The 121,896-nt window shown below is 46.7% G+C and overlaps 7 protein-coding genes and 1 long non-coding RNA gene across 9 annotated transcripts; 4 read left to right on the top strand and 4 right to left on the bottom strand.

Moving 5' to 3' along the window:
* The first annotated feature begins 609 nt into the window (after positions 1-609).
* Positions 610-25,423, top strand: Zcwpw1 (zinc finger CW-type and PWWP domain containing 1). The gene is made up of 13 exons (XM_048345437.1): positions 610-644; positions 1,554-1,801; positions 3,812-3,890; positions 15,406-15,522; positions 16,578-16,698; positions 17,921-17,996; positions 18,533-18,637; positions 19,956-20,039; positions 21,419-21,485; positions 22,228-22,298; positions 23,389-23,449; positions 23,897-24,202; positions 25,107-25,423. The coding sequence occupies exons 1-13, from the start codon at positions 620-622 to the stop codon at positions 25,421-25,423; spliced, it is 1,677 nt and encodes a 558-aa protein (XP_048201394.1). The 5' UTR covers positions 610-619.
* A 792-nt stretch (positions 25,424-26,215) lies between these two features.
* On the bottom strand, positions 26,216-27,062 carry LOC125355020. The gene is made up of 3 exons (XR_007211583.1): positions 27,040-27,062; positions 26,771-26,802; positions 26,216-26,622 (listed from the first exon to the last, which is right to left on the bottom strand). It is a non-coding gene; the product is annotated as an uncharacterized LOC125355020 (long non-coding RNA).
* Positions 27,063-30,068: 3,006 nt separating this feature from the next.
* On the bottom strand, positions 30,069-39,178 carry LOC125350641 (paired immunoglobulin-like type 2 receptor alpha). The gene is made up of 5 exons (XM_048345428.1): positions 39,124-39,178; positions 38,488-38,856; positions 36,266-36,463; positions 35,407-35,432; positions 30,069-30,134 (listed from the first exon to the last, which is right to left on the bottom strand). The coding sequence occupies exons 1-5, from the start codon at positions 39,176-39,178 to the stop codon at positions 30,069-30,071; spliced, it is 714 nt and encodes a 237-aa protein (XP_048201385.1).
* Positions 39,179-45,715: 6,537 nt separating this feature from the next.
* Positions 45,716-60,088, bottom strand: LOC125350639 (paired immunoglobulin-like type 2 receptor beta). The gene is made up of 6 exons (XM_048345414.1): positions 59,981-60,088; positions 58,799-58,870; positions 55,151-55,217; positions 54,514-54,882; positions 52,447-52,643; positions 45,716-45,727 (listed from the first exon to the last, which is right to left on the bottom strand). Exons 1-6 carry the CDS (start codon positions 60,086-60,088, stop codon positions 45,716-45,718), a joined length of 825 nt encoding a protein of 274 aa, XP_048201371.1.
* Positions 60,089-97,887: 37,799 nt separating this feature from the next.
* Gpc2 (glypican 2) lies at positions 97,888-103,262 on the top strand. The gene is made up of 10 exons (XM_048367813.1): positions 97,888-98,053; positions 98,711-98,869; positions 99,164-99,486; positions 100,270-100,350; positions 100,967-101,129; positions 101,386-101,516; positions 101,652-101,798; positions 101,891-102,030; positions 102,129-102,304; positions 102,983-103,262. The coding sequence occupies exons 1-10, from the start codon at positions 97,888-97,890 to the stop codon at positions 103,240-103,242; spliced, it is 1,746 nt and encodes a 581-aa protein (XP_048223770.1). The 3' UTR covers positions 103,243-103,262.
* Positions 103,263-104,766: 1,504 nt separating this feature from the next.
* Positions 104,767-110,644, top strand: Gal3st4 (galactose-3-O-sulfotransferase 4). The gene is made up of 4 exons (XM_048367887.1): positions 104,767-104,864; positions 106,191-106,494; positions 107,190-107,493; positions 109,159-110,644. The coding sequence occupies exons 2-4, from the start codon at positions 106,370-106,372 to the stop codon at positions 110,188-110,190; spliced, it is 1,461 nt and encodes a 486-aa protein (XP_048223844.1). The 5' UTR covers positions 104,767-104,864; positions 106,191-106,369; the 3' UTR covers positions 110,191-110,644.
* Positions 110,645-110,793: 149 nt separating this feature from the next.
* Trappc14 (trafficking protein particle complex subunit 14) lies at positions 110,794-114,744 on the top strand. Its single transcript, XM_048367782.1, has 11 exons — positions 110,794-111,307; positions 111,523-111,618; positions 111,730-111,859; positions 112,012-112,098; positions 112,253-112,373; positions 112,468-112,615; positions 112,729-112,811; positions 112,897-113,060; positions 113,523-113,677; positions 113,844-114,037; positions 114,120-114,744. Exons 1-11 carry the CDS (start codon positions 110,897-110,899, stop codon positions 114,271-114,273), a joined length of 1,743 nt encoding a protein of 580 aa, XP_048223739.1. The 5' UTR covers positions 110,794-110,896; the 3' UTR covers positions 114,274-114,744.
* A 534-nt stretch (positions 114,745-115,278) lies between these two features.
* Lamtor4 (late endosomal/lysosomal adaptor, MAPK and MTOR activator 4) lies at positions 115,279-118,454 on the bottom strand. Of its 2 annotated transcripts, none has more exons than XM_048368132.1 (4): positions 118,331-118,454; positions 117,968-118,048; positions 115,919-116,036; positions 115,279-115,611 (listed from the first exon to the last, which is right to left on the bottom strand). In XM_048368132.1, the coding sequence occupies exons 1-4, from the start codon at positions 118,331-118,333 to the stop codon at positions 115,514-115,516; spliced, it is 300 nt and encodes a 99-aa protein (XP_048224089.1). In that variant the 5' UTR covers positions 118,334-118,454; the 3' UTR covers positions 115,279-115,513. The 2 variants fall into 2 exon arrangements, with proteins under 2 accessions (XP_048224089.1, XP_048224079.1); XM_048368122.1 differs by lacking the exon at positions 118,331-118,454 and adding an exon at positions 118,209-118,318.
* Between the last annotated feature and the right edge of the window lie 3,442 nt (positions 118,455-121,896).

The following is a 121,896-nucleotide window of genomic DNA, read 5'->3' as shown; positions in this document are numbered from 1 at the left end:
TGGAAAGATAACTTTTTCTTTTTTTTTTTTTGGCCAGTCCTGGGGCTTGGACTCAGGGCCTGAGCACTGTCCCTGGCTTCTTTTTGTTCAAGGCTAGCACTCTGCCACTTGAGCCACAGCGCCTCTTCTGGCCGGTTTCTGTATATGTGGTGCTGGGGAATCGAACCCAGGGCCTCATGTATATGAGGCAAGCATTCTTGCCACTAGGCCATATCCCCAGCCCCGAAAGATAACATTTTGCATTTAGCTATGCTTGGGTCTTGGTAAGTTATTTCTCAGTACCCTGTTCCTTCCCCTTAAAAAAAAAAAGGCAGTCAGTTTTATTTGTATTTTAACTCCTCATTGGTGGATCATGCCTGTAATCCTAGCTACTCAGAAAGCTAAGATCTGAGGATCACAGTTTGAAGCCAGCCTGGGCAGAAAAGTCAATGAGACTCTTATCTCCAATTAACCACCTAGAAACTGGAAGTGGAACCTTGAGCTAAAAAGCACAGGGACAGTACCCAGGCCATGAGTTCAAGACAACCCCCACCAAGAAAAAGTTTAAAATCACAATGAGTCATGGAAGTTATATTCTTGCTTTCCAACAGCAAAGAACATAGAGTTTCTTGGTGGAAAGATGGCAACATTGCAGAAAAAGGAAGGTGAGTGAAGAATGAGGGAGGTCTGTTTGGTATATTTCTCTCATTTCTACTTCTGAACAGTTCATCCTTTCCACCAAAGGGTATTTTAGATTACATATATAGCCTGTTCACTTTGCTCAGACCATTATTCTGCCAGATGCTTTGAGCAAAATAAATATAACTTAGAAACAATTCTGCTCAAGAAACATATGAATTCATAGGAAGGAAAAAAGGCAAAAATGTATAGCATAGGTAATGCCTGCAATTCTAGCTCCTTAGGAGGCTGAGATCTGAGAATTGCAATTGGAAGCCAGCCTGGCCAGGGAAAGTGAGGCTCTTATCTCCATGAAACTATTCAGAGAAAGTCAGAAGTGGCACTGTAACTCAAGTGGTAGAACGCTAGCCTTGAGCACAAAGAGGCTCAAGGGCAGTGCCCACGCCCTCAGTTCAAACCCCAGGACTGAAAAAAAGTTACATAAAGTGTGGTAAATATCACCAGAAAGTTTTGAAGTATTATGGAAGCTCAGAAGAAAGAGATAATATTAGATATACCTAGGAAAAATAGGAAAAACTTATAATTTTTTTTATAGAGGAAGTGGCCTGAGACTGGGTTATGAATTATTTGTAGGTTTTTAAAAAATAATTTTAAGCTAATTTCTCATAAATTTTAATTCAGAGTTAAAGCAAATTTAAAAAATTTACACTTGAATAATTCACCTGCCACCTCAAACAGTATATCAGAATCAACTAGTCTTAAAGAATTACAGATTTATCAACCTCACCCTGAACTACTTTATCTTAATGTTGGTGTTAAGATAGTGGATGGTGATATACAGGGAGAGGCCTAGGAATCTGAATTTAAGAGCTCTGAACTGGTGTTTGGTAATCTCTTGTTATGCAGTGTGCTTCACTTTTTCAAATTTCTTTCAGAATGTGGAAATGGTCCAAAGAAAAGCTTTGCTCCACCTACACAAAAATTGCAGGTGATACCTCAAGGTCCTAATTCACCCCAGGAGTACATGACACTAGGAGTGAGAACATCAGAGGGAGTAACTGAGACTATCATGTTCAAGACCAAGTTAGCGGAGGAGGAGAAGGCAATCACAGAGAATAGGCCAAACAGTGGATGGGAGATAAAAGGCAAGGCTCAAGACAAGCCTATGGAGAAGAAAAAAAAGGTACGAGTCACAGTAATGGACTCTGGTAGGAAAGTTCCTTCTATTCTGTTCCCCACCCAGGCTAGACAAATAAACTTTTTCTGATGGGTAATTCATTCTGTACTTTAAATAATTCTTCATCCTCCTTCCTCCTTCCTCCTTCTTCCTCCTTCCTCCTTCCTCCTTTTTGGTGTGATATGAAAATTAAACCCAAGATCAATTCAGCATGCTATGTAAACAGTCTGCAACCGACCTGCACCCTGCTCCCTCTTTTTTTTTGTGTGTGCATGTGCCAGTACTAGGGATTAAACTCAGAGCCTCATGCTCTGTTTAGTTTTTTGCTCCAGGCTGGTGCTCTACTGCTTGAGTCATGCCTTTATTGCACTGCTACTTGAAAGAGTAGTTTTTTGTTATTGTTGTTGGCTGTGGAGCTTGAACTCAGGGCCTGGGCATTCTCCCTGAGCCTCTTTGTGCTCAAGACTAGCACTCTACCACTTGAGCCCATAACTCCACTTCTGGCTTTTTGGTGATTAATTGGAGGAAGGGGTCTTATGGACTTTGCTGCCTGGGCTGGCTTTGAACCATGATCCTCAGATTTCAGCCTCCTGACTAGCTAGGATTACAGGCATGAGCCACCAGTTGCGTCGCAAAAGTAGTTTATTTATTTTTGTCTTGAATTTTTATTTATTTTTTGTCAGTTGTGGGGATTGAATTCTGGAACTCTGGGCCTGAGCACTGAACCTGACCTCTTCAGCTCAAGGCTAGTGCTCTATCACTTGAGCCACATCACCACTTCCGGTTTTCTAGTGGTTAATTGGAAATAAGAGTCTCATGAACTTTCCTACCCAGTCTGGCTTTGAACCTCAATCCTCAGATCTTAGCCTCCTGAGTAGCTGGGGTCACAGGTGTGAGCCTGCACCCAGATCTTTTGAATTGTTGATGTAGGTTTCCTATGTTGCTTGGGCTAGCCTGGAACTTGGAATCTTTTCGCCTCTGCCTCCCAAGAAGCTGGGATTATAGGTGTGTATTATGTCTAGTTTAGTTTAGTTTTTTTTGTTCTTTTTTGTTGGGCTTCCATTTTCTTCTCCAAAAGGGAAAATGTTTTGATGAAAACATTTAACCACAACAAAAAAATATGAGTGAGGGCTGGGAAGGTAGCTTATTTGGTAGAATGCTTGCCTAGCATGCATGAAGCCAAGGGTTCTATTCCTCAGCACCACATAAACAGAAAAAGCCAGAAGTGGTGCTATGGCCCAAGTGGTAGAGTGCTAGCCTTAAGGAAAAAGAAGCCATAGACAATGTTCAGGCCCTGAGTTCAAGTCCCAGGACTGGCAAAAAAAAAAAAGAGTGAAGGGACTAGGAATGTGGCTCAGTGGTAGAGTGCTTGCCTAGCCCTGGGTTCAATTCCTCAGAACTATATAAACAGAAAAGACTGGAAGTAGCACTGTGGTTCAAATGGTAGAGCACGAGCTTTGAGCAAAAGAAGCTCAGGGACAATGCCAAGGCTCTGCATTCAAGTCCATAATTGGCCAAAAAAAGAGTGCAGTTGAAGATAGTTGGGAGTAGATACAGATAGAAACTTTATATAAATAATTTCTTTTTCTTTGATGCGTTTTGTTATGTTTTGTCTGTCCTGGGGCTTGAACTCTGGGCCTGGGCGCTGTCCCTGAGCTCTTCAGCTGAAGGTTAGCACTCTACCACTTGAGCCCCAATGCCTCTTTAAGTTTTCTGGTGGATAAGTGGAGATAAGTCTCACAGATTTTCCTGCCTGGGATGTCTTTGAACCACAATCCTCAGATCTCAGCCTCCTGAGTATCTAGGATTACAGGTGTGAGCCACTGGTGCCTGGCTTGTTTGATGCCCTTTATGCCCAGGAGATCTGGGATAAAGTTGATGGACCCCTTAGTTATGTTGTTATCATGCTTTTAGTCTTGTGAACTTACAGCTTCATCTAAAGGAGGTGTCTCTGATGAGTCAGAGGAGAAAACCATGAAAAAACAAGTCTTTCCTTCCTTACTTTTGTCTCTGCAGGAAAAAACAACTCTTACCAATGCAGAATTTGAGGAGATTGTCCAGATTGTGCTACAGAAGTCCCTCCAGGACTGCTTGGGTATGACTTATACTGGGCAGTGTGACTGTTCTCTGAAGGGTAGTGTCATTAGATGATACTTTGAAATATCTCATCTCCTATCAATATAACTATAGCTTAACCACCTGAGATAAAAGATACAGACGTTGTGGAAAGTAGATGACACTGACTTCAGAATGTATAGCCTTACCTAAAATTTTAAAGTGCTATTTGAATTCATTTTTCTGTATTTATGGTTTACTTAGGGAAAAATAATTGTTTTCTGAGATTTCTTAGATTCTGCTTATACTTCTTTCTTTCTTTCTTTCTTTCTTTCTTTCTTTCTTTCTTTCTTTCTTTCTCTCTCTCTCTCTTTCTTTCTTTCTTTCTTTCTTTCTTTCTTTCTTTCTTTCTTTCTTTCTTTCTCTCTCTCTCTCTCTCTCTTTCTTTCTTTCTTTTTTTTTTTTTTTTTTTTTTTTGCCAGTCCTGAGGCTTGGACTCAGGGCCTGAGCACTGTCCCTGGCTTCTTTTTGCTCAAGGCTAGCACTCTGCCACTTGAGCCACAGCGCCACTTCTGGCCGTTTTCCATATATGTGGTGCTGAGGAACCGAACCCAGGGCTTCATGTATAGGAGGCAAGCACTCTTGCTACTAGGCCATATTCCCAGCCCCTTATTTCTTCTTTTAATACTCAGGAGTTCTAGGATAAAGAACTCTCTCAGTCAAAAGACTAAGGAGAATAGTCAGACATATCAGCCATTCTTTTTTGTACTTGAATTACTAGAAAGAGTTTGGGGAAATAATTATATAAAATATATAGGCACCGGTGACTCATGCCTGTAATCTTCAGGAGGCTGAGATCTGAAGATCACAGTTTGAAGCCAGCCCAGGCAGAAAAGTCCATGAGACTCTTATCTTTAATAAACTACTCAGAAAATACAAAAGTGGCACTATGGCTAAAGTGGTAGAATGCTAGCCTTGAGCACAAAGAGGCTCAGGGATGGTGCCGAGGCCGTGAATTCCAGCCCCAAGACCAGCCCCTCTGCCCCCCAATATATATATGTATGTATATGCAACATATAATTTATTTACATGTATAAAATAAAATTATCATGATCTAGCTGTTTTAGAATGAGGATAAATCTGGAAAGGCTTTTAAGACTGTGATACAGATTTGGAGTTTCTTTTGAAATTTTTTCTATTTGTGTGTATGTATGTATGTATGTATGTATTTAATATATTTATCTTTGTACTGGTCATGGGGCTTGAATTTAGGGCCTGGGTGCTGTCCCTGAGCTTATTTTCTCAAAGCTAGTGCTATATCACTTGAGCCACAGCTCTACTTCTGACTTTTTTTCTGAGATAAGAGTCTCATAGGCTTTCCTGTCCAGGCTGGCTTCCTCAGATCTCAGCCTCCTACTATTACAGGAGGCCTAGTATTACTAATAGCTAGTATTACAGGTGTGAGCCACTGCTGCCTGGCTTTTTTGTTGTTGTTGTTGTTGGTCCTAGGTCTTGAACTCTGGGTCTGGGCGCTGTCCTTAAGCTCCTTTTGCTCAAGTCTAGCACTCTACAACTGGAGCTACAGCACCACTCTGGCTTTTCTTGTGATGAATTGGAGATAAGAGTCTCACAGACTTTATTATAGTTAATAAATCCTTGAGAGATTTTTTTCCTTTGTTATTTCTCTGCTTCTAATATTTTGTTTCAGGAGGGGTGGGATCTGGCCTTAATTTGGCAGAGACTTCCTGTGCTCAGTGCATAGTATGTACCAAGTTACACAAAAAGCAAAGAATTGCTTCTTCTGCTACTGCTATTGGTAATGCCAATGGGTAAGTCTATGCCAGGAAGGTAAGTAGAACACAGAGTGGACTTAACATTAGGGAATGGTGATCTGTTTTTCTGTCTATCTTGTCATTTATCATATTTCTATTGATTTCTCTTAGCGCAAGAAAATTGTTTGAATTTGGGAAAAATAGATAAAAGAATAGGGTAAAATGACTTCAGTAGGTGTAAGAGTTTTATTTATTTATTTTTTGGTGCTGGCGATTAAACCCAGTGCCTTGTGTATGCTAAGTACATGCTCTACCACCAAGCTATGCATTTAGCCTCAGTCTCAGATTCTTCTGTGCTTCTTTTGCTCAAGGCTAGTGCTACTTGAGCCACAGCTTTACTGCCAGCTTTTTAGGTAGTTTATTGGAAATAATCTCATGGACTTTACTGCCTGGGCTGGCTTTGAAAATTGATCCTTAGATCTCAGCCTCCTGAGTAGCTAGAAGTGTGAGCTACTGGTGCCTGGCTTCCCTTTGAACTTTTTATCTAAACAATACTCTTTTCAGGGATCCACAGATTTCAGCTTCTCAAGAAAATGAAATTATCCCTCAGATAGGACCATCTAAGGCAAGCCAACCAATTCCTGCACCCTCTGAGAAGACACTTAGTAGCTTTCCTGCCAGCAGAGGAAAGATGGAAGCTCGTAAGTATTGCCAGATACCTTTTGATGTTGGTTTAGGTGTTTGCTTTAGGAAATTAGGGGATTTTCAGCAAGCTGAGATTTTTCAACACAAGACTTGAAACTAGGGCTGGGGATATGGCCTAGTGGCAAGAGGGCATGAGGCCCTGGGTTCAATTCCCCAGCACCACATATACAGAAAATGGCCAGAAGTGGTGCTGTGGCTCAAGTGGCAGAGTGCTACCCTTGAGCAAAAAGAAGCCAGGGACAGTGCTCAAGCCCTGAGTCCAAGCCCCAGGACTGACAAAAAAAACAACAACAAAAAAAACCAACAAGACTTGAAACTCTTGGGTAGTGATTTTTTTTTCTTTCCTTGGCCTTTACTGTCTACAAAGTAGATTCTCTGTCTCTCTCTGTCTCTGTCTCTGTCTCTGTCTCTCTGTCTCTCTGTCTCTGTCTCTCTGTCTCTCTCTCTGTCTCTCTCTCTCTCTCAGAAGTGATGCTGTGGCTCAAGTGGTGGAGTGCTAGTCTTGAGCAAAAAGAAGCCAGGGACAGTGCTCAGGCCCTGAGTTCAAACCCCAGGACTGGCAAACAAACAAATAAACAAAAAAAGACTCTTAGGGGCTGGGAATATGGCTTAGTGGTAAAGTGCTCACCTTGTATACATGAAGCTCTGGGTTTGATTCCTTATCACCACATGTATAGAAAAAGCTGAAAGTGGTGCTGTGGCTCAAGTGGTTGAGTGCTAGTCTTGAGCAAAATGAAGCCAGGGATAGTGCTGAGGCCCTGAGTTCAAGCCCCAGGACTGGCAAAAAACAAATCAAAACAAAAGAAGACTCTTAGGAGATAGCCTCCACTAACTGTAATAAAAAATAAAAAAGCCAGAAGTGGAGCTGTGGCTTAAGTGTTAGAGCATAAAAGTTCAGGTTCAGTGCCCAGGCCCTGAGTTCAAGTGCCAGGACTGGCCCAAGGAAGAAAAATAAAGACAGACTTGGGCCTGGAAACCACATTTATATATAGAGAGAATAATAAAATAAAAATAGAGAAGAGATTCAGAGAATCTGAGAATAATTTATTCTTTTTTGGGGGGAGTATCTTTATAATTCTATTTTGGGGAGACCAGGGTTTGAACTCAGGGCCTAGTGCTTTGTAGTTAGGTACTCGGCTGCTTGAGCCATTTCTCCAGCCCCCCACCTCCCCGCCCCCCCTTTTTTTTTTGCCAGTCCTGGGGTTTCAGCTCAGGGCCTGAGCACTGTCCCTGGCTTCTTTTTGCTCAAGGCTAGCACTCTGCCACTTGAGCCACAGCACCACTTCTGGCTTTTTCTATATATGTGGTACTGAGGAATCAAACCCAGGGCTTCATGTATGCGAGGCAAGCACTCTACCACTAGGTCATATTCCCAGCTCCCTCTCTAGCCCCTTTTTATACGTCATTTTTTTGGACAGTCTTGTTTTTAAGCCAGCCTGGGACCACCATCCTCCTACTGATGCTCTTGCATGTAGCTAGGATAACAGGTATGCATCATTTTGCCCAGCTTTTTGTCAGTTAAGGTAGACTCTTGCAGGCTTTTTGCTTAGACTGTCCTTGAATTGCAGCTCTCCTGATCTCAGCCTCCTGTGTAGCTAGATTTACAGTTATAAGTCATTGTGCCAGGGTGATTTTACCTTTTTTTTGTTTTTGTAGTTGGTTGTGAAGCTTGAACTTAGCACCTGGGCGCTGTCTCTGAGCTCTTTTGCTCAAGGCTAGTGCTCTACCACTTGGAGCTGCAGCACCACTTCTAGTTTTCTGGTAGTTAATTGGAAATAAGAGTCTGATGGATTTTCATGCTCAGTCTGGCTTTGAACTGAGATCTTCAAATCTCAGCTTCTTGAGTACCTAGGATTACAGGCTCGAGCTCCCAGCACTAGGCTGATTTTATTCTTTTATCTGGAAAAAGGATACTAAAATGTCTTTGAGATTGAATGGAGGGTAATGATAGATTAGATATGGATTCACTTTTTTTTCTTTAGTAGTGGGGATTAAACTCAGCACTTTGTGTATGAAGCACCAGCTCACTTATTCTTTGAATAACAGCTATTAGTGCCTTACATAATATGTCAAGGATTTTACTAGGTGCTAGAAATGATGAACATTTTTTTAAAATTAAATTTTATTGACAAAGTGTTGTGCAAAGGGGATACAGTTACATAATAAGTGAGTACATTTCTTTTTCTTTTTTTTTGCCAGTCCTGGGGCTTGAACTCAGGGCCTGAGCTCTGTCCCTGGCTTCTTTTTGCTCAAGGCTAGCACTCTATCACTTGAGCCACAGCGCCCCTTCTGGGCTTTTCTATATATGTGGTGCTGAGGAATCGAACCCAGGGCTTCATGTATACAAAGCGAGCACTTTACCACTAGGTCATATTCCCAGCCCGTGAGTACATTTCTTGTCATATCTGTTACACCCTCATTTTTCTTTCCCTTCCCTAGTTCAGGTAGGCATATATACAATATCTAGTGTACTAAAATCATATGCAGTAACCACATAGGGTTTGCCAAAGGAAATTCACCTAGAACATTAAATGTAACGACAACAATCGAATCCTCCTGTGTCCTCTTGGAGTTGTTTTTGTTTATCCTCATCTTATATAAATCATGTGTACGTAGCTGTTGAGTTATTGTGATCCACTGATAGGTCTATCCTAGACCTTTTTATCTTTGTTTAGTAGTTTTTTGGTTTTAGATACATAATGTAAAGTCTCTGATCCAAATATGTGGAAATACCATTTGGAAAGAAGTTTGTTATTTTGCAGACCTGGTCTCTACTGTTCCCACCCCCACCCTCCAACAGTCATACATCAAGGAGCCCATGCCCCTTTGTTCTCTGTGTTCTAGGCTTGTCTCACTCAACATTATTTGTTCAAGTTCTGACCATTTCCCTGCGAATAACAATATTTCATCATTTCTAATCACTATATAGTATCCCATTGTGTACAGGTACCACATTTTTTGGATCCATTCATCTGTAGTGGGGCATCTGGGTTGTTTCCATATTTTGGCTATTGTGAATTGTACAATGATAAACATGGAAGTGCAGATGTCTTTTTGATATCCTGAGACCTGTTGTTCAGGATAGATGCCTAGGAGTGGTATGGCTAGGTCATAGGGTATGTCTATGCTAAGCTTTTTGAGGAACCTCCATACTGTTTTCCAAAGTGGTCATACTAATTTGCACTCCCTCCAATAGTGGAGAAGGGTTCCTCTTTCCCCGCATCCCTTCTAGCATTTGTTGTTGCCTGAGTTTAGAGTATAGGCCATTCTAACTGGAGTGAGGTGGTATCTCAGGGTTGTTTTTATTTGCATTTCCTTTACTGCCAGGGATGTTGAACATTTCCTCATATGTTTCTTTGCCATTTTTATTTTTTCTCCTGTGAAGTCTCTCTTTAGCTCCTTTGCCCATTTAATAATTGGTTTACTGGGTTTGGAGGGGGAATTTTTTTTTGTCAGTTGTAGAGCTTGAACTCAGGACCTGGATGCTGTCCTGGGCTCTCTAGCTCAAGGCTAATTGTGCCATCACTTTGAGTCACAGCTGTAATTCTGGTTTCTGAGTGATTAATTGGAGATAAGAGTCTCATGGAGACTTTTCTGCCCAGGCTGGCTTCAAACTGTGATACTCAGATTTCAGCCCCCTGAGTAGTTAGGATTACAGGCGTGAGCCACCAGTGCCCAGCAAGATGATGAGCAAATTTTATAGCCTATCCGTCATAGAATTTTCAGTATGTTAATGTGTTAGATAATAAAGAAATGTGGGGCTACTGTGGAATTCCATGACAGGAAACAATAGATCATATAGTGTATTATTTAAAAATAATAATGTATAAATTAATAAAGGTAAAATAAATTATAAAAATAAAGTATTGGGCTGGGAATGTGGTTTAGTGGTAGAGTGCTTGTCTAGCATGCATGAAGCCCTGGGTTCCATTCCTCAGGACCATATAAACAGAAAAAGCTGGAAGTGGCTCAAGTGGTAGAGTGCTAGCCTTGCACAAAAGAAGCTCAGGGACAGTGCCCAGTCCCTGAGTACAAGCCCTAGGATTGGCAAAAAAACAAAACAAAACAAAAAGTGTTAGTGAAAAATTCAAAGACAAATGGATAATCTTGGAAAAGACAGACTTCTTCCTTTTTCAGTGAATAATAATTTAAAAAAACCCAAAACCAAAAGTATACAGGGCAGTAGAGTAAATAGCTAGTGTTTCAATGAATTAAAAACTTTGTTGTTGGGCATGGAGCTTGAACTCAGGGCTTGGGCACTGTCCTTGAACTCTTTTTATTCAAGACTAGTGCTTTTTGTTCAAGACTTTGAGCCACAGCACCATTTCCTGTTTTCTGCTGGTTAATTGGAGATATGAGTTTCATGGACTTTCCTGCCTGGACTGGCTTTGAACCTTGATCCTTAGATCTCAGCTTCCTGAATAGCTAGGATTGCAGACATGAGCTATTAGCTCCCACCTTGACTTAGTAATTTAAAACCAAAACCCAAAGTATACAGGGCAGTGGAATAAACAGCTATGTCTCATATGTGTACATCTATACCTACATATATGTCGTATATAGTTGATAATTTGAGAGGTTGTACTGATGCTGGAACTCAGGTCCTCACTCTTACTGCTAAGCCATGCTTTTAGCCCTGTTACTATTATTTTTTATTTCTCCTGGTTATTTTTGAAGTAGGATCTCTCTCTCTCTCTCTCTCTCTCTCTCTCTCTCTCTCTCTCTCTCTCTCTCTCTCTCTCTCTCTCTCTCTCTTTTTGGCCTGGGCATGTACCTTGTAGGCTTCCTGGTAGCTAGAATAAGGGGCACACACCACTCTGCCCAGCTCTTAGTTGAGATGTCTCATAAACTTTTTTTTTCCTGAGTTTTCCTGGAGCCAACAATCTCAGCCTCCCAAGTAGCTAGGATTACAGGTGTTAACTATTAGCACCAACTTAGCACATAGCTTTGATTGTAAAAGTAAAATGTGACACTTAGAGGAAAACTCTGGAAAGACCTTACAGGCACCAAACAAGGTAGTCCAAGTCAGTGAATTCTTCTTTAATGACACTGTAACATTGTAATGGAGCTGGAAATTTAATATAATTTGGACATTCAGCCATCTAGACCTCAGATTCCCTCAAAGGAGGCTCCAGATAGGCTATTTTCTCAAAAAGAATTAATTATTTTTGTTTTGTGTGAATAAGTAAACTCAGATGTTCCTGTTGAGAACTTTGGAGATACTGCAGTTTCTTCCAGACTGATCTCCTATTAGCCGATATAAGCTGGTGTAGTCAGGTCTATATTACTTGGTCTACTTTTTGCACCTCAATGCTACCTGCAAGATGGGACTTTTTAGATTGGCATATGAGAGTTTATTCTCTAGATGGCGCTCGTGAGTTATGATTGTAGGGAATGTCAGCCCTTTGCTAAATAAACCATTTCCTTGTCTTACAATTGCTAAGGAGAGGAGACTCCTGGAGCAGGAAGTAGAAAGGCCTATATACAGTACCAATAAACAGTCTGCAGTAGGTACTGTGAAGAAAAAACATCCTGAGAGGAAGTGGTAGAGACTCTAAATAAGATGCACCTGTCAGTGAATACATCTGTAAGGAAATTATATTTATAATAATATTTATGTTGAAATCACTGAAGGAAGAGAAGTTATCAAAGTCAAGAATTAGAGTGTTTTAGGTAGGGTAAAGTTTTGCATGTGCTAGAAAAAAAAAGCTGGACCCTGGTGTCTCATGCCTGTAATCCTAGCTAGTGAGGAGGCTGAGATGGAAGGATTGTGGTTCAAAGCCAGGCTTGGCAGAAAAGTCTGTGAGACTCTTTTTTGTTGTTCCTGTTGGTCGTGGAGCCTGAATTCAGGCCTGGGCGCTGTCCTTGAGCTTTCTTGTTCAAGGCTAGAGCTCTACTACTTTGTGCCACAGCACCACTTTTGGTTCTTGGTAGTTAATTGGAGATAAGAGCCTCACAGACTTTCCTGCTCCAGCTGGCTTTGAACCTTGATCCTCAGCCTCCTGAGTAGCTAGGATTACAGGTGTGAGCCACCAGTGCCTGGCTCTATGAGACTCTTATTGATATTAAACTAACAAAACAGCCATGAGTGAGTCTGTGGCTTAAGTGGTAGTGTGCTAATATTGGGCAAAAGAAGCTCAGTGACAGAGCCCAGACCTGAGCTCAGGACTGGCACCAAAAAACCCAAACAAAACAAACTGTAGGAATGGGTGAGATTACCTTAAGAGAAGGTGTACTATGGAGAGAAAGGGCCATGATTCAACTTTGAAAGCTTGACATTTAGATCTTTGGTGTGAAACAAGGAGAATCTAGCCAAGGGAACTGAGGAAGAAGCTGCCAGAAAGATGGGAGAATGAGATATCACAGACAGAAAACCGTGTTTCAGGAATTGGTAAACTAAAATGTTCCTAGTATGTCTTCGTTGTCATAAAATACAATCATACTCAAGGCAAGGTCAAACACATTATCCTCTTTAACTTGTTTGAATGAAACTTGTAACACTTATGCAGTCTTTTTTTTTTTGGCCAGTCCTGGGGCTTGGACTCAGGGCCTGAGCACTGTCCCTGGCTTCCTTTTGCTCAAGGCTAGCACTCTGCCACATGAGCCACAGCGCCACTTCTGGCCATTTTCTGTATATGTGGTGCTCGGGAATCGAACCCAGGGCCTCATATATATGAGGCAGGCACTCTTGCCACTAGGCCATATCCCCAGCCCCACTTATGCAGTCCTATCATTTGAAATTCCATTCCAACCCATAAATATCTAGTTTCATACCATTAGGGCAGTTTCTTTCCATTCATTTTCTCCTAAAATTGTTATATGAAGGTAATATACAGAGAGAGGTTAGGGTTACATAAGTCAGTTAAAGAGTATGTTTCTTTTTGGACAATGTCACTCCTTCCCTTGTTCCCAGTTTTTCCCTCCTGTCCCCACCCACAAGTTGTATAGTTCATTTTTAACATATTGTCCAGTGAGTACCACTACTGCATTTGTTCACCCTTTGTTCCTCCATTTCTGTGTCTCCCCTTATACTCACAAAGACATATAAATAAACAAACAGAACAGAAAGAAAGAAAACAAAAACAGCAAAAAAGAAAAGAAACCTCTATTTCCATTTCTGGGAGTTCATTTTTATAAATATTATTTTGTATGATTATATGCACATAGACATTATGCCTTTCTGTTCTTCTGAGAGTATCTTCCTTTGGTCTCACTGTGTGTGCATGCCTACCTAGATCTACTCATTTTCTTAGGAATAGGCATTACTTTTATTACCCACCATTTGTACTGACCTATATTATTTGTTTCTGTTCCCCAGTCTTTTTTTTCCCCCCAATGCCTGAGTTTAGGGCTTGAGCACTGACCTTAGCTTTTTTTTTTTTTTTTTTTGTCAGTCATAGGGCTTGAACTCATGGCCTGGGCGCTGTCTCTGAGCTTTTTCACTCAAGGCTAGCCCTCTATCACTTTGAGCCACAGTGCCACTTCTGGTTCGCTGGTGGTTAATTGGAGATAAGAGTCTTATGGACTTCCCTGCCCAGGCTGGCTTCCACACTGTAATCCTCAGATCTCAGCCTCCTGAGTATCTAGGCGTGAGCCACTGGCATTCAGCTTTACTTAGCTTTTTCACTCAAGACTGATGGTCTACCACTTGAGCCATACCTCCACTTCTGCTTTTTGCTGAGAAAGATGAACCCTAGATATGTTAGTCTTATAAGACCCCAGAACTGTAGATATTGCGTACAAAAGATTCTATTTAGCCCTTCAAAAGAACTTTCCAGTAGTATAATGCCAACAGAGAATGAGGCAATATCTGGAAAGCTAGCAGGCACATTCTGTGTGTGTGTGTGTGTGTGTGTGTGTGTGTGTGTGTGTGTGTGTGTGTGCATGTATCATGGCCATGTTTTACTAGGGTGCTGAACCCAGGGCTTTCTGCTGCAAATCATGTGCTCTACCACTGATCTACACCTCCAGGCCAAAGGCAACCTTTTTATTTACGAACTGTCAATATAACAGTTTAACAATTATCAGGAAGCTGAAACATTTTGAGAGGAAGGAGGCTGACAGGAGGGGGTGGGTGAGTAGAAAAGGGAACAGTGAAGAAATACAGTCATAATACTTAGTGTAAGTATGAAAAAGGAAGTGGAAAAATTGATGTCACTGGCAGAGGAAGGGATTCGAGGAGGTGGGGAGAATGAGGGAAGGAGTGATTCTGATTAAGATGCACCATACATATAAATGGCTATCTTAAATAGCATCCCCCTACACCACCACCCAGCCCTGTGCTGGTGGTTCACGCCTCTAATCCTAGCTACTCAGGAGGCTGAGATATGAGGATTGAGGTTCAAAACCACCCTGGACAGAAAAGTGTGAAACTATGTTTAACCAGTTAAAAGCAGTAAGTGGCAGTGTGGTTCAAAGAGTGCCAGTCTTGAGCAAAAAAGCCAAGCAAGATCTTGAGGCTCTGAATTCAAGCATTAGTACTGACACCAAAACATACACATATATATGTATTTGTATATATATACATACATACATATATATGTTTATACACACACATATATGGAGCCTCCTTGTATAACTGTTTGAAGATAAACAAAACGTGTGTCAAAAGTGGAAACACTTCCTTCTGCCTGGCATGGAGGAAAGATCAGCGTAGATGAACTGTCTTTCTTTCTTTTTTGCCAGTCCTGGGCCTTGGACTCAGGGCTTGAGTACTGTCCCTGGCTTCTTTTTGCTCAAGGCTAGCACTCTGCCACTTGAGCCACAGCATCACTTCTGGCTGTTTTCTATATATGTGGTGCTGGGGAATCAAACCCAGGGCTTCATGTATCCGAGTCAAGCACTCTTGCCACTAGGCCATGTTCCCAGCCCCTGAACTGAGTCTTAATGGTAGTTAGCCCTTCAGGAAATCTCTGAGCTTGAATTTTACCATATATGATTCAGGGATTGGTTTTACTGTAAGGGTCAAATGGACATGTGATTCAGTAGGTAAGTAGGAAAGTTATATTGATTTTAGTTGGATTGAAGAAGGAATAACCTACTTTTGAGTGTCTTATTTTAATTTTTGTCCTGTTACAGGTCATTGTCAAGTCTGGGTCCAATGTTCCTTGCCACACTGTGAAAAATGGAGGCAGCTGAGTGGGGACATTGACCCTTCAATTCTCCCTGACAACTGGATCTGTGACCAGAATCCAGGTATAAAGGAATGGAATGTCATGCTGATTTGTATTGCTTGTCTTCCTTCCTTCCTTCCTTCCTTCCTTCCTTCCTTCCTTCCTTCCTTCCTTCCTTCCTTCCTTCCTTCCTTCTTCTCTCCCTCCCTCCCTTCATTTGTTCCTTTTCTTTTTCTTTTTAGTGCCAGTCTTGATACGTGAACTCAGGGTCTGGTTGCTGTCCCTGGGCTTTTTCTCTTAAGGCTGGTGCTCTATCACATGAGCCACAGCTATACTTTTTTTGGTTTTTGCTTTCTTGGTGGCTAATTGGAAATAAAAGTCTCATGGACTTCTTCATTAGGCTGGCTTCAAACCATGATCCTCAGATCTCAGGCTCCTGAGTAGCTAGGATTACAGGTATGAGCCACCAACACCCAGACTGCTTCTCCCAAAAATGATATAAGTGTAGTTACATCCAAAAAGGGTCCTTGACTAGGAGAGAGGAATGATCTTCCTATTGTATGAGGATGAATCTGGGAATAAGGGAGGAAGACAGCTTCCCAAGTTAACATTATAGGGAGGGACTTGGAATCTGAGTAAATGTGTTGAATGAATTTTATGTTTTTCAGCATTGGTCTGATTCTGTCAATACTGATTAGAGTATTGGTAGTGAGTTGGTGGATAGGGAGAGATGGGGTATGTAGGGGAAATTAGGCAAGAAAAGACTCAGTGAGCTTAGAATCCAAGAATGTTTAAGACTTTTTGGGAGAGATTATGGTTACTTTTTTGTGTGTGTCCAGCTCAATTATTTTACAGGTAAGAAAACAATATCAGAGAAATTATTCTTGTGCAGCCCCCTAGAGAGGAGCAGAGTCATACTGGGTTGTAAGCATGTATTTGGGATATCTATAGAGAGGATCCAAAGACAGGATGCGCGTTCCTCCTGGTTCTAGTGGTTTTTCTTCCATAATTCTCTCTTGGGTGCCCTTTTGGTTCCATCTGCTTTTTATACCACTTCTTTTTTGACCTCTCCCTGTCCCAGGTCCAGATATTCACCTTCTAAGTCTCTTCCCTTTCATTCTTTTTCTCTCTTGGCAGACTTGGCCTATAATCGCTGTGATATTCCTGAGGAGGCCTGGACAGAGTCTGAGAGTGAAGTGGCCTATGCTTCCTATGTCCCGGGATCCATGATCTGGGCTAAGCAATATGGCTATCCCTGGTAGGTAGCATAGTCAAAGCATCCTTCTTGAATGTGAGAATTGTAGATTCAAGCAGGGAGGGAAGGAAATGGAAATATTTGTAATAGATATTCACTTGTAATAGGTACTTAATGCTAGAGAGAACATGGGGTGAAAAAGAGAAAATGAAAAGTGCTAAGCTATGGGCTGGGAATATGGCCTAGTGGAAAGAGTGCTTGTCTCACATACATGAAGCCCTGGGTTCAATTCAGCACCACATATACAGAAAACGGCCAAAAGTGGTGCTGTGGCTCAAGTGGCAGAGTGCTAGCCTTGAGCAAAAAGAAGCCAGGGCCAGTGCTCAGGCCCTGAGTCCAAGCCCCAGGACTGGCAAAAAAAAAAAAAAAAAGTGCTAAGCTTGGAGGCTTTGAAAGTGTGTTTTCTGGAGGTTTCAGAGTAGAAGTGGTATCTCCCTAAGAAAAAAAAGTATCTGACAGTGACCTCATGAATGGGTAGAGAAAGGTCAGATCTAAGGCATTTCTACTTGTTTGTTTTAGCCCATATTGGACTCAAACTCAAATTCTTCCTGCTTCAGCATCCTGAGTATATGGTATTATAGGGGTGTGTCATGATGCCCCACTCAAGGCATTTAAAAATATTAAGGCATGAGAGCCATTTTACACTTAACCCTATCCTAATCTTTTTCTTTTTTTTCTGTGTGTGTGTGTGCATGCGTGCGTGCGTGCGTGCGTGTGTGTGTGTGTGTGCATGACTGTTCTTGGGCTTGAATCCAGGGCCCAAGTACTGTCCATGGTTGCTGAACTATTATGCTACCATTTGAGCCACAGCCCCACTTCCAGCTTTTCTCTTCAAGTACTTTATTGGAAATAAGAGTCTTATAGACTTTCCTTCCCAAGCTGGCTTTGAACTGTGATTCTCAGCTCTCAGCCTCTTGAGTAGCTAGAATTACAGATGTCAGCCACTGGCCTCTAGCTAACCCTAACCCTAATTTTAACTCTTATCCTTGACCCATAACCTTGACAAGGGAGGATAGAATAGTTTTTCCTTGGTAGAGTATAAGTCCCTCATAAGAAGAGAGTTGCTGGATAGGGCTCACAAGGGTAAGACAGCTGTACTAGAACACTGAACTTGATGGAAGTCACTGCAATTATTTTCCCTTTTCTGTATATGGGTATCAGTGAAGTTGTTTTCTGCTCATCTAACCCCTTCTTCCCATCCCTTACAACCATTTGTCTTTTCTAGGTGGCCAGGCATGGTAGAATCTGATCCTGACCTGGGAGAGTATTTTATTTTTGCTTCTCATCTTGATCATTTGCCAGTAAGTTTTTTTGTTCAGACCAAAGCAATGCATCCATCCATCTGTCCTAACAGATGTTTACAGAGTTAGAAAAAAAAAGACTTAGCCAGAAAACACATGTGGAAAGATTTCACTAAAGTGACAATTAGTGGAGGTAAGTACCTACACAGAGAAAATTGTGTCTATTTTTTTTTATTTACCGGTCCTGGGGCTTGGGACTCAGGGCCTGAGCACTATCCCTGGCTTCTTTTTGCTCAAGGCTAGCACTCTGCCACCTGAGCCACAGCGCCCCTTCTGGCCGTTTTCCATATATATGGTGCTGGGGAATCGAACCAAGAGCTTCATGTGTAGGAGGCAAGCATTCTTGCCACTAGGCCATATTTCCAGCCCTGGCTAGGATTCTTGATGTCAGAGTGAAAGAGTGGGATAGATAAGTCAGGCTTCAGGAAACATTTGAGGCCCAACCCTTTTTTCCCTATCTTTTCACCCCTTTCCTGGTTAGAGGTGGAAAACAGGGACAAGGACAGGAATCAAAACAGGGTCATATTTTATTACAGTCTAAGTACCATGTGACGTTTTTTGGAGACACAGTTTCTCGTGCTTGGATCCCAATCAACATGCTAAAGAACTTCCAGGAACTGTCCCTGGAGCTAATAGGAGTGGTAAGAAAACTTTGAGTATTTCACATGGGCAGCTGGAAAATGAAATCTTCCCTTTATTAAAGCTGATCTGCTCTCAGAGGGAAACTCTGTTGGGAGAAAGTCCCAGGCCTAATTGGGTATGCCAAAGGGGAGATTATTTATGAGGGCCTTTTTTTAAATACAGGGTTGTATGGGATAATTTTTGTGTGTGTGTACCAGTATTATGACTTGAACTCAGAATCCCACATTTTTCCTTAGCTTTTTTACTCAAGGCTGGAGCTCTACTACTTGAGCCATGCCTCCAGTCTCAACTCTTTTGCTGGTTAATTTGGAGGTTAAAATCTCTGATTTGTCTTTTGGGGCTGGCTTCAAACCATGATCCTCAGAACTCAGCCTCTCAAATATATAGGATTATAGGTGTGGGCCACAGTTGCTTCAAGATAGTGCTTCTTTTTCTTTCTTCCAATTTCCTTCCCTGCCCAAAGGTAGAGAGAGAGGCCTTTCTGAATTTGAGCCAACTCAGGAGCAGCAGGCATGAGGGCCCAGTTTAACTCAGGGTTTCTCAGTCTTTCCAAAATGCTCAGTATGAGCATTTTGGTCCAGACACTCTGTTTGCACAGAGAAAAAAACCAAATCAAGCTGTCAGTAGTAAAGCAAGCAGCTGGATGTAAAAAAGAAGTTTAAGAACTTTGATTTTAGCTGGGCTACTAAGGAGGCTGAGATCTGAGGATCATGGTTCAAAACTAGCCCGAGGAGAAAAGTCTGTGAGAATCTTTTTTTTTTTGCCAGTCCTGGGGCTTGGACTCAGGGCCTGAGCACTGTCCTTGGCTTCTTGCTCAAGGCTAGCACTCTGCCACTTGAGCCACAGCGCCACTTCTGGCCATTTTCTATATATGTGGTGCTGGGGAATCGAACCCAGGGCCTCATGTATACGAGGCAAGCACTCTTGCCACTAGGCCATATCCCCAGCCCCATCTGTGAGAATCTTATCTCCAATTAACCACCAGAAAACTGGAAGTGGTGCTGGGGCCTAAGTGGTAGAGCACTAGCTTTGAAGCTGAAGAGCCCAGGGACAGCGCCTTCATGACTGACAAAACAAAAAAACAAAAACCTTGATTTTTTCATATTCCCATTAGATTTACTTTGGAAGGTATAACAAAATGTTGATTGAAAAACCTGGTAGGAATTGAGGGAAGGGAAGTACCCAAAGATAGTGTCAGTACTAGGAACCAGAAGCAACTGACTTTATGATAATGTCTGGTGGGAGTAATTTTTCTAATATTACTGAGTAATCTTGAAGGCAGTATTTATCATTAACTCTGATCTTCCCCTATTTCAGAAAAAGTACAAGAACAAGGATTACAGCCAGAAACTGGTGGCAGCCATAATGATGGCTCACAAGGCACAACAAGTTGATATTCTGGTACAAGAGTGTTCAGACCTCTTTCTTTCTTTTTTCCCCCATCCCTTTCTCCCTCCCTCCTTTGCTTCCTTCTGTGTACTGTTTGATTTGTTTTTGTTTTTATTGCCAGTCCTGGGGCTTGGACTCAGGGCCTGAGCACTGTCTCTGGTTTCTTTTTTTGCTCAAAGCTGCACTCTGCCACTTGAGCCACAGTGCTACTTCTGGCCGTTTTCTGTATATGTGGTGCTGGGGAATTGAACCCAGGGCTTCATGTATAGGAGGCAAGCACTCTAGCCACTAGGCCATATCCCCAGCCCCTTGTGTACTGTTTGAATGAACTCAGGGCCATATGCTCACGTTGTTTGCTTACTTCTGGCTGACCCTCTACCACTTGAACTGCTCATCCTGCCTGGGTTTTGGCTGCCTTTGAACTTTGATCCTCCAGATCTCAGTTTCCTGAGTAGGTAGGGTTGCAGGCATTAGGCAAGGGTATTTGGCAAAACCACATTCTCGCCCCAAATAAACTATTCCTTCCCATGGGAGGAAAACCAATTGTTTGGTTTCCCCACTATGCAGCAATTTTCCTTCCAGGCCAGACTCTCTTGACTCAAATCATTTATTCTTTCCCTATCCTTGGATAAGTGGGGTTTTCTCTCAGCCCAGAGTGAAATGGTTTGTAATATGGGGTATCTTGTCTCATTAGTAAGATTCATGTATCAGAAATATGTACTCTAACTTCTCATATATGTATGGAGTCAGTGTGTATGTGTGTGTGTGTGTGTGTGTGTGTGTATACATGTACAACTGGAATTTAAACTTAGGGTCTTATACTTGTTAGGTAAGCATTTTATCACTTGAACTACACCCACCTGTTTCATGCTTGAGGTTTTTTTTTTTTTTTTTTTTGATAGTGTCTCCAATTTATTTTCCCAGGGCTGGCCTCAATCTGTGATCTTCCTACCTTTGCCTTCCATGTAGCTTGAATAATGGGCCACCACACTTGGCTAGCTGGTTGAAATAGGTTTTTGCTTTGCTTGGGCTGGCCTCAAACCACAGTCCTCCTGATTTCTACATCCCAAGTTGGTGAGATTATAGATGTACGCCATTGTGCTTGGCAGTGTATCACCAGCTTTTACCTTCAGATTGCTTTAGCAGGAAGTGAGGGTGGGGTACAGAACGGCAAACCATGAATTCCTTTATCCTAGTTGCTTGCTCAATTATGAATATATTGGGAAAAAGAGATTGTAGTTAATTTCTATAAAAGTCTGGGCCTGAAATTTCAAAGGAAAATGATATGGAAAATGAATGCAAACATCATCATACATAAAAATCCAGAAGAGAGAGCAAATGCTGCCCCTGACAGGATAGTGGATAATGCTTTTGTTTCTTGGTTTCCTCAGGCTCGGGTCAACTTGTTTGGCTTCTGGAACCGATATGGTAGATCTGACAACAGTGGGGGAAAAAAAGGTAGGAGAAGTGAAGGGTGAGAGGGAGGAGAGGGAGTGTCAGCCTCATTCTGGATCCTGTCATAGGAGGCTTTTGTGAATGTGATCCAGTATTCAGGATGGATGGGCATATGGTAGGAGATAAGAATGAGGACAAAGTAGGCAAGAAGAGAATGCACATGAGAATAGGGATGGACTATTTTTTTTTTCTTTTTTGGCAGGTGAACACAGGGCCTGGGTACTGTCCCTGAGCTTTTGTGCTCAAGGCTAGTGCTCCACAGCTCCACTTACAGCAGTTGGGTGATTAACTGGGGACGAGAGTCTTACAGGCATTTCCTGCTCAGGCTGGTTTAGAATTACCATCCTCAAATCTCAGCCTCCTGAGTAGCTAGTAGTAATAGACTTTAGAAAGGGCGGAACTTGATCTCAGAAGACATCTTATGGGAAAAATGTCACTGGTGCACAGAGGCAGAGTGGAAAGACTCTCCAGAATCAACTCCATTAACTGGTTAACTATCGTTTTTGATAAATTATATAGTCATTCTTTCCCTTTTTCTTTTGCCTGTCTTGGGGCTTGAACTCAGGGCCTGAGCACTGTCCCTGGCTCCTTTTTGCTCAAGGCTAGCACTCTACCACTTGAGCCACAGTGCCACTTCTGGCTTTTTCTATATATGTGGTGCTGAGGAATTGAACTCAGGGTTTCATGTATGCACTCTACCACTAGGACACATTCCCAGCCCCCTTCTTTCCTTTTTTATGTTTAGAAGTAATGCTATCTAAGGCTAACAATCCAGAGTCTGTCTTGAAGAAAAAGAAGGAGAAGAGAAAGAAAAAAGTAAGATGATTTGTTTATTGACATTTTTTTTCTGGTACTGGTGCTTGAACCCAGGGGTTCACGTTCCTATTTCACTTATGGCTAGCTCTCTACCATTTTAGCCACTTACACCTCTACTTTGGGCTTCTTGGTTTAGAGATAAGAGTCTCAAGAATTTGTTTGCCTGGGTGGCCTTCAAACCTCCATCCTCAAATAATCAGCCTCCTGAGTAGCTAGGATTACAGGGATGAGCTACTAGTACCTGGAGAGAATTTTGACATAAAGAATCTTATTTATTTATCTTTTGTACTGAGGCTTGAACTCTGGATCTTGTACTTGCTAGACTGGCATTCTACCACTTGAGCCATGCCTCCAGGCCTTTCACACATTATTCTTTAGCACCTTCTCTATTAGGAAGTGTTATGTGCTAGGAACTGGCGGCTCATGCTTGTAATCCTAAGTACTCAGGAGGCTGAGATCTGAGGATCAGAGTTTGAAGCCAGCTAAAAGTCCATGAGATTCGTATCTCCAGTTAAGCACCAAAGACCCAGAAATGGAGGTATGGCTCAAGTGGTAGTGCCCTAGTCTTGAGGAGAAAAAGCTCAAGGACAATGCTACAGCCTGAGTTCAAGTACTATGCCTCTTGAGATACAGTTTTTAGTTTTTCAGATAGAATCTCATGCTAGCTTTGTTCAGGCTAGCCTCATACCAAGATCCTTCTATTTCCAGATTCCCAATAGCTGGAATTACAGGTGTGTACCATAATGCCCAGCTCTGTGTGTGTGTGTGTGTGTGTGTGTGTGTGTGTGTGTGTGTGTGTGTGTGTGTGTGTGAGTCATGGGGCTTGAACTCAGTCCGGGCACTGTCACTGAGATGTTTTTTTGTTCAAGGCTAGTGCTCTACCACTTGGGCCACAACTCTACTTCTGGCTTTTTGCTGGTTAAGTGGAGAGAAGTTTCACAGAGTTTCCTGCCAGTTCTGGCTTCTAAATACGATTCTCAGATCTCAGGCTCCTGAGGTCTGAGCTAGGATAACAGACTTGAGCCACTAGAGCCTGGCTCACTGCCCAGCTTTGAATTTGTCTTTTTCGTATTCTCTGTTCTACCTATAGAATCCAACTTTGCCTGGTCCCAGGTCAGCCAAAAAGCAAACCAAAAAATCCAAGCCTACAGGTAAGCAAGCCAGCTAGAAGTGAGACAGGTCTCACCATTTAGGAAGGGCAGAGGCAGAGAGTGTTGGGAGCTGAGTGAATCAGTTCCATCACCTGGGAAAGCAGGCAAGGTCAGCTGACAGAGACAGGGAGGAAGTTAGAGCCTCCTCATTGGTGTGCTTTCTAAAAGTGAGGTTCACTGTGGGAGGGAGGTTTCAGTTTTGAGTCAGAAGCATGACTTCCTGGAGAAAGCAGGCTCTGAGAAAAACTATAAAGAAAAGAGAGTCCAAAGGGTAAAAATAAATAAGAGCCAAGAAGGTTGGGAAACTAGAAGCCACTCAGAGAACAGACTGGACTGAGAATGAGGAGAAGATTGTACTAGGACTGAGAGTAGATGTGGAGACCATTTTCCTTTGGCACACTGTTAATTAGAAACAAATTGCCTTCCTGTTTGGGGTGGGGGGTACAGGCATGGCAGATGAACAAGACAGACCCCCGAAAAAGAGAATGAAGAGCAGATCTCTGGACAATGAATGTGTAGATGCTCCTGTGTCCATAATCAAGAAAGAAGAGCCAAGGAATCCAGACCAGCCAGGTGAGGCTCACCTTGCCACAATCAAGAAAGAAGAAGAGCCAAGGAATCTAGATCAGCCAGGTGAGGCTCACCTTGCCACAATCAAGAAAGAAGAAGAGCCAAGGAATCTAGACCAGCCAGGTCAGGCTCACCTTGCCACAATCAAGAAAGAAGAAGAGCCAAGGAATCTAGACCAGCCAGGTCAGGCTCACCTTGCCACAATCAAGAAAGAAGAAGAGTCAAGGTATCCAGACCAGCCACGTGAGGCTCCACTTGCCACAATCAAGAAAGAAGAAGAGCCAAGGAATCCAGACCAGCCAGGTGAGGCCCCACTTGGGGAAACGAAGTTCATTTCCCTGATCATGTTGGAACAATTACAAGATCAAGAAGGAAGGAAACGTAGAATGAAAAAGCAAGTCTCATATTGTACCCAGCACACTCTATAGACAAATAATGGTTATTGATCAAATTGACTCCAGGGCTGGCAGAATCATAGGGGGAAGAAAACCTTTCAATATTGCCAAGGGATGGCTACATGGATGCTTCCAGTTGTATTACTTCTGTTCCTTCCCATAGCTCTATGCCTCTAGATTATTTTACCTTATAACTATAAGGAAACAAGGCTCTGAAAAGTTTAAAATTTGTTCAAGACCCATAGTCACCATATGACTGATCCACAGCTGGAGCCAAACCTGTGTTCTTTGTAGTGAAAAAGATGATTTTTTGCCCATAGGTTTTGTTCTCTTTAGTTTTGTTTTGACACAGGACTTTGTGAAGTTGACTTGTAAGAAATCAGGATAAGGGCTGAGAATGTGGCCTAATGGTAGAGTGCTTGCCTTGCATACATGAAGCCCTGGGTTTGATTCCTCAGCACCACATATGTAGAAAAAGCCAGAAGTGGTGCTGCGGGCCAAGTGGTAGAGTGGTAGCCTTGAGCAAAAGAACTCAAGGACAGTGCCCAGGCTTCCAGTTCAAGACCTAGTACCAGAACCCTTCTGTCCCCACACACAGCACATCAAAAAACAGACACACACACACACACACACACACACGCAAACAAAAACTAGGATATACTGACTGTCATCTTTGTTCCCTTTTCATTTAGGCTGTAAGAAAAAATTTCAAGCTCCTCAAAGCAAGGCCCCAGCGCCCAGATTGTCTAAGGAAAAAGTCGTTAGAATGGTGTCCCAGGGCCTGGCCCCACCAGCTTGTCATGAGCCCTGTCCCTTGATGGGGAAAGCTTGGCCTGCATACCCCGAGCTACTAGCTGAGGCCGTTATTCATGCCCCACCTGAGGATAGAGCGTCCAGTGACCTGGACCTGGAGCAACTCATGGAAGATATTGGGAGAGAGGCAGAAGAGCAAGGGGAGCTGCAACCCAGAGACAGTGCAGAGACCTTCCCCATGGCCTTCTGGGAGTAGCTGTGCTCCCACTCTGCTCCTTTACTCTGGAGTGGTAGGGAGAGCCTTGGAGCCCTGTCCTTGACCAGCTGTTGAATGTTGGGAGTTGTTGATTGCATACGAAGTTCCTGTCAGAGCTGCACAGGTGCTGTGCTAATAAAGCAGGTTTGGTCAGGCTCGAGTGTCTAACCATGTGCTCCCTTTCCTTTCCTCCTCCCTGTGGCAGAGCGGCATGTCACATGTGGTAGGAGGCTGTCCAGTGTAGGAATCTAGGAAGGGCACTAAGACCTGACTCCTGGGGAAAGAAAACTCAAGATGGGCAGGTCTGGGTCCCCACTGTGGTTCAGCTCCTTCCTAGCTTCCTAGTCCAAGACCTTAGGAAAACTTTCCAACTACCGCTCTTCCTTCCCAGACTCCCAGGAAAATCATCTCAATGCTGTTGGTGGTACTCCAATTAAATGGCTCCAAGTCCCCACCTATGCCAGTGATGGTGAGGGAGCGATTATGTGTAGATTCAGAAGCAGACCCTGGGTTCCAGCCGGCTACCAGAGCCCAGAAATATATTTCCCTCACCTGAGAAGCATGGAGAAAGGTGTTTGGAGATAGGTCTTGGCTGTGGCTTATCTGGGGGAGTTCATTTTTAGTAAGAGGAACAGACACAGAAGGTCCTTCCTGTTTTCACTTAGAGAAGTCACTTAGCCAAATCCTGAGGGTATTTTATTTTGGCAGTTTGCTTGGACACAACTGCCTAGATCCACCATAGACACCAGTCCCCATTAGGGAATGGCATCATGTGCTGTGGGACATGCTTTTTCACATGTTATGCATTTACTGATGCTGAGCTCATTTTCAGTAAGGAACAGACACAGAAGGTCCTTCCTGTTTCCCCATAGAGAAGTCACTTGGCCAAATCCTGAGAGTGTTTTATTTTGGCAGAGAAGGGTAGGGAGTTGAGCAGGAACCGGACGGAGCACATGGTCTTCATTTCCTATGCGGGCTTCACACTCGCTGACTTGTGAGTTGTTGGCCTGGCCTTGATTCCTGGGAGCTGGGAACTTCCCTATTGGACGTGGATGACTCTTGAGGCTCACTCATCTGGTCTTTAGGACCGAGTACAGGGTCACCTCCTCCTGGGTGCTGGCATGGAGAGGAGGGCCGCAAGGCATTCTGGGTGAGGATGAGCTGGGGAGGTTGAGCACTGCATAGACAGTGCCCTCGTCCTGGGTGAGCACCAAGAAAGGGTTAGCTGAGAGACAGAACTGCCCCTGACTGCAAGTAGCAAGCAGCCTCTCCCCAAGTGCCCAGCCTCCCTCCCCTCCCCCCCTCCTCCCATCTCCCTTCTTCCTTTTAGGCCTTAGAGTTGCTTACCTGGGGGCTCTGTGGGGGCTCTGGGTGCTGTCCTAGGGAGAAAAGCATGAGTGAGTACTGAGTGGAGGGGAGGCAAGGCGGCACCCAGATGGCCAGGGCTGCCAGAGGACGGCAGCTGCCAGGTCAAGGCCAGAGGCACATGGGTGGGATGAGGTGAGGAATGGGAGAGAGGAAAGGACTGAGAGGGCGGTGTGCATGTGTAGTTGGGCGTGATTGGAGAAGAATGAAGGGCCCAGGGTAGAAACGGGGAAAGAGGGTAAAGCACTTACTTTTATAGCCAGTATTTTCATGTTTCTCCTCAGTGTTTTTGCGGAGTTCCCTGCAGGGGAACAGCAGGATGGGAAAGATATTAGAGGCTAGTCATGAATGAGTTCAGACATGTGATGGAGGCTGAGACTATTGGTGGGGGGGTGTCTGCCACCAGCCCTGACACACTCAGGGTGAATATGATCATGTTCAGAATGAGGCTGCCTGCACTGTGACTGAGGGAGAAGCCCTTTGCAGCATGGCCTTGAATTTGGCCCTCAGTACTAATCAAAGGTCCTTTTATGAAAATTGTTTGTGTGGCAGTCTGGGGGCACACAAGAAAATGTGAAGTGCCAACCCTGTTTGTGTCTGAATGCACTGCTTCTGTCAAAACTGGGAGACACACAATGTACACACACATACATGTGACTTATTTAGGTCCTCAGAGTAGGTGCACAGGTTGGGTACCTGGGAAGAGATAGAAGAAGGGCTGCTTGCCAAAGAGGGCACATGGGCAGGGAGAGGAAGGATGGAGGGAAGATTTGAGTAAGACAAGGAGGGTAAGTGTGTGTATGTGTGTGTGTATGTGGCACTACTGGGGATTGAAGTCAGGACAATGCTGCAGGGATGGTGTGTGCATTGCATGTTCACCAGGGGAAAGGATGTACAGGACAGAGAAAAGGAAAGTATAGGAGAGAATCACTGGGCTGGACATGTGACTCAAGTAGTAGAGCATGTGCTTATGAAGCTCAAATCCCTGAGTTCAAACTCAGGTGCAGGCTCCTCTCTACAGAGTCCCCACCAAAAATAAAAAGAGAAGAGAGTAAGGTGCACCAAGGAAGATGATTATGGATGAGAGGAAAACAGATCCACAGAAGCCCAGAGCCTGGGAGGGGAGCAGGAAAGAGGATCCAGAGAGACTGGCTTTCTGGCAAGGAGAGTCTCTGAAGCTCTGTGCTGGTCTCCGTATTAGGGATGCAGCCTGCAGGGGTGAGGAGAATGGAGCAGGAGGGTACAAGGCTGGAGGCTGACCAGGTGAGTTGGAGACACAGAGAGGACCCTGTGTGTTTCTTCTTTCTTTTTCATTTCGCTAATTGACTATTTTAACAATAAATGTAATTTCATAAAGTTATTACTTGTTATAAATATGCTGATTCATTTCATTTTCCTGAAAAGATCCATAAACCTTAGCATGAAAACAACTGTATATAAAAATATCCAAAGTAAATGGAAAATACTTTTCACTAATCTACAAATGTTAACGTTATTGTTCACTTTCCTTATTTTCCATCATTGAATATTTGGGAGAGATTTTCCCCATAAAAGACAAGTGAGAGATTTCTGTGTGCTGTAAACACAACACAGTGTATAAAAAATACTTTATTTATTTTTATGGGCTTCATTGAGAAAAATTGTTGTTACTATATCCCTATTTAAAACATTTTTCTATTCCTATTAAATTATTTAAAATTAAGTAGTCAAAAAAAGGATTTCAATTCAACATATGTGTTTGTGAATACCAAGCATCTCCACCAATGTGTTTGTGCGCATGCAAACACACACACTTTTTTTTTTGTTCAGGTATTAGGCTTGGACTCAGGGCTGGGCTCTGTTCCTGAGCTTTTTCAGCTCCAGGTTAGTGATCTACCACTTGAGCCCCAGCTCTTCTTCTACCTTTTCTTTTTTGGTGATTAATTGACCATAAGAGTTCATGGACTTTCTGCCCAAGATAGCTTTGAACTTTGATCCTCAGATCTCAGCTTTCTGAGTAGGTAGGATTACAAGTATGAACCACCAGCACCTGGCTTGATTGTATATTTCAAAAATAAATTAAAAGAAAGTAATGAAGCAAAGCCTGGTTCACTTGCCTATAATTTTAGTTGCTTGAGAGGCTGCGATCAGGAGGAGAGAAGTTCAAGGTCAGCCGGGGCAAAAAGGTAGCAAGAATTTACCTTAGGAAACCAGAGGGGTGTGGTGGTCCCTGCCTATAATCCCAGCTATGTGGGAGACGGGGCTAGGAGGATCTTGATTTGAGGCCAAGCCCAGGCCCAACGCCTAAGATCCCATTTAAAAAATCACTAAAGAAAAAAGGCCAGTGCCTCCAAAATATATTAAGCCAATATAACTTTTACATACAATGAAGACTTTTAGTTAAAATATTCACCTATCGGGCTGGGAATATGGCCTAGTGGAAAGAGTGCTTGCCTCATATACATGAAGCCCTAGTTTGGATTCCCCAGTACCACATATATAGAAAACAGCCAGAAGTGGCGCTGTGGCTCAAGAGGTAGAGTGCTAGCCTTGAGCAAAAAGAAGCCAAGGACAGAGCTCAGGCCCTGAGTTCAAGCCCCAGGACTGGCAAAAAAAAATAAAAAAAATAAAAATTCACCTATAAAAATGGTGTGTGTGTGTGTGTGTGTGTGTGGCTTGTGGCTTGAACTCACAGCCCAGCCACTGTCCCTCAGCCTTTCTTTTTTGCTCAAGGTTAGAGCTCTACCATTTGAAACACAGCTCCACATCAGCATTTTGGTGGTTAACTGGCAAAAAGAGAGTTATGGACTTTCCAACCTGGCTCTCGTCAAACCACAATCCTCAGATCTCAGCCTCATGAATAGTTAGGATTACAGGTTTTGAGCCACAAGTGCTCAGATAAAATATCGGTTATTTATTAGTGCATATTAATTGTAGAAAATAATTAGTATGATTGTGATATCCTCCTCCTCCTCCTTCTCCTCCTTCTCCTCCTTCTCCTCCTTCCCCTCCTTTTCTTCCTTCCCCCCTTCCCCCTCCTCCTACTCCTTCTTTTGCCAGTCTTGAGACTTGGGACTCAGGGCCTGAGCAGTGTCCCTGACTTCTTTTTGCTCAAGGCTAGCACTCTCCCACTTGAGCCACAGTCCTAATTCTGGATTTTCTGTGTATGTGGTGCTGAGGAATCAAACCCAGGGCTTTGTGCATGCTAGGCAAGCACTCTACTGCTAAGTCACATTCCCAGAACTTCTGCTTGTTCTTATAGGGAAACTTGTAAAGAAACCTCCAAACCAGCACTGTGGTCTCACCCATCTGTCTCCTTGGGGGCCACATACTCACCCTGCTGGGGTTTGGGCTGTGCCTGGCCGGCCTGTAGAAGAAGCAACATGGTATAAGGATGACTTCCTGTGATCTTCTGTCACCCTCTTTTATAATTTTTTTTTTTTTTTGGCCAGTCCTGGGGCTTGGACTCAAGGCCTGAGCACTGTCCCTGGCTTCTTTTTGCTCAAGGCTAGCACTCTACCACTTGAGCCACAGTGCCACTTCTGGCCTTTTCTATATATGTGGTGCTGAGGAATAGAACCCAGGGCTTCATGTACATAGGCAAGCACTCTTTCCACTAGGCCATATTCCCAGCCCTGTCACTCTCTTTTCTGTGTCCTATGTTCAGATTAAGCTTCAGGGAAACAGAGGCAGGGAGACGCTCTGCCCCGCCAGTCAGGGCAGAAAGTGAGGCCCCCATCCTTGTCCTCCTGTCCTCCCTTGCAGTTGAAAGACAAGCCCTTCTGGGTCCACCTGTCACCCTTCAGCCCTGACTCCCTCACCACCCCTCTTTTTTGTTGTTCTTGTTGTCTGAACTCAGGGTCTGAACACTGTCCCAAAGCTGCTTGCTCAAGGTTAGCACTTTATCACTTTGAGGCATAACTCTCCTTCCAGTTTTCTGGTTGATAACTGGAGACAAGAGTCTCATGGACTTTCCTGCCTAAGCTAGCTTCCAACCAGGATCTCAGAACTCAGCCTCCTGAGTAGCTAGGATTACAGGCATGAGCCACCAGCTTCCAGCACTGCCTTCTCTCCCTCTGTCTCTTTCTCCCCTCTTGACCTCCCTTCTTACCCGTACCCCACTTTCCTCCTTTTCCTTCCTCTGCACTCACTCGGCTTGTTTCATTGCCTTCACCAAAACATCTTCTTTGGCTCTCCTTCTGAGTACTGGCAGTTTCTTGTCCCACAGACTGAGTTTTATGGTTAGAATCCTGTTCAGACTCGTGTTGCTTCCTTGGGCCATTCCTCTCCCCTCAACTGTTCTTCTTTCCTTATTGTGCTGGTCTTGGCCCTTCCTTCCTTCCTTCCTTCCTTCTTTCCTTCCTTCCTTCCTTCCTTCCTTCCTTCCTTCCTTCCTTCCTTCCTTCCTTCCTTCCTTCCTCCCTCCCTCCCTCCCTCCGTCCATCCCTTCCTTCCTTTTTTTTTAAAAAATTTAATTTATTTATTAATTGAATGCAAATTTTTTGACAAGGTGTTGTGCAAAAAGGGTACAGTTACATAGTAGGGCAGTGTGTACATTTCTTGTGATATCTTACGCTCTGTTTTTCTATCCCATCTCTAGGTCAGGTAGACATATATACAATATACAATGTATCAAGAACATATACAGTAGCCACGTGACCACGCCCAAGAAAGTTCGCCTAGGGCTTTAAATGTAATGTCGATATTAGACAATATGTTGACAGTATTCTTATATGAACGTACATACGTAGCTTTTGAACTATTGTATTCCCCTGAGAGGTCAATTTTTGACCTTTATATGTTGAGTAATTGTTTGGTTTTAGTTACATACTGTTGGGTCGCTGCCCCAATCCTGTGGGGAATACTATTTGACAAGCAGTTTTTGGTTTCACAGACCTGGTCTCTACTGTCTCTCCGTCTCCCTTTCTTTCTTTTTTTTTTTTTTTTTGGCCAGTCCTGGGGCTTGGACTCAGGGCCTGAGCACTGTCCCTGGCTTCCTTTTGCTCAAGGCTAGCACTCTGCCACTTGAGCCACAGCGCCACTTCTGGCCGTTTTCTGTATATGTGGTGCTGGGGAATCGAACCCAGGGCCTCATGTATACGAGGCAAGCTCTCTTGCCACTAGGCCATATCCCCAGCCCCGGTCTCCCTTTCTTAACAGTCATATATCAGGGAGATCATGCCTGTCTGCCGATCGCTGGGTTCCCCTTTCCCAGCCTGGCCCTGTTTGGGCCAGGGTCAGCTGGTGGGGGGAGGGTGCCCCGGAGATTCTCTGGCTCCGTGTAGGTTTTCGGCTCTTCTTTTTTACTCCTTTGTGTTTTCCTGCATATCTCCACTGCTTCTGGCTGCTGGTTTTGCTGGGTTCTTGATGGGGTGTTGGGTGTTGGAGTTCCCAGCTCACTAGTCAGTTGGAGCGAGTCAGGGTGCCTCCCTACTGTGATGGTGCCATCTTTCCTCTCCCTTCCTTCCTTCTTGAATTCAGATCCTGAGCACTGTCCCTGAATTCTTTTACTTAAGGCTAATGCTCTACCACTTTGAGCCACAACTCTACTTCTGGTTTTCTGGTGGTTAATTGGAAATAAGAGTCTCACAGACTTTGCTGCCTAAGCTGGCTTTGACGCCAACCTGCAGATCTGAGCTTCCTGCGTAGCTAGGATTATAAGCATGAGCTACATTGCCCAGCTCCACCCTTCTTTTTTTTCTGACCTCTCCCCCCATGGTTGTAGAGTTCATTTCCAACTTAGAATCTTCTGGCTATATTTGTTGCATTGTTTCATCCCTTGTCCTTTGTTTCTCCATTTTGTTATTCTACTTCCCTTACCCAAATCACTTATATAAACAAGACAGAGAGTACCAGAATTAAACACAGTGACTACAGGGGATAAACCAGAGGGAGGGAAAATGAAATAGGAAAAAAGAAAATAAAGAAGGGGAGAATTTCATATGGTGCATTAATTAATTAATTAAGGTTAATTAATTAATTAACCTTAAATCAACAACAACAAAACCTCTTGTTCTCTATCTTCTTGGAGTTCATTTTGATTGGCATCTTTTAAAAAATTTATTAATTAAATTTTGTTGACTAGGTGTTGTGCAAAAGGGGTACAGTTAGAAAATAGGGCAGTGTGTACATTTCTTTTTTTTTTTTTTTTTTTTTGGCCAGTCCTAGGCTGTGAACTCAGGGCCTGAGCATTGTCCCTGGCTTCTTTTTTGCTCAAGGCTAGCACTCTACCACTTGAGCCACAGCGCCACTTCTGGCCATTTTCTGTATATGTGGTGCTGGGGAATCGAACCCAGGGCCTCACGTATACAAGGCAAGCACTCTTGCCACTAGGCCATATTCCCAGCCCCAAATTTCTTGTGATATCTTACACCCTCGTTTTTCTTTCCCTTTCCTAGATCAGATGGGATACCCAGTATAATACCCAGTGTACCAAAAACATGTACAGTAGCCAGGTGGCATATGCCTAAGGAAATTCACCTAGAACTTTAAATATAACGTCAAGAATAGAGTTTGCTTATCCTTGTCTTATATGAACATACATACATAGCTTTTGAGCTATTGTGATCCACTGAGAGGCCTATTTTAGACCTTTTTTTTTTTTTTTTTTTTTTTTTGGCCAGTCCTGGGCCTTGGACTCAGGGCCTGAGCACTGTCCCTGGCTTCTTCCCGCTCAAGGCTAGCACTCTGCCATTTGAGCCACAGCGCCGCTTCTGGCCGTTTTCTGTATATGTGGTGCTGGGGAATCGAACCTAGGGCCTCGTGTATCCGAGGCAGGCACTCTTGCCACTAGGCTATATCCCCAGCCCCTATTTTAGACCTTTTTATGTTTAGTAGTTGTTTGGTTTTAGTTACATAATGTATGGTCACTGACCCAAACCTGTGGGAAATACCATTTGACAAGAAGTTTTTTGTTTCGCAGACCTGGTCTTTAGTGTCCCCTCCCTCCCCCCTTAACAGTCATATATCAAGGAGATCATGCCCCTTTGTTTTCTGTGCTCTAGGCTTGTCTCCCTCAACATTATTTGTTCAAGTTCTGACCATTTGCCTGCGAATACCAATATTTTATAATTTCTAATTGCTATGTAGTATACCATTGTGTACAGGTACCACATTTTTTGGATCCATTCATCTGTAGAGGGGCATCTGGGTTGTTTCCATATTTTGGCTATTGTGAATTGTGCCGCGATAAACATGGAAGTGCAGATGTCTTTTTGATATCCTGAGACCTGTTGTTCAGGATGCCTAGGAGTGGTATGGCTGGGTCATAGGGTAGGTCTATGTTGAGCTTTTTGAGGAACCTCCATACTGTTCTGCAAAGTGGTTGTAATAATTTGCACTCCCATCCTTCTTGAAGACCATTTATTTGGCAGTACTTGACAGTTTACCTCAGGGCTGTGCTGTGTTCCAGTGACCCATTTGTCTATCTTTGTGTCAGTACTGTACTGTTTTGTTCACTGTAGCTTTGAGAAATTTATATGAAATCAGGCAGTGCAAGTCCTCCACTTTGGGCTATGAATTTCAGAAGATGAATGATTACTTTTGGAAAGGAAAATTAATTGAGCAAAAAGCTCCAAGACAGTGACATGAGTTCAAGCCCCATGACCAAATTCCATTTAAAACTTTGATTGTGCTTGCATTAAATCTGTAGGTTATTTTGAATAGTATATGGATCTAGTCTTATTCTTCTAGCCCAAGAACATGAAATCTTTACATTTCCTTGTGTCTTCTCTAATTTCTTTCAATATTGTCTTCTGCTGTGGTGTTAGTGTATAAATCTTTCACCTTCTTGGTTTAGTTTTTTTCACCCTGCATTTTTATTTTATTGACTGTTGCCATTATAGATAGAATGATAATCTTGTCTTTCCTCTTTGGATGGATCATTCCTTACCAGCCGTATAAGAACTCTTCCTGGTCCTGGCCATTTCCCTCCATCCTTTGTGCTGCTCCAGCATGGCTGCTGTCCTGAGCTGGCAGCATCCTTACAGGAAGCTGATGTGGTCACGTGACTGCTCCCTGTGCCTCTGGGGTCGGGTGTTGGCTGTGATTTCTCAAATCCTCTTCTCTCATCTCCCATCTCTTCTACCAGCCCTGAGCTAACTGACAGTTCCTGGAATGCTTGCCTCTCTTTGTTTGTTTGTTTTGTTTTGTTGCCAGTCCTGGGGCTTGAACTCAAGGCCTAAGTATTGTCCCTGGCTTCCTTTTTGCTGAAGGCTAGCACTCTACCACTTGAGCCACAGCGCCACTTCCGGCTTTTTCTATATATGTAGTGCTGAGGAATTGAACCCAGTGCTTCATGTATATGACGCGAGCACTTTACCACTAGGCCATATTCCCAGCACTTGCTTCTCTTTGAAGGCCTGGGAGTTTCTTCCTTTCTACCCCCAGCTCCCACCTGGCTTGTTCTTTTTACTCCTTCAGATGTTTTTGTTGTCTGCTAAGCAGTCCTCTCTGGCTTCCTTCCTTTCCATGGACATTGTTTAGCACTACCACAGCTCTTCCATGAACAATGAGCACCAAGAATTCTGACTGCAAAGTCCCTGGAAAAGCAGGCTCTAGTCTTGAGTTTTGATTTGTGGGCACTGGTTCAGCCCTTGCTGATTGGAGACCACTTCTCGTCCCTTCTGCTCTGTGCTTACCTTTCCCAGGGTGGGCCAACTCTTCTCTAGCCAGCAAAAGGTGAAGATTGAGACAGGATAAAATCTAGAGAGGTCCTGCCAAAGATGCCATTGTGTGCTATTGCTGTTTTGCAAAGATCTCACTTGAGGCTGCTTAAATGAAATATAGAACCCTCAGTGGCACTGAGGGCTCAAGGCCAGCCTGGCCTATATTGTAACCTTCTCAAACAAAACAAAACAACCAATATTTCCAAGTACAATCCTCACAGCCTGGTGCTTTGGGATTTGAGGGACATCCGTAGGTATCTATTTTTGCCTCTCTTTTTTTTTTTGGTGCCAGTCTTGGGGCTTGAACTCAGGGCCTGAGCACTGTCCCTGGATTCTTTTTCTCAAGGCTAGCACTCTACCACTTGAGCCACAGCACCACTTTCAGCATTTTCTGTTTCTGTGGTGCTGAAGAGTCAAATGCAGGGCTTCATGTATGTTAGGCAAACACTCTACCATTAGGCCACATTCCCAGCCTATACTTTTTGTCTTTTTTTGGTGTCAGTTGTGGGGCTTGAACTCAGGATGAGGGTGCTGTCCCTGAGCTTCTTTTACTCAAGGCAAGTGCACTAACCCACTTGAACAATAGCTCAACTTCTGGGTTTTCTTGGTGGTTAATTGCAGTTAAGAGTCTCAAGGACTTGTTGCCCTGGCTGACTTGACACCTTGACCCTGAGATCTCAGACTCCTGATTCGCTGGGATTATAGGCATGAGCCACTGGCACCAGGCCAATATGTACATTTTTAGTAAACATCTTAAGTGTTGATAGTGTAAGTGTATTTCAACACACACCCATTTGGAGGCAGCATGAAAGGCTAGCCCTGGTTCACTTACCTTTCCTTCTGCACCTGAGCAAGGCCAGTAGTCCTAGCACCCCGATTATGAGCATAGTGATGGCCACTGCCATCCCAACCACAGCTCCCAGACCCAGGGGCTGCGACTGTGCGACTGTGAAGCTGGTTGAGGTAACTTCTGAGGTGACGCTGGTGCTTCTCTCGGTGGTGGTCTTCGTCTGGGTGGTGGGCTTGATAGCTGGGGACAGATCAGAAGTCAGCAGATTCTCCTGGAAGAGTGGGATCTGGGAGTGGCATGTCAGAGCTCCTCTGCTTCAGAGGAATATGGAGAGGGGAGCCATTCTCAGAGATCCACTCAGGGAGGAGGAGGAACTTAGACTACAGATGCCCAGGGCTGGGTGGAGGGATGGGAGCAGTCCAGCACCTGCCAGGCAAGTGCCAGGACTGGCCTTCACACTCCAGTACCTACAGACAGACAGACAGACACGAGGATGCCAAACAACAAAAGTTAAATCCTGACACTACCATTTAAGAGAATAAGAAGTGACTTCACTACTCATATATCATAGCAATAAACCATCTTTTGTCATAAATGTATGGAACATAAAAGACACCATTTAAACTATCTGCAAGTGTGAATTTCAGTGGACCAAGTACATTCATGTTGCTGTGCAGCCATCAATGTTTGTCAAGTTGCTAAATGGAACAAAATCTGCACCTGTGAAACCCTCCTCTTCTTCATGTTTATTAGAAATTAATTTTTTTATTGTTTTTAATTGTCAAACTGATGTACAGAGAGGTTACAGTTTCATACGTTAGGCATTGGATACATTTCTTTTTCTTTCTTTCTTTTGTTTTTTTGGCCAGTCCTGGGCCTTGGACTCAGGGCCTGAGCACTGTCCCTGGCTTCCTTTTGCTCAAGGCTAGCACTCTGCCACTTGAGCCACAGTGCCACTTCTGGCCGTTTTCCATATATGTGGTACTGGGGAATTGAACCCAGGGCTTCATGTATACGAGGCAGGCTCTCTTGCCACTAGGTCATATTCCCAGCCCCTACAAATTAATTTTTTTACAGAAAACTGAGAGCTGGTTGCTCATGTCTATAATCCTAATGTCTAGGAGACTGAAATATAAAGATCATAGTTCGAAGCAGCCTGGGCAAGAAAATCTGTGAAACTCTTTATCTCCAATAAACTAAGCAGAAAAGGCCCAAAGGGGCACTGTGCCCCAAGTAGCACAGCATTAGCCTTGAGCCATAAAGCTCAGAGACACCCAGGCCCTGAATTCACACCCTAGGACCAGAGAATTTTGTGTGTGTGTGTGTGTGTGTGTGTGTGTGTGTGTGTGTGTGTGTGTGTGAATACTGGCATTTGAATGAAGGGCCCTGTATTCTCTCTTGCATTTTTGGTCAAGGCTAGGGCCCTACCAATTGACCAAGACCCACACTTGTAGTTTTACACTGATTACCTGGAGATATAAGACTCTCCTCTGGCCTTAATGTTTCTCTCTGTACAAAATGAGCATGTCCATGGCTTTTGTAGGATGGGGATGTAAGACAGTGAGAGTCATTTATGTATGCTCAGCCAGCGGGGGGCGCTGCAAGAGGGTGGGTGCTGCACAGGAGAGCAGCCTGGCAGATAAGAAACCCAGTGACTAGAAAACTATGTGGGCTCCTATGGGAGAGATAGCTGGCAAGGGGTGGGAGAAGAGAAGAACAGAGGGAGAGGAGCTGGGGGTGTGGGGCAGGCAGGGGTGAGAGAGGTGTTCTGGCGGGGGAGGAGGGGAGACTGAAGGTGAGGGCACAGGGGATGGTGTGGGGTTACAGTGGGCCTAGAGACCAAGGAGGCCATCCATCAGATGCCTGCTGTGCGCCCCAGGCTGAGCTCAGGGCTGTGGGGAGAGCAAGGTTTGATGCAGATAACTCACAGTGAAGGCAGGACAGGTTCTAGAGAAGTCAAGTGAATCGCAAGTCATGGAGCAGGCAGGGCTGGGGTGCTGGTGTTACCTTAGAGCTTGGACTATAGAGGCAGGGCTGAGGCCCTGGGCATGGGATTGTGGTGAACCTCAGGTGCCACTGGTAGGCAAAGGGAAGGGGAAGCAGCCCCTGTTTGGAGATGGTTATTGGCAAGAGGAAACAAAAATGACATTGTCAGGGTCCTAAGAAGAGATCTGAGGTCAAGGAGAAGAAAGTGAGAAGATTTGAAGGGTACAAGGGTGAGGGGATGTGGAGTTGGGTGTGGAGGGGTCAGGGGTGCGCCTCACCTTTAGTGATGGTGAGTTTGGTCCCTATGATGGACTGCCACTGCTTCTCGCCATGTTGCTTTGTCTTCAGATGGACGCGGCAGAAGTACGTGGTCCCGTCCCGCTTGTGCAAGTTTGATATAGACAGGGAGCCCGAGACCCCATCCTCTGCGATGATCAGGACCAGCCGGTCCTTGAATTGCTTATGGATGAAAGGTGGGGTGCTGTTGTAGATAAACTCCCCATAGAATGACTTCCATCTCCATGACAGCTTCACCTGGGGATCCGGGGCCAACTCCCAGGCATGGGAGAACCTGAAGGGGATTTCAACGGAGCCTCCCAGGAAGGCAGAGAGATGTTCAGGCTGGATCATTAAATAAGGGCTGTCTGCTGGGAAGAAGAAGGAATGTGAAGTCGTGGCAGTGGGAAGCAGAGGCAAACCCCAGACCCTCATGCTTCTGCATTCCTGGGGTTTGGTGGGGCAGAGGCAGGGTTGTCTGTCTCCAGGCTTGGGAGAGGAAAGCAGGTGAAGGTTGGGGTTCAGCCCAGCCTGTGAGCTCCTGGCCCCTCCTCCCACGCAGCCCTCTCCACACACCCAGCACCCCAGCTCCCTGTGGCCTGGGCAGAGCCTGAGCCAGGGTGGTTGTGGCCACTTACCTGCTGCCAGGACTGCTGCAGGCAGAAGCAGCAGGACCACCAGGACCTGCCTCATAGCTGCTCTCCTCTGGGCATGAAGCCTTGGGGTGTCACAGGGGAGAGGAGGTCCTGATGTAGCCCTTGGGCTGCCGAAGAAGGGTGAGTGGTGTGTGGAGATTCTGGGTCAGACTCCTCTGCAGGGGTGTGGAGAATGGAGGCCTTCCCACCCCCACCTCCTTGGGGCCAACAACTTCCTTCACCCTGTGGCTTCTCCTTTTCTTAATTCACAGAAGGGCCTCTCTCGTGGCCACTGAGGACACATTCGTCCAGCCTCCTCCTCCCCTCTGGTGCTGAGGGGCTCACCTTGTCCTTGGCCTCGCATGTGCCATCCTGACCCTCTGCCTTGTGTGGTCCTTCCTCATGGCCTGTGCAGCCTCCTCCCCTCCCCTCTCCATCTTTCTGCCCTTCTTTCCTCCCCCTTCCCTACCCTCCCCATGTCTGGGTGTCTCTGGCCTTCACTCTGTCCCCCACTCGTGGCCTGTCCATCATCGCAGGGGAAGGGGCTGCCCAGGGCCAGCACTGGCTCTTGCAGAGAGGGGAAGGTGGGCACAGGTCTCTGCTCAGCCCTGCTCCCAGACTCAGGAGTCAGAAATAGTGAGGAAGATGATGAGTTCTCCTTGTCTTCCCCTCCAGGCTGAGTGAGGACTCCCCAATTTTCAGGTGTCTGGGCTGCCTCCTGGTGCCTGGTGGGCATCTTCCTCAGGCATGTGGATGACACACTCACTGAGGGACTTCTGGTGTCACGCCACCCTCCTGGTGCCTTTCTGCCCTATGCTGGGCCGAGTATGTGTCACATGAGGGGGCTGGTTCTGGACTTCGGGGTCCACTTAACCTATGCTGAGCTGAGGCTCTGGACTGGCCACATGACATAGTCTCTGGATGCCAACTCTGGAAACCAAAGCTCCGCAGAGGGACCAAGGAGGCCGCAGGTCCTCCCTTGGGTTGGGGCAAAGGCTGGGAGCAACACTGAGTCACACATTTCCCAATCCTTGGCACACTTGGACACAAATGAGCTGTTGAGGGTGGAGGTCTGGTGATTCACAGGCTGGCTCTGTGGGCGTCTGTGCCCACCTATGCCCGGGAGGAGCCTGGTGTCCGCTTAGTGATGGCATAAGGAAGAGAAGTTTATGTGCGAGGACATGTCATCATCTGCTGTCACTGTGCAGTGGGTGTCCTCTCTCTTTCGTCAACTTCCTCAATCCTGGCTGCCCCTTATGTGCTGCCCCTCCCCCCAGGCTCTCCCTGCTTTCTCTCCCCATCTGCTTTCTCTTCCCCCTTCCCACAGGCCAGATGTTGCAGAGACCCCTGGAGAGCTGCTGGGTTACAAACCCCCATTGCTTCCCCCTGGGTTTCCCAACATTTTTGGAAACTGAGGACTTGTCCTTGAAGCTGACTTGGTCCCTGGTGGGAAGGTAGTCACAGGAGAGGCCCAGGGGCCTCCAGGGAGGGGCCTGGCAGCTTGGGAGTCGGCCTCAGAGTTGCTTCTGGCCTTGTGCATGTCATCTGCCTTTCTGAGGATGGATGGGAGGACTCAGGATGGGCCACAGTGAGCTGCACCTGGTTCACAGGGGACTGGTCGTGCTGCCTCCTGGGGTGTGCGGTCACCAGGAGCAGCAGTGGGGTGAGGTGAGTAACTGGGCCTGGGAGGCTCTTAGTGCTTCGCGTGGTTGTGGGGAGAGACAGATGCCCAGGCTCAGGCAGGGTTTAGGGCCATATATATATATATATGTTTTTGCCAGTCCTGGGGCTTGGACTCAGGGTCTGAGCACTGTCCCTGGCTTCTTTTTGCTCAAGGCTAGCACTGTGCCACTTTAGCCATAGTGCCACTTCTGGCCGTTTTCAACATATGTGGTGCTGGGGAATTGAACCCTGGGCTTCATGTATACAAGGCAAGCACTCTTGCCACTAGGCCATATTCACAGCCCCCAGCCCCCTCCTTTTTTTTTTTGCCAGTCCTGGGGCTTGGACTCATGGCCTGAGCACTGTCCCTGGCTTCTTTCTGCTCTAGGCCAGCACTCTACCACTTGAGCCACAGTGCCCATTTCTGGCTTTTTCTATGAGTGTGGTACTGAGCAATCAAACCCAGGGCTTTATGAATGCTAGGTGAGCACTCTACCACTAAGCCACTTTCCCAGCCCCTAGGGCCATATTTTGAGAGCTTGGATTCTTCCCTCACTGCGTTCAGATCAGCTGGTCCAAGGCTGAGCACTCTTGTGTTATTTTATTTTAAAATCAGTCCTTGGCTCTGAACTCAGGGCCTCACACTGGGCAGCAGACTCTCTGCCCATGCAGCTCCGTTTCCTGTTTCCTCTTCCCATTGGGTATTTTGGAGTGTAGCCTCACTCTATGTGTAGGCTGTGATTCTCCTACTTGTGCCTCCCCCTGTACGAAGCACAGTGCCTGACATGGCTGCGCCCACCATTGCTCCAGGTGCAGCATCACCTACTCTTATTTCCCTGGTCAAAAGTTGGCCTTGGGCTGGATTCTCCTGCTCTTTGCCCTCCTATAGCCAGGGTTACTGTCTTCTTCTATGAAGGGGCTCATTTAAATCTTTGTAATTCACTGAAGGGAGGAGCTGGTAGTTCCCCGTTGTAAAAAGGGGAAGGATTGGGCCAAGAGTTGTAGATCTACTTTGGATTCTACTGGCTGCCCGATATTGGGAAACTGGCAGAGGGGCCAGCCCCTGACCCCACAGCAAAAAATTGGGGCGGCCCCTTCCTTTTCCCAACCTCAAGCCTATCCCCTGACAACCCCCAGCAACAATCAGTTTCCAGTCTCCTTGGAGCAACATTAGGGAGTGCAGCACTGGTCCTCTGTTCCTCCACCTACACAGTACTGACTCTAGAAATGGGAGTCCAGGCCCTCCCTACAGGAGTCATTGTCCCTCTTCTGAGGGGATCTGTTGGCTTACTGTTAGGCCACAGCAGCTCTGCACTAAGGGGCCTACATATTATCCCAGGAATGATAGATCAGGATTATACTGGAGAAATAAAAATCATGGCTTCAGTGCCTGCTAGTGTTATTTCTATCCCTGCAGGACAAAGACTTGCTCAGCTCATCCTTGTTTCTTTAATTTCAGTTGATGCCTTTGCCACTACAAACCCTAGGGGAAAAAGAGGTTTTGGGTCTTCGGCCATATTTGGGTTCAAAACATAAAACAAGAACGGCCCGAGCTTACAATTTATATCAAGAAAAGCCCTTTCGGGGCATATTAGATACAGGAGCAGATGTGTCTGTGATAGCCAAGAGACACTGGCCCCTTACTGCATCTCTCACATCCTTACAGGGCATTGGCCGTGCCACAGATCCCCAACAGAGCAGTGCCATCCTTAATTGAAGAGACGGTGAGAGCCATTCTGAGACTTTTCAACCTTATGTATTGGATCATTTGCCCATCAATTTGTGCAGGAGGGATATTATGGAAAAAATTAGAGTTTATTTGTTTAGCCCAAGTGATGCCGTTACTGGACAACTTTTAAGTCAAGGGCTACTGCCTTCAGGGGGATTGGGAATTCATCAACAAGGCATTTGAGAACCCATTCAACCCCAGCCCCGACCTCATAGACAAGGGCTGGGATATTTTTAATGGGGGCTGCTGCTCATCCTGCCCCTCATGCCGATCCTATCACATGTTTATCAGAGACTCCAGTGTGGGTGGATCAGTGGCCCCTATCATTTGAAACGATTATTGCCGCCCAGTAGCTGGTGCAGGAACGGCTGGAGTTGGGTCACATTGCTCCTTCTACTACCCATGGAATTCACCTATTTTTGTTATAAAAAAAAATCTGGGAAATAGAGACTTCTTCAGGATCTCCGGCAAGTAAATGCCACAATGGAACTTATGGGGCTGTTACAACCAGGTTTGCGCTCTCCTATGGCCATTCCACAAAATACATACAAAATAGTATGACTTAAAAGATTGTTTTTATACCATACCCCTTGCTCCTCAAGATTGGTAACGCTTTGCATTTAGTGTTCCTTCAACTAATTTTAAAGAACCCATGAAAGGATATCATTGGCTAGTATTGCCTCAAGGCATGGCAAATAGCCCCACCTTGTGCCAAAGCTTTGTAGCGCAGGCTCTCTGTTTTACACGCAAAAATTTTCCTTCTGTTTACATTATTCACTATATGGACAATATATTATCAGATGGACTCCAGCGATAGAAGAAGTGTAGGGGGAAGAAAGTATTTAGGGTTGGGTACATGGACACTTCGACGTTTCTTCCTTCTGTTCCTTCCCCTTCACTCTATGACTGGATATTTAACTTTCTCACTATAAGCAAACAAGGTTCTCAAGAATTTAAAATTCGGGGCTGTGAATATGGCCTAGTGGCAAAAGTGCTGGCCTTGTATACATGAAATTCTGGTTTCCATTCCTCAGCACTACACATATAGAAAACGGCAGAAGTGACACTGTGGTTCAAGTGGCAGAGTGCTAGCCTTGAGCGGGAAGAAGCCAGGGACAGTGCTCAGGCCCTGAGTCCAAGGCCCAGGACTAGCCAAAAAATAAAATAAAATAAGAAAGTTTAAAATTTGCTCAATCCCCATTCTGAGCATATGATTGAGCCACAGCTGGAATACAAACCTATGTTCTCTGTAGTGAAAAAGATGATTTTTTCCACAGGTTTTGTTCTGTTTAGTTTTGTCTTGACACAGGATAGGTCAGGTGCCAGGGGCTCACACCTGTAATCCTAGTTACAGGCAAGTCGGAGGTCTGAGGATCGTAGTTGAGTGCAAACCCAGGTGGGAAAAATCTGTGTTGCTGGTTGCCAGTGGCTCACGCCTGTACTCCTAGCTTCTCACGAGGCAGAGATCTGAGGATTTCAGTTAAAAGTCAGCCTGGGCAAGCAAATCCATGTGACACTGATCTTCACTTTACCACCAGAAAATAGGAAGTGGTGCTGTGGGTCAAGTGTTGAAGCAGTAGCCTTTAACTGAAGAGCTCAGGGAGAGTGCCTAGGCAAAGAGATCAACCCCATGACCTACCAAAAAAGAAGTCTGTGTTAGCCAACAAAGGCCAAAAATGGACCTGAGACTCCAGGGGCAGACCACTAGCTTTGAATTTAAAAACTCAGGGGGCCTGGCAATGTGCCTTCGTGGTAGATTGCTTGAAGGCCTGGGTTCAATTTTTCAGCACCACATAAGCAGCAAAAGCTGGAAGTGGTGCTGTGGCTCAAGCTGTAGAGTGCTAGCCTTGAGCAAAAGAAGCTTAGCAACAGTATCCAAGCCCTGAGATTGAGCCTGAGCACTGTGAAACAAAAGAAAAACAAACAAAAAACCAGGGGAAGTGCCAGTTTTTCTGTTCAAGTCCTACTACTGGCACACTCAAAAGAAAAAGAAAGAAAGTCACAAACAAAAAACCAAGAGTCTCCATTGGAACAGACCCCACCCATGCCAGTGATGGTGAGGGAGCGATTATGCAGATTCAGATGCAGACCCTGGGTTCCAGCCTGGCTCAGAACCCAGCAGTGTATTTCCTTCACCTAGAAGCATAGAGTTAGGTGTTTGGAGAGAGGTCTTAGATATGGCTTACCTAGGAGAGTTCATTTTCCTGATTAAAAGTGTGCATTACAGAAAACATATATAAGCAAAGAACCAAGTGTTACTGCCACAAGCAGTTTGCTTGGACGTGTCTGCCTAGATCTGCCATGGACACACACCAGTCCCCATTAGGGAATGGCATCATGTGCTGTGGGACATGCTTTTTCACATGTTATGAATTCACCAATGCTGAGCTCATTTTCAGTAAGGAACAGATACATAAGGTCCTTCCTGTTTTTCTCCTTAGAGAAGTCACTTGGCCAAATCCTGAGGGTATTTTATTTAGGCAGAGAAGGGTAGGGAGTTGAACGGGAACTGGAGCTCGTGGCTCTTCATTTCCTATGCGGGCTTCACATTCACTGACTTGTGAGTTGTTGGCCTGGCCTTGATTCCTGGGAGCCCGGAACTTTCCTATTGGATGTGGACGACCCTTGAGCCTCATTCATCTGGTCTTAGCACGGAGTACAGGGTCACTTCCTACCGGTGCTGGCATGGAGAGGAGGGCCGCAAGGCATTCTGGGTGAGGATGAGCTGGGGAGGTTGAGCACTGCATAGACAGTGCCCTCATCCTGGGTGAGCACCAAGAAGGGTTAGCTGGGAGACAGAACTTCCCCTGACTGCAAGTAGCAAGCAGCCTTTCCCCCAAGTGCCCTTCCCCTTCCCCTCCACCATCCTCCCATCTCCCTTCTTCCTTTTAGGCCTTAGAGTTGCTTACCTGGGGTCTCTGTGGGGGCTCTGGGTGCTGTCCTAGGGAGAGAAGCATGAGTGAGTACTGAGTGGAGGGGAGGCAAGGCGGCACCCAGATGGCCAGGGCCGCCAGAGGACAGCAGCTGCCAGGTCAAGGCCAGAGGCACATGGGTGGGATGAGGTGAGGAATGGGAGAGAGGAAAGGACTGAGAGGGCGGTGTGCACATGTAGATGGGGGTGCTTGGAGAAGAATGAAGGGCCCAGGGTAGAAACGGGGAAAGAGGGTAGACTTACTTTTCTAGCCAGTATTTTGATATTCCTCCTCATATCTCTCCCTGCAGAGGCACAGGAAAATGGGAGTGATATTAGAGGCTAGTCATGAATAAGTTCAGTTATGTGATGGGAGCTGAGTATCTGCAAGGAGATTAGAAAAACAGGTGCCAGCCTAATAAGGCCCAAGGGCAGGGAGAGGAAGGATGCAGGGAGGCTTTGAGAAGGAAGAGTGAGGTCATTTGTCTTCTGTGTGTGTGTGTGTGTGTGTGTGTGTGTGTGTGTGTGTGTGTGTGTTTAAGTGTGTTGATGTGGCAGTAGTAGGGACTGAACTCAGGATCCATGTCTTTGCTTTCCTTTTCAAATTTCCAAGTAGCTAGGACTACACATTTGACATGCTATTCTAAGCAATGCTTTGTGTTGTGAGCCACACCTGCCCTTGTGGTCTTTTGGTGGTTAATTGGACAGAAGATTCTGATCAATGCTAGGCACGCGGGGCTCATGCCTGTAAGCCTACCCACTGAGGAGGCTGCGATCTGAGGATGGTGGTTCAAAGCCAGCACAGGCAAGAAAGTCAGTGAGACTGTTACCTCCAATTTACCACCAGAAACCAGAAGTGGAACTATGGCTCTGAGTTGCAGAGAGCTAGCCCTTTGCTGAAGAGCTCAGGGACAGCTCCCAAGCACTGAGTTCAAGCCCCACGACCTAATAAACAAACAAATAAAAGAGCCCTGTCTGGCTTTGAACCATGGTCCTCAGATCTCAGCCAATTGAGTAGCTAGGATTACAGTGTCTGGCAAATAATGGTAATAAGGAAGGGCAGGAGGAAATGAAAGAGAGCGAGCAGGATGAAAAGTAAAGACAGATGGAAGAGCTGAAGCAGAGGATGCCTGGGGGGGCGGTATGGCATGTTCAGGATGTACAGGACAGAGAAAAGGAAAGTATAGGAGAAAATCACTGGGCTGGAGGTGTGGCTCAAGTGGTAGAGCATGTGCTTATGAAGCACAAGTCTCTGAGTTCAAACCCAGGTGCACACTCCTCTCTACAGAGTCCCCCCCCAAAAAAAAATAAAATGAGAAGAGAGTAAAATGCACCAAGGAAGATGATTAGGGGTGAGAGGAAAACAGATCCACAGAAGCCCAGAGCCTGGGAGGGGAGCAGGAAAGAGGATCCAGAGAGACTGGCTTTCTGGCAAGGAGAGTCTCTGAAGCTCTGTGCTGGTCTCCTTATTAGGGGATGCAGCCTGCAGGGGTGAGGCGAATGGAGCAGGAGGGTACAAGGCTGGAGGCTGACCAGGTGAGTTAGGAGCCACTGAGCAAGGTCACTTTTGTGTTTCTTCTTTCTTTCATTAGCTAATTGACTATTTCAATGATAAATGTAATTTCTTTTTCTATTTTGTCAGTCATGAGTCTGGAACTTGGCCTGGGTTCTGCCCCTGAGCTCTTTCACTCATGGCTGGAGCTCTACCACTTTGAGCCACAGCACCACTTCCAGTTCTTGAGTGTTTAGTTGAGGTTAAAAGTTTCATGGGGACTTTTCTGCCAGTGCTGGTTTTGATCTTCGATCCTCAGGTCTCAGCCTCCTGAGTAGCTAGGATTACTGAAGTGAGCCACCAGTGCCCAGTGATAAGTGTCATTGCATAAAGTTATTGTTTGCTGTAAATATACACATTCAATATATTCTCCTGAAAACAACCCTAAATTTCAGCATGAAATCAATTATACATAATAATATCCAATGGAAATGTATAATTCTCTTCAATAATCTACAACTGGTAATCTTATTTTTCATTTTTCTTATATACCATCACTTGGCAAAGAGTTTCTCTATAAAAGACAAGTGGGAGATATTTGTGTGTTGTAAACACAATGGAGTGAACAAAAAAGCTTCTTAAAATGCATTGGTCTTGTTGATGAAAGTTAACTAAGTAAATCAAGGATGGTGGTAAGAGGGAGGGAATGTGAGAGAAAGAGGGAACAAATGATACTAAGCAAAAGGAAAGACATGTACACATCACCCAATCTGGAAGAAAGAGTTTTGTTGTTAATGTTCATGGTGTTTATAAGCTTTGTAAACTAGAAGGATAATGTTCATTACTGTGAAGGTTAAAATGTGTACTGTGAAATTTATGTAGTTACTGAATCTCAATAAAGAAACAAAAAGAAAAATGCATTAGTCATTTTTATGGGCTTCATTGAAAATATTATTGCTAATATGTCCTTCTTTTAAAAAAAATTTTTCCGGGCTGGGAATATGGCCTAGTGGCAAGAGTGCTTGCCTCGTATACATGAAGCCCTGGGTTCGATTCCCCAGCACCACATATATGGAAAATGGCCAGAAGTGGCGCTATGGCTCAAGTGGCAGAGTGCTAGCCTTGAGCACAGAGAGGCCAGGGACAGTGCTCAGGCCCTGAGTTCAAGCCCAGGACAGGCCAAACAAACAAAGAAACAAATAAAAAAATTTTTTCCTTAGCTAATTTTTTTGTTTTCTTTTGTTTTTTACCAATCCTGGAGCTTGGACTCAGGGCCTTAGCACTGTCCCTGAGCTTCTTTTTGCTCAAGGCTAGCACTCTACCACTTGAGCCACGGCCCTACTTCCAGCTTTTTCTGTTTATGTGCTACTGAGGAATGGAACACCAGGGCTTCATGCATACCAGGCAGAAACTCAGTCACTAAGCTACATTCCCAGCCCCCTATTTATTTATTTTTAATTAGCTTCAGTCAAACAAAGGATTTCAATTATGATGTCAGTTTGTGAATACAATGCATTGTGACTGATGTGTATGTGTATATTGATTGATCTATATCTATCTATCTATCTATGTCCTGGTATTGAACTCAAGTCCTGGGTGCTGTCCTTGAGTTTTTCAGCTCAAGGCTATGGTTCTACTACTTGAACCCCAGTTCTGCTTCTACCTTCTCTTTTTTTGGTGATTAATTGAAGAGAAGAGTCTCAAGAATTTTTTGGCCCAGGTGGCTTCAAATTTCAATCCTCAATCCTAGCCTCCTGAGTAGCTAGGATTACAGACATGAGACACCAGCATCCTGCATGTTGATTTTTTGTTTTTGTTTTTGCCAGTCCTGGGCCTTGGACTCAGGGCCTGAGCACTGTCCCTGGCTTCTTGTTTCTCAAGGCTCCTTAATTTACTTTTTAAATATAAGAGCATGCAGGATTGGACTGGGAATATGGCCTAGTGGCAAGAGTGCTTGCCTCCTATACATGAAGCCCTGGGTTCGATTCCCCAGCACCACATATATAGAAAATGGCCAGAAGTGGCGCTGTTGCTCAAGTTGCAGGGTGCTAGCCTTGAGTCAAGAGAAGCCAGGGACAGTGCTCAGGCCCTGAGTCCAAGCCCCAGGACTGGCAAAAAAAAAAAAGTAAGTGGAGCTGGGAATGGGGCTTAGTGGTAGAGTGCTTGCCTAGCATGCATGAAGCCCTGGGTTCGACTCCTCAGCACCACATAAACAGAAAAAGCTGGAACTGTTGCTGTGGCTCAAGTGGTAGAGTGCCAGCTCTGAGCAAAGTAAGCTCAGGAACAGTGCTAATGGCCTGAGCTCAATTCCTGGGACTGACCAGGAAATAAATAAATAAAGTAAGTAAATAAGAAATTAATTAAAGCAAAGCCTGGTGGCATATGCCTGTAGTTTTAGTTGCTTGGAAGAGATCTGGAGAAGAGAAGTTCCAGGTCAGCCTGCGCAAATGTTAGCAAGAATTATCTCAGGAATTATCTCACCTATGTGGTACAGGACTAGGAGGATCTTGGCTTGCAGCCAGCCCCAAGCAAAGTGTCTAAGATCCCATTTAAAGAATAACTAAAGCATGGTGTGTGTGTGTGTGTGTGTGTGTGTGTGTGTGTGTGTGTGTGTGTGTGTGTATTTGTGCCAGTTTTGGGGCTTGAATTCAGAACCTGGTCATTGTTCATGAGCTTTTTCCCCCCCTCAAGGCTAATGCTCTACAATTTGAAGCACAGCTCCAGCATTTTGGTGGCTAACTGGCAAGTGTCATGGACTTTCCTACCTGGCTGGCTCCAAACCACGATCCTCAGATGTCAGCCTCTGAATAGCCAGGATTACAGGCTGTGAGGCATGAGTGCTCAGAGAATATATCTGAGTTATTTATTAGCACATGTGAATTGCACAATGTAATAGGTTCCATTGTGATATTTTCCTACTTTTTTTTTTTTTGCCAGTCCTGGACTCAGGGCCTGAGCACTGTCCCTGGCTTCTATTTGCTCAAGGCTAGCACTCTACCACTTGAGCCACAGCGCCACTTCTATATATGTGGTGCTGAAGAATTGAACCCAGGCCTTCATGTATACGAGGCAAGCACCCTTGCCACTAGGCCATATTTCCAGACCTTCCTAGGTGTTCTTATAGGGAAACTTGTAAAGGAACCTCACAAACCAGTCTGTGGGCTCCCCACCCCTCCCCTGCGTCCTTGGGGGCCACATACTCACCCTGCTGGGGTTTGGGCTGTGGCTGGCTGGCCTGTGGAAGAAGCAACATGGTGTAAGAATGACTTCCTGTGATCCTCTGTCACCCTCTTCTCTGTGTCCTATGTTTAGACTAAGCTTAAGGGCAACAGAGGCAGGGAGACACTCTGCCCCTGCCAGTCAGGGCACAAAGCGAGGCCCCCATCCTGTCCTCTTGTCCTTCCCTGTAGTCTTCAGTCAAGCCCCACTGGGTTCCCACTCCTTTCTATCTATCTATATAGACAGATAGATAGATGATAGATAAAGAGATAGATATAGATAGAGATACAATTGTTGGTCATGGGGCTTGAAGACAGCATCTGGACACTGTCTCTGAGCTTTTTGCTCAAGCTTAGCACTCTACCACTTGGAGCCCTAGCTCCACTCCCAGTATTCGGGTGGGTAACTGGAGATAAGAGTCTTATGGATTTTCTTGCTCAGCCTAGCTTGGAACTGTGGTCATCAGATCTCAGCCTCCTGAGTATCTAGGATTACAGTCGTGAGTCACCAGCACCAAGCTCAGCACCTTGGTCATTTCTTTTGACCCTACTCATTTTTGAAAAGTCATTAAGTATAAAGATCAGGGACAGTGCCAAGGCCCTGAGTTCCTGCTCCATGACCAAATTCCAATTCAGATTTTGATAATGGTTGCATCAAATCTGTGGGTTGGTTTGAATACTATAAATCATCTTACATTAAATCTTTCCATTTCTTCTTTTCATCTTTGTTGTCAGTCATGAGGCTTGAACTCAGGGCGTGGGTGCGGGCCCTGGGATCTTTTGCTCAAGGGAACTGCTCTACCACTAAGCCACAGCACCACTTTGGGTTTCTGAGTGATTAACTGGGGATAAGTCTCCCAGGGACTTTTCTGCCCAGGCTGGCCTAGAACTACAATCCTCAGATTCAGCCTCCAAGTAGCTAGGATTACAAAGGTGAGCCACTGGTGCCAAAATGAAAAACATTCCATTTCTTTGTGTCTTCTATAATTCTTTTCAATATTGTCTTCTAGTTTTGGTGCTGGTGTACATTATTCTTTCACCTCCTTAGTGTTAAGTCGGCCTGGGAGAACAGCCCCTCCCCCTTCCTTGTCCCCTGCCTGAAACCAATGATCACCTGTTAGTCACCTGACTGTGAGTCAGCAAAGGACCCCAGCTGTGAGGTCACTTTCTCACCCTCTGAGGTCACTTCCTCAAGTGCCCCTAGTCTCCCCTCCCTTGGACAGTGCTGGTTCCCCAGGCTCTGAGATCATTTCCCCACCTGCTGTGGTCCGGTTCCGCCTTTCCCGATATAATCTCTTTACTCTTCTCTGTTCTCCTGTCCCCATGTAATAATTAGTGATGATGTACTTATTTTGTAGTCTTGAGGACTGCTATCAGTAATCACTAACTAATGACTTTTCTTCTGTAAATCTGTCTGTAGTCACACACCTCCATTTCTGGATGGCTGCTCCCTTAAAAGCCCTGCTGAACAAAGGCTCGGGGTTGTGCTCTCCTATGGGAATAGAGAAGTACAGATGTCATGGCTTAATGGAGGGAGACCCCTTGCCTGGTTTATTTAAAGTGGAGGTCTTGTTTGCGGGTACTGGGATTTAATAAACTGAGACCGCTTTCTGTCTCTTCTGCTCTGTGCTTACCTTTCCCCGGGTGGGCCGACTCTTCTCCAGTCAGCAAAAGATGAAGATTGAGGAGACAGGATTAAGTGGAGAGAGGTCCTGGCAAACGCTGCCATCCTGTGCTATTGCTGGTTTGCACAGATCCCTCTTGAGGAAATGTTTCTTTAAAAAAATGTAGACTGCCAGCTAGGGTTGGTGGCACCTGCTGTAATCCTGGCACTCAGGGCTCAAGGCCAGCCTAGCGTAGTGTTGAGACCAAGTCTTAAAACAAAACCAAGCAATGTTTCCAAGCACATGCCTCACAGCCTGATGCTCTCCGGATTGAGGGAAGCCCAGCAGGTATCTGCTTGTTGTCTTTTTTGGTGCCAGTTATTGGTCTTGAACTCAGGGTAGAGGTGCTGTCCCTGAGCCTCCTAGCTTGATGCCAGTGCCCTATCACTTGAACAACAGCACCACTTCCAGCTTTTTTGGTAGTTAGTTGAAGATAAGAGTGTCATTGACTTTCCTGTCTGGGCTGCACTGTAATCTGGATCCTGGAATCTCAGCCTCCTGAGGATTGGGGATGACAGTCATTTGCCACCAGTGCTCTGCAGGTGTCTTCATGTTTAGTAAACATCTTAAGTGTTTATAATGCTAGTGTGTCCTAACACCCCCATTTGGAAGCAACAGGAGGGGCCAGTGTGTTTACCTTACCCACTTACCTTTCTCCTCCACCTGAGCAAGGCCAGCAGTCCTAGCACCCCTATTTTGATTATAGCAGTGGACACTGCCACCCCAACCACGGCTCCCAGATTCAGGGGCTGCGACTGTGCGACGGTGAAGCTGGCTGAGGAAACTTCAGAGATGACGCTGGCGCTTCTCTTGGTGGTGGTCTTCATCTGGGTGGTGGGCTTGATGGCTGGGGATAGAAAAGAAGTCAGTAGATTCTCCTGGAAGAGTGGGATCTGGGAGTGGCATGTCAGCGCTCCTCTCCTTCAGAGGAATATGGAGAGGGCAGCTGTTCTCAGAGTCAGCAGAGTCAGAGAGGGGGAAGGGCTTAAACTGTGGATGTCCAGGGCTGGGTAGAGGGATGCAAGTGGTCGAGCACCTGTCACACAAATGCCAGGACTGGCGTTCACACTCCAGTACCTACAGACAGACAGAAAGACAGACAGACACGAGGATGCCAAACAACAAAGTTTGAATCCTGACACTGTACCATTTAAGAGACTAAGAAGTGACTTTACTACTCATATACCACAGCGATAAAACATCTTATGTCATAAATCTATGGAACATAAAGACACCATTTGAAGTATCTGCAATTATGAATTTCAGTGGACCAAGTACATTCATGTTGCTGTGCAGCCATCAATGTCCGTCAAGTTCCTAAATGGAACAAAATCTGTACCCATGAAAGCCCTCCTCTTCTTCATACTCATTACAACTTAATTTTTTTACAGAAAAGCTGAGAGCTGGTAGCTCATGTCTATAATCCTAATTGTCCTTTTCATTTTTGTTGGTACTGGTGATCGAATCCAGGGTGTTGCACTTGCTAGGCAAGTGCTTTGCCAGTGAGCTACATCCTAGCCCTATAATCCTAACTGTCTAGGAGACTGAAATCTAAGGATCATAGTTGGAAGTAGCCTGGGCAGGAAAATCTGTGAAACTCTTTATCTCCAATACACTAAGCAGAAAAGCACCAAAGGGGCACTGTGCCCCAAGTAGCACAGCATTAGCCTTGAGCCATAAAGTTCTGAGACACCCAGGCCCTGAATTCACTCCCTAGAACCAGAGAATTGTGTGTGTGTGTGTGTGTGTGTGTGTGTGTGTGTGTGTGAGAGAGAGAGAGAGAGAGAGAGAGAGAGAGAGAGAGAGAATACTGGCATTTGAATGCAGGGCCCTGTATTCTCTCTTGCATTTTTGGTCAAGGCTAGGGCTTTACCAATTGACCAATACCCCCACTTGTAGTTTTACACTGATTACCTGGAGATATATGACCCTCTTCTGGCCTTAATGTTTCTCTCTGTACAAAATGAGCATGTCCATGGCTTTTGTAGGATAGGGGTGTAAGACAGTGAGAGTCATTAATGTACATATGGTGCTCGGCCAGTGGGGGGCACTGCAAGAGAGCAAGTGCTGCACAGGAGAGCAGCATGGCAGACAAGAAACCCAGTGACTAGAAAACTGTGTGGGCTCCTGTGGGAGAGGGAAGCAGGCAAGGGGTGGGAGAAGAGAAGAACAGAGGGAGAGGAGCTGGGGGTGTGGGGCAGGCAGGGGTGAGAGAGGTGTTCTGGCGGGGGAGGAGGGGAGACTGAAGGTGAGGGCACAGGGGATGGTGTGGGGTTACAGTGGGCCTAGAGACCAAGGAGGCCATCCATCAGATGCCTGCTGTGCGCCCCAGGCTGAGCTCAGGGCTGTGGGGAGAGCAAGGTTTGATGCAGATAACTCACAGTGAAGGCAGGACAGGTTCTAGAGAAGTCAAGTGAATCGCAAGTCATGGAGCAGGCAGGGCTGGGGTGCTGGTGTTACCTTAGAGCTTGGACTATAGCGGCAGGGCTGAGGCCCTGGGCATGGGATTGTGGTGAACCTCAGGTGCCACTGGTAGGCAAAGGGAAGGGGAAGCAGCCCCTGTTTGGAGATGGTTATTGGCAAGAGGAAACAAAAATGACATTGTCAGGGTCCTAAGAAGAGATCTGAGGTCAGGGAGAAGAAAGTGAGAAGATTTGAAGGGTACGAGGGTGAGGGGATGTGGAGTTGGGTGTGGAGGGGTCAGGGCTGCACCTCACCTTTAGTGATGGTTAGTTTGGTCCCCATGATGGACTGCCACTGCTTCTCGCCATGTTGCTTTGTCTTCAGATGGACGCGGCAGAAGTACGTGGTCCCGTCCCGCTTGTGCAAGTTTGATATAGACAGGGAGCCCGAGACCCCATCCTCTGCGATGATCAGGACCAGGCGGTCCTTGAATTGCTTATGGATGAAAGGTGGGGTGCTGTTGTAGATAAACTCCCCATAGAATGACTTCCATCTCCATGACAGCTTCACCTGGGGATCCGGGGCCAACTCCCAGGCATGGGAGAACCTGAAGGGGATTTCAACGGAGCCTCCCAGGAGGGCAGAGAGATGTTCAGGCTGGATCATTAAATAAGGGCTGTCTGCTGGGAAGAAGAAGGAATGTGAAGTTGTGGCAGGGGGAAGCAGAGGCAAACCCCAGACCCTCATGCTTCTGCATTCCTGGGGTTTGGTGGGGCAGAGGCAGGGTTGTCTGTCTCCAGGCTTGGGAGAGGAAAGCAGGTGAAGGTTGGGGTTCAGCCCAGCCTGTGAGCTCCTGGCCCCTCCTCCCATGCAGCCCTCTCCACATCCCCAGCCCCCCCAGCTCCCTGTGGCCTGGGCAGAGCCTGAGCCAGGGTGGTTGTGGCCACTTACCTGCTGCCAGGACTGCTGCAGGCAGAAGCAGCAGGACCACCAGGACCTGCCTCATAGCTGCTCTCCTCTGGGCATGAAGCCTTGGGGTGTCACAGGGGAGAGGAGGTCCTGATGTAGCCCTTGGGCTGCAGAAGAGGGGTGAGTGGTGTGTGGAGATTCTGGGTCAGACTCCTCTGCAGGGGTGTGGAGAATGGAGGCCTTCCCACCCCCACCTCCTTGGGGCCAACAACTTCCTTCACCCTGTGGCTTCTCCTTTTCTTAATTCACAGAAGGGCCTCTCTCGTGGCCACTGAGGACACATTCGTCCAGCCTCCTCCCCCCCTCTGGTGCTGAGGGGCTCACCTTGTCCTTGGCCTCGCATGTGCCATCATGACCCTCTCTCTGCCTTGTGTGGTCCTTCCTCATGGCCTGTGCAGCCTCCTCCCCTTCCCTCTCCATCCTTCTGCCCTTCTTTCCTCCCCCTTCCATACCCTCCCCCTATCTGGGTGTCTCTGGCCTTCACTCTGTCCCCCACTCGTGGCCTGTCCGTCATCGCAGGGGAAGGGGCTGCCTAGGGCCAGCACTGGCTCTTGCAGAGAGGGGAAGTTGGGCACGGGTCTGCTCAGCCCTGCTCCCAGACTCAGGTGTCAGAAATGGTGAGGAAGGTGATGGTCCTGTGGCCCACTGGAGTACAAGGCCCTGTAGTCCGTGAATTCTCCTTGTCTTCCCCTCCAGGCTGGGTTAGCACTCCCCAATTTTCAGGAGTCCCGGCTGCGTCTTGGTGCCTGGCGGGTAATTTCCTCAGGCGTGTGGATGACACACTCACTGAGGGACTTCTGGTGTCACGCCACCCTCCTGGTGCCTTTCTGCCCTATGCTGGGCCGAGTATGTGTCACATGAGGGGGCTGGTTTTGGACTTCGGGGTCCACTTAACCTATGCTGAGCTGAGGCTCTGGACTGGCCACATGACACAGTCTCTGGATGCCAACTCTGGAAACCAAAGATCCACAGGAGGACCCAGGAGGCCGCAGGTCCTCCCTTGGTTTGGGGCAAAGGCTGGGAGCAGCACTGAGTCACACATTTCCCAGTCCTTGGCACACTTGGACACAAATGAGCGGTTGAGGGTGGAGGTCTGGTGATTCACAGGCCGGCTCTGTGGGCATCTGTGCCCACCAGTGCCCGGGAGGAGCCTGGTGTGCTTAGTGAGGGCTCAGGGAAGACATGGCTATGCCAGAGGGAGTATCATCATGGTGTGCATAGGTTAACTTCTCTTTTTCCTCAACTTCCCTTTAATTCTTGCTATCTCTTCTGTGCCCCCCACCCCATGCTGCCCTGGCTGGCCCTGCTTTCTCTTCCTATGGGCTTTCTCTTCTCCCTTCCCACAAGTCAGATGTTCTGGGGAACCCTGGAGCCATGCTGGGCTACAAACCCCCATTGCTTGTCAGCTTCTGAACTTTTCAGAAAGACCTCTACTAGGGAAACTGAGGTACTGGGGGTTTGGGTTGAATTGGTCCCCTATGAGAGGACTATGTGCCTGGAGGGAAGTACTTGGCAGCCTGGGAGCTGACCCCAGAGTTGCTTCTGGCCTTGTGAAAGTCATCTACCTTTCTGAGGATGGATGGGAGGACCAAGGAGGGGCCACCATGAGCTGCGCCTGGTTTTCAGGGGACAGGTCCCGCTGATTTCTGGGGTGTGCGGTCCCCAGGAGCAGCAGTGGGGGGTAACTGGCCTGGGAGGCCCCTAGTGCTTCGCGTAGTCATGGGGAGAGGAAGATGCCCAGGCTCAGGCAGGATTTAGGTCCATATTTTGAGAGCATGGTGGCCTCCCTCATGGAGCCCAGATCAGCTGGTCCAAGGCCGAGCAGTCTGGTTTTATTTTCTCTTAATGCAGTACAGGGCGGAGACACGGGGAACAGCGACTGTGGCCCTGGTCTGAACCCCTTGGGCCGGGGTCTTCGACACAGGTACATGGTGGCCACTGGGCTCCAGGCCGGCATAAGCTGGGCTCCGGGGAGGGAAGGCCCGGGCAGTCGCGGGGTGGAATGGCCCAGGGTCAGAGCTCGTGCTAGGCCAGGAGGACTGACCAGGCCAGGGTGAGCCTGGGACCCTGGGTTGATTTCAGTCCGGAGGGGATATAAAAGGGAGGGACCGAGGGGCGGGGCTGGGGTCCGTCAGCCAGGTCTGTGCGGGGCGGGGACTGAGGACTCTGGCAAGGGAAGTGGCGGGGCGGGGCTTACTTCCAGGGAGGGGCTTGTGTTCCTGTTGGCCTGCCTTAGGGGAGACTGGGGCCGGGGCGGGGACTGAGGACTGGCGAGAGGTGTGTTAAAAGCCGGTACTGTGTTCGTAGGGGGCATTGTGGCTGCTGGTAGAGACTAGGCAGTCTGGCTGGGTCCTCTCCGTGGGTGAGGAGGGTGTCAGGATGAGGAAGAACTGGAAATCCTGTCTACCAGGAGAGGACAAAGGGCTACATAATCCACAGAACAGTGGTGAAAGCAGAGAGACACCCAAGTACCTTTATCTCTGGGACTGCTTGTCAGGATGAAGAGTTGAGGTCCTGTGCTGCCGTGACAGTCAGAACAAGAACCAGCAAGCCATTGGCAGAGGTAGCTCTCCCAAGGCTATTTTGCAGTGTAGGTGAGAGGTGGTGAGGAGCAGAGCAGAGCAGAACCCTAGAGAGTGGCAGGACTGCAGATCACTAGTGAGGGAAGGATTTGAAGATGGCCCTGTCTGCACTGGGATTTAGCAAGGCTGGACATGTAACAGTATTTTGTTTTCTCTTGTTAGCTATTACAGTATGATATAAGATTACAAGTTATACGAGATGGTTTTGGGATGAGGGGGTGAAATTACCCTATAAAGAGCCCCTGGGGGATGAATGCCAACACTGGCTCAGAGGGTGTGGAAGGGAGTTTCATAAGGCCCCATCCAACTGCCTTATCAGTGCCCCTTTTCCACCAGCTCAAGGGCTGAGAGATAGCCAATCTCTTCTAACTTCTACACCATCTACCTCTCCCTGGCTGAGCCATCCATCCTGGAGAGCCTAGAAAGGCTTGGTGGTATGGGGCACCTGACCACAGGGCTACAGTGCCAAACAGCCAAAGACTCCAACCAATATCAGTGTGCTAATCTAAGGCCACACCAAGGAGCCAGCTAATGTTTATTAAGCTCTCCACTAAGGCTTGGAGGAGTCCGGGAAGAAGTCACAAACGAATAATTAACAAATTCAAGGAGGCAGTGCCAAAGCTCCCACCCCACTCCAAACAGCAGAAAGCAGGCAGAGGGGAGGCCAAGTGCTCATGGCTTCTCCACTGGCCACCAGGAGAGAAAGGGAGATCAGAAGGCAGGGCCACCTCTCCTCCCCCTCAGGCCAGGCTGGGATTGAAACCATGTTTCCTTGTGTTCCTTCTTCTTGTTCATCTTTTCCATGTCCTTGAGTAGGGAATAGAGAAAGGGGATGGGAAGAAAGATGTCAGAAATCCTGTAAGGAGTATGGAAGATGTAGTCACAGCAGGCCCAGGGGCAAGCAGAGGTGCCCTGCACCCTCAGCTGGTGAGCCTGGTTCCCCTCCCCCCTCCTGCCCATCCCCCAAAGCTCCAGAGCAGCCACGAAGCTGCCCAAGGGCCTTTCTCTACTTGATGGCTGCCCACATTTGCGAGGGCCAGGCACTCACCTCGATGCTTAGCTCCGTGGTGTCCAGGAGGTCCAGAGGGCGCTCGCTGAGGGAGGAAGGGCTGCCAGGCTCCTAGAATGAATGGGTCAAAAATTAGATAAGTCTCCAAACTGTCCATTGCCAACAGAAACATGGTTCTACTTGAGTCCCAAAGAACAAGCCCCGGGGGCCACCCCACTGTCCACCAGTGTTCCCTCTTGGAGCGCTGAGTCCCTTAAAATGCATTCAGCATTGGAGCCAGAGGATAGAAATCTTTCTTAGCACAGACCAGAAAGTTTTGTCATGACAGTGGCATTGTTTGGATCTTTCTGAGCACAAGGCTCTCACCAGAGCTGGCTGTGCTGACCCTGCTCTCTATAGAATGAATGCCTGTTGTTTATTAGGCTGTAGTGCTGTTAAGGCATTTCAGACTGCCATAATGTAAGGTGTTTTCAGTTTGGACTTTGTGTCAAGATAAGAAACAGGCTGAGAAGGGGGATCAGAAAACTTGATATGGGGGCTGGGGATATGGCCTAGTGGCAAGAGAGCTTGCCTCGTATACATGAGGCCCTGGGTTCAATTCCCCAGCACCACATATACAGAAAATGGCCAGAAGGGGCGCTGTGGCTCAAGTGGCAGAGTGCTAGCCTTGAGCAAAAGGAAGCCAGGGACAGTGCTCAGGCCCTGAGTTCAAGGCCCAGGACTGGCCAAAAAAAAAAAAAGAAAAAGAAAACTTGATATGGAACTGAAGACTCATGTTTGGGTCACTTCATTCAAGCCCCAAGCTTTGTAGCAAGCAGGAGAACCTCTTTCTGGAAGACCAGATGCCAGGGCAGGAAAGGGAGTGTGCATAGGAACAGGGACCAGCAGTCTTGTAAGGAGAGAGCAGGGAAACTGGGCAGTGAGAGTGGAAGTGTTGCCAAGGGTAGGTAAACTGATGATCTTGAATCCCTGGCTGTATAAGGAACTGAATCTTAAGAGACACAGACACAACACTTATTTGGGGATTCAGGAGGTGGAGTGCTAATTTGTTATTTTTATACTTATTTTCCTATTTCTTTCATAAAAGTAGAGTCCAAGGCAAGTCTTAAACTTGTCCCTCTTTTCTTGTCCTTTGCGATTCTTCCAGCTGTTGTCTTAAGCAGTGTTTTGAGAGAACAGCCCCCAGGGCTGGAGGAAGAGTGGAATGTTGAGTGCACGTACCTTATCTGCATCTTGCCAGTCCTCATTTGACTCATTTAGGGTTTCTAGCTCTTGCCACTTCTCACTTGATTCATTCAGGATTCCTAGCTCTTCCTCATCCTCTTCCATAAGGCGGAGACTGCCAGCAATGGCAAAAACAAACAAACAAACAAAAAAAACAATTTCAAACTATTACTTCAGGCCCGAGAGTTTCTCAGAGATGCCCAGGAAATGATGGGCAGCAAGTGGAGGTGGGCTCTAAGCTCCCATACCTGCACCAGTGAGCACTGCTCTTTACATAGTAGAGCTGGCTCTACACTGGAAGAAAGGGTTCTGGGTCTAAGGCAAATCCAAAAAACACTGGCAGTTTCCTGCTGTGGCTTAGGGGAGAAGCTCTCAGAGTGACTGATGTGCAGTGGAGCCACAAGAGCATAGGAAACTCACCAAGTCAGTGGGCTGCCCTGACCAGGGCTTTGAAGGTCTGGTGAAACTCCAAAATACAGCGCACCCGAGTGCCTTGATCTCTGGGTTCTTGAGACAGGCAGGCTGTTGAGAACGAAACAGGATCAGTGACAGGAGAAGAATAAAAGTAATGTGGCTCACTCCTGTAATCCTAGCCACTCAGGAGGCTAAGACCTGGAGGATCTCTTGTTTGAAGGCCAGGTTTGAGGTAGCTCAAGTGGCAGCCACCCAGCCATGAGCAAGTAAGTTCACTCAGAGCTTGCTAGCACTGGCAAAAATAAAGGGTGAAAGAGGTTAGATAGCCAGTGTTAAAAAGCCAGAGTATATATGGAACTGGAACCCACAGACCATGTAACAACAACAAAAAGCCAGAGTGTGGGAGAGACATTTTGAAGCTATCAAAGGGAACAACATAAGACCACCCAGGGTCAACAGTATGCTGCACTGGGAACAAACAAACACCAAACCAAACCTAAGTCAAAACAACGAAATGGGGACTAGCTGGTCTCCTTTCAGCCTCACCGGAAGACCAACTCCAGTCCTGAGCCATCTTCTTCTTCCTTCTTGCCCACCGTCACCAGAGGCTGCCTGTTCCTCAGCACCGTGGAGGTGAGGGTAGGTGTGGGTGGGACACTGCTCAGCTGCAGGCTTTCTTCCTGGGATGATGATGTGGAGGATGTGGAAGATGTGCTCTCTTCCTGGGAGGTGGAAGAGTCCTCTCTCTGCTGTTGGTGGGAGCCTACAAGAAAGCAGATGGGGGGCTGGGGATCTGGCCTAGTAGTAGAGTGCTCACTTCAGATACTTGAAGCCCTGAGTTCGATTCCTCAGTACCACATATATAGGTAAAAGCCAGAAGTGGCGCTGTGGCTCAAGTGGTAGAGTGCTAGCCTTGAGCAAAAAGAAGCCAGGGACAGTGCTCAGGCCCTGAGTCCAAGCCCCAGGACTGACAACAAAAACAAAACAAATAAAAAGAAAGCATATGGGATCTGCCCTGTGCAGCTTTACTTTTCCAAGACCTACCCAGGTTTTATAAGGGAAAGTTAAGCAGAAAATAGAAAACTATGTGGCCTGTCCCCCTCAAAAACGAGAAGAGTCCGAAAAGCATAGCCCTGCGCTACAGAGTCCTATATACTGGACATAAAACCCTATGCTACAACAGAAGGCGGGCAGGAAGCTTTCTAGGCCTTGTTTGAACAGCTTAAAAAACAAAATGGAAAGAGACAGCCATTTCACAGAGAAACAGCAACATTTGAAGATGAAAATGGTAGATTTTATAGAGACTCTAAACTTGATAGGTCTGAAATGATAAAATGAAGATGCTAGAGGATTTATCTAATCCAGATTTCTTTTATTTTTTATTTTTTGGCCAAATAACTACTTTGTCTTACTTCCAAAACACCTTACAAAGCTCCTGCCTATAATCCTAGCTACTCAGGAGGCTGGCCATCTGAGAATGGCCATTTGAAGCCAGCCATGGCAGGAAGGTCTGTGAGACTCTTATCTCCAGTTAACCATCAAAAAGTCACATGTGGAGCTGTGGCTCAAGTGGTAGAGCCCCTAGCTTTGAAAGGGACAGCATCCAGGCTCTGAGTTCAAGCTCCAGGACCAGTGCTCAATGTACTCAAGTGCATACACACAAAACAAACCAACACCTTACAAAAGCTACTTCTTCAGAAATTGTATTCCAGTGCTACCCAACTCACAAATTGTTGAATGGTCAAATGAACTCATTAAAATGTCAATGTGCCTAAGCTTTTAATACTACCTTTTAGTACTTTTGCCCAACGTTCAAATTCTGTGACAACTTCCCTATCCCTTCCCCTCCATAAGACTACAAATCAGTCCTTTCCAGTATCCCCTCACTCTACTCTTCTCCCTGCCTTTTCGCCACAGCATCTGGCGCTACCTGATGCTCTCAGAGGAAGGGGTAACAACCAATCTCACTGTCATTTCACTTTAGTTAAACCAATCCTTATCTATGACTCGGCTGACAAATACTCTTCTTTTTTATTTTTTTAATAGTACTGAGTCTTGAACTCAAGACCTTGTGCTCTTGTTTGACTTTTTTGCTCAAGGCTGGCACTTTACCACTAAAGCCACACCTCAAGAGTCTCACAGATTTGTATGCTCAGGCTGGCTTTAAACTGAAATCCTCAGATCTCAGTTTCCTGTGTACTTAGGATCAGGCGTGAACCACTGGTACCTGGTGCTGTTCTTTTATTTTTCTTCTATTCATCTTGGACAAACCTCTTTTTTAAAACTCTAGCTTAAATTCTAACTACTTGGGAAAGCCTTCATAGATCAATTTAAAGTGGTATGGCTCTTCTCTTACTAGCCTTAATTTGTACAAACCTTCAAGCAGTTATTGGCAAGTATTCATAGTTCAGACTTTTCTTTTCTTTTCTTTTTTGCCACTCCTGGGGCTTGAACTCAGGGCCTGAGCACTGTCCCTGGCTTCTTTTTTTCTGACCTGAGATTTGTTTTATTTTTCCATTAGTTTTTACAGTACAAAATTGTCCCTGTCCCTGGCTTCTTTTTGCTCAAGGCTAGCACCCTGCCACTTGAGCCACAGCGCCACTTCTGGCCGTTTTCTATATATGTGGTGCTGGGGAATCGAACTGAGGGCTTAATGTATACGAGGCAAGTGCTCTTGCCACTAGGCCATATTACCAGCCTAATTCAGACTTTTCTTTAAATTGTACTTTCCCATTTTCTATTTAGATAAAAAGCTGCTTGAGAATTCATGGCTTCTGAAAACATTGCATATGATAGGTTATTCACCTATTAACTTATTTGTTTCTTGGTGATATAAGGCATAATTTTAGGTGGTACAGAAAATAAATTATGTTGGGATTATGGCTCAGTTGTAGAATACCTGGCTAGCATGTGCAAGACCATAGCTTTAATACACAGTATTGGGAAAAAGAAAAAGAAATCCCACTCTATTTCACATTATATGCAAAAATTTCATCAAAGACCTAAATCTAAGAGAAAAAGTTATAAAACTTTGTGTGTCCAGTCCTGGGACTTGAACTCAGCGGCTGGGCACTATTCTTGAGCTTCTGTGTTAAAAGCTAGTTCTTTACCATGATTGAGCAACAGCTCCTCTTGTGGTTGGGTTTTGGTGGTTAACTAGATAGAGGTAAGAGGCTCACAGACTTTGCTGCCTACACTGACTTCAAATTGTGATCCTCAGGTCTCAGCTTCCTAAGTAGATAGGCTTGCAAGTGTGAGCCACCAGGGGCCTGGATCTAAAGGAGAACACACAGGTTTGAATCCTTGTGACAGGCTTGGATGGCTCCTTGGACTTTAACATCAAAAGTACAAGCAATAGAAGGGAAAAAGACAAGGAAGTCAGAATTAATCAAATTTAAGAACTTTTGTGTTTCAAAGGACACTATCAACCACAAAAAAAAGGAACTCAGTGGAAAAATTCTTGCATATGATATACTTGATAAACGGACTTTCTATTTAGAGCATATTAAAAATACTTTCGCAACTCAACAAAAAAGACAATCAACTCAGTTTGAAAATGAGAAAAGATAAAATACAGGAAGAGTAGGAACATGGCTCAAGTGGTAGAATACTTGTCTAATAAGCCCTGAGTTAAATCTCCAGTACTGCAAAATAAACACAAAAATTATCTATCTATCTATCTATCTATCTATCTATCTATCTATCTATCTATCTATCTGGTTTGGGCAGTCCTAAGGTTTTAAAGTCTGGGCAAGTACTCTACTACTTGAGCCATGCCTCTAGCCCAGTCCTTCGTTTTATTGTTAGTTTCTATTTCATTTTTCATAGAAGTTTGCTGGTTTTAGTTGTTTAGTAAAACCTTGAAAATGAATTCCTTTAAATGATAGTGCTTATTTGACAAAATTAAAGTCCAAGGGAGGTCAAAGACCACCCCTGCTCCCCTAAGCAGAGGTATCCAGAAGGTATTGCCAACACCCTACCTCTAATGTGACTCTTCTTGGATTGGAGACGATTCTGAGGGCTGGCCTCTGCTGCGTTCTCCACAGGGCTGAGTGAGTGGCAGTAGGTGGTGAATGGACCCCACGGAGGGCTAGGTGACTGCAAGACCTGCTGTAGACACTTGTCCAGGTAGGAGAGTCTAGGAAGGAGTGAGGAGGCTGAGGTGGCTACTGCGCCTTCTGTAACCCACATCTCTGTTTGTCCACCCACTAACTTACATGAGTGGCTTGTCCTGATGGAAAAGGCGAGGGGAGAACTCTGAAAGGAGTTCCAGGAATGCCAGATTGGGGGGTTCCTCGGAGGAGCCAGCTGGAGGAAGCTCAGACAAGGAGAACTTGATGCCTCCCCTTGGTTGGGTAGAATTAATTCATTCTGAAATTCCTTCTTGTGTCCCTGAGCATACCCACCACCACAGTACTACTGCTACTTCTCCACATAACCCCCTCTCTAGGACTCACTCCCCACCCTCCCTGAGCTGGGCCTCCAACCAGCACTTCTCCTCACTTGTGAAGGTTGACAACATCATCTCGGTTCTGAATCTGGTGGGGTCCAAAGCTCAAGGCAAATCTCCGGGCTAGGTCTCTCATATCCATGAAGGCTGGCTGCTCATTCAAGCCCTGGGGCCCGTGCTCCTGCAGCAGTTCTGTGTACAGCTGTGTCAGGAAGACATGGTATGATTGGAAAGGGAGGGGCAACATGGCGTTAGGGAAGAAAAACACTCCCTCCTCTGCCCAAAAATTCCACGGAGGCCATCTACTTTTGCTCTATTTTTTAATCCCTGGACTGCCCCAGTCTCTGAGCCCTGCTCTGTAACAATAAATAAAAATGCCTGGCAACTAAAGGCTTTGAAGCCGTGAGAATAAACTAAGAAATGAGAAATTCCCTATTGCTTTATTGTTAGTCCTCCCAGATGCTGACAAAGTTGGGCTGGGATAGAAAATACCCAGTCAGAAACCTAACCTTACCTTTCTTGCCTTTCCCCTTTCCTTTCTTTACCCATCTATCTTTCCTTCCCTTTTGCTGATCCTGGAGCTTGAACTCAGGGGCTGGGCGCTGTCCCTAAGCCTCTTTGTGCTCAAGGCTAGCATTCTTCCACTTAAGTCACAGCACCACTTCTGGCTTTTTTCTGAGTAGTTAACTGGAAATAAGAGTCTCATAGACTTCTGCCTGGGCTGGCTTCAAACCACAATCCTCAGATATCAGGAGAGTTGCTATGAATACAGGCGTGAGCCACTGGCACCTGGTTTCAGAAACATTTTTTAAGGGGCTTCAAGGCAGGAAGAAACCTGTCATGTGAAGGGAGAGTCAAAATAAGAAGGTTCCTGCTCTCAAGAATTTCATGGTCTAAGCATCTGATGGAAGACAGAATGGTGGGGACCCTGGGGAGGATGCCACAGGTATGAGGCTGTCTTCAGGGAGCACCTGCTTGAGGCTCAGCAGCAGGATTCGGGAACAATGACTTCGGTCAATCTGCCTTGCTCTTGTCAATGTTTCCTTTATAATGTCACCATAGTCCCTGTAGAACTGAGGAAGAGAAATGGGAAGAAAATGTCTAGCCACAGGTAAAAAAAAAAAAAAAAAGCTTTCTTTTTTATTTGTTTACATCCCTAACCAGACTTTTTCCTAAAGAGCCTCAGGTAAACACAAATAAGCATTAAACACTCAGACTACACAGATCTCATTTCTAATGGGTACAGAACTCAAAAAAATCAAGAGTTTAGATAAAAACACAATGGAAGGAATTTTAACTGAGCCCAATTCTTGGGAGGAGCCTGCTAGTGCCCACTCTCACATAGCACTGCAGCCTATAGGACCACCACCTCGCTCTCCCCTAGACAGAACTCACAGAGCAGAAGCTTCTCTGTGGTGTTCCCTGCTGGCAGGGAACCTGCCTAGCAGCCCTGGTACACACAAGGTGCTTATTAAAACAGAAATTCATACAGATGCAGGCTGAGGAGCTAAGCTACATATCTCGGTATTTTATGAGGAGTGGTCCCTTCTCTATTGTTCTTTCCTTCTTACATCATCCCATTCCATAAACTCAGTTTGGAGGGAAAACAGGAAGGAGGAAGAGGAAAAAAAGAAGGTATTTCCCCTCTAATTTTCACCACAATGATCTACTACTTAAGTCTCCATTCCTCCCTTTCTCCCTATCTATCTAGGTAGATATCTATCTATCTATCTATCTATCTATCTATCTATCTATCTATCTATCTATCTATCTATCTATCTATCTACCTAAACTAATGGCTTTGTGCTTGGTAGGCAGACAGTCTACCATTTGATTCACACCTCCAGCCCCCTGCCTTTATTCTAAACTCCTGTGTGGTTCCCTCTTATTTCTCCTTTAAGCCTGATACCTTCACATTCCTCCCCTCCTCTCCCTTCCTTTCTTTTTTTTTTTTTGCCAGTCCTGGGCCTTGAACTCAGGGCCTGAGCAATGTCCTTGGCTTCCTTTTGCTCAAGGCTAGCACTCTGCCACTTGAGCCACAGTGCCACTTCTGGCCGTTTTCTGTATATGTGGTGCTGGGGGAATTGAACCCAGGGCCTCATGTATACGAGGCAAGCTCTCTTGCCACTAGGCCATATCCCCAGCCCCCTCTCCCTTCCTTTCTAAGATGCTGTAGGGTTTGAAGCCAGGTTGTGTTCAACTTGGCCTCCTCTTCTCAGTGTCTGTAGGGCCTTACTATACCTTGTGGTAGTGTTTGAAAACATCTGAGGCTGCATCCAGATCTAGTACTCCATAGAGCAATAGCTTGCAAAATCCAGAGAGGAGGCGGCGTCTGTGGTGCAGCTTCTCTATCTGTTCATCGTCCTCGAAGTAGGAGTGACCTGCTCATCAATGTCAGAATCAATCACAAGCTTAGTACTATTGCCTTTAATACCTGAGCCCAACCCAGCCCCAAATCCTTCCTGAGTTCCCAGGTAGAGTCCCTATACCACTGCTCATGTCTTCAGGCTGGAGGAAGACATGGTCCATGAGGAAGCTGGCTAGCTCAGACTGGAGAGCAGCTTCTGGAAAAAACACAAGGGGCCGAAGGAACTCTCTTCCCTCTATTATCATCTGAGGACTGAAGATGATAAGCAGATCACTTAACACAATAAAAGCCTGTTGGAGGTAATAACAGAAAAATGTTGATTAAACATAATATTTACCAAGATTAAATTCAAATAGCTAATGTCCCTATGGCATGGGGTCTCCTCAGACCATGGGGACATGATCCTCCCTGCTCACACCTTCTCCTGTATCTTTGGATCCACGTCAGAGAGGCAGCTCTGGCAGAGTTCACAGAAGGCCACCATCCTGCCCTTCAGATTCAACAGCTGATTCTGTGGAGACAATAGCTTGTGGGAAGAAGAAGACTCAGGCATTGAATATCTGTTCCCCTCCTTAGACCTATCCTCACCTTGGAAGCAGCAGACTCAACAAAGTGTGCTAATGTCCATAGAATGGAGAAATATAGGAGAGTCAAGGCTGGCTGGACAATCTGTAACCATGAAATGTCAGCAAAATGAGGTTGGAGGCAAGTGGCAAGAGCAAGCAAGGGAGAGGATATACATAAACACAAAGCAATGAAGGGAGAAAATGAGATAGAGAAACCAATTCTTTTGTTTTCGGGGAGGGGAAAAAAGCCTGACATTTCAGAGCATATTCCAGACAATCTTTAGAGGCTTCTATATATACAGAAATATTACATCTCCTAGAATCCCTCAATATTCTCCTAGACCCTAAGGATCCCAAGAGGACAGCTGTTTTCAGCACTGAGGCACAGGGAACCTTCTGAAAGAGGAATGAAAAGAAAGAGCCCACCTGCTCTTCTTGTGTGTTCACTCCACACCTGAGTCTGGGCCTGGCTAGGAGAGATTGCCACCCAGAACATAGGCTCTAAAGAATGCCTCCCTGGGGTCCACATCTCCACCCATCTACCTGCCTGGCGAGGAACATCTCCAGTATCCACAGCCTTTTGGAGGAGTCTGTAGCATGGCTCATAGAGCTCCCATCGAGTCAGGTCATGAGCACTTTGTGGCAAAAGAGAGAAAGATACTATGCTCAAACAGAATGAAGAAACCAACTGCCCAGACACCAGATGAAGTGGGATGGAGAAGGGGTGTTGCTTACGTGTAGAAGGCAGAAAGGCGCTTCATTGTGGTTGCCAGACTGTATAGCTCATCCTCATCAAGGAAGGATGACTGGAAGAGAAGGCCCACAGCAGGGTTTGCCCAAGAATTCAGTTATCCACCTTCCTGATTTGGGGGCCCTCTCCCATCTGACTCAAGAGTGCCTCTCCCATCTGATTCAGAATGTCCTGCCATTTACCCCAGCTCCTACCTGCAGAAGCTCATTCAGATTCTGCTTGAAGTGGTCAGTGAGCAGTTCCATTAGTTGGCTGAGGGTGAAGTCCACACGGTTGAAGAAGGTGAACTCAGGCTTGCAGAGCAGGTTGAAGGCGTGTGCACCAGCCTCAAGCACTGCTGGATCCACGTGCTTCACTACCACCTCCTGAAGTTGCTGCAGGAGCAGCTCTAGGTGCTGAGAGGGAAAAGGGTGGGAGAAGTCAGTGTGGTGGGACAAAGACTGAGCAGGGAAGAAAAAGAGTTGGAAGCAGTAACTCCAAAGATAAGATGCCTAAAGGGGGAAAGGCTTATGGACTCTACTTTTAGCAGGGAAGTAGAGAAGTACAGAAAACAAATCTTACTGCCTACTCACCTTCTCCAAGCGCCCAGTGCAATAGATGCTGAGGTCAAAGTAGTCAAGAAGCTGCAGTAGGGGAGCAACCTTCTCTGCATCTGCTGAGAACTGTGGTGGTAGAAGCAGAGCACTATCCCTCCCCATCCCTGAATGGGGGTTGTGCCCTCACCGCCTCACATACAGGCCAGATGGAAAAGTTTTTACCTTTGTCAGGAGCTGGGGCAGCAGGGGAATGAGCTGTTCTGCTAGCTTCACCTTGTCATTGGCTTGGAGCTTGCGCTCCTTAGCAGTTAGGCCCTGGAATTAGAGTCATTGAGGAGTGGTATGTGTGAACAAACATGGCCCAGATAGTGTGTCTGTGTGTCTTTCCTCTTCACTGACTCCTTCTCTACCCAGAGAGGAAAAGAGGATGCAGCAGCTCCCTTCGGAGTTCCTTGTTCCAGAGATGGGAATCTTTTTTTTTTTTTTTTGGCCAGTCCTGGGCCTTGGACTCAGGGCCTGAGCACTGTCCCTGGCTTCTTCCCGCTCAAGGCTAGCACTCTGCCACTTGAGCCACAGCGCCGCTTCTGGCCATTTTCTGTACATGTGGTGCTGGGGAATCGAACCTAGGGCCTCGTGTATCCGAGGCAGGCACTCTTGCCACTAGGCTATATCCCCAGCCCCAGAGATGGGAATCTTAAAAGGGGCTGGAGCAGTCCACTAATTCAGAACCTAACTAAATGATGCCCAATACCTGTCTGCTTCAGTACCACTCAACTATTGCCTAATCCACCTGTCATACCATACCTTTTTCCCAGTGACCCGTCCCACAGGAGGTTGAACCTCTGCAGCTTGCCGAGCACTTGACACAAGGATTTCTATCAGTGTCCTCTCCTGTACACTGCTCAAGCCTGGGTTGGCAGAAGGATAGAAAAGAGAAATACAGATTACACACCTTCCATTTCCAAGTCTTCCTTGGCACACACATGCCACTCTACTGCTTTTTAGGTCAGGAAAGAAATCTTTCCCAATTTTATAACAGGAGATACAGAGTGCCTATTCCCAGTTACCACATGACACGCACTCTGGTCCTTCTCCAATAGCATGCCTGCCAGGTTCTCCCAATCCTTCAGCCGAAACCCTGCACAGTCCCATAGGCTGTCCACTAAGTAAGAAGCATGTTCATGGAGCTGGAGGAGAAAATGCAGTGAGTGAGTTACTGATGCCACATGAAATCACTCCAGCAAGTGGTCAATGATAATCAGGGCCTGCCTTCTCACATCGCTTGCCCTGTCCTCAACTTGCAAGTCTTAGGCACAACAGCCATACATCCCCATCACCTCACTCTCCATGAAGAAAGCCATCAGAAGGTAGAAGAAATTCCTCTGGGCATGAAGACTCTGGTGTCGCTCCTGCTCTCTTCCACTCCCTGCTCTTGCCTCGCTCTCAGGACAGAGCTGCCTGTGGAATGGACACATGGGGAGAGTACAGCATGGAAGGACATGAGGAAGTAGTAGTCACAACGGAGGGAAAGACAGGGTTGAGAAAGGAAAGGAGACACCAAGAGAGACTTCAGTATGTTTAAGAAGTCATCAGGGGGGCTGGGGATATAGCCTAGTGGCAAGAGTGCCTGCCTCGGATACAGGAGGCCCTAGGTTCGATTCCCCAGCACCACATATACAGAAAACGGCCAGAAGCGGCGCTGTGGCTCAAGTGGCAGAGTGCTAGCCTTGAACCGAAAGAAGCCAGGGACAGTGCTCAGGCCCTGAGTCCAAGGCCCAGGACTGGCCAAAAAAAAAAAAAAGAAGTCATCAGGGCTGGGGATATAGCCTAGTGGCAAGAGTGCCTGCCTCGGATACACGAGGCCCTAGGTTCGATTCCCCAGCACCACATATACAGAAAACGGCCAGAAGCGGCGCTGTGGCTCAAGTGGCAGAGTGCTAGCCTTGAACCGAAAGAAGCCAGGGACAGTGCTCAGGCCCTGAGTCCAAGGCCCAGGACTGGCCAAAAAAAAAAAAAAGAAGTCATCAGGGCTGGGGATATAGCCTAGTGGCAAGAGTGCCTGCCTCGGATACACGAGGCCCTAGGTTCGATTCCCCAGCACCACATATACAGAAAACGGCCAGAAGCGGCGCTGTGGCTCAAGTGGCAGAGTGCTAGCCTTGAGCAAAAGGAAGCCAGGGACAGTGCTCAGGCCCTGAGTTCAAGGCCCAGGACTGGCCAAAGGGAAAAAAAAAAAAGTCCTCAGACAGAGCAGCAGTGGAGAGGTAGAGAAAACAATACAACATGATATGAGCCCTACTCACTTCCAATACAGAAATTCCCCTGCAGCAGAGGCCAGGACACGGTTAGAAGCATACACGATGGGGTAAATGATCTCACAGTCTGCACTAGTCAGCACTCCCTCTGTGTTCCTGTGAAGAGAAAAGGACGAAGAGCACTGATGTGGCTATGGACTCTGCCCTCTCACAATCAGGGTTAGAAACAAAACTATGCCAAAACATGAGGATATAACTCAAAGAGAACTTTTAAGTGAAAAGTGGGAAACAGAAGAGTATGGACTTAGAGAAGATAGGCAAGTTCCCACTTTGTCCTGAAACTCAGGAATGACCTGTCTTCTAACCTGCATTTAAGGAAGTCAACCTGTGACAGATGGAGACAGGGCTCTGTTTGATGCCAGAAAGGTTCATCTGGGATACCACCCTCCACTTCCAAGGACTTACTTCAGGATAACAGTTAGAAGCTTGATGGCCTCCACTGCAACATCATACTCTTTGTCCATGGCCATGGCTACCATCCGGTCCTGTTGAAAAGAGAGCATTGCCCAGTACCATACTAAAGTGTGATAGATATTCTCTCAGAATTTGAAAATTCCTTTAATCCATTTGGAATTGATTTTGGTGCAGGGTGATATATAAGGATCTTGTTTTAGTTTGTTACATGTGTTGAGCCAGTTTTGCCAGCACCATTTGTTAAAGAGGCTTTCTTCCAAACTATTGTTTTAGCTTCTTTATCAAAGATTAAGTAGGCGTAGTTCTGTGGGTTCATTTCTGGGTCTTCAATTCTGTTCCATTGGTCTTCAGGCCTGTTCCGGTGCCAATACCAAGCTGTTTTTATTACTATAGCTTTATAATAGAGCTTGAAGTTGGGTATTGTAATTCCTCCAGCACTGTTCTTTCTGCTTAGGATTGTTTTTGCTATTCTAGGTCTTTTATTGTTCCATATTAATTTCTGGATTGCTTCCTCTATTTCATTAAAAAATGGTGTTGGGATATTAATGGGTATTGCATTGAATTCGTAGATAGCCTTTGGCAATATTGCCATTTGGGCTCCTTGGCGCAGGACGGAACTTCCTTAACAATGACCCAGAAAGGCTACAAATCAAAGAAAGGTTGGACAAATGGGACTGCATCAAACTGCAGAGCTTCTGCACGGCAAAGGACATAGCTCACAAAATAAATAGAAAGCCCACAGTCTGGGAGAAGATCTTTACCGGCCATTCAACAGACAAAGGCCTCATCTCTAAAATATATGCAGAACTAAAAAAATTACCTTCTTCCAAAACAAAACTGCAAAGAACCAATAGCCCCCTCATCAAGTGGGCTAAAGACTTACAAAGAGACTTCTCTGATGAGGAAAGGAGAATGGCCAAGAGACATATGAAAAAGTGCTCTACATCACTGGCCATAAAAGAAATGCAAATCAAAACAACATTGAGATTCCATCTCACCCCAGTAAGAATGTCATATATCAAGAAAACTAACAATAACAATTGTTGGAGGGGATGTGGCCAAAAGGGAACCCTACTTCATTGTTGGTGGGAATGTAAACTGGTTCAGCCACTCTGGCAAGCAGTATGGAGACTCCTCAGAAGGCTAAATATAGAACTCCCCTATGACTCAGCAGCCCCACTTTTGGGTATCTATCCAAAAGACCACAAACAAAATCACAGTAATGCCACCAGCACAACAATGTTCATCACAGCACAATTTGTCATAGCTAGAATCTGGAACCAACCCAGATGCCCCTCAGTAGACGAATGGATCAGGAAAATGTGGTACATATACACAATGGAATTTTATGCCTCTATCAGAAAGAATGACATTGCCCCATTTGTAAGGAAATGGAAGGACTTGGAAAAAATTATACTAAGTGAAGTGAGCCAGACCCAAAGAAACATGGACTCTATGGTCTCCCTTATTGGGAATAATTAGTACAGGTTTAGGCAAGTCATAGCAGAGCATCACAAGAGCCCAATAGCTATACCCTTATGAACACATAAGATGATGCTAAGTGAAATGAACTCCATGTTATAGAAACGATTGTTATATCACAGTTGTAACTACTTTCAACGTCCCATCTGTATCTGTAGCTTCTATTATTGATGATGTTCTTGTATCACCTTCCAGTGGTTGTACCTACACTATCTCTATAATCTTATCTGAGTATATTGGAAACCGAGTATATTGGAAACCATGTATACTGGTATTAGAAGTAGGAAATTGAAAGGGAATACCAAAATTGAGAGACACAGGGTAAAAAAAGACAAACAACTACAAAAGCAATACTTGCAAAACTGTTTGGTAAAAGTGAACTGAATACCTCAGGGGGGGAAAGGGAAAGGGGGAGGAGGGAAGGGGGCATGAGGGACAAGGTAACAAACAGTACAAGAAATGTATCCAATGCCTAACGTATGAAACTGTAACCTCTCTGTACATCAGTTTGATAATAAAAATTTCAAAAAAAAATTCCTAAAGACAGAGTACAAGAGTAGATGATGGAATCGATATGTCAGAACAGGGAGAGACCTGAAGTAGGGAAATGTGAATCTATCACAGCCAAGGTCAATCCCAGGAGTGCTGTCCTCATCATACCTTAAAGCGGCTAGTAAAGAGTTCTAGACGGGCAATCAGCTCCCGGTTGCTGTACAGCCCTTTTAGAGCCTTCAGGCACTTTAGACGTACTTCTCCCTGCTGTTGAAGAGGGACAAATGGGAAGAGAAACAAAGCTGATCATTTACTTCCATTGAGCCCTTCATAGCTTCTTCAATCTGAGCCTAGGTACACTTGAAGGTGAGGACTCTGAGATTTAAGAAGACACTGAGCAGCTATCTTATTCAAAATACAAAGGAGTCATGGAAGATTCAAGCTATTATGACAGAAAGGATCCTGTAGATACTACCCTGTACTTGGGCTATCAATCCACCAACAACTTGTTTCCTTTTTCATAGGGAATGTCTTTCTTCCTGATACATCAGGCATATAAACATTTCATCTCCTGGATATAGCTCCCTTTCTTCTACCTTATGCCACCTTCCTCAATGCTGGAACAGTCACAAAATTCAGTGCTCTGATGGGATGATCATTGCTTGCTAAGTGAAATGTCTAAATAACATGAGCAGAAGAAGCTGAAGTGTCGTTGGGCAGGAAGAGGAGGAAGGGGACAGTGAGACCAATTTGCCCCTACCTTATCATGCAAGGTCCAGCCTACGTATTTTAAATAGCTGTCAGTGAGGAAAGAGGTATTGTAGGTTTGCATCCAACACCCGAGCTCCTCCATGCAGATAGCACGAATCTCAGGAAGGATGTCCCTGGATACAGAGACATACCAACTTATCACCTTCTCTCCTAACTCACTAACCACAGTCCTCTCATGCTTTTCATTTCCCCTCCCAATGCCAACACAAAATGTAGAACATATGACACACAAAATACATGAGAATAAATGCTTTCCTTCTGTAGGATCTCTGAGATAACTGAACCAGTCCTATACAAACTTGTCCTCCACTCCCCCACCCCCACTGCTTTTTAACATTCATACTAGGACATGAACTCAGGGCCCACACTCGGTCCCAGAGCTAGCACTCTACCATTTGAGCCACAGTTCCACTTCTGGCTTTTAGTGGCTAACTGAAGAATCACGGACTTTCCTACCTGAGCTGCTCCTAAAGATCCGCAGTAGCCTCCGGAGTAGCTAGTATTATGTACATGAACCATTGACACCCTGGCCTCTATATCCCTTAAAACCCAATTTTGAAAGTTCACTCAACTGTTAGCTAAGGGGTGTGCTTTTTCATTCTTCAAGTTAAGATGAAATCAGGTGAAGGGGTTGAGTAAAGCAGACTTTGAAGTGAAAAAACACTGTAAATATTCTTCTTTTGGACAGTGAAACTACAGGCTGGGCTAGAGAAAGGCTTGATAAGCTTCACACATGCTCAGAAAAGCTACTTTTTGATTCTCTGTTTATATTCTCAATTCTCCAATTGTAGAAAAATGGAAGGCAGGATCAGGTTTTGGAAAAAGTTAAGAGTGAAACCTTCTACAATGCCTTATCCTTTCTTATTTTCTCTCCCCAAAGAGTTTATAAGGTCCTTTGTAGGTGAAGATAAATCAAACCTTACCAATTCGAAACATTTTTAGCTTTTACTCCAGCTACATTAGTTCTGGGATAAACCACATAACTGAGGGTTGGAAGCTTCAGTAAGATAAGGAGCCCATGGGGCTGGGGATATGGCCTAGTGGCAAGAGTGCTTGCCTCGTATACATGAGGCCCTGGGTTCGATTCCCCAGCACCACATATACAGAAAACAGCCAGAAGTGGCGCTGTGGCTCAAGTGGCAGAGTGCTAGCCTTGAGCAAAAGGAAGCCAGGGACAGTGCTCAGGCCCTGAGTCCAAGGCCCAGGACTGGCAAAAAAAAAAAAAAAAAAAAAAAAAGATAAGGAGCCCATAAACTCACCTATATCGATGGATAAAGACACCCCTGAAGATAGCATTCATCATTCCCTCTATCTCCTCTTGATGCTCATGGAGCTAAAAGACAAGAAGAAATAAGTCAGTTCATCTTTCTTGTACCTCCAAAACATAAGGCCACAAAAATATAGAAAAGAGTAATTTCCACCAATTTTCTTCTATTAGGAGACAGATTCATGGTCTCCTCTCCTATGTTCTAAATTTTTCTAATTCTACAAGAAGCAGTATACTCAAATAATGTCCCAGAGGTTTATTTCTGTTTGGTAGAACATAATATCCCCTGTGTACTTAGTCCATTCAGAAACCCTGATACTTAAAGATTTTTTCTTTGCAGTTCTTGTAGTTGCTTGGCTTCCTTGCTCAGCTAGCATACATCACCTGGGCCACACTTCCAGCTCAGATTTTTTGCTGGTTATTTTGGATATGGAGTCTCATGGACTTTTCTGCCCCAGCTGGCCTCAGACCACAATCCCCTGTATCTCCCTCTGGGTAGCTGGGATTACAGATGTGAGCCCTGGTACTCAGCTAAGTGTTTTCGGTTGTCATTGGAAAAATAAACTTGTAATAAATATAGTTTGACAGAAGTAGAATCAAGGAAGTAGCACTGTGGCTCAAGTGGCAAAGCACTAGCCTTGAGCAATAAAGCTCAGGGACAGCACCCAGGCCTGGAGTTCAAGCCCCAGGACCAGCACAAGAAGTAGAACTAGCAAAAAGAGAAAAAAATTAAAACAGAAGTTCTCAGCTAGACAATTTAGCAATGTAAGATAATTTTTACTTTCACAACTGGGGGGGGGGGGCAAGCAGGGTACTATTGTTATCCAGTAGACAGAGCTCAGGGATGCTGATAAACATTTCACAAAGACAGAATAGCTCCCTAATGTCAATAGTGGCATTGCTAAAAACCCTAGATTGATGAATGATATCAAGGAAGTAGAACTAATAAGGAAAAATAGATAATCCTAAAGACTAGGGAGGCTGAGAATTGAGGACCATATTTTGAAGGCACTCCAAGAAGACTAATCTAAGAGGCTGTATCTCCAACTAAATAGCAAAAACAAACAAAAAACCAACAGAAATGGAGGCATGACTCAAGTGGTAGATCACCAGCCATTAGTGAAAAAGTCAAATGTCAGCACAAAGACCTGAATTCACGCTGGTTCAAGTACTAGCACAACAAACAAACAAATGGTGTATGGTTTCAATCAAAAAAATGCCTCCTGAAAGCTCATGTGTTAAAGGCTGGGCTGCCAGCTAATAGACTTTTTTTTTTGGCCAGTCCTGGGCCTTGGACTCAGGGCCTGAGCACTGTCCCTGGCTTCTTTTTGCTCAAGGCTAACACTCTGCCACTTGAGTCACAGTGCCACTTCTGGCCATTTTCTGTATATGTGGTGCTTGGGAATTGAACCCAGGGCTTCAAGTATACGAGGCAAATGCTCTTGCCACTAGGCCATATCCCCAGCCCACTAACAGACTTTTAAGAGGTGACTGGATCATGAAGACTCTGGCTTCTCTGATGAATTAATCTATTGATAAACTCATAGCTGAATGAGCTATTAGGTTATGGGGCCTAGTGGGAATAGTGGGTTGTTATAGTAAGTGGGAGATGCCTTTGAAGCGTATCTTATCACTGGATCTTTCCCTTCTTGTATCATGGCTGCCATGAGGTAGGTAACTCATGATTCATCACATACTCTTAGCCATGACTTTTTTGTTTTTGGCCAGTCATGGGGCTTGAACTCAGGGCCTGAGCACTGTCCCTGAGCTTCTTTTGCTCAAGGCTAGCACTCTACCACTTGAGCCACAGCTCCACTTCTGGCCTTTTCTGTTTATGTGGTGCTGAGGAATCAAACCCAGGGCTTCATGCATGCCAGGCAAGCACTCTACCCCTAAGCCACATTTCCAGCCCAGCTCTTTCCATTTTTTCATGATGCCACCATCCTTGTCAGTTGGTTGGCTTTCAATAATCATGTGGTAACTTCCATACTGCACACTGAACATCTGGTCAAAACTAAACTCTTTGTATGGCATGTAAACATTGCTGATAATAAATGCAAATGGAATCTTGACAAAGTGGAGAAGCAAAAAACTAGTTTCTTTTGGGGTGATACTGGGATTTGAACACAGGGTCTCATGCTCCTAGTCAGGTGTTCTGCCACTTAAGCCACTCTGCCTGCCCTGGACATAGTTTTTGAACCTACAATGAGCTCTGACAGAATGGTCTAATAAGCTGTTGCCAGACTTCATAATTCCTTATCTGAAAGACTGCTCATGGCCTATACTTACTAAGGTGGTCTGCAACAGCAGAAGATGGAAGCTGGGAGGAAAGGAGAAAGCGAGGAAGAGGTAGAAAGCACTCTTTCCTCACCTCTTTGCGTTTCTTTCGCAGGCTCTCCAGCCGCTCAGGTGCTCTCTGCTCTGGCCTCTTATTTCTTTCAGCCTCATACTGACGCTGATTGTTGTCTCTGTGCAAACTCAGTTGGAGGGCAACTTTTACTAAAGAAGTCATCAGCTTCATAGCTTTGAGTCAAGAAAAATCAAGACAATAATTATGTAAGTCAGAGAAGAGAACATGAGCTCAAAAGGAAGGTACAAAGGGCAAAGACACTGAAGAGCTAGAATAGGGTAATTCTAAAGTCCTAAGACTACCTGGCCTAGAGTAGACTTTCCCTCTTCACTATTTTTTTTTTTGGCCAGTCCTGGGCCTTGGACTCAGGGCCTGAGCACTGTCCCTGGCTTCTTCCCGCTCAAGGCTAGCACTCTGCCACTTGAGCCACAGCGCCGCTTCTGGCCGTTTTCTGTATATGTGGTGCTGGGGAATCGAACCTAGGGCCTCGTGTATCCGAGGCAGGCACTCTTGCCACTAGGCTACATCCCCAGCCCTTCACTATTTTTTTTTAAGTCGGCTTGAACTCAGGGCCTGGGCACTGTGCTTGAGCTCTTTCTGCTCAAGGCTAGTGCTTTACCACTTTGAGCCACAGTGCCACTTCCGGTTTTCTGGTGGTTAACTGGAGATAAGGGTCTCATGGACTTTCCTGCTTGGTCTAGCTTTGAGATCCTCAAATCTCAGCCTCCTGAGTAGCTAGGATTACAGGTGTGAGCCACCAGTGCCTGGCTTTGCCTCTTCACTCTTTTGGCCTTCTTTTAACCCTCAGCATATGTGCAGGGGTGAGCTGTAAGATATCAAGGCCAGAATGTTGGTTATATAGTCCTTTCATATGTTCAATAGTGAGAAATGCATAGAAGTTTGCAATAAGTGAAAAGATAGTGAAATAAAGAGCTAAGATGTAGGTAGAAAAAAAAGACCCAGAACCAGAGAAAAAAAGTCCAAAGGACTCCCCAGAGATCCCACAGTGCAACAAGTGCTCACCAGCCAAGGTGCTAGTGTGACGGAAGGCACGGACCTGGGAGTCTGAGAAGCCAGTGAGCAGGGAGATGAGCTCATCCATAGGAAAACTGTCATAGAGGAGGCTGTACTGGCACTGATAGACCAATGTCTTTATAAACTCACAGAAGCTTCCCTGGAACTTCTTCCAGGATGGGCCAGGAGCTGTCAGGGGATATTCCCCTGAATCCTACAGAAAGTTTGTTTAAAAAAAAAAAGTTATTATCAGGTCCATGAAGCCTCGGGAACTTGATGTGAAACCTTAAAGTAGAGCTGGGAGAGTGACTTAAGTGGTAGAAAACCTGCCAGCAGGCACAAGGCCTTCAAACCTCAATATCACCAAAACAAACACACCCAATAATATAGTAAAAAATGTTATCTCCAATATATTTGATTGCTGTTATTCTCCCAACTCCAGATTATCTGATGCTACCACATAATATTATGAGTATCTTTTAGCCTCAAGAGCTTAAGCATTTCCTTCTAAAATGCTGCCACATTTCCCAGAATCAGAAAGATGATGATATTGGGCAAGAGAATCCCGATCCTCTTCTCCACCTCATTGAACTGTTCAGTCAGGTGCTGAATAATCTCTGAGTTGGACATCTTCTTAAACATCTCAGGGGTTACAGTGCCTGATGAAGAAAATGAGGTACTTTTTTAAAGGAAGACACTAGGACACTGGAATCATTTACAGATCTATCTGAAAATGACCTAGGGAACACACAGAAAAACGCTTAGGTGAGGAATCCTAATCTAAAGCCTGCCTCTAACAAACTGTATACATGCTATGAAATCACCTCTCTAGAAAATGCAAAGAGAGGGCTGGTAATGTGGCTTAGTGGTAGAGTGCTTGCCTTGCATGCATGATGCCCTGAGTTCAATTCCTCAGTACCACACATAAACAGAAAAAGCCAGAAGTGGCACTGTGGCTCAAGTAGTAGAGTGCTAGCCTTGAACAAAAGAAGCTCAGGGACAATGCCCAGGCCCTGAGTTCCAGCCCTAAGACTGGCAAAAAAAAAAGCTAAGATTAAGCAATGGCTTTTAAAAGACCCTAAACAAAAAAATTTTTTAAGAAAGAAAAAAGACTACCAGATTCTTTGATGGTACTGGGTGGGGTTTGAACTCAAACTCTCCTACTTGCTAGGTTTGAGCCACACCTCCAGCCCTTTTTGCTATGGTTACTTCTGAGGTAGGATCTTGTGGTTTTTTGCCTAAGCTGGCCTGGACTATGACCTTCCTATTTATACTTTCCATTATAGCTGGGGTGACAGGTAACCACCACACATAGATTTTGCTTTTTGAAATGAGGTCTCAAGAACCTCTTGCCTGAGTTGAACCATGGTGCTCTTGATCTCAGCTTCCTGAAGAGCTGGGTATATATATAGGCATTAGCCACTACCATGCACAGCTTCCTCTCCCTGCCCCCCCCCCCCACCCTGTGCTGGGCCTGAGACTGGACACTGTCCTTGAGCTTCTTTTGCTCAAAGCTAACACTTCATTACTTAACCCACAGTTCCACTTCCAACTTTTTGGTGATTAATTAAAGATGAGGGCTTCACATACTTTTCCTGCAAGGGCTGGCTTCAAAAACCACAATCCTGGGGCTGGGAATGTGGCCCGGTGGCAAGAGTGCTTGCCTCCTACACATGAAGCTCTCGGTTCGATTCCCCAGCACCACATATATGGAAAACGGCCAGGAGGGGCGCTGTGGCTCAGGTGGCAGAGTGCTGGCCTTGAGCGGGAAGAGGCCAGGGACAGTGCTCAGGCCCTGAGTCCAAGGCCCAGGACTGGCCAAAAAACAACAACAACAACAACAAAAAAAACCACAATCCTCAAATCTTTGCCTTGAGTAGCTAGGATTACAGGCATGAGCCACTGGTGCCTGGCTTTTTTGTTGTTGTTGTTTTGTTTTTTGAGGCTGGATTTTTGCTAAGTAGTGTAGGTTAGCTAACAGGCTATCCTGGAACTATATACCCCAGGTTGGCCTCAAACTTGGATCTTTCTGCCTTGGCTTTCCCAAGGCAGGATTAGACATATGCCTACCTCCGAAGCTGGATCATTATAATACAACTTGATTGATATTATCTAACCTAATAAATAAAGCCATGACATTGAGGGACTCCACAACTTCAAAAGTAACATAAATAACAAGTAAAAAAAAAAAATAGAAGGCCTGGGGATATGGCCTAGTGGCAAGAGAGCTTGCCTCGTATACATGAGGCCCTGGGTTTGATTCCCCAGCACCACATATACAGAAAACAGCCAGAAGTGGCGCTGTGGCTCAAGTGGCAGAGTGCTAGCCTTGAGCAAAAGGAAGCCAGGGACAGTGCTCAGGCCCTGAGTCCAAGGCCCAGGACTGGCCAAAAAAAAAAAAAAAAAAGTAGACTATTTCATCTATAAAGATTAAAAGGCACCTGATAGACCACTTTCAAGTTTGTCAATTTCCATTATCATTACATAAGCATGATTATTTTCCAAGAGGTCTTACCTCAAGACAGTTTCTTCTTAGATAGTTCCCTACTGGGTTATTTACTCATCAAAAATGTAGTAAAATAAGAAAAACTCCTCTATGATTTATTTTCTTCTTTGATTTAGGAAATGTCTAATCCCGTTCATCTAAACGGAGGCAAAATTTTATTTTATTTTATTTTATTTTATTTTTTGGCCAGTCCTGGGGCTTGGACTCAGGGCCTGAGCACTGTCCCTGGCTTCTTTTTGCTCAAAGCTAGCACTCTGCCACTTGAGCCACAGTGCCACTTCTGGCCGTTTTCTGTATATGTGGTGCTGGGGAATCGAACCCAGGGCCTCATGTATAAGAGGCAAGCACTCTTGCCACTAGGCCATATCCCCAGCCCATGGAGGCAAAATTTTATAACACATGAGTAAAAGACTGGATATTAGAAAAAGATAGGAAGTCACCTTTACATCCACAGGATTGGACGAAAAAGTTAATGAGCTCCAAGAATCCTGCATTCTCATTTTGCTTGTAGTTATCCAGCCATTCATCCACCAAAGACTAGGGGGAAATGTAGATGATTTCTGGTAGTATAACAAGGAATAGAAATCCTGTTTCATCTTCTAACTGAAGCATTGAACTTCTGATTAAAACATGAAAACATCTTTTAAAACATACTACTGAACTAGAGTGAAAAGCAGAATTCTATACAGGCTGAAAATGAGATGAAGGCAGCAATCCTGACAGGTTAGAAGTTGACTTTTGCCCTGAGGTTTCATTAAGCCCAGGTACGCTGACATAGTGTCCAGATGGTGGCATGGGGTACACAGCAGAGGAGACTGAGCCTGTCTTTCCAACAAGAATAGTCCAAGAGGGGCTCCTATATAAAGCTGGGTCTTACAAAGTCACATATTTTTTTTTTTCAGTTGTGGGGCTTGAACTCTGGGCGTGGGCACTGTCTCTGAGCTCTTCAGCTCAAGGCTACATCTCTACCACTTGATCTACAGTGCCACCTCCTGTTTTCTGGTGGTTAAATGGAGATAAAAGTCTCATGGACTTTCCTGCGCAAGCTGGCTTTGAACCTCGGTCCTCAAGATCTCAGCCTCCTGAGTAGCTAGGATTACTGGTGTAAGCCAGTGGGCACCCGGCCAAAGTCACATCTTTATGTGAAAGAATGAAAGCAAAGAATGAAAAATAAATTCATAGGGCAGATGGGGATATCAAAAATAAAGAACTCTGTTGAGAAGATAACCATAGTTAGCAGCTTCAGGCCTGAATTTGAAATCCAATTTCACATTACCTATCTTATCAGAATACTCTCAACTAGAGATTTTATGAACATGATTCTGTAGTATTTCCATTTAACTGTCATAAATATTCAGGTTCAATTATTTAAAACCCACCTTTGACTCAGGCTGCAATACATAGCTCTGGGAAAAATGAATAGAGTGGCAGTAAAAATCTAGTAATATATATAAAGAGACAGGCACTGAAAGTAATAATTAGAAGAAACAACATAATAAATTCACGAAGTTTTTGGACACAAAAGTTATTGACTAAATAAATGATTTTTTTTCTTTTTGACCAGTCCTGGGGCTTGAACTCAGAGCCTGGTGTTGTCCCTGAGCCTCTTTGTGCTCAAAGCTAGCACTCTACCACTTGAGCCACAGCACCACTTCCAGCCTTTTTTGTTTATGTGGTGCTGAGGAATCGAACCCAGGGCTTCATGCACGCTTGTCAAGCACTCTACCACTAGGCCACATTCCCAGCCCCATAAATGATTATGTTTATACTATGATTAAAGAAATATAAGATGGAGGGAGGGAAGGAGAAGGAGGGAGAGGGAGGTAGGGAGAGAGGGAAGGAAGGAGAGAGGAGGAGAGAGGGAGAGTGGGGGAAAGAGGAAGGGGGAAAGGAGAGAGAGAGAGAGAGAGAGAGAGAGAGAGAGAGAGAGAGAGAGAGAGAGAGAGAGAGCGCACAACATTGTCCAAAAAGAAATAGAAATGTACTCTTGCTGGGCACTGGTAATCTGTAATCCTAGCTACTTAGGAGGCTAAGATCTGAGGATTGCGGTTCAAAGCCAGCCTGGATCCAATAAGACTCTTACCTCCAACTAAGCACAAGAAAAACAGAAGCAGAGCTGTGACTCAAAATGGTAGAGCACTAACCTTGAGCAGAAAAGCTTAGCGACAGCAACCAGGCCCTTAGTTCAAGCCCTATGTCTGATTGAAAAAAAAAGTTGAAAATGGACCACACTTTGAATAAGTGGAAAGTATAGTAAAATTTAAAACTTTAACAAATGGATCAAAGACAGACTGGACACAAAGAACAGAAGATAAGTGAACTGGGAATAAGAGAAAATATTCAATATGTAGTTCAGAGAGACGGAGATGGAAATAGAGAGATGTTCTGAAACACAAAGACAAGTGAGTTCTAAAGATGTCTAACTGAATTCCAGAAGATAATAAAATGAAGACAAGGTAATATTTGAGGTTTCTCCACACTTGTTGAAAGACAACAATACTCAAAGCCAGAAAGCTAATAAATCTCAAGCATAACAAAATGTATGTCTTTTTTTTTTTTTTTTGCCAGTCCTGGGCCTTGGACTCAGGGCCTGAGCACTGTCTCTGGCTTCTTTTTGCTCAAGGCTAGCACTCTGACACTTGAGTCACAGCGCCACTTCTGGCCATTTTCTGTATATGTGGTACTGGGGAATCGAACCCAGGGCTTCATGCATACGAGGCAAGCGCTCTTGCCACTAGGCTATATCCCCAGCCCCAAAATGTATGTCTTTTAAACATCTTCTAAACCATCAGAAAGCAAAACCAGAAAAGGGTCAAGGCAATTATTACTTACAAAGGATCTGCATTTAACACAAACTAAAACATTTATATAAATGAGATCTGTACAAATATCTTAACTGTTAGCACACGTGGCTATTAAGTCAACTAAAATAAAAAGTCAAGGACTGGGAATGTGGCTTAGTGGTAGAGTGCTTGCCTTGCATGCATGCATGCGTGAAGCCCTGGGTTCCATTCCTCAGTACCACATAAAACAGAACAAGCCAGAAGTAGTGCTGTGTGGCTCAAGTGGTAAAGTGCTAGTCTTGAGCAAAAGCAGCTCAGGGACAGTAGTGCCAAGGCCCTGAGTTCAGAGCGCGCGTGCGTGCGTGCGTGTGTGTGTGTGTGTGTGTGTGTGTGTGTGTGTGTCCAGTTTGGTGGCTCCCATCTATATCCTAGCTACTCATGAGGCTGAGATTTGAGAATTGTGGTTTGGAGCCAGCCTAGGTGAAAAAAATCAAGACTCATTTCTAATTAACCAGCTGAAAACCAGAACTGGAGTTGTGGCTCAAGTGGTAGGGCCCAGCTTGAAGGGAAAAAGCCAAGTGAGAACTGGAGGCCCTAAATTCAAGCCCTAGAACCAGTAAACAAACAAACAAACATAAATAGTCCTGCCAGATGCCAGTGTCTCACTCCTATAATCCTAGCTATTCAAGAGTCTGAGATCTGAGGATTGTGGTTCAAAGCCAGCCTGGGCAGAAAAGTCTGTGAGAGTTTTAACTATAATTAAGCACCAGTGAGGGGGAAGAACAGAGCCAGAAGCAGAGCTGTGACTCAAGTGGTAGAGTGTTAGCCTTGGGCAAAACAAAAGCTCAAAGACAGCATTCTGGTTCTGAGTTCAAACCCTAGGACTAGCATGAATGTGTGGGTATGCAGGCATGTGCGCGCACGTGTGTGCACACACAAATTAATTTAAAAATAATAAATAAAAGACCAACTTCTAGTTGTATCAACCTCATTTCAAGAACCTAATAGTCACATGTGCCTAATGGATAGTGTGCTAGAAACACTGATTTCTAACATTGCTATAACTATACACTGCTTTACTGGACAATGCCAAGAGATAGGGACAGATGACTCCACCAGCAACAATGTGCTGCAAGAAAAAAAAAAGTCATCTTAGCATTCTATTTAGGAAATGATCTTTCAAAAACCATTTTTTTTTAATTTTTGCTTATTTTTGGCAGTCCTGGGGATTGAACTCAGGGCCTTACAACTGCTAGGCAGGTAACTCTACCATCTAAGGCATGGTTCTAGCTCTGTATTTTTTTTATTTTTTATATTTTTGGCCAGTCCTGGGCCTTGGACTCAGGGCCTGAGCACTGTCCCTGGCTCCTTTTTGCTCAAGGCTAGCACTCTGCCACTTGAGCCACAGCGCTACTTCTGGCCGTTTTCTGTATATGTGGTGCTGGGGAATCGAACCCAGGGCTTCATGTATAGGAGGCAAGCACTCTAGCCACTAGGCCATATCCCCAGCCCCTTTATTTTATTTTCAAGGCAAGGTCTCACTTTATGTTTGGACAGCTTGGACTGTGATCCTTCTATTTGTGTTCCTTGCATTAGCAAGGATGACAACTGCATGTCATTGTACTTGGCCACTGGGTAAAACAGAGTCTTGTAAATTTTTATGTCCAGTGAGAATAACAAATATTACAGGCTTGGGCCACCATCTGGGCTTAGAAAAATGTTTTGTATGAGTAAAGTTTGTTAACAGGCACCTAAAAGAAATAGATACCTAAAGGAAATTTTAAATGATAAACTTTAGACATATACCGTAAAAAAATAGTAAAGTTCAATTTGATGGGCAATAGGCAGAATTAAAACACTGTATTGTAACATGTAACCTGGAGTTAAAATATATTCAGGTTCTCATCAAAGACAGGCATCTGAAATAAAGCAAATAAAAGTGAAAAACAGGAAAAAAAGAAAAAGTGGAAGCACTTTGTTAGAAGCAAATTCAAATATACTGAACACAGTGGTAATCCTGCACAATTGTAATCTTAGCATTCAGAAGAGGAGGCAAGAGAATTGCAAACAAGTCAAAGCTAGCTTGAGCTATATGATAAAACCCGGTCTCAAAAAAGGCTAAAAAGGGGTTGGGAATGTGGCTTAGTGGTAGAGTAGTTGCCTGGCATGCATGTAGCACTGGGTTTGATTCCTCAGTATCACATAAACAGAAAAAGCCAGAAATGGTACTGTGGCTCATGTGATGGAGCACTAGCCTTGAACAAAAGCAGCTCAAGGACAGTGCCCAGGTCTTGAGTTCAAGCCCCAGGACTGGCAAAAAAAAAAAAAAGGGTTAAAACATCCTGTCACAAAAAAAAGCATTTAAAAAAGGGGGACTAGGGGTATATTTGATCCTCAGCAATGCAAAACATTTTAACATATATATGTATATATGTGTATATCTCAAAAATGACAACTGTAAAAGGATTACATTCTCAAGTTAAAGCCCAGATTAACAAAATGGATAAAGAATATGTACTAAGCTGGACACTAGTGGACCATGCCTGTAATCCTAGCTACTCAAGAGGCTGAGATCTGCAGATCAAGGTTTGAAACTAGCCTGGGTTAGACAGTCCATGAGACTCTTATCTCCAATTAACCACAAAAAGCTGGAAGTGAGGCTGTGGCTCAAGTGGTAAAGTGCTAGCTAGCCTTGAAAATCTCAGGAACAGTATCCCAGGCACTGAGTTCAAGCCCCAAGACTGGCAAAAAAAAAAAAAAAGAATATATTCTAGATAAATACCATATACAAGAAACAGTCCCTAAATATACAAAGAAAAACTGAAAATGGAAGGTTATAAAAAGAGAATAGGCAAATTACTAACAAAAAACTAATCTAGTATTAAGAATAATATCAAGTAAACCATGTTCTGGAAAGTGTCAACATGTAACAATAAAAGGTTTGATTCTATAGGAAGATATAACAATTTTAAACCCGTGAACAATTTAAAGGCCTCAAAAACCTTAAGGAAAATTCAGGTATTAATACAAAAGGCATAACTCAAAAAGTCACCTTCATTTATTAACATACCTCTACTTGTTATTGATTTATCACAAAGAATGAAAGTAAACTCCCCCAAAACCCAGAAACTATAGAAATATCAAAATAGTATCACATTTCATTATTTCTATCTCATTCAAGAGACCCCATGCCCAAGAACTGGAGCACACATGCTCTTCTAGTTCACATCATTTTGTAAAACGATTAAACACTAGGTCACAAAGCTGCCTCTATAAATTCCAAAGACCATAGCCTCTGACTACAATCTAAAAAGAGTTATAACTCAAAAATATATCTAGCAAAATTTTGTATTGAAAATTTAAAATACTTCACTAAAAGTTGCAAAAAATCTCAATTTCAATATAAATGAATCTCAATGTTAACTAAAGCAATGAAGTCACAGAATAATAAAGATTGATGCTCAGGAACACATTTGCTAGAAATTAATACCATGATTAACACAAAATTCAGTCTAGTGGTGGTTAAGATGATTGAGTCAAAGGGATATAAAAGGGACTTCTACAGCTCTATTAGTGTTCCATTTCTTTAGTCAAGGACTAGAGATCTGGGCAAACATTTTTCTTTTGGTATGTTTTGCAGTATGTCAATCAAACCTAGGGCCTACATGTAAATAATCTACCACTGAACTATTATCTCATCTAGTGCTTTTTTTTTTTAGTTTTGTGCTGTTCTTGGGAATAGAACTCAGGGCTTGGGCTCTGTCCCTGAGTTCTTTTGCTCAAGGCTAGCACTCTGCTACTTGAGCCACAGCTCCATTTCCAGCTTTTTAAATTTTTTAGTATTCTACTGGAGATAAGACATCTCACAGCGGAAGTGGTGCTGTGGCTCAAAGTGGTAGAATGCTAGCCTTGAACAAAGGGGTTCAAGGATAGCACCCAGGCCGAGTTCAAGCCTAACAGTCGACAAAAGAAAACCAAAACACTTTTGCTGGGCCCTAATGGCTCAAGCAATCTCAGGAGGCTAAAATCTGAAGATCACAGTTCAAAGCCAGCTAAGGCAGGAAAGGTCCAAGAGATTCTCATCTCCAATTAGCCAACAGAAACCAGAAGTGGCATTATGGCTCAAAGTGGTAGAGTGCTACCCTTGAGCACAAAAGCTCAAGGGCAGCACTCAGGCCCTGAGATAAAGCCCCATAACTGACAAAAAAAGAAAGAAAGAAAGAATGAATCACTGAGAGAAAGAAAGAAAGAAAGAAGAATCTGACACTTTTTTACTAGTCTGGCTTCATTTAAAACTTTGTTCCTCAGATCTGAGCTTCCTAAGTAGATAGGATTACAGGTGTGAGCCACTGGTGCCCAGCTAATGTTTTATTTTCTAAACTATATCTAAGTTTTATACATTTTAAGATAACAGACATGCAATAAAAAACAGGAAAAAGAAATGTGGAGCCAGGCGCCAATGGCTCATACCTGAAATCCCAGCTACTCAGGAGGATGAGATCCTGTTGTAGACCCTGAGGTGCCAGGAGCTGCAAGGTGAGTGCAAAAGCTCCAATGCCATTGACTCCGACCCTCAGGGTTACAAGTACTTGTCCTTTAGTTTGGGGAAGTGTTTCTGTCAGCTTCTGGGCCTGGGGGCTTATCTGAGGTAGCATGGTAGACATGGATTGAAACAGAATAAGGAAGGATGCCTGCTGTCTACACTTTTCAGAGCGGTGGGTCCTAGGACAATATTGTACAAACATGTGACAAATACAAAAGGCTATAGCTAAGGCTTTTGCTGGAATAAACAGAGTTGCGCCACCAGCCTTCTCTGTCTCATCATCATCCCCTTGCCCCTCGGAGCCCCTGCTTGTTCTGCAGCTGGACCACGGCAAGATCCGAGAATCATGAACTGAAGCCAACCTGGGAAGGCAGGCCCATGGGAGCATTTCCAATTAACGACCAAAGAAAGCCTAAGTTGAGCTTTGGCTTGAATGGCGGAGTGCTAGCCTTGAAGATAAAAGCTCAGGGACAGTGCCCCAACCCTGAGTTCAAGCTCCAGGTCTGGCAAACACACAAACACACACACACACACACACACACACACAGAGGATAAAGTAAACTGTCAAGGTGTAGCTAAAAAGTGACAATCTGCCACTATATATGAACTTTCTTTCCCAGGTCATCTAGTGCCTCTTCTAGCCTATTCATCAATCAATAAGGGCAAAAATTGTTCCCATTCTATGATACCATTAGGAAAAGAGCACTACCTTGTATCTAAGTCTCTCACACAATTGCAAGAACTCTCTCTAGGATATTTTTTAGCTAGGTAAACTCACTATAATATCTACATCAAAACAAGTTTGGGATTTGGAGGCATGGTTCAGGTGGTTACAGCATCAGCCAATGAGTGAAAGCATCAGGTACAGAGCTTGGGTCCAGATCTCAGAGGGGAAAAAGAAATCAAATTTGCAAACACTTTTCCTTATCTTCCTTCTACACAGAGTGAGATGGCATCAAGAAGCAGACAATGCTTTACCTGCATGTCACTCTTGGCAGCTTTCACAGCATCAAAGAGATCATTGGCTGATGAGGGTGCCTCTTTCTGGCCATTACAACATTCAGTCTGGAACCCCTTCTTTCGATGTTTTGGCATCTAGTAAGTGTAAAAAGACCGGGCATGAAATGAAAGTGAAAGTGATGTTGACACTTGACCTCATCATTATCTTATCATTGGGATTAAGCTGCCCATTGCACAGCACTTTATGTTACTGATTTTAAAATATATATTAGCTGGTGCACTGGGCACCAATGGCTCACACCTACAATCCTAGCTATCCAGGAGGCTGAGATTGGAGTATCGTAGTTCAAAGCCAGCTTGGGTAGTAAAGTCCATGAGACTCTTATCTCCAATTAATGCCCAGGCCCAGAGTTCAAGCACCACAACTGACCAAAAAATTATGTGTGTGTGTGTGTGTGTGTGTGTGTGTGTATGCAAAAACACTAGTTTTGGCTGGGCACAAATGGCTCACATCTGTAATCCTAGCTACTCAGGAGGCTGAGATCTGAGGATCGAGGTTCAAAGTCAGACTGGGCAGGAAAGTACATGAGACTGATCTCCAATTAATTACAAAAAAATGAGCCAGAAGGAGAGCTGTGGCTCGTGTGATAGAGCCCTAATCTTATAAAAATAAAAGGTCTAGCAAAATAAAAGTTCAGGGACAGCTCCTAGCCCTGAGTTCAAGCCTCGGGACCAAAGGGAAAAAAAAGCAAAGACTAGAAAAATAAATAACCAGGCACTAGTGGCTCACACCTGTAATTTGAGGACTGAGGTTCATAGCCAGCCCTTGAAAAGTTTGTAAGACATCTCCAATAAACCAGCAGAAAAAGCCAGAAGTGGAGGCTCAAGTGTTAAAGTGCTAGCATTGATCAAAACCACAAAAGGAGGGGCTGGGAATATGGCCTAGTGGCAAGAACACTTGCCTCCTACACATAAAGCTCTGGGTTCGATTCCCCAGCACCACATATATGGAAAATGGCCAGAAGGGGCGCTGTGGCTCAGGTGGCAGAGTGCTAGCCTTGAGCGGGAAGAAGCCAGGGACAGTGTTCAGGCCTTGAGTCCAAGGCCCAGGACTGGCCAAAAAAAAAACCACAAAAAAAAAAAAAAACACAAAAGGACAGCCTCCAGGCCATGAGTTCAAGCCTTAGTACTGGCAATAAATAAATAGGAAAAAATGAAGCAGTACTGTCTTTAGCCACAGATGACATGACCATATATAGAGAGAATCCTAATAGCAATTACTTAACTCATAAGTGAATATAACAAGATTACAAGGATCTGAGCTGGGCACTATCATCTGTAATCTTAGCTACACAGGAGGTGAAGATCTGAGGATGGCCGTTAGAAGCCAGCTCAGGCAGGAAAGTCCATGAAACTCTTATTTCCAATTAACCCCCAGAAAACCAGAAATGGCACTGTGGCTCAAAGTGGTAGAGCATTAACCTTGAATAAAGCTCAGGGACAGTGCCCAAGCCCTGAGTTCAAGCCCCACAACCAACCAAAAAAATTATAAGATCAAACGTCAACATATAAAGATATCTACCTATATTCCTCCAACAGCAAGTCTGTAATTGTTCTTTGTTGGTGGTGGTGGTGATGGGGCTTGAACACAGGACCTGGGTGCTGTCCCTAAGCTTCCTTGCTCAAGGCTAGTACCCTATGGCTTTGAGCCACAGTGCCACTTCTGGGTTTCTGGTGGTTAATTGGAGATGAGAGTCTCATGGACTCTCCTGCCCAGGCTGGATTTGAACCTCAATCCTCAGATCTCTGCCTCCTGAGTAGCTAGGATTACAGGCCTGAGCTCCCAGTGCCTGGATAAAACCTAAAAATTTTTAAATGCCATTTTAAACAGCAAAGCTACAAAATACTTAGGAATATATCTAGCCAAAGATATGCAAGACTCCAGTAAAACTACAGAACCTGGCTGGGAGAAATTTTGTGTGTGCCAGTATTGGGATTGGACCTGGGTGGGTAGAAAGAGGATAAGGCCACCAGTTAATGCCCAAGCTGGGTCATTGAAAAAAGAACCCAAAAACTGGAGCTGGGAATATGGCCTAGTGATAAGTGCTCGCCTTGTATACATGAAGCCCTAGGTTCAATTCCTCAGCACCAAATATATAGAAAATGCTGGAAGTGGCGCTGTGGCTCAAGTGGTAGAGTGCTACTCTTGAGCAAAAAGAAGCCAGGGACAGTGCTCAGGCCCTGAGTTCAAGCCCCAGGACTGGCAAAACAAAACAAGGTCTGTGAGTGCTAGGCATGATGGCTCCATCCTGTTATTAAAGAATTAAGAGGAAAGGATTGGAGCCTTGAGGTTCATAGCCAACCTGGACATAGAAAGTTAGTAAGATTCCATTTCACCCAATAGCTAGGAATAGGAAGTGGTGCTGTGGCTCAAGTGGTAGAGTACTAGCCTTGAGCAAAAAGAAGCTCAGGGACAGTGCTCAGGCCCTGAGTTCAAGCCCCAGGACTGGAAAAAAACCAAAACAAAACAAAGTAAAAAAATTTTAAAAAAAATCCAATAGCTAGGAATAGAAGTTCACTGGAAAGAAAACCTTCCACATGGTGCAGGCAGAAAGGAGTTTATTGAGGGGGGCAGACGGGGGGCGGGGAGCAAACTGCCAGCCAGTGCAAGAAGGAGACACCTGGAGATACAGGGGAAGGAAGAAGAGACAAAGAGAGGAGAGAAAGAGAGAGGACTCGTGTTCAGCCAGATTATAAAAGGAAAGGCAGGAGGTATTGCCAGGTGGATTGGATGTGACCTAAGAGAAGGGGGAGTTAAATGCCTCTGGGTGTGCCAGTTACCTAGTAATGCAGGTACTGGGCGCAGACTTAAAACAGGAGGGGGGCATCTGCATGGAGTCCTCCTGGGGATGGACCTTACAGTACATGCCTGTTATCCCCAGCATCTTGAGGAAGCCCAGGCTGGCACAGACATAAGCAATGCAAAAATGGACTAGAGGTCAAGTGATAAGAGACTATCTAGCAAGCATAAGGCCCTGAATTCAATCCCAAGTACCACCATCAAAAAAGCAAAAAAAAATTGTGCATTTCATTCCTATATCTCCATATTCAAATCTCTTTTTCTTTTCTCAAAAAATAAATTGTCTTCTTCCTACTCCTGTGCCTTAGGATTGTTTAGGTTCCAGGTTTTAAACTCAGGGCCTGTACTTGCTAGAGAGACAGTCTACCATTTGAACCACTTCCTGAATTCTTTTGGCTTTAGTTTGCTTTCTCCTTCCCCAACCTCTTTTTTTTTTTTCAGTACTTAGGATTAAACTCAAGGCTTCATGCATACTTTATTTTTCAAATAGGGTCTTCATGTTTTTGACAGCACTGTGATCCTATTAGCATGAATGACCACAGCACCATTATCTAATCAGGATGGGGTCTCCATGGACATGTGAGATGAGGCATCTCAATTGCCTGGCTCAAACTATGATCCTCCTGATCTCAGCCTCCTTAGTACTTGGGATTGCATGTGTGAGCCACCTCATCTACCCCCTTAGGACTCTTTTAAAACTGCTCTTTCATTAAACATTTCATCTGAGCCTCCTTTAGGTATTGTTTTGGTTCTGGTTTTTATTGTTTGTTCTTCTGATTTCCAGACCAGGTTCAAAAACAACAAAACTGACTCACAGGGGTTATTCTGAGTGGTTGTTTTGCAGTTCTCTTCTTCATACTGGGTCGAAGGCTATCTTCAAAGTCACTCTCGTCATCAGATGACACAGAGTATGTATCCCTGTGATGAAAACAATTCTTAAAGGGTTAGCTAAAGGTTTAACAACGTTTTAACTTATCCTTGCTTTCAACTGTACACTATCTCCATGAGAAAAGCACATTCAGATCTTAAGAGATAAGTTTATTGTTAGAAGAAAGTAGGGTAAAGTCTTAAAGGATAACTTTCACTTGGAAGCAATGGAGATGAAGAATGGAGGAACTGAGTGGATGAAGTAACAACTTTCCCTAATATTCTTTCTGAATATAGAAATCAAATTATATTCACAAAGGGGATACTCTTCTCTGTGGAGAAAAAAAAGCAGGGCTCAGAAAGTCATTTATCACTTATACATAAATAAGAGATAACATGCACCTGAAGTTTTATTTTACCTCAGGTCCTAGTAATTAAAATTTATTAACGTGATATAATCTAGTAACCAACAGCTGAACTGACAGAACCACAAATGATTCAGAGAAGGCCAATTCAAATAAATGGGATATAGTAGATCTTGTATGAGATTTGGGATTTTTTTCCTAGAAAGATAAAAAACAAAAAATAAAAAATTTTAAGAAGATAAAAAGCAAGTCACGGGGCTGGGAATATAGCCTAGTGGCAAGAGTGCTCGCCTCATATACATGAAGCCCTGGGTTCAATTCCTCAGCACCACATATAAAGAAAACAGCCAGAAGTGGCTCTGTGGCTCAAGTGGCAGAGTGCTAGTCTTGAGCAAAAAGAAGCCAGGGACAGTGCTCAGGCCCTAAGTCTAAGCCCCAGAACTGGCAATAAAAACAAAAAGCAAGTCACACCAATGAAACCTTCGCAGAATAACTCAAAAGCCATAACACATAAAGACAGATGGATTGCTCATTAACTCTCAATAAGAACCACGGGAGTCCAACTAAAAAATCATATATATGCAGAGCCTGGGCTCTATTCCCCAGGAGTGGGGAAGAAGACAGCAAGTTGGAAGACAAATTCAAAACTAGACTTTTTTTTTTTCAGTGCTAGAATTTTGAACTCAAGACGTTGGACTTTTAGGTAAACACCATACCATAGAAATAGGCATCAGCCCTTTTGTGCTGTGGGGGGGGGGGGTGGTGTGTGTGTGTGTGTGTGTGTGTGTGTGTGTGTGAGAGAGAGAGAGAGAGAGAGAGAGAGAGAGAGAGAGAGAGAGAGAGAGAGAGAGAAAGAATACTGGCATTTGAATGCAGGGTCCTGTATTCTCTCTTGCATTTTTGGTCAAGGCTAGGGCTTTACCAATTGACCAATACTCCCACTTGTAGTTTTACACTGATTACCTGGAGATATATGACCCTCTTCTGGCCTTAATGTTTCTCTCTGTACAAAATGAGCATGTCCATGGCTTTTGTAGGATAGGGGTGTAAGACAGTGAGAGTCATTAATGTACATATGGTAGCACTCTACCATATGTATGAACCATAGCTCCACTTCTGGGACTTTTCTGTGGTTTATTGGAGATAAGAGTCTCATGGGCTATCCTACCTAGGCAGGCTTTGAACCATAATCCTCAGATCTCAGCATCCTGAATACTAGGACTACAGATGTGAGCCACCTGCCTGGTTGCTTTAGTATTTTTACTTCTTATTACTTATTTTTAATATGTGCTATTCTATTTTTTGTAACACTGCACAAATTTTCTTAGAAATTAGTATTTCTATCACACTGAAAAGTTTTTTAATCACACAAAAGTCTTACCTGTGATAAAGAGAATGTTCTCTCACAAATTCTCAATAAAACCCATTAGATCTATGATATGTATAAGTTATAAGGCAGGCAAGAATCAACCCACAGAATTGGACGGGGTCACTATTCTGAACCAGTATAACATTTCTGATGTTTTTCCTACTGTTTCATGATTGTTACAAGCAGCACAGGAAAGTGATGAGGAGAAAGGTGCCAACCCTCCAAAAAGAGACTCCACTACAAAACTTCTCACCAATTCTACTCACCCCTCTGATGCCTGCTCTGAGTCTCTATCCTCAGATGGCAGATTGATGGAGTAAACAGAAGAGGTAGACAAGGCTCCCCGTGTGTCATTCTGGGCATTTTGCAATGGAGATGACTCAGTGCTTGGTGAAGAGGAGCTGTGAGGCTTGGAGGATGATCGCAGAGTAGGCATGGTGGTCTGTCTGGAGGAAGAAAAGGAAAAGTTTCTACATTCTCACTCGGTCAAGTCTTGACCACTCCCTTTCCCTCCAAAGGAACTGATCTGGAATTGGGAGGCAGGCACCAGATCAACAAATAAGGCAGATAGTTCAACCTCATCAGGGTTATTAAGAACACCAGAGCAAGCTAGGCCAGAGGCTCACGCCTGTAATCCTAACTACTCAGCTGAGATCTGAGGATCATACTTCAAAGCCAATTCAAGGTAAGAAAGTCTGGGAGACTCTTATCTCCAATTAAGCACCCAAAAAACCACAAGCGGAGCTGTGGCTCGAGTGGTAGAGTGCTAGTCTTGAGTAAAATAGCTCAGGGACAGTGTCCAGGCCCTGAGTTCAAACTCTGGGAGTAGCACGGGTCCGCGCACACGCGCGTGCACACACACGACACCAGTGCAACCTGGTGCTGGTGGCTCACGCCTGAAATCCTAGCTGCTCAGGGGGCTGAGGTCTGGAAGATTACAGTTCAAAACCAGTGCTGGCAGAACAATTTGGGAGACTCTTCAGTTACAAAGCAAAAATGCAGAAGTAGGACTGTGGCTCAGGTGGGAGAGGGCCAGCCTTGAACAAAAAAGCCGAACAAGATTGGGAAGCCTTGAGTTCAAGATCCAATACTGGCGCACGCGTGCACACACACAAATTTAAAAAAGGAAAACCTAAAGTTCCATTACCAGCTTGGAGACAAGGACCCAGGGCGAAGGGGGAAACCCTAGCCAGAGGTTTTTGGAAGTGTTCCCCAAATACCAGACAGGAACCTGAGGAGACACACACTGGCTCGTGCAAGAGAATTAGGCTCACGAAAAAGGAAAGAAAAAGAGAGGAAACAAAGAAAAGGAAGAGAAAAGCAGCAGCCAGGTCCTTCAGTTTCCTGACTCCGCAACCATTTCAGGCGCCATTTTAACAGGTCCTAGGTGGCGCCACGTCCGGAAGGCGCTGGAACTTTCTCTACTTCTCCGAAGGACCCCGTCTATGAGGGGCCCTAGGGAGGCTGCTCAGGAGGCCTCGGTATCTCACGGAACTCGGGAGGGGGGGAGGGGGAGGGAGGCTCGGCCTCTGCGGCGGACCCTGCCGGATGAAAACAGGGAGAACCTCACTGAGCCAGGGAGAACCTCACTGAGCCCAGTAGAACGACTTCTGGTTGTGGAGGAATCACGGCCTCGAGTCCTTCTGCAGGTCTCTGTGGTCGCCCCAACTCTGAGACAACATTCGCCCTGCCGCTTCTCTTCCAGTGGTGGTGGAAGTGTTTGGAAAAAAAAAAAAACGCGGGAAGGCTCGAGGAACTCTGCGCGCAGGCGCAAGCCCAACGTTCGCCACGGGCCTCAGAACTGTCGCGAGGTTTGGGATAATGAGCGCTCGTGCTCACCACGTTCCAGTCACGCCGCCCCGGCGGTGGCCTCGTGCCGCCGCCAGCGCGCGGTCCGGGTCACGTGGGCTCTCGTCAGCGTGCCCCAGCCAGGCCGCTTTAGCAGGGCTTCACTGTGGCTCCGCCCCTTGGGCGCCCAGTTAACCCCCTCAGCCGGTCCAACCTCAGACTAAGCTAGTTGTCACCCCGTCAATTTAGTTTCTGGACGACAATAGGCTGCGTTTCACCCAGGCCCCTCCTTGGGGCGAGATGGCCACGCCCCCAGGGGAAGGACCACGCCCCCACCCCGCCAAACCTTTGGCTGGCGCTGGCGTCCCGCCCCCCTGCCGAGTTTCCCCACCACATTGGCTTAAGGTTTCCCTTGACTCCGCCCCTGAGGCCGGCTTCTTATCATCATTGGCAGGGCCCCGCCACGGGCCCCGCCCCCTGTCCGGCTCTCTGCTCCCATTGTCTCCTCAGACACCTCCTGGTCCAGCTATCGTGCTGGGTGTTCGGTTTCCGGGGGTCGTGCTCTTTCTCTGCCTAACAGAGCAGTCCGGCGGCCGAGAACCGGATTCTAGAGTTCTGTCGCCTTTTCTTTCTTCCTTAGGACCCACTTTGCTGTCCCAGGGAGGCTGCAGCTATGTCTGCGCTGCGACCTCTCTTGCTTTTGTTGCTGCCTCTGTGTCCTGGTCCTGGACCTGGACCTGGGAGCGAGGCAAAGGTCACCCGGAGTTGTGCAGAGACCCGGCAGGTGCTGGGGGCCCGGGGATATAGTTTAAACCTAATCCCCCCCGCCCTGATCTCAGGTGAGAAGAGAAGAAGACTCTGCCTACAATCGGGGGTGGGAGGGTGGAGGTGGGTTCTCCCTATTTCACAATAACTCTTACCTTGCAGAATGCCCATTACAATAATCTTTTCATCCTATAGTGATCTCTTTCCTCCTCCTAAAACTTTCCTTAGCCCAGAATGGAAAATTGTCATGCTCACATAATAGCTTTTTACTTGACCCCCCTCATACCAGAAATCTCTGATAATTTGCACATACAAAACACACACACGTGTGTTTTTTCATGTGCGTTTCTTCATTACCAGGTTCCCTTTGCTATTTCTGCGAGATTCTTCTGTGACAATACTCTTTTACTCACCAAATAACCCCACCCACCCCAACAATTTGCACTTCCTCACATGGCAGCTACTGGGGAACTCCTTCAAGGTTTGGGGTGACCAACGTTTGGGGGGAGTCACCTGAATACACCAATCAGGAACTTGACCCTCAGGGAAGCAGTCAAATAGATGATCCTCTGGCTAATGGAGTTTGGTTTTGGGAAGGATGAAGGAAACAATGGGGAAGGGGCAGACAATAGAAAAAGAGCCCAGACAGGTGGGGGAGAAAATATATATATAGACCCCAGAGATGTGGGGAATTCCATAATTCCTTTCCTTTCCTGTCTCTTTCTGTCCAGGTGAGCACCTCCAGATCTGTCCCCAGGAATACACCTGCTGTTCCAGTGAGACAGAACAGAAGCTGATCAGGGACGCTGAGGCCACCTTCCGAGGTCTGGTGGAGGACAGTGGCTCCTTTCTGGTTCACACTCTGGCAGCGCGGCACAGAAAGTTTAATGGTGAGGATCTGGAATCTCTGAGTGCGTTTCACACCTACCATCTGTACCTATAACCTCAGCCAGCTTCCTGTTCCCTCTCCCTACTCCAGCCCTAAAGCAGTCTACCTCCACCAGCCCTGGTCATCACTAGTTCTCATCCCAGATTTTTCCACTATCCTACCCTCCCTCATTCTGGGTCTTCATAGGTCTCTGAAAGTTGCACTAATTCACTTTTCTCTTCCCATCCCCATCCCTTCCTGTCTTTGCTCTTTCACTGTTCTCCTTTCCTCTGACCTCAATCTTTGCCTTTGCTAGAGTTTTTTCGGGAGATGCTCTCCATATCCCAGCATTCCTTGGTCCAGCTCTTCTCACACTCCTATGGCCGCCTGTACTCTCAGCACGCCCTCATCTTCAATGGCTTGTTCTCTCGCCTGCGGGACTACTATGAGAAATCCGGTGAGGGGTTAGATGACACCTTGGCAGATTTCTGGGCACAGCTCCTGGAGAGAGCCTTTCCCCTGCTGCACCCACAATACAGCTTCCCCCCTGACTTCCTGCTTTGCCTCACCCGGCTCACTTCAACTACTGATGGCTCTCTACAGCCCTTCGGGGACTCACCCCGCCGCCTCCGCCTACAGGTGAGGGGTCCCGAGGCCTGAGTTTCAGTTACCTCTGACCTAGTGACCTTCAAATGTACACCACTCACCTACAACCCAGTAGTCTCCTTTCTGTGCCCATGTCACCCCGACTTCCTGATTCCCTCACCCTACATCTAGGATATCTCTGATCTGTCTCAGAGCCTCTGTCACCTGTGCCTGACCCAATGCCCCTTGATCTCTTTTAATTGGGGTATACTTCACACATACACACACACAACACACACACACACGTTCATTGCCCTACATTTGTACACTCAGTCATCTGCATACTGAGTGTAGTCAGGGCAGTTACCTGCTCTCAGTCCCTAAGTTCCTTGTCTAACTCTTCCCTGATCTTACTGTCTTCCTAGTTCAACTCACATGAATTAGACAGTCAATAGTAGAAGAGCATTTTATTGATAGTATCTCATTTAATGGTCATAATTTTTAAGGTATTTTACAGATGAGAAAAACAGGGCTCGCAGAGGTTTAGCTCTCACAGCCAGTAAGAGGTAGCATGGAATGTGTCTCCCCACCCCAATCTTCTGCATTCAAACTCAATGTCCTGGCACACAGTCTATCTCCAAGCCCCATGCAACACAAACTCTCTAGCTCTTTCAAAACCCAGTTCTTTTAGAGCCCTCTGTCTCTATACCTCCTAATAACAAGATGATAATCCTATAAACCTACCCCCTCCCCACAGCTCATCCCCCTATATCATTGCTCATCTTGACTGATATGTAATTTTGTGGGGGTTTTCTTACCTTCTCTCATTTTCCCCAGATAACTCGGGCCCTGGTGGCTGCCCGGGCCTTTGTCCAGGGCCTGGAGACTGGAAGAAATGTGGTCAGTGAAACGCTTAAGGTTAGAAGGGGACCAGAGTATGGGCAGGGTCTGGGGAGGGAGATCTCATGAGAAAGAGATAGGTATCAGCTGGTGGGAGAGACCTGGCCCTTCCCTGGGTCAGCCTGCAGGCCCTTGACATTCCAGGGTAAATCAAGAAGGAGCAAGGTTGGAGTCTAGTCTCTACTGGGTCATTACCTCTGACTTCTGACCCTCTCCTATCCTCTGTTCATACTCCCTGCCAGAGGGCCTATTCATCTCCATGGTAGTCCAAGATTGGAGTATTGCTACCTCATCCTCTAGGGCCCCTTAATGATTCTGCTGTGGCCAATGCTAAAGGCCTTCCTCCACCACTTCACCCTGATCTTCCAGCTCACTGTTGTCTTTGACTTTTTCTATCCTTACAGCCCCAGGAGCACACACACCCCACCCCCCTACCTGAAGCAGGATTGTTGACCTGGTCCCCTAGGAACTTCCTCCTCACCTCCGTGACAGTCTTGTGGCATGCATCACCAGTCCTAGATACTCACATCTCCACACTTAGCCTGGGGAGGTGGGCACAGGGTGTTTGGCTTCTCTGTGCCCAGCACCAGGCCAAAGTGTCTGTGGGTGACACAGCTTGGTTCTCTGCTTCCAGGTGTCCATGTCTGAAGGCTGCAGGAAGGCTCTGATGCGTCTGACTGGCTGTCCCCTTTGCCGGGGAGTCCCTTCCCTTATGCCCTGCAGGGGCTTCTGCCTCAATGTGGCCCATGGCTGTCTCAGCAGCAGGGGACTGGAGCCTGACTGGGGCAGCTATCTGGGTGAGTGGGCTCAAGATAGTCTGGGATGGAAGAGGGCCCCCAGTAAGACTGGGTTGTGGATGGGGGGGGGCTGGTGAGGAGGACCTACAGCCACATTGCAATATTAAGGGGAGAACATGAGGGAAGGGGGCTCTTCTCCATATGCCAACAACTTTCCTACTTCCCAGGAAGGCCCCAGTGAGGATCTGAGGGGTTGTACTAATTCAGTGCACCCAGCTTCCTATTCCTCCTTTTCTCTTTCTCTTCCTTGGTCAAGATGGTCTCTTGCTGCTGGCTGAGAAGCTCCAGGGCCCCTTTTCCTTTGAGCTGGCTGCTGAGTCCATTGGGGTGAGGATCTCAGAAGGTTTGATGCATCTGCAGGAAAACAGTGTAAAGGTGTCAGCCAAGGTATGAAGGAAAGGGTGGGGGCCACGGTGTGGTATACTAAGGGAGGGGAGGACAGTGTGGGGTGTCAGGAGGACTGTGGGGTCAGAGTGGTAATGTGGTGCAGGTGATTATGTTGAGGTCGCTTCCTTTGCATAGGTGTTTCAGGAATGCGGGACCCCCCACCCTGTGCTCGCCCGCAATCGCCGCGCACCAGCACCCCGGGAGGAAGCCAGCAGGCCTTGGAGGGTGGCCGCTGAAGAGGAGCGCCCCACGACAGCAGCGGGCACCAACCTGCACCGGCTGGTGGGTGGCAGGACGGGGCAGGCGTGCGGGCGTGCGGGGAGGCTGCGGGATGCGCTGCAGCTCGGCCCGTGTTGGCTCTTTGGCACGCACAGGTGTGGGAGCTCCGGGAACGGCTGGGCCGGTTGCGGGGCTTCTGGGCCGGGCTGCCCACGACGGTGTGCGAGGACTCCCGAATGGCGGCCGACGCCTCACAGGAGGCGGCACCTTGCTGGACCGGACTTGGGCGAGGCCGGTGAGAGCAGAGCCCCGGTGTCTTCGGGCGGGCGGGCGGACAGGTGAGCAGGTGGGAGGGGCGGTGGACGCAGCTTTTCCGAGATGCTGTGCTCGCAGGTATATGAAGCCTGTGGTCGGGAGTTCCCTGACCGAGCAGCTCCACAACCCCGAGCTGGACAGGGATAGCTCGGGCCCAGACGTCCCAACACGACGGCGGAGACTGCATCTGCGGGCAGCCACGGCCAGGATGAGGGCGGCTGCGCTAGGACAGGACCTGGACATGCGAGACGCTGGTGAGGCCCAGGGCCCCGCCCAAATCCCCGCCCATCACGAGGGTCCCGCCCACCCGGAGCCACGCCCATTGTCCTCACAGCCCCCCCCCCCACACACACCGCCCCTCCAGCTCTGCTCTGCTACCCCTCCAGCTACACACTCCACTTTCTCAGCTGCCTTCATCCATTTGGGCTCACTTAGGCCTTTGTTGAGCACCTTATCTTGACGGTAGAGTTGTGGGAGGTTGTGGAGGGCCAGGGAAGCTAGCTGGGGTGACACTAGACAGGCACCCTAGAGTGGAATTAACCAGAGAAGCAAAACACATTTATTTTCTATCTCCTGTCTTGTCTTTGCCCTCCTCCCCAATCCTTTCTCTCTACTTCTGTTTTCTGTCTTTTCCTGCTTATCCTTTGTCCCCATCTGTCTGTCTCTGTTGTGATGGTGGGTTTTTTCTTTTCTTCTTCTTTTTCTATTTTTTTCCCCTGCCTCTTTTCTGTTCTCCCACTGCTGCCTCTCATCCCTATATCTGGTGTCTTGATGGTGCTCTCTTCTCTCTGCCTTCATGACCCTGTGTTTTACCTGTGTCTCTCTCTCCCTCACCATTTTCTCTGTTTTTATATGGATTTCTTCCCCCCCTCCTTTCTCCCCACTCCCATCTCTCCCACCTCATCTATCTGTCTCTGTCTCTTTCCTCACAGATGAAGATGGAAGTGGCTCAGGAGGAGGACAGCAATATGCAGATGACTGGAAAGCTGGGGCAGTACCTGTGGCTCCCCCTGTCCGACCTCCAAGGCCTCCTCGCCCTCCTCGGAGGGACGGTCTTGGGGGCAAAGGAGGAGGTGGAAGCACCCGCTACAACCAGGGCAGGAGCAGAAGTCTGGGGACATCTATCGGTCTTCACACCCCACCCATCCTCATTCTCTTCCCCTCAGCCCTGGTCCTGCTTGGACATCGATAACAGGAAAGGGGTGCCCTAGCATCAGGAAGGTTAATGGCCCTTTCCCTTCCTCCCCACTAAGGTGGGCCTAAGGAGGAGCTGAGGGGGCTACAGAGAGGGTAGAAAAGGAACTTTGTTGGTGAATGGCTGGGGCCCCAAATCCAGGAGATTCCCATGGGGGGGGTTCACAATATTTATTTTTTCATTTGGTAATGGGGGGTATTTATTTAGGAAGGAGATGTGAGCCTCAGCATTGTAAGGCTGGGGCTGTTTGGTGATCAGCCCCAACAAGGGCAAAGGGAAGGGGGATTAGCGTTAGCATTGAGGAATGGGGTTGAAAAGAGTTAGAAGTGGGAAGAGGTGGGACTAATGGGGTGGGGTGGGGTACCAGGTCTTAGAAATGGAAAAAACTTAGCTGGGTGTGATATCAGACACCTGTAATCCTAGCATTTAGGAGTCTGGGCCAGGAAGATGGAATGTTCTGGGCAAGCCTGGGCTACCTAGTGAATTTGAGGTCAACCTTGGCTACATAGTGAAACCTTGTATCAAAATAACTAAGCAGTGAAAGAAAGACAAGGCAATGGTGGGTGTTGATGGGGTGCAGGGCAAGGGGCTAGAGTGTATGAGTAGTTGTGGTTTTTGACGGGCCTGGGTTATGTTTTGTTCAGTATTCATTTCTTAAGCTAAAGTAAAAGGGGTGGGGGGCTCATCTCATGTTCTCTGTCATCCACATCCTTCACAAGCTCCCATCTCACCTTCCAGTGTTTTACTCAGTGTTCATAAATAAATGATCATTTATTGGACTCTTTTGTGTGTGTGTGTGTGTGTGTGTGTGTGTGTGTGGTGGTGGTGGGGGGGCTTTCTGACCCTTTGATGGCCTTCCCTGACCTCTGCCTCCTAGCAGAAGCCTCGGGTCCATGACTAGCCCAGTTTCTGCCTGCTTCTTGGTTTCCTCTGGGAGCAAGCTTGGGGAATGACCTCAATCTCCAGGTTGCCTACACTCTTAATCTGAGCATCTTCAGGGAGCCTAATGGAGTCTAAACAAATTGGGCAAGACTCATTTTGTCAGCCTGCAAAGGGGTTGTTAATACCATTCCTGCCACTGTCTCTGCCTTGATGGTGGGGGGGCCTTATTTTCAGGTGTCAGCCCCTGGCCACCTTGTCCCATCCCTGACAAAGTTTGCTTTCAACTTCTCTCTTCTTTTCTCTCTCCCTCCCTCCCTCCTCTCTCTCTCTCTCTCTCTCTCTCACACACACACACACACACACACACACACACACACACACACACGAATGAATCTTTTGTTTTTAGAGAATACGATATAATTGATTCCCAGATGAAAGAATGCTAAAAATTGTGTCTTCCAAGGGCAGGCTGGGTTATCGTTCCTCTGACAAGGGGAAAAGATGGAGGGAGGGAAGGAGGAAAGGAGGGAGAAACCCAGACGTATGATCAAAGTCTGCGGAGGAGCAGCTGCTGGGAGGCCTGGCTGGCGGGACAAAGGGAGGGGAGGGGAGGAGCCTGGGTGCCGAGAAAGTTTGTGGGGCAAGTTGAGCAGAGCCAGTAGGGAAGGATCAGGGCGGTGGCTGAGGCGGGCTCAAGGATTCCGACCCAATTTCCCTGCTGCTCCCCTTATGGCCTGGTGAGTGAGTGGGCAAAGGAAGAGGACCATTAAGAGGCACCTTTGAACTTATAGAAAGAGGTGTGAGGGGTTCACAGGGAAACCCACAAAAGGCTTAGCAATGGACTGAGCTGGAGGGGACTGCGGTGGAGGGAGGGAGTGGAAAGAGAGATGGCTAGAAAGAAACAAATGAAGATAAAAGGGTCACTGTGTACTGAGGAACTGTGCTGGAGGAGACAATTGGGGGTGATGCCAGCGAGGGTGGATCTCTGGGTAGCAACTGTGAACTCCTTTGCCTGAGGGTTATTCCTGGCTCTTTGGGGAAGGGGCTTGTCCAGGCTTGTTGAAGGGCCCTTAGTCCATGATTGAGGGGTGTGACCTGAAAAGGTGGCGCTAGACTTCCGGTTGATTAGGAAGCTTGGGCCTGAAGAAGGAATGCCAAGGCTCAGTGTTGGGGTCTTTCTTCTGATCTGTTTCCTACTTTCCCTCCCTGTCTGCCCTCTTCTTAAGCAATGAAAGGGTTAAAAGGTAGGGTGGGGCTGTGTCCATGAGCAACCCCACTTCTCCCCTCTGTCCCCTTCCCCCTTATACACTGGGGTCTGCCTGTGCTGTGGGTAGGGGGAAGGAGTTGCCTGTATTTAGGTCACAAAGTTTTCATCTCATTACCAAATCACTTCTAGGCAGTCCTCCTGGCTTATCCAACCTGTTCCTATCTGTTTGTTTGTTTTGTTTTTGTTGCCAGTCCTGGGGCTTGGACTCAGGGCCTGAGCACTGTCCCTGGCTCCTTTTTGCTCAAGGTTAGCACTCTGCCACTTGAGCCACAGCACCATTTCTGGCTTTCTGTATATGTGGTGCTGGGGAATTGAACCCAGGGCTTCATGTATACGAGGCAAGCACTCTTGCCACTAGGCCATATCCCCAGCCCCATCTGTTCTTATCTGATCTTCATTTCCATCTTATGGTTACCCCCTCCTAGACACAGAAGGGGTGCTCCTGATCCCGATTTGTGACCTACAAAGAGGCTTAGGAGGAAGCCAGGGACTTGGCAATGCCTTGGCCAATTGGTTTGATTTCATTTGCAATCAGAGCTCTGCCTTTCTCTCCTTTTCTAAGCTAGTTGAAGCTCAGGGGAAACTCGGGGGCTGAAGGGACTGGGAGGACAATAGGCAAGCGAGCGATTGGTCCCACAGGGACTAGTGGGAGTTTTGGAGCCACTTTTAAGGATCTGATATAGAGAGCATCCCTGGTTGCCCCTCCTCCCCCAATTTGGACTCCACTGCAGTCCCAGGAGAAAAGGTTCAACCCTCCTCCTTAGACTCCCCTCCTTCCCCCTCATTTCCCTTCTAGACGCTGACAGAGGCAAAAATCTGCTAACTCAGTCGGCAGACTCAACTGGGGCTGCAAGCAGGCCTGGGGAATGACCCCCCAATCTCCACACAGCGCCTTCCACGGCTGTGCGGCTGTCTCAAGCTGTCTCCACCACTGCTCCTGGCCCTGGCTCCGTCCCAGCCCCTTTCTTGTACCACATGGGCCCTCTGTCTCCTGTCAGGACTTTGCGGCTTTGGGGGCCTCGGAGCCTAGGGGTAGCTCTGGGCATCTTCATGACCATCGGCTTTGGCCTCCAGCTCTGGGGGGGACCCTTCCAGAGGAGGTGAGTTCCCACCTTGTCTGATAGATGTTACCTTTCTTCATTTGTTCCTCCTCATACTATGTGGGGCTTGTGATTCTTGAGGAATCAGAGGAGCATCTAGACCCACTTTCCTTTTTTTTTCAATTTTTTTTACAAAAAATTACCTGTCCTAGCTGGGTGCTAGTGGCTCATGTCTGTATTTCTAACGACTCAGGAGGCTGAGATCTGAGGATCATGGCTCAAAACTAGCCTGAGCAGGAAGGTCCATAAGGCTCTTGTTTCCAATTAACCACCAAAGATTTGGAAGTGAAGCTTGGTGCTGGTGGCTCATGCCTATAATCCTAGCTACTTAGAAGGCTGAGATCTGAGGATCAAAGTTCAAATCCAACCCAGACAGAAAAGTCTGTAAGCCTCTTATCTCCAATTAACCACATAAAGTTGGAAGTAGAGCTGTGTCTCAAGTGGTAGAGAACTAGCCTTGAGCACAAAAGCTCAGGGACAGCACCCAAGCTCAGATTTCAAGCTCTAGGACCGGCAAGGGAAAAAAAAAAGTTAGAAGCAAAGCTGTACCTCAAGTGGTGGAATGCTAGCCTTGAGAAAATAAGCTAAGGGGCAGTGCTCAGGCTGAGTTCAACTTCTAATAGCACTACAAAAAAAAGTTACCTGCTCTTCTTGCTGTGGAGAGACACTTCACTTCTCCTCTTGTATCATCCCAGACTCCCCGGTTTGCAGCTTCGACAGCCCTGGGCCCCATCCCTGGGACCAGACATTCAGTCCTGTGTCCCCCGGCAGCACCTTGTGTTCCTGAAGACACACAAATCTGGAAGCAGCTCTGTGCTGAATCTGCTTCATCGCTATGGGGACCGGCATGGGCTGCGCTTTGCCCTCCCTGCACGCTACCAGTTTGGCTACCCAAGACTTTTCCAGGCCTCTCGGGTCAAAGGCTACAATCCCCGGGGTGGGGGCACCCAGCCCTCCTTCCACATCCTCTGTCACCACATGAGATTCAACTTGAAAGAGGTAAGCAGTGCAGTGGGTGGAAGGGGGTGTAGAAAGGGGCTTTCCGGCCCCACAGCCAAGACTACTAGGAAAAGGAGGAAAAAGGATGCTCAGCACCCAGACTTCCTCCCTCAGGCACCACAGGAGTCACAAAGATGAGATCCATTGATGCCACTTCTGCAGGTGTCCTTTGCTCAAGGGATTTCTAGAAGCCAATCTTCCCAGCCCCCTGTGGGGGCTTGACTCCAACTCTTTCCTTGACCAACTTATTCCCCTTGTGTCAATTCCCTGTCAGCCTGGAATCTCCTCCCACCCCCTAGATCTTCGTCCACCCACCATTCATCATGTCCCCCCATGACATTCGCCAGGCCCTTGCTCTGAGACTAATGTCCTCTCACTAGAGGCCTCATTATTGAGGCGTCATGTCAGCTCTGTGTCAAGTCCTCAGCCAAGCACAGCAGAATAGTAGGACAGAAAGCTGAGTGTGGAGGCTGGGGATATGGCCTAATGGCAAGAGTGCTCATATACATGAAGCCCTGGGTTCGATTCCGCAGCACCACATATATAGAAAAGGCTGTGGCTCAAGTGGCAGAGTGCTAGCCTTGAGCGAAAAGAAGCCAGGGACAGTGCTCAGGCCCTGAGTTCAAGCCCCAGGACTGGCAAAAAAAAAAAAGAAAAAAAAGGAAAGAAAGAAAAGAAAAGAAAGCTGAGTGTGATGACCCATTCCTGTAATCCCAGCTCTCAGGCTGAGGCAGGAGGGATTATGAGTTTGCAGCCAGCCTGGATTACATAGTAAGCCCTTGTCACAAACAAGCAACAATAGTTGGACAAGGTTGGGCAGGGTGGCTCATGTCTATAATCCCAGCCACTCTGGAGATAGAGATCAAGAAGACAGGTTTGAGGCTGGGGCTGGGGGGGAGGGGCAGGGAAGAGTTAGCAAAGACCCATTTCATCTCAACCAACAAGACAAGTATGGGGAATCATACCTGTAGCATCAGTTACTCGGGAGGAATAGGTAGGAAGATCATTGTCTGAGACTGGACCCTGTCAAAAACGTGAGATTTAAGGCATGGATCAAGTGGGAGAACACCTGTGCAGCAGTTGAGAAGCTCTGAGTTCAAACCCCAGTATTGACAAAAACCAAAAACCTCAACCTGGTTCCCACTGGCCTTGTTAAGAAGTAGAATTCCAAGTCCCAACCTCAGGGCAGCATTCTACCAAGTGGACAGAGCTCCCTAGTGCCCTAGTCAGAGAGAGAGAGAGAGACAGAGACAGAGAGAGACAGAGAACATATGTGTGCCAATACTGGGACTTGAACTCGGGGCTTTGTGCTCTCCTTTAGCTCTTTTGCTCAAGGCTGGTACTCTACTAACTGGAGCCATCAAGCTCTACTTCCAGATTTTGGGTGGTTAATCAGAACCAAGAATCTCCCAGACTGGGATCCTCAGATCTCAGCCTCCTGAGCAGCTAGAATTGCAGGTGTGAGCTACTGGCACCTGGCTCAAAATGAGTTTTGACTCCCTTCTCAAAGCCATGCAACTAGTTAAGGAATCTGGGATTTCCTAGTAGAGCTGTGAGAGGGCTGGAGGATCAGCAGGACCTTGACTTACTCAGGCCTTGACTTTCACAGTTCTCCTCTGATCCTTATTGTTCTTTCTCCCTGTGTCTGCCTTCTCTCTTCTGCAGGTTCTTCAGGTCATGCCTTCTGACAGCTTTTTCTTCTCCATTGTCCGAGACCCAGCAGCTTTGGCCCGCTCTGCCTTTTCCTACTATAAATCCACCTCATCAGCCTTCCGCAAGGCACCATCTTTGGCTGCCTTCCTCGCCAATCCTCGAGCCTTCTACCGACCTGGTGCCCGTGGAGACCACTATGCCCGCAACTTACTATGGTTTGACTTTGGCCTTCCCTTCCCCCCAGAGATAAGGACCAAAAGAGGGAATCCCAATCTCCCTAAAGACTCCAACTCCCTCCATCTACATGTCTTCCCTTCCGGTGCTGGCTCTAGAGCCCAAGTTCCAGAATTTAATGCTCTTTCCCAGCCTGTTCCCACCATAGCTAATGACCACAGCCCCCCAGCCAGCCCTGCCACTTTAGATTTCGAGTCCTCATCCTTCATCCAATGGGGTCTAGCCTGGCTAGATTCTGTCTTTGACCTGGTCATGGTGGCTGAATACTTTGATGAATCATTGGTCCTGTTGTCAGATGCCCTGTGCTGGAGTCTGGATGACGTGGTAGGCTTCATGCATAATGCTCAGGCTGGAGGTGGACAGGGCCACAGAGCTACCAGCAACAGTGAATTGACTGCTGAGGAACAGCAGCTGACTGCACGCGCACGAGCCTGGAACAACTTAGACTGGGCTCTCTATCTCCACTTCAACCGCAGTCTCTGGGCACGGATAGAACAATATGGTCAGAGAAGGCTGCAACGTGCTGTGGCAGAGCTCCGGGCTCGAAGAGAGGCCTTGGCTAAACATTGTCTGGTGGGAGGTGAGGCTTTAGACCCCAAATACATCACAGATCGCAAGCTCCGTCCCTTCCAGTTTGGATCCGCTAAGGTTTTGGGCTATGTACTTCAGAGTGGACTGAGTCCCCAAGACCAGGAAGAGTGTGAACGCTTGGCTACCCCCGAGCTACAGTACAAAGACAAGTTGGATGCCAAACAGTTTCCCCCTACAGTCTCACAGCCCCTCAAGACTTCAAGGCTACTTTCCCCATAGGCAGCAGACTACAAATTACGTATGACACCTGCGATCGACCGTGGAGGCGGCCAGACGCAGTTTGCTTCCCTTGCGGAGGCTGGAACTTGCCCCGATGAAGGCCTCCAGGCTTCTGGCCTTGGCCTGAGAATCACTGCTGCACCTTGGTCCCAGCTATCCACTTTGTCCCTTCTCTTTCGCAACCCCCAAGGCAGGTCCCTGTGGTGCTCCCCAAAGCCCCCAGGAGGGGAAGGAAGATGGCGTGCCCCAGAGAAAGTTTGGGGGCACGGAGAATTGCAATGACACATCTATTTCCCTAGGAAGTGTTTGCTGTGTTCATTTCACTGTGAAATGTTTGTTGAATGAATAAATGACATGAAACTTTCACTTGGTTTATATATAGGGCAGAGTAGGGAGGGACAATGAATCTTCCCGGCAGAAGCGAGGTTGGAAAGGCTTTTTAAAAATATATCTTCCCGAGGAAGCCAACCTTGCTTCTCTTTGCCTTCCGGACCCGGTTAACTTGCTCTGCCCGCTTTGCAGCCTCTGGCCACGCCCACCAGCTTCCGCTTCCGGTATCTCCAGTCATTCCGTCCCTACCTGGTTTCCGGTGCCGCCGGCTCTGGGTTCCGGGTTTCCGGCCCCGGCTGGTTTCTGGGGCCGAGCGCTGCGGCCTTGGGGTGTCGTCCCGGTCCCCCTCGGCCCCGGCCCGGCCCCGGTCCCCCCCATGGAGTCCCAGTGTGACTACTCGATGTACTTCCCCGCCGTGCCGCTGCCGCCGCGAGCGGAGCTGGCGGGGGACCCGGGCCGGTACCGGGCACTGCCCCGGCGTAACCATCTGTATTTGGGGGAGACTGTCCGCTTCCTGCTAGTGCTGCGCTGCCGGGGCGGCGCGGGGCCCGGCACCGGGAGCGGCCCGGGCCTGGGCTCCCGGGGGGCCTGGGCGGAGCTGGCGACCGCCTTGGCAGCGCTGGCCTCGGTCAGCGCCGGAGGCGTGCTGCCGGGAGGAGCGGGCACCGGAGACCGGGACCCCGAGCCCCCCGGGGGAGGGGACCCAGGGGGCGGGGGCCTGTTCCGAGGCTGCAGCCCCCTCCTCACCCATGGCCCGGGCCCTGCTACCTCAGGAGGAGCGACCACGGTGAGGAGCTCGGGCGGACCCCGCACAGGGTGGGCAGTGGTTTGCTGAGAGTCAGGCAGTTTGGGAGATGGACGCTGGGAGCCCGTGGCAGGGCGCAGATGACAGCGATGGGGTGGACACTGAGGACTGTTGGGCCCTGGAGGCGTTTAACGCGAACCTTGCTAGCCTCCTCCTTGACTCCCTCTTGACCTCTCTGCTCCTTTGCACAACCCCAGCTGCCTGTGGAGGAACCGATCGTGTCCACAGATGAGGTCATCTTCCCACTTACAGTTTCACTGGATAGACTGCCCCCAGGGACACCCAAGGCCAAGGTAAGATGGCTAGGAAGGGACAGCTGGCCTAATTCAGACAGCTTTTAAGACCTGGCTACTCATCTCCTCATGACTTAGGGGTGTGATACATGTCTGTCTCTTGTACTCAAGATTGTAGTGACTGTGTGGAAGCGGGAAGTCGAAGCACCAGAGGTCAGAGACCAAGGCTACCTGCGCTTGCTGCAGACACGATCTCCTGGGGAGACCTTCCGTGGCGAACAGAGTACATTCAAGGCCCAAGGTGGGAAGGAGGCTGCAGATGGGGAAAGCTGGGCTCTGGGCTTTTGAAGACAGAATGGATAGTTGATCCTGGAAGGTGATAATTGTGAGCTGGAAATGGGAGTTCACATCAGACCCCCCCCCCTTTTTTTTTTGGCTCGGTCCTCTCTGCAGTGAGCACCCTGCTGACGCTGCTGCCCCCACCAGTTCTGAAATGCCGGCAGTTCACTGTGGCTGGCAAACACTTGACTGTGCTCAAGGGTGAGTGGGCCAGCTGGCTTTGTGCTCAGGGGGTTCGAAGGGATTGGGTGGCAGTCATTCGGGGCAGTCTGGTAAGGATGGGTAAGTTTTCCTGGGCAAAGGTGGGCCTGAAGGGTCTGGCTACCTTCTGAGCAGGACTGGTTACCTCCAACAGTGCTGAACAGCTCCTCCCAGGAGGAGATCTCCATCTGGGATATCCGAGTTCTCCCCAACTTCAATGCCAATTATCTACCTGTCATGCCTGATGGCTCTGTGCTGCTGGTGGACAATGTCTGGTGAGATCCAGGGAAGGGGCAGGGCCATGAAGTCCTGGGGAAGGGGACAGGAGCATGGCAGGATTGTGGCATGCCCTCTTCTCTCCTAAACTAGTCACCAGTCTGGAGAAGTCTCCATGGGCTCCTTCTGCCGGCTCCCTGGTACCTCTGGCTGCTTCCCCTGCCCACTTAACGCCCTGGAGGAACACAACTTCCTGTTTCAGCTGAGAGGGGGTGAGCAACCCCCTCCAGGGGCCAAGGAGGTGAGTAAAAGGGCCTGGAGTATTGCAGGAAAGGAGATAAGAAAAGGCAAGTGGTAGGGAAAGACCAAGGGAACTGTGGTACATTTTAAAGTCTGCCTTTGTGTGGTCCCTAGGGCCTCGAAGTTCCTTTGATTGCTGTGGTCCAGTGGTCCACCCCAAAGCTGCCCTTCACCCAGAGCATCTACACCCACTACCGGTGAGTGTGTGGCAGCCCCTGCCAGGCACCGTCCCATTCACATCTCTGCCTGACACATCCAGCTTCCCTCTCTCCCTGCTCCCAGCCTGCCCAGCGTTCGCCTCGACCGCCCCTGCTTTGTGATGACCGCTTCTTGTGAGTCCCCTGTTCGGACCTATGAGCGTTTCACTGTCACCTACACACTGCTCAACAATCTCCAAGACTTCCTTGCTGTGAGGCTTGTGTGGACCCCGGAACATGCACAGGCTGGTGGGTCAGCTGCTGGGTCGGGACCTTGTCCCTGGGATGGGAGAGGAAAAGGAAGACAAGGAGGTAGGGCAGTGAGAACTGGGCAAATCACCCAGTAGGTGCTTGGTGGCTCTGTACCAGGGTAGTCTCCACAGCATCATAGATGGAGTTTAGAGACAGTTGGGTAGAGATCTGAAGGCACAGACCATGGATTGGGCATTTATTTGTTGTATGAACCTCTTAAGTGTTGGTCCTCATCTCTACTTCGGGGCAAATAACACTTCCTGGGTTTTGCATATCCATGAGTTAGTACAGACCTCAGAATACAATATTAGCCATTGCCACCTGTAAACCCTCAGCAAAAGATAACATTTCCTCAGTTTACTTCACAGATGGCTTTTGGATCTCCTTCAACAGAGCTGGTAAAGGTGTGGGAGCTGAGGAAGGCTGTCTGGTGTTCATGGGTGCTGTTTCTGCCCCCAGGGAAGCAGCTGTGTGAGGAGGAGCGCCGGGCCATGCAGGCAGCCCTGGACTCCATAGTTTGTCACACACCCCTCAACAACCTTGGCTTCTCCAGGAAGGGCAGTGCCCTCACCTTCAGTGTGGCTTTCCAGGCCCTGAGGACGGGGCTCTTTGAGGTGGGCGAGCAGTGTGGGCCCCTAGCTTCTACTCAGGAAATGTGATGGGTGGTACTAGAGGGCTGGGCAGAGGGAGCACCCACTTAGGCCCATCCATAGGGAAGATGATGTGAAGGTCTGGGCCCCACAGCCAGCTTCCATGCTGACCCATTTTCTCCCCACCTAGCTGAGCCAACACATGAAACTGAAGCTGCAGTTCACCGCCAGTGTGTCCCACCCTCCACCCGAGGCTCGGCCCCTCTCCCGCAAGAGCAGCCCCAGCAGCCCTGCCGTGCGGGACTTGGTGGAGAGGCACCAGGCCAGCTTAGGCCGCTCTCAGTCCTTTTCCCACCAGCAGCCTTCCCGCAGCCACCTCATGAGGTAGGAGTCAGGGGAGCCTGGACCAGGAAGCGGGGCATGAGGCAGAGTCTGAGCAGGACCTACCATCTTTGCTCTCTCCCAGGTCAGGCAGCGTGATGGAGCGCAGGGCCATTACACCCCCTGTGGCTTCTCCAGTCGGCCGACCTCTCTACCTGCCCCCGGACAAGGCTGTGCTGTCTCTGGACAAGATTGCCAAGCGCGAATGCAAGGTTCTGGTGGTGGAGCCTGTCAAGTAGCCTGGCTCCCTGCACACTTGCTCCAGAACCCCAAAGCCCCCGGAGGGCTCCTCACTTCCCAGGCCGTGCTGCCTGCTATGGGAGAAAGCCTGTCTGTGTCTGCTGATGAGGGATGGGGCAGAAGCTGTGAAGTGGGTGGACCGGCTGCAGTGCGAGGCCAGCAGTGTTTCCCTAAGGTCCTGTGGGGGGGCTGGCCCCACCCCAGGCAGGGCAGGGCTGGGCTCTAAGAACACCCTTGCCCCTGCCCTTCACCCCTCTTCTAAGTTTACAGAGTATTTTCCTCATTCCCATTTCATTCTTCCCACCTCTGACATTCCCTCACCCACCCACAGGGCTGAGATTAGAGGGTGGTGATGGCAAAGGGACCCCGACAATAACCTCCTGCCTCAGGGGTCAGGGACATAGCCAGGTGGCCTCCTTCTGCCCTCACGTTTACGTTGGCAGCCTGAAGCACTTTAAGTTGTCTTTTTTTTTTTTTTTTGGTCTGTCTCTGTAACTTATTCCAACTCCAGCTTCCAACTGAAATAAGACTATTAAATGCCTGTTCAGGAGGAAGAACTGTCATCCGTGTGTTGATAGAGGAGGCAAACCATATGGGGTCCCCTACTACCTTCCTATTTTTCTAGTGCCCAGCATGGCCCTGCTCCATGCTCAGATACAAGACTGGTCTCTTAAGAAGGTAAACAATGGCCAGTTATTGGGTCACAAGCGATGAAGACAGGAGAGTAGCAGTTCAAGCCTAACCTGGGCAAATGTTAGCAAGACCCCATCTCAGAAAGCAACCTGGATGTGTGGTGCATGCTATAGTTTAAGCTACCTGGGAGGCAGGAGAATATCAGTTCAGGAAGAGCATATGCAAAGTCAGCATCACTGTTTTGAAGTTCTATTTGAAAAACAAAAGGACTGGGGACATGGCTCAAAAGTAGTAGAGCACTTGCTAGTGGAGAGCCTGGGTTCAGTCCCCAGTGCCATAGGGGTAAAAAAGGTACAAAACAGCCCCCCATCTCTGAGTCCAGAAGCATCAATCAGACTTGTTTATTAGGAGGGAGAAAGAGAGGACAGACAGCCCTTTGCTTTTGTTCCCCATAACTTTGACCCATCTGGTGGGATCGGGAAGGAGGGTGAACTGCAGGCCCTGGTTCCAGCAGCAAGCTGAGGAAACGTTGGAGTTTGCTGGTGCTCCTCATCCTTGAGGTCCACAGACCCAGTCCGCTTGTCCAGCTCCCGCCCTCCAGCAGGCTCAGACATCAATGGGCTCCCGGCCTCGATTCTGCCTCTTCACCACAAACACCCTCTGTCCCGACACTGTCACCAGCAGCGTGTGTTCTCCAAAGACCACTGGAGGGGAGACACACCTTCCCCCGGTCAGGGGAAGGAAGGGAGCACAGCATCAGTGAGTGTCATGGCTTCACACTGGGTCATGTAGAAACTGGCTGGGCTCAAAAGTAGATTAGGGAAGAGGCTGCTGTGAAATCTTCTCTTCCTTATTTACTCTGATATTGGGGGGCTACCAAAGGGAAGACAGTGGGCCCAGGAAGAGTTGGGAGTCAATGGAAAGGAGACAAGTTTGTTGTGTTTTGTTTCTAAGCAGAAAAGCCTCTGGAACACTCTCACATACACACCTGGGGCAGGGGCTGGGACTCACCAGACAGGCGCTTGAAGGGGACATTCGTGCCATGATGCAGCCGGAAACCACAGGCTGTGCTGACCAGCTCAGTGATGGCACTGGCTGCCTGCTCGTCATTCTCCAGATCCCCAGAGGACTGCATGGGTTGGGAGGAGGGAGGTGCGGAAATGAGGGCAGGAGTTGGGAAGGAATCCCAGCCTAGGCCCTCTATCACATAGGGTCATTCCCCAGTGGTCCCAGGTCACTGAAAACCTAACGTTCCTTGTGCCATCCTCAATAAGCAGCAACCTACCCAGCTCTTTGCTCTCTTCCATGATGGATGCTTGCCTGAGTGTCTGCCCCCTACTGGCTCATTTCACACTTGCTGCCTGGACTGCATACATGCAAACATAAACATCCTTATGTTCAGGCTGGGAATGTGGCTTAGCAGGAGTGCTTGCCTAGTATGCATGAAGCCCTAGGTTCAATTCCTCAGGACCACGTACACAGAAAAGGCCAGAAGTGGCGCTGTGGCTCAAGTGGTAGAGGGCATGCCTTGAGCACAGAGAGGTTCAAGGACAGTGCCCAGGCCCTGAGTTTAAGCCCCAAGACTAGCAACAAACAAACCCCATGTTCTTGGGCCCCCTCCCTCTGAGTAAAGGGCCTATGACTATAAGCCAGGCTTCCTTTTTTTCTGGTGATTGCCTCAACTTCCTCTCCCACTTTGACTACATAAACTTCCCTTTCTCTTTGTTCACCAATATTTTGTACTTCAGGTTCCTCATCTGTGTATTAGGGAGAATAGTACCTGTCTTATGAGCTTGTTGTGAAGGCTGTGTGAGACAATAAAGGGAGTGACCATTAGAATTCCTATATACAATACCATTCTACTTCAAGCTCAGCACCCATCAAAATTCCCCTATCCATCTTCTCAACTTCCTTTCTTCATTTCCGTATTTTTCTAGGCTTCTCACTTCAAAGACCCACTAGATGAAGAAGTACCTACAAGAGTACCTTGATCTAGTCATTACCAAGATGCATTATTCCTCCTTAAAAAATTTTTTTTTCCCCTTTGGGAGGTGGGGGCAGTCCAGGAGCTTGAACCTAGAGCCTGGGCTCTGTTGATAAGCTGCCTTTTTTTTTTTTTACTTTTGCTAGTCCTGGAGCTTGAACTCAGGGCATGGGCAGTATCCCTGAGCCTCTTTGTGCTCAAGGCTAGTAGTCTACCACCTGAGCCACTTCTGGCTTTTCCTGAGTCGTTTATTGGAGATAAAAGTCTCTCTGCCTGCTGGCTTCAACCTGTGCTCCTCAAGATCCTAAGAGGCTTTTGCTCAAGGATAGCATTCTATCACTTGAGTCACAGCACCATTTCCAGCTTTTTCTGAGTAGTTTATTGGAGATAAGAGTCTCACGGACTTTTCTGCTGGGCTGGCTTCAAACCATGACCCTCAGATCTCAGCCTCCTGAGTAACTAGAGTTACAGGTGTGAGCTACCAGTGCCTGTGTTAAAATTTCTTTTTTGCTCTTTGTTGAGACCACACAAATTCTTTCACAGCTCCTTTTAGTCCATCTATATAGTAATCTTACTCAACCCTTTCCTTCGGTCACACTTCTGTTATTTCAAAGAAAACATCTTAAAACAAAAAACCTTCAAAGTTCCTATTAGGTTGAGGATTTAGCTCAGTAGAAGAGCACTTGCAAGTCCCTGAGTTCAGTCTTGAATTCAGAAACCTGCGCTAGCCCTCTACCACTTGAATGGCAGCTCCTCTTTCAGCTTCTTGGTGGTTAATGAGAGACAAGGGTCTTATAAACTTTCCTGCCAGGGCTGGCATTAAACTGTGATCCTCACACCTCAGCCTCCTGAGTAGCCAGAAGTATAGGCTTGAGGGTCAGGCATTCGGATTAAACGATATATTGGAGAAAGTTCTCAGGCGTGTGACCGGTGATACGGTTGAGTGCTTTGCCTCCGGTTTTAAGACCGGACACAGAGTCCAGAGGCCGAAAGCTTCCCATGAGCCCCGCAAGCTAGGAGGGGAGGACGTGCCTGGGCCCGCCGGGGTCCCGGCCCCCGCCCCGTCCCAAACGCACCGCCAGCACCGCGCCCTCGCTCAGCACCAGGTAACCCAGCTGGTCCGGGATCCGCTCCAGCCCCTGGGTCAGCGCGGAAGTCTGACGGGTGAAAGGCAGGCAGTGAGAGAGCCGTCCCCGGCGAAGGCCTCCACCGCCGCTCCCGCACCACCCCGGCCCCTCAGCCCGCCGCTTTCCACCCGGAGAACCCCGAGGCCCGGCTCTCCCCGGCCCTCCGCGGCGCCGCCCCTGCCACTTCCAGCCCCTCGCCGTCCCGGGGCGGACGGGGGACGGGGGATGCAGGCCTCGCTAGGACCGCCAGGGACGAGGGAGCAGGGACGCGGAACCGCCGGCGTGCACTCCCGCGCATGCGTCCTCACTCACCATCGCGGCCTCGGTTGCTGGGGCAGCGCCTCACCAGATAGGTAGCTTCCGCTAACAAACCTGGATCACGTGCCGCCAGCGGGCCGTCCGGGTCTCTGCCGGCGCTGCCAGCCTTTAGCCACGCCCCTAGCGTGCTATGTCGTTTGACCAAGTCAGCCAATGACGAGCAATCCGTCCCTCAGTTTCAGAGCTCCAGAGCGACCCCCGTAAGCGTACAAGCCTGGATGGAAGAGGCTATGCTGCGCGTGAAAGGCCTCCTTCTACCACCGATGGAACTTCAGGGGTGTCCCTCCCTCTGTGGGTGTCAGACTTGTGCATCTTAAACGAGAGACAGAAATGAAATCAGCTGAAATGCTGAAACAAATGCTACTCTTGTTCCTACCCAACGCACTTTTCTCTGTAAGACAGATTTCCCAAGGTCGTGGACTTTGTCACCTAAATTTGGTGACAGATGAAAGCAAACTGAATCCCTACGAAGAAGACTCAGCTGAAATGCTGAATATATCCCGCGACGAAAAATGAAAAACGTTGTCTTGCTGTCACTTTTACTATCTGTAAAAGCATCACAAAATGTATTTGCACACAGGAATTATTTATTTATTTTTATTTTTTTGGCCAGTCCTGGGCTTGAACTCAGGGCCTGAGCACTGTCCCTGGCTTCATTTTGTTCAAGGCTAGCACTCTACCACTTGAGCTACTGCACCCCTTCTGGCTATTTTCTCTATATTTGGTGCTGAGGAATCGAACCCAGGGCTTCATGTATATGAGGCAAGCATTCTTGCCACTAGGTCATACCCCCATCCCCTATTCATTTATTTTTGCAGGTAAGGTTTGAACTCAAGACTTTGAGCTTGCTCAGCTTCAGCCACATCTCCAGTTTGGGGATTTTTTTTTTGTCTTTTATTTGTTGTTTGTTTTGTTTTTGCCAGTAAGGGGGCTTGAACTCGGGGCCTGAGCACTGTCGCTGGCCTCTTTTTGCTCAAGGCTAGCACTGCCACTTGAGTCACAGCGCCACCTCTGATATATGTGTGTGTGTGTGTGTGTGTGTGTGTGTGTGTGTGTGTTACTGAGGAATCGAACCCAGGGCTTCATGTATACGAGGGTAGCACTTTTACCACTAGGCCATACCAGCCCCTATTTGTTGTTGTTTTTGTCGGTGCTGGAGCTTGAACTCAGGGCCTGCCAGGAACCAGCCCATGTGTGGGGAGATGATTGTCACTTCCTCTTCGTGCAGTTCAGCATGCCTGATTTTCTGATTTGTGCTAAATTCCAGCAAACTACATCAGCCAGGGTCACTCCGAGTTCATTCTGAGTTGGGGTCAACATGGTCATCTGGGTTTTTAAACTGGATCCTACATCCCCTCCTCTTCTTTTGAGCCCTGCCAAGTCATTGGCAGGTTTCTTGTTCTTCCTGAACCAGAGGCTAATAGGGGTGCTGGGAATGGAGGACCATATGCTTTACTGCCTGTACCTCTCTTGAATACATTTCATAAGACAATGTTTAAGGCAGGGGCCAATGGTTAGGGCCAAGAGTAGTAGAGCCAAGGACCTGCCAAGGCAGCTATCAGAGTAGTTGCCCATGGTGACCAGGAGAACAGCGACTGATACCAGCTCTCTCCTTGCTTTTTGTTATATTTCTACCAAATGCCAAGCTTTCCCTAATGATTCCTGATTGATTGGTATACAGACAGCAAATACAGGCTTCACCTACTTTACAAGACCATCTCAGCAAGGGAATCAAGCAGTTACAGATATTTACATGAGATCTTTCTGGTTTACATTTAGATGACATCACACAAGTCCCTTAACCCTGCAGATACAGATAAACATAATTCCACATCAAAGCACCAATTCTGACCCTATTTATGTTATAGTCAACTTGATTTCATATCAACTTTACTCATAAGCTCTAATTTTAAGGACAGGGTCATACTGGGGTCTTAGTACTAACATCTTTATTTTCTTAAACCTTTTATCTATAAAGGAAGTAAGAGCATTAATTATACATGGCCCTATTGCAATTACCAACAGTATCATTATCAAGGGCCTAACCAAGGGAAATAATCCTTGCGTTATGGGGTTGTTTAGCCATCCAAGATCTATACCAAATGTAGACCTCCTTTTGAGGAGTTCTCCCCTTTTAAAATTTTTATGTTGTCTTCCACTATACCAGATTCATTTACAAAATAATAACACTCTTCCTTTAAATATAATCCCCCCTCAGCGGCAGTTAGGAGATCTAGCACCCTACGATTTTACTGAACTACTGCTACCAGTGAATTTAGTTGTCTCTGTAATGAAGCTAGAGATACTGAGGAGGCTCAGGTTGCCCATTCCAGTTGGTCCTCAAGATTATTAGCAAGTTGTAGGCTATGCCCCAGGGCTCCTCCTGCAAAGGCAATTCTCCCTCTGGGGGAGAGGCCCTGAGCTCTAGGAAGAGGAGTATTGGACCTGGGGGTGTGAGTGTTATGCACTTTGCAAGACCAGTATGGGCACCCTCCATAGTAATCAGTATGTTTGGCTCCCCTTTTACAGAAGTTCTTTTTCTTTAATCATAAAAGAAGCATATAGCTATTCTAGCTATTGTGGGGCGCCCTTGTAGGGTAGGGGAGTCCACCACAGTTGGCCTTATTCAGAATGAAATGGAGCTCGAACACCCCACTGGGGGACAGTCTCCCCATCCTATAACTTTGTTATCATTAACATCATATGCAATTCCTTTGGTTTCTCTTATTAAGAATTGCCAGTGACTAGTGGCAAGAGTGCTTGCCTCACATACATGAAGCCCTGGGTTAGATTCCTCAGCACCACATATATAGAAAAGGCCAGAAGTGGCGCTGTGGCTCAAGTGGCAGAGTGCTAGCCTTGAGCAGAAAGAAGCCAGGGACAGTGCTCAGGCCCTGAGTTCAAGCTCCAGGACTGGCAAAAAAAAAAAAAAATCACCAGTGATATCCGCCGGCATCAACAGTACAAAAACAGAGTCCAAGAATTAAGATGACATAAATCTTAGCTTTAGCCCATGGTCAGTGGGGTTTCCTGGCACTATCTTCCATGCATCTCTGGCTGTCTTGCAGTCCTCCGCCTTCTTGATGTGGCTCGCGTGGACCTATGGCTGGACGCCCTCCACCTTTTCCACAGTTGGGGTAGCTAGGATGATGGTGAATGGTCCCTTCCAACGAGGCGCCAGGTTTCCCACTTGGTGTTGGTGAACCCATACCAGGTCTCTGGGCTGATGCGGATGTGGGTCCACTTCAGACTTCACATAGGCAGCTTTCACTCCTGAAAAGGCCTTTTTAAGAGTGTTATGCCGGGGTTGGGGATATGGCCTAGTGGCAAGAGAGCTTGCCTCCCACACATGAAGCCCTAGGTTCGATTCCCCAGCACCACGTATACAGAAAACGGCCAGATGGGGCGCTGTGGCTCAAGTGGCAGAGTGCTAGCGTTGAGCAAAAAGAAGCCAGGGACAGTGCTCAGGCCCTGAGTCCAAGGCCCAGGACTGGCAAAAAAAAAAAGAGTGTTATGCCCAGATTTGGGGTCCCCAAAGACTACCAAGGAGCTGATTCTGA

This window comes from Perognathus longimembris, chromosome 1, assembly GCF_023159225.1.
Source record: "Perognathus longimembris pacificus isolate PPM17 chromosome 1, ASM2315922v1, whole genome shotgun sequence".
Classification (NCBI taxonomy): domain Eukaryota; kingdom Metazoa; phylum Chordata; class Mammalia; order Rodentia; family Heteromyidae; genus Perognathus; species Perognathus longimembris.
Note: the sequence above shows the minus strand (reverse complement) of the source record. Positions and strands in the feature narration are given on the sequence as shown.

Bases quoted from the DNA above. Each gene is read 5' to 3' on its own strand.
- LOC125350641 (XM_048345428.1), bottom strand. From the start codon at position 39,178: ATGAGGCAGGTCCTGGTGGTCCTGCTGCTTCTGCCTGCAGCAGTCCTG. The intron at 38,857-39,123 runs GTAAGTGGCCAC...TCTTCTTCCCAG, and splicing joins TGCAGCAGTCCTGGCAGCAG to CAGACAGCCCTTATTTAATG. The intron at 36,464-38,487 runs GTGAGGCGCACC...ATCTGTCCCCAG, and splicing joins CAAACTCACCATCACTAAAG to CTATCAAGCCCACCACCCAG.
- Gal3st4 (XM_048367887.1), top strand. From the start codon at position 106,370: ATGGGCCCTCTGTCTCCTGTCAGGACTTTGCGGCTTTGGGGGCCTCGG. The intron at 106,495-107,189 runs GTGAGTTCCCAC...GTATCATCCCAG, and splicing joins GGGGGACCCTTCCAGAGGAG to ACTCCCCGGTTTGCAGCTTC. The intron at 107,494-109,158 runs GTAAGCAGTGCA...TCTCTTCTGCAG, and splicing joins TGAGATTCAACTTGAAAGAG to GTTCTTCAGGTCATGCCTTC.
- LOC125350639 (XM_048345414.1), bottom strand. From the start codon at position 60,088: ATGGAAGAGGATGAGGAAGAGCTAGGAATCCTGAATGAATCAAGTGAG. The intron at 58,871-59,980 runs GTACGTGCACTC...CATTCATTCTAG, and splicing joins ACTGGCAAGATGCAGATAAG to GAGCCTGGCAGCCCTTCCTC. The intron at 54,883-55,150 runs GTAAGTGGCCAC...TCTTCTTCCCAG, and splicing joins TGCAGCAGTCCTGGCAGCAG to CAGACAGCCCTTATTTAATG.
- Trappc14 (XM_048367782.1), top strand. From the start codon at position 110,897: ATGGAGTCCCAGTGTGACTACTCGATGTACTTCCCCGCCGTGCCGCTG. The intron at 111,308-111,522 runs GTGAGGAGCTCG...GCACAACCCCAG, and splicing joins CCTCAGGAGGAGCGACCACG to CTGCCTGTGGAGGAACCGAT. The intron at 112,616-112,728 runs GTGAGTAAAAGG...TGTGGTCCCTAG, and splicing joins CCCCTCCAGGGGCCAAGGAG to GGCCTCGAAGTTCCTTTGAT.
- Lamtor4 (XM_048368122.1), bottom strand. From the start codon at position 118,316: ATGCGCGGGAGTGCACGCCGGCGGTTCCGCGTCCCTGCTCCCTCGTCC. The intron at 118,049-118,208 runs CTGGAAGTGGCA...TTCACCCGTCAG, and splicing joins CGCCCCGGGACGGCGAGGGG to ACTTCCGCGCTGACCCAGGG. The intron at 116,037-117,967 runs GTGCGTTTGGGA...CAACCCATGCAG, and splicing joins GCGAGGGCGCGGTGCTGGCG to TCCTCTGGGGATCTGGAGAA.
- Zcwpw1 (XM_048345437.1), top strand. From the start codon at position 620: ATGGCAACATTGCAGAAAAAGGAAG. The intron at 15,523-16,577 runs GTATAAAGGAAT...CTCTCTTGGCAG, and splicing joins GATCTGTGACCAGAATCCAG to ACTTGGCCTATAATCGCTGT. The intron at 18,638-19,955 runs GTAAGAAAACTT...CCCCTATTTCAG, and splicing joins CCCTGGAGCTAATAGGAGTG to AAAAAGTACAAGAACAAGGA.
- Gpc2 (XM_048367813.1), top strand. From the start codon at position 97,888: ATGTCTGCGCTGCGACCTCTCTTGCTTTTGTTGCTGCCTCTGTGTCCT. The intron at 100,351-100,966 runs GTTAGAAGGGGA...CTCTGCTTCCAG, and splicing joins TGGTCAGTGAAACGCTTAAG to GTGTCCATGTCTGAAGGCTG. The intron at 102,305-102,982 runs GTGAGGCCCAGG...CTTTCCTCACAG, and splicing joins CCTGGACATGCGAGACGCTG to ATGAAGATGGAAGTGGCTCA.